Consider the following 135,933-nt stretch of genomic DNA (forward strand, 5'->3'; position numbering starts at 1 on the left):
TGTGTCGATTATATTAATCGTGTGGTCTATTTTAATGCAATTTTTCGCTTGATCGAGTTTTCGTTGGAAGCGTTGATTTGTCTTCAGACATGACCCCAAATTACAAATTATGTATTTTAATACAGCCCGTTACTATGTAAAAAATAGCACGTGCGCCGGGGGGTCATAAAAGCTGTATGCCCACTAAGCTTGCGAAGCAGAATAGATCCAAAACGGGATGAGGGATGAAAAGACAAAGCCCGGAGGGCAATAAAGTGCTGAGCAGCTCTTTTAAAGCCTTTCGGCTTACTTGTCTTCAAGCATGCGGATTCACCAATACTTTTTGGGAGACATTTTCATGGTGTGAAGGGTTGTTCGGTATCTCAAAAGTTTGCCCCCAGCCTCGGCTGAGTGAGCCCGCCACTCTCCGTCCTCCCTCATCCAACTGGCAATTTGTGCCCCCTCTCGTCCAGCCCTCCCAACCCTCCCAACGTGTAAACTTTAGATAATCTAAGTATGGAAGCTGTTTTGAGACCGGGCTTCATGGTTTTGAAGGGCGATTCTTGATCTTAATAGTTTGACCCCCTACGTCACACTCATCACCCCCCCCCCCTACAGTCCCGCGTCGCTTCTCCACCTGGCAATTTGGAACCCCTCTTAGCCAGGTTTCCCGGACCCACCTTATGTGGCGCTTTGAAAATCTTTTTAATGGCCGCAGAGCGATGGCTGGGGCTATTATTGGCCTTCTCTTGGTTTTTTACAATTCAAAGAATTTGAATTGTATTGGGGCGCTGTCTTTTTTTTAAGATGTGTTCACACATTTTCATGATTTTTGAAGTCAAATTGGAGTGGTGATTTTGGTCACGCCGAAACAGGAAATGGAGCGAAAAGCGAGTGGTTTTGCGGCGTGAATTTTTTTTCGCTCTAATTTTAAAGTAGAGTGAGAAAAAGGTGTTTGAAAATTTCGGTTTCTCGGTAGTTGTTTTTTGTTGACATTCTGCAATTTAACTCTGATTTTTACTGTTTTTTCGATTTTTTGGATCAGATTTCTTTTCTAAATAGTTTTCCCAATCCATTCACAGCTCATTCTAGACCTAGTTTTTTGTTAGAATCGAAATTACATATCTCACTAGTGGTTTTTTGTTCTCCTAGCAGCATTTTGACTTTGATTTTCTGTTTTTCTCTTCTGAATTTTTTAGAAATGGTTTTTCCAATTCACTCATTGTCCGTTCTAGGTCTAGTTGTTTGTTAAGTCAATGAAAATTCTTTGAATTGTACGTCAGGACTTGTCCTGCTATGTTTTTTAATTCGTCGTCGCGATTTTTGTTACGACCATATGACGCCACAATCACTTCAAATCTGCTTTTTGTTCATTCGTTCATGCAATTTCAACTGAAGTGCGTGCGTGACGTCATTTTTCTCGCTCTTAACGGAGCGAGTTTTTGTTCATTTGCGTGATTAAATTTTTGGTCACACTTGACTTACCTCACTCACAAAAATGACTTCCTCACTTTGAAATTGACTTTTATTTGCTTTAATTCAAAGAGATAAGGTCAAATGGGTGTGTGTCACTCTAAATGAAGGTTATTAGAGAGCAGCTAATAGAGGCAGCAAAAACTTACAGATTTTCAATCAAACTTTAACATATCAGCCTTCAATGAAAAGTTGGATTTTTTTGGTCTGTCTTATTGTTTTTGTTTTTGAGACTGCAGAACTACGATGCTATTGCAGCTATTTTCTGATAATCTGCCAGCTGTTTTAGAGAATTTATCTTCCATCACGTCCATGGGCACAGAAAGCTGATGCACGATTGCCTCGACTAGTTTCTTTGGTTCCGCTGTTTAGGGAATTCATAAAGGAGAAGTTCTGATACTGCCAATACCTTTGCTGTGCTCAATTCTTCATTTGGGAAATTTAGCAGCATGAGTTATTGGTATAGAAATAAATTTCTCAATTCCGCAGAAAGTTTAAGAATGGTAACAAGATTTAAACACTCCACGTTTTTGAAGAAAACAAAACTACTGTAATCAAGTTTGGTAGTGAATAATTCAGTTCTTGTGATGCGTACGATTGAAACTTTTTTTTCGCTAATTTTTTATCAGTAAAGTCTAATTTCTAATTTTTTATCGCTAATGTCTAATTTTTTATCAGTAAAGTCGAAACTCAAGAATGATCTTCTTTATGTTTGCATTTGAGGTCCCAACTTAATTCGGGAAAAGTACGTTAAAGTATTCTTTAAGGTAATTTGATTAAAACATCTTAACTTTGGATTTTTTAAACTCTTACAATGATTAGAGTAATGTTTGTTTTCAATTGTTAATAATCCCAGCAGTTTTAGGTTTTAACATGACTTTCTGTATTTTCTACGATCCCGATCCCTACCAATTTTGAACAGAGATTTAGCCATGAGTAGATAGCAGTTTTTCTTGCGATATTATACGGCGACAGTTATCATTTGGCGACAGAGATGGAATACGTTTTTCGCTATGTATTTACTGGATTACCTGACAAAAGAAAATATTTGATCAAATTTTTTCCGTGAAAACCATAATCATCCCCCACGTTTATCTGGAACCACTCCAGGGAAGATCAGACAAAAATTGACCAGAATTTGAAGGCTACTAAGAGCAATCATTAAGGTTTCCCGAATACCACAAGCAAACCACCAATATGAATGTCTTCATTTACATTTAACAGGCAACGCCCTTTAACTTTTACCATGCAGATATAAACTGCAATGATAAACGAGAGCGTCACATAAAAGAGCAATTTATTCTAGACATGCCTTGCAAATACTTGAAAGTCAATGTGACAAAATGTGTCAATACAAATAAAAAATGTCAATGTGACAGACGTCCGTGCAATAATCAGAAAAAGTTCGTGTAGATCAATTGTAACAATAACCTCAAGAGACGGCAACAGTAAACTCACTAAACTCCTCTAGTAATATTTCTGTTCTTCAATTACTTGATACCATTTCGGCGGGAATTTGTCCAACTCAAATATGCAACTGCTTTCAACTGAGCATACAGGAATAATAAGTACTTGGGGGTATATTTATACATTCATACTGCAAATGTCCACCAATCAGATTCTCATGAAGAGATTAACGATAGCGAGTAACGGATGATGGCAATTTGTTGAAAGTTGTACGACCATTTTTTTTCTTTCGAGCTTACGAAGACAATGAAAAGATGTTTTGAGCAGTTACTGTGTTGTAAACAAGGAGCTGCTTATTGGTTTTATTGGTTTACAAATTGCGAATATTTGTTTGATGTCTGCCAACTAAATTAGTAAACGCTTCTCGTATTCCTCTTGAATGCGTTTGCTCATTATCTATCAAGGACTGTATGGGCCAAAATTATCCATATAATGATGTGTGTTGGCTTTTCAGACCAGCAGCATGACTCAATCTGAATTGATTCCAACTAACCCTGCCCTGTCGGCGGTGGGATCTGCCCCAGGAGGAGGAATTGTAGGTGCCAACAATGCATCCTCCCCCGAACACCAGGCGGGACCACCTCAGCAACATCCGCTCAAGTTTTGTGTGGTAAATCCAAATCTCGTATAAAGAAAATCTGCAAATTTTTGTTGCTTCAATCCAAAAGAGCTGCAATGTCACTGATTTTCCGGTTGATTTTAGTTCCAGCTTAAGAAGTCTCTTACAGCAGCTGTAGTAGCGGCGTTTTGGCTGTTGCGAGGTTCTTGATTTGGGTTATATTTTGCTGCATTAGCATTATTAGCAGAAAACAGTATCGTCTATAAACCAGTCTTTTTGACTAGAAATTTTATTTGCCAAAAAAGGCGAAAGAGTTAGTTTTCGTCGAGTTATTATGGGTGCTGTTAAATACTTCAGGTGACTCAAGTTCTCTCGGGTGACTGTGTCGTGATCCAGCCATTGAGTCAAGCAGGAGCTCTCCCTGAGAGGACTCTCATGTTCTCCAACATTACTGCCCCTCGTTTGGAAAGGAGGCCCAATCCTGGGGCGATTGTTAGTGACTCAAAAGATGAGCCCTTCGCATGGGAGGCGAGGGAGTTTGTGAGGCGGAAGCTGATTGGTCAAATGGTGGCATACACTGTAGAGCACACAGTTGCCACAACGCCCAATAGGGACTATGGCGTCATCTATGTTGGTTAGTAATGAAGTTAATTAGTTTTCCTATTTTTCTTTGGAATCCTTTTTCTGGTACTTTATTTGGGAAACTTTGAGGTCAAGTTGGGTTCGCCATTATTTAAACTAATCTCTTGGGGGCCTTGATTGAAAAATTCAACAGTCCCTGAATTACTAATCTATTTAATTAGAAAATCTTGGTTCATAAACGATCATTGTTATCAGTTCAACCCATGCAATCAGACTCGTTTCCTTCTTGGAAAAATTGTTTGAGGTAAATCTTCCTGTTCTGGGCAATCAAATTTCACCCGCCACTGAGTTACAGCTAGTATGATAATGCATTAAATTTTGAGCTCCCCACTCATAGGGTGAGTCAAAAACTTATCAGTATAGATTGTCCCCGCTCATGGATGACACACTAATCAATCCCTGAATTGATTTCGAAAAAACCTTGTTTTTAAACTGGGATGCTAGTGTTGCCGTGTTTCTGACCAATGCTTATTTAGGCAAGACACGTGACAGTGAAAATCTGACGCACAGTCTGATCTCGGAAGGGTTAGTTGAAGTTAGACGAGCGGGTGCCAGACCCACCCCTAGTTTCCAAATGCTCAGTGCCTTGGAAGATCAAGCGAAGGCATCCAACAAAGGCAAATGGGACATCGACAATGCATTCCAACATGTGAGAGACGTCAAATGGTCCGTGGAACCCCTGCGGCAATTTGTTGAGCCTCGAAAAGGCAAAGGTTTCAATGCCATCGTCGAAAATGTTCGAGACGGTTGTACTTTGCGTCTGTTATTGCTGCCAGACTTTCACTATATCACCTTGTCAATTACCGGAATCAAGACTCCTGGTTTCCAGTACGATGCAATTTCGGGAACGCAAAACCCCGAGCCGTTAGCAGAAGACGCAAAAGTGTATGTTGAAAAACGAGTGTTGCATCGCGAAGTTCAGATTGTGATTGAAGGCATGAGTAACAACTTGGTCATGGGTAGTGTATTCCACCCAACTAAGGGTAACATTGCGCCTTACATGCTGGAAGATGGTGTTGCTAGAATTGTGGACTGGTCTCTTCAATCTGTTACCAGTCCGAAAGACCAGTATGAGAGTGCGGAAGCAAGAGCCAGAAGTCAACTGAAAGGAATATGGAAAGACGCTCTCCCTGGCGCATTTCCGATAGTCCGAAGCCAGAGCCGGGAATTTAACGCCACTGTTGTTGAAATTAACACCGCAGACACTATAACAATACTTCAAAATGACAAAGAGCAAAAAATTAAGTTTTCAAGTTTAAGAGGTCCAAGACTGGAAGATAACAAAGAACGTGGCAAAAACTTTAGACCTTTGTATCAGATTCCTTGTATGTACGAGGCTAGAGAGTTTCTCAGACAGAAAATGATCGGAGAGCGAGTTAATGTAGCCGTTGACTACGTACAAGCAGCTAACGAACAATTCCCAGAAGCTACGTGTTGTACTGTAACGTTTAATGGTGTAAATATTGCTGAAAAATTAGTAGCTAAAGGTTTGGCAACTGTTGTAAAGCACCGGAAAGATGACGAGCAAAGATCCCGTGCCTACGCCGACCTACTGAATGCCGAAAATGAAGCTATAAAAGAACGTGTGGGTTTGCACAGTACAACTAAACCGATTCTCAGGGTATCAGATATATGCGGAGAGATAAAACTTGCACGTAATTTCTACACTGGACTCACAAAGGGCTTGTCATCTGCTGTTGTTGAACATGTAGCAGCTGCTGGAAGATTTAGAATGTATGTAAAATCAGCAACATGTGTCTTATCATTTATCCTGGCAGCTGTTGACTCGCCAAAGCCTGAACGTCTGATCAATAATCAAATTTTGCCCGCTGACCCTCTGGGTGATGAGGCTAGGCGATTTGCACGGTGTGCCGTTTTACAGCGAGACGTATCAATAAAAGTTGAAGCTATGGATCGTGTTGGTAATTTTATCGGCTGGCTCTTCACTAAAGACAATGTCAACTTTAACGTACAATTGGTCAAAGAAGGATTTGCAACTGTCAGTGAAAACATCAGTGAAAGACACGAGTACTACAACGATATAATGAAAGCTGAAACCGAAGCTAAAACGGCGGCTAAAAATCTGTGGGCAATGCCAGGGTTCCAAAAAACGACAACCCAAGTGGTGGAAGAAGTTGAAGTTCTAGATATGGATGTTGCATCTGAAAGGAGAATCAACTTCATCAATGCAATTGTAACTGAAGTTGGTGATAACTTGAAGTTCTATGTACAGCACACAGCTGATGGCCAAAAAGTTGAACATTTCATGAGTCGATTGCAAGAAAATATCTCCAAAATGATTCCAGCTACATTGGCAAATGTCAAAGCAGGAGAGATAGTTGCGTGTAAGTTCTCACTCGACAACCAGTGGTACAGAGCTAAAGTTGAGAAAAAAGTAGCTCCAAATCAGTACCAGGTGTTTTATCTTGATTACGGCAACCGAGAAAGCGTTCCAGTCTCTGACATCTGTCAACTACCATCGGAATTCGGTCTGAGCTCATTCCCACCAAACTGTCACGAGTATGTTCTGGCATTCGTGAAAACTCCTCCTCGTGACGACTTGAAACAAGATGCAAAAGAGTACTTTGCGAATGAGGTGCTGAACAAGACGTTTGACATGAACTTCGAGTACAAAGTTGGTCCTCTATCAGCAGTGTCACTGTACGCCAAAGACGAAGTTGACGTCGGTCTGACAATGGTGAGGAATGGGCAACTGCTGACGTCACAGAGAAGAGAGCCCAAGTTCAAGTCAACCATGGACAAGTACCAAGCAGCTGAGTTGCAGGCTAAAACTGCGCATCTAAACATCTGGTGTTACGGTGATATTACCGAAGATCCTATTGGTCTATAAGCACTACGACTTGACTGACTAAACCATGTGAGGTGACTACGTGTGAAACGAATGTGACTAAAGGTTGAAGAACTTTGAATGCGACCTGATTTTTTTTTCAAAAAAAATACTTATGGTTAAGGTGAGACGCTACTTGTGTAATAATAGTCTTCTTGATTCTTTGTGCATAATTTGAACATTTGAGATCGTTTAATACTTAAAATGTAAAAATAATTAATCTATCAGTTGATATTATTTACTTGGTGAACAATCAAATGATTTTGGGGGAATTATGGTCGGTTTCAAATTCGAGTTCAAAACTTAAGAAAATAAGTTTGGTCTTCAATTACTAGTGAAAAGAAAATTATTTCAATTTTGGAATCGGAAGAGAAATTCCTTCAATTTATTGTGCTTTTTTATTGAATCAAGCCCTGAGGTGCTGGAATAAATTAAATTGTTTTGATTGATGATGTTTCCTTCCCTGGTGGCTACATAGTAATTGTAGCAGCCGCTTTTAATTTGAGTATCCGAGTTTGCTTCTAAAGTGGAAGTTGTAGGTGGTAGCGTTACTACGTGTTCCTTATGTTTGGAAGAGATATATAAATTACTACTAAGCTGTCGAAGTTGTATAATCATCCATCGCAGTATATTACGTAACTTGTATATGTATGTACACTTGACAAGACCAAATCGCCAGAATACGACATATTAGCTAAAACAATACAAATTAGCTATCACCTGATATTTTTTCTTTAGGAATTCTCAAAAAAACTAATATTAAGGAGATTTTAGATGAGATAATATCCAGGTTTTTGAAAAAAATTGGAATTTGATTGATTTATAATGCGTTCATTTAGCAATGAACTGCTAATTGCGATTTCTCAGGTGGTAGTTTACACCACCTTTTAAACCGCGCTTTCACTTTGGTTTGCATTTGGTTTTGGTATTTTCGTTTGTTTCTTGTGGTTTATATTGAGTACTTGTCTGGAGGATAGAGGTAGTGAGATTGGTTTGGATAGAATATGTTGTAGTGGGATTTCAGGGGTCTTTGTTGTGGTTTCGTGAAGTATAGAGGGAGCCTTGGAGTGACAGAAAAGGAGTTTCAGAGGGAGTTTGGGACAAAGGGAGTGGGGGAGAGAGTGAAGGAGTAGTCTTAGAGAAGAAAAGAGAAAAGAAAGGAAAGAAGAGAGGCACCCTCAGTGCACCACCGGCAGCCAGTCCCCCTTTCAGAGGACCAGCAACCGGCTTGTGCACTGAGAGTACAGTGACTTGTCATTGGTTTTGATGTTTATAGTGAACGGAAGACAGTAATGAAGTCTTTAGAGAGAGAAAGAAAGAGAGGCACCCTCAGTGCACCACCAGTGGCGAGTCCTCCTTTTCAGAGGAAAAGCAGTCGGCTTGTGCACTGAAAGTACAAAGGCTTTCGGTTTATGCGTCTTTTTTAGTCGGTTATTTTCGCCCTTGTGGGTATGAGTGGTTGATCCCGAGCGGGAAAAGAGTTTGGGGCCAGTATCAAGGCCTCAGCATGATTCCCACTATCATGCTGCCCTCCCTTACTGGTACCCTGGAGTTGGACTGTGGTGTCAGCATCAAGGCCTCGGCATGATTCCCACGATCTTGCTGCCCTTCCTTACTGGTACCCTGGAGTTGGACTGTGGGGTCAGCATCAAGGCATCAGCATGATTCCCGTGATCAGTCTAGTCTCCCGCACTGATCTTTCTGATGTGGTTTGCATCGGTTCTTTAGTTAGTGGGTTTCTGAAGACGAATGTCAGGTGCTGAAATTGCATTTACATTTACACAGATACGCGCATTAGGAATCCAGGCATACGTACACACATGCAAACACATAACAACCATGCATGCAAAAAAAGGTGTTTAGCCCGGGTAGTTTTTTGACGATTTCAGCTAATGTCTCGAGTCTTACCCCAAGACGTCTGCAGCCACCTTTGCTTTGCTTTAATTATAGATTTTTTGGGAGAATTTGCTACTTATTTGGATAGCTTCAGCTAACGTCTCGAATCATACCCGAAGACGTCCGCATCCACTTTTTCTCCGTCTTTTCTTTTCCTCTTGGATTTAGATTTTTAGGAAATTTGCTATTTTTGATGGCTTCAGCTAACGTCTCGCGTCATACCCCAAGACGTCCACATCCACCTTTGTTTTGCCATAGTTTTTGTTTTTACCCTTATGCTCTTTTCTTTTTATTCTTTTTCTTTTTGAATGGCTTCAGCTAACGTCTCGAGTCATACCCCAAGACGTCCAGATCCACCTTTGTTTTGCCATAGTTTTTGTTTTTACCCTTATGCTCTTTTCTTTTTTTCTTTTTGAATGGCTTCAGATAACGTCTCGAGTCATACCCCAGGACGTCCACATTCACCTTTGTTTTTGAGTTTTGCCTTAGTTTTCGTTTTTCACCTTTCTGCCCCTTTTTTATTCGTTTTTCGTATTGAATGGCTTCAGCTAACGTCCCGACTCACACCCCAAGACGTCCGCATTCACCGTTGTTTGATTTCTCTTTTCCTTTATAAATTGTATTGCAAAGGAGTTCGATACATTTTGATCTGGCTCCAAGTTAACAAATGTTTTTCTATTATGTTTTTGATTTCTTTATTTTGTTTTATAGCCCGTGCAAGGTATTCTGAGGTTAATTTTTGGATTGTATTGCTTACTGTTTCTAAGTTTCCTATGTGATGTAGTTCATCTACGCTCGTCCACATTGGCAGGTTATGTGCAAGTCTTATAGCTTTATTTTGTTCTTTTTGTCTCTTGTTGAGACCAGTTTTTGTTGCATTTGCCCAGGCTGCCTTTGCATACTTGTAGAGTGGTCTTACCATTGTTTTATATAAGTATATAATATTAGATTTAATGTTTTTTGATTTTGGATGTATTAGCATGTTGATTCTTTGTTGCATTTTTATGACTATTCTGTTGACATGATTTGTCTTTGACAGTTTGTAATTGAGATCAAGTTCGAGAAATTATAACTCTTGCTGACGTTGATTTCTTGACCCTAGTCTTAGCCTCAGATTAGTGTTCAGAATTTGTCTAGTTAAGATAGTGTATATGGTTTTCCCGCGTTGAGTATTTTCCATTTATCGCACCCTTTTTCTAGGTGGTTGATTCCGATTTGGAGATGTTTAGAAGCTTGTTCTTGCTTTTCATGTGTGTAGTATATAGCAATATCATCGGCATATTGTGAGATTAATGTGTCTTTACCTTTCGGTTTGCTTACATACACATTGAACAAGATTTGGCTCATCATGCTCCTTTGGGGGACCCCTGCTTCTGGTAAAAAGCTTTTAGAAACTGCTTGATTGTGTTTTACTTTGATTTTTCTGTTACTTAGGAAGCTGCTAGTCCATTTCGTGATCCACTTGCTGTGCTAATCTGGATTTGCTTATATAAGATACCTTCGTGTCATACTGAGTCAAAAGCTTGCTCTACATCTAAGAAGGCAGCAGCTGTGGCACTTTTCCATTGAAAGCTTGTTGTTGCTTTTTCTGTTAGCGTTAGAAGATTGTCTTTTGTGCATCTGCCAGATTTGTAGGCACTTTGTTGATCTCCGAACAGGTTTGGTTGAAAGAAATTGAAATATCAGAATGCCCACGAAGTGTCTATATGCAATTGTATAGCGCTGGCCTCAATAGTCGAGTAGAATTTTTGCGGCATGATATTCAAATTTTTATTTGGTTTTGAGGCCAGTGTACAAGTTCTCTTGATTAGTACAAAATTGAATTTTTAATTGCTTTTGAGCGAAGTTCATAGGAATTATTGTAAACATGTTGGTCTTTTTAATGCAAATTTTTAGCTTGACTGTTTGTGCGCTTTTTTCTAGAACATTATTTGACTTCTCCAGTGACTTTTTCGCTCTTTCTCCAGTGACCTCTACTCACTTCGAAGTTAAGCTTGTTGTTCCTACCCACTTTAGTGGGGGAGGAAATATATACTTAATTGGTTTTTTTTTGTTCGGACAATTTTGGCCGATCGATATAATCCTTGTATAGAGTTGTGAGTGGTATCATTAGAAAGCGCGTCTATTTTAGAATATAGAATTAAAAGATTTTTTTGATTTTTGTTTTTTAAAGGGAGTTGTCGAGGTTTAAAGATTTGTGAATAGCAAATTATATAACTTGTTTTAATCCAAATTTTCCGTATTTCACAAATTTTCGTTAATTTTTGGCAAAGTATGTTAACGGCAGTGCAATTATTTTATCTCTAAAGATAGAGTAGATTTGCTGAATTGTTGCTTTTGTGTTTTTGACCAGTATTAATGCTAAATTTCTTCATATTTCTGAATGGGAGCAAATACTTTTTTTTAGCCCAGTTTCTTCAAATTTGCTGGAAGTGGACATCTTTAAACTGCACTCAAATTCTCTGTAAGCTTTAAAAGAACTAATTGTAATCTTGCCGGCCTTAAGAGTCTTCTGAAATAATAATATTGGCAATCAAAAACTCGATAAGTATACAAATTTCATGATTTTTTTTTGACATACTGAAATATTGTGTTTAAAAATCAATCTATTTTGCAACCCTTGAAAAAATAAGTGTATTTTTGGCCGAGCAGCAGTATGAGGGCTGATCTTGACCTCACCATGGATCCTGACGGTTAAAATTTTTTTAGATTTTAATGGGGTGCTGCCTTTTTTTAAACATATATTTCGGCATTTAGTTTATTTGTGTAAAAAGAATATCAAACCAGGGCTCGATAATTGACAGATCCTGTTTAAAAAAAGGGGCCATGGATACAAGCCCTATCATTTCAGAGTTAAGCTCATGGTTTTTATGGCTGACCAATTGTTTCCGTAAAATTTTATGGACTTCTCATGCTTTGCTTTCCATTTGTTTTGCTTTTTGTAGTCCAATAACTTAGTCTCCTCAATCAAAGATCCAACTGTTTTTTAAGCAATAAAAGTTAGCCTACACTTAATTTTGAGTTGATATCTAATGTCCCTTATGGCTGTGAATTCACTTGTTTTAAGAAAATGTCATTGATTTTCTGAACTTTTCAGCTTATTTATCTTACTTTTCTCAACTTCAGGCGGAGTCTCAGTAAAAACAGGAGAAACTCTTTTCCTCTGATTTGTGAATTTTTGTTGTTTACAGTTTTATAGTAAATTGAAGGTTTCTTGGTTTTGATAGTTTTCAATTTTTTGTGAATTGAGCTTAATTGATTATATTATTTTCTTCCCTTGTCAAATTATCACATTGACAAGGAATTATTGACAGGTCCAATTGAAAGATAGGATGATTGCGAACAATGCACAAGCGTTGAGAAAAGGCGTATCTGAAATATCAATTGTTATTGTTGAATATTATGCTTTTTGGCTGAGGCACAGTTCTCTCGCAAAAGTTCGTAGATTTTTTTAAATCCTTGACTATGTCTTTCTTCTTGTTGTTGTACAAATACTTGATAATGATAGGTCTCAACTGAATTCCGGGACGTATATTTGAAACTTTTCAAAGATCGGTGTATAGCTATTTGTTTTACAGACTTCTAAATTAATTTTTTTTAAAAAAATACTTTCAACTGTGCCTTTTGCTTTTTTTTTCATCAATTAATCAATCTCGCTAATAAAAAAGGTCAAATTCTTTTGTTAATTCAGAGATCATTTTACTGGTTGGTTTTATGTTTTGACTGATGGCTTCGACCATTTAGTTTCATAAAAAGTTTTAGATATTTCTATGCGTTCAAATTTTGGGTCTTTTTATTGTGATGTCTACGTACTCTTTTCATAAGGAAGAGTCGTTGATGTTAAAATGAGAAGCAAGTGACGATTTACAGTTCTTGCAAATAACAACCTAAATTTATAGTGCCTTGAACTCTGTGATGTCGTAAAATTGTTGGTGAAGTTTGGGCTTCTGCCTGAATTTGTTTTTATGTTGTAGTCTTGTGACTTAGTCTTATTAATATCCAGTGGAATTGGCTTCCTGAGGTGAACGTAATTGGAACTTTCTGAAATCCTATGTCTGTTACGGCTTTTGAAACTGTATGTTTTAAAAAACATAATTGGATTTTTGAGCTTCGCCCTATTTTAAATCGCTTTTCGGTCTCAATTGCTTTCTAAGAAGACTCCAATGAACATTTTTGCGTTTTCAGTCATTTTTAATGATATTAATCACTTTGAATTAAATTGTTTTTAAAATTGGAAACGTTTTTTTGAACTTCGCACCTTTTTGCCTTTTTTGTTGACCTGTCTCATTCGCATTGACGACAAGTCCAAAATCTTTTCTAATGAAGTATAGCTTATGTTGTTTTGTTCAGGCTTTATCTGATGCAAGCTTGGTATTGTTGTTTTTTTAATATAGACATCGAGTTTTGGTTGTAATTAATGTTTGTTATTTGATTTTTTTTGTATTTTCTAGTAGTCCTTTCAACAACAGGTTCCAGCGGCCCTCTAGTGTGGCTTTATGATATCCCATCAGTTGTTTTTTTGCAACGATATGTATGTTTTGAAAGTTTTCGCTGTCATTTGGTAGCCAATTAAGCCAAGAGTGTGGAGGTCGGAACATTATGTGCGTACACACATTAACGAGCCGCCTTGTTGCTAATATAAAATGGGTTGCAGCAGAGCGTGATAGCCGAGTGGGCACTGCTTCTGGATAGGGTTTGGGAGGTCAAGGGTTAGAATCCCCGTGTGGTCAAATGTTTTTCCACCCGTCTGTCGTTCGAGAGCAAATCTTCCGACATTAGTCGATTTATGTATTTGTATTTGTTTTTTTTGTTACTTTTTTCGCGTTTGGGAGAATGAATTCAGTTTCCGCCAATTTTTGTTTGCTTTAACTTTTTTTCGTGAGCAAGCAGTGACTGAGGAGCAATGCTGAAGTGTGCGTTACTGATAATATTGTTTTGGGGTGCCTCTTTTCTTTTTAATACAAATTTTGAAAGAAAATGGAATATACTGCCGAGGCCAACGTCGCAATTGACTTCTGCCTATCTCTGGAGGATTAAATAAATCAAATACATATTTTCAATTAATAACAAATGGTTTTTGATTTTGATTAAATTTTGGAAAAAAATTGTTTTGGGAAATAGTGTATGAAAGATTTCGCTCGTTTTTTTTTTGTTTTTTGTTGTCTTTTCACTCTCATAAATGACAGGTGATATAGTCTGTCTGATAAAAACATAAGTTCGCCTTTTCTCGTGTTGAGCGTGCAGCTATTCCTTTTATTTTGACTAAATTCGTTTTCAAAAAACTCGCTATTTGAGTGTTTTCCTTGTGTTTTTTTTTGTGTTGCGTCGGAATCTCAATGGTAACAGGTTCCAGCGGCCATCCGGTAATCATAATTTAGTCCGTTTAGTTCAGCAGGCAGCTTATAGTTTTTTTTCTTTGGGAACATTTCTTTCGGTTATTTTGGAAGAATTTATAAATCAGAACTTCATGTGGTTTCCCCGAGAGGTTTCTAATTTCTCTGTGAGGGTTCAACGCTAGAAAGCAGCTTTTATCTGCTTTCCAGAGTTGAATGTTCTGCTGGATTTCAATATTTTATTAAATCGGTAAGTTTTTTGCCTACGGTTCCACTTCTTTTCAAGAATAAGTTTAGATTTTCGCCTTATTTCTCAAGGTTTTTCCGTTACTTTAAAAATTTTCAGGATGTTTTTGTTTGCGTATTCGAGTATCTATACCTCATTGACTATCAAAGGCTGCGTTAGGTCTTGAAATTTTGATGGATAAGTCACGTCATTAGCTCATCCATAGTTTGAATAGTTTTCATTTGTCTTGCTTTATTTTGCTCATAAATAGAAAACGAAACCCATGAAGCAACGATTTGAACTGTGTTGTAATTAAATCTTCTTAGTTATCAGGTATGATGTTTATTAAAATTGATGATAATCCCTATTTCTTCTCATTAAAACGGGGTATGCTAACTATAAAATCCAAAAACAATTGGCACGCACATTTTAACTATTAATCACAATCAGGGGTTTTGAGTATAAGTGGAGGCTTTTTCCGGCGATCTGCTGTGCATGCTTTCAATATATTTTCACACAATTGAATTTTCGAACTCAAATTATAAATCAATATGATAATCTTCAAGGCATTTAAAGGTGATAAATGCTCTAATTGACGGTCAAAAAGGTTTGGCTGAGCTCTTTCCCGAAAAATGTCTCCAAAATTTTGATTCAGCTCAGTTTTATGAATGGTAGGTTTGATTCTCATTAGTTTTCAGGTGTAAACAGTGTGTTACTTGGTGGTTTCTTCTGCTATCTGTCCGATATCTTCGTTTATTTTCAGAGTTTGACTATTAAGGTACTGATTAGTGCTTGCATTGCATACCACCCAACGCTTAGAAGATTAGATTAAGCTGAATGTGCGTTAAATGTGTTCACGCAGCTTGACACAATTTATGGCGAGTATGTTAGTTAGCTTTTTAATTCACTTCGGACGGATGGAAACGGGAAACGCGTATACTCAAGTTATACAAGATTCGTTAATGTTTTGCGACTGAAAACGCAATTCAACTGTCCAATTAGGTTGAGACTTGACAGAGAAAAAGACAGAAAACGTTTCCGTTCAAAAAAAGAAAGCATACTGCTCCTGGGAGTTTCATTTTAGAACAAAAATTCTCTGTAAAATAATTTCAAAGCAGCTTTCAGATTTACTGCGATATAAACTAGAATCGAAAACAAGTTATGCCAGGTATCTTAAGTGATCCTAAAAGTTTGAGTAAAAGCTCGCTTTGCATTGTAATATTAATTTTGCAGAGCTGTCGATGAGCACATATTTAATAGCCGCACAGCGATAGCTGGGGATATTATTGGCCTTCTCTTAGTTTTTTACAATTCAAAGAATTTGAATTGTATTGGGGCGCTGTCTTTTTTTTTCAGATCTGTTCACACATTTTCATGATTTTTGAAGTCAAATTGGAGTAGTGATTTTGTTCTCGCCGAAACAGGAAATGCAGCGAAAAAGCGAGTGGTTTTACGGCGTGAAATTTCGCTCTAATTTTAAAGTAGAGAGAAAACGGTGTTTGAACAAAAATCCGCTCTCTCGCTAGTGTTTTTTTTGTTTACATGCGGCAATTTCACTTTGATTTTTACTGTTTTTTTTTGTTTTTTTTTTGGATCAGAGTATTCTTTAAATGGTTTTTGCAATCCATTCTTAGTTCATTTTAGGCCTAGTTTTTTTTTGCGAGTTTTGGGATCGGATTTTTTTCTAAACGGTTTTCCCAATCCATTCATAGCTTATTATATGCCTAGTTTTTTGTTTGAACCCAATATCCATTTCTCTCTAGTGGTTTTTTGTTCGCATTCGGCATTTTGACATTGGTTTTCTGTTTTTTTTTAATTTTTCTGCTCTGATTATTTCAGAAATGGTTTTCCCAATGCACTCATAGTCCGTGCTAGGTCTAGTTTTTTTGTTTAGTCAATGAAAATTCTTTGAATTGTACGTCAGGACTTGTCCTGCTATGTTTTTTATTTCGTCGTCAACATTTTTGTTGCAATTTCAACTGAAGTGCGTGAGTGACGTCATTTTTTGCTCTTAGTGGAGCGTGTTTTTACAATTCAAAGAATGCGAATTGTTTTGGGGCGCTGTTTTCTTTCTTAAGATCTGTTCACACATTTTCATGATTTTTGAAGTCAAATTGGATTAGTGCTTTTGGTCACCCCGAGACAGGAAGTGGAGCGAAAAAGAGTGTTTTGGCGGCGTGACATTTTTTCGCTCTGATTTTAAATTAGAGTGAGAAAACGGTGTTTGAACAAAAGTTCGCTTTCTCAGTAGTGGTTTTTTGTTCACATGCGGCAATTTCACTTTGATTTTTACTGTTTTTTTTTCAATTTTTTGGATTTGATTTTTTTCTAATTGGTTTTCCCAATCCATTCATAGTCCGTTCTAGGTCTAGTTTTCTGTTTAGTCAATGAAAATTCTTTGAATTGTGCGTCAGGACTTGTCCTGTTATGTTTTTTGTTTATTCGCGTGATTAAATTTTGGTCACACGTGATTTACCTCACTCTCAAAAATGACATCCTGACTTTAAATTGAGTTTTATTTATTTTAATTCAAAGAGATAAGGTCAAGTGAATGTGTGTCACTCTAAATTACTAATATGTGTCACACGGTTATATGTACTAATATGTGCAGAGCACCTAATAGAGGCAGCAATAACTTATACAGATTCTTAATCAAAATATAACATCTCAGCCTCCAATGAAAAAGACTAATTTTTTGGTCCGTCTTTTTATTCTTTTCTGAGACTGCAGATCCTATTTTCTGGCCATTTCCCAGCTATGTTTATATTATTGGAACAGAACCAAATGGAGACAAAATCATTATGAGTTGACATTCAAAAATATCTTTCCTTGAAGTTCAAAAATTGTTTATTATATTATTTACTACCTCTAACCATAAACGAATTAGCTTGTTTGACAATTTTTTGAGCAAATGGGAGTAAGATAACTCTCGATTATATTTCTATGTATATGTTGATAATTTTCAATATCTCTAAATGAGATATTTGTTCGAATACGATACTTGTTCGGGGTTATTTGAAACCAGATTTTTTATTGTACTGTGGGTGCGGCAACAACCGTTCTTTTCTGCTCTGAGATTAAATTCAAATAAGCAACTGTTTTCAGCCGAACATCCAGAAGTAATAGTTTTTAGGAAGTACTTTCTATTTGGGTTAATTCCATGCCCACCGTGAATTAAGTTCCATTAATGTGATTGTGTCCTTTGGGATTAATCCATTACTGATAAGTTGTTATTCCAAGTCTGGGGCGTATCGTTCGTTTGTGACGCAGTTGTAGTTTTGCCAAGTGTTAGTCATTTAGCTCCAGAAGAAGATTTTTTGTTGGAAATTACCAAATTTGTCCAATGTATTTTTGTATATAAAGTAAGCCGTCTGTTCGAACAAAAATGTCTTCGATAGAACCCCAATGTGATTCGGCTCAAATAACAATGGTTCCATTTTGAAGGATTCGAAAATGGCTGAAGTAGCAGTCACTATACTGTTCCAACGTACGCAAAAATTTTCAATACATTTGTAGTTTCTGCGCGGTAGCTTCCAGTCCGATGTAATTCCTGACTTGGCCCCAAAGTTTTTTCATGATATCTTGTACTTACTGTCGCTTATTCCTCTCCATGTAGTAGAATTTTGATCAGCTGATGAAAACAGCTGTGTTTCAAAGAAAAGCTGCATGAATAATGTGAATTATGTGAAAAGAATTTGGAAAAGTAAACAAATTTTTACTGGAAGCAAGTTGGATTATGTCAGAAAAATGTGTCAGAATTGGTAAAACTGCTGATGACAGCTAACTGAGCGACCTTCATAGTATCAGACTCTGCTGCAGGCAGGGCAATTCCAAAAGATTGACGATTTTTACAATTGGATTTGTAAGTTGATATGAAAATTTTTTGCTTTCATCGTTTATTTTTTCCGGTTAATGGAATTTGCTATCCGCTGAAAAAAAATTAATCTCATTTCTCTTGAAGAATTTCAGTCTTCCTGCTTTTCAGTAAGCTAGGAAGACAAATGAGCAATAACTGTACCCGGATAGTCAGATAAGATGCAAATCTGTTAAGAAGCGTGTCTAAGGGCGAATTGCTCATTAAATAAGAAACTTCAAGCCAAGTTGGTTAATATTTGCGAGTGAGGCTTGTTATTTTTAAGTTTGGAGATGATAGCTTGATTATAATTGTGAGTGGCTGCGTATCATATAACCTTAGTTTGCTTTTTACGTTGGTGTTAAACAATTCAGCAGTAATGGAGGCTTTTGGGTGTGGTTTATTAAGTATTATAATAGTTAATTTTTGGTCAGTTATCTTTCTGCTCATGAAGTCCAGTTATTAAAGTATGTGATGCAAAGCATTGTTATCTTGATTCTGGTTTTCAAAATCTCGTTTTGGTTCTGAGTTGCTGTACTGGTCATCTTTTCTGCTCTGCCTGTTTGACATCCTCTTGAGAGTCCATGTTTTTGTAAAATGCCTCTTTCCTTTAGCTTCACTTTCCTTCAGTCATCACTGTCTTAACATCTTTGCCTACCCTCAATACATTGACGTTCACTAGAAAAAAGTGGGTTATCGAAAGAATATTTTAACGAAAGATAGATTGCCCGGATTTTATTTTGTATTCTTTTCAGAAAAATCTCACTCAGGTTTCCATAAACCAGTTTTTCGTTTAGATCGTTTTTGTCTCCACTTTTGTCCTATGTTTTCGTTAAAAATCCTCAGTTTCGTTTCTTTTTATTCTAGTCTTATAATATTGTCCAAGTTAGCACGAGTCTCTGGAAGATTTTAATCTTGTGCAAATTCAAACCGCTATGCAGGAACAGACCCGCTAGGCAGGTGAGCTTTATCCTCTTATTTGTCCTCTCTAATTTTCCTCGCACTAGGGATTTTGGTCTTGTACCGGATAGCTAGCATTGCCAGTTTTCATGAGATCGTCGGAATAAGAAAGTAACATCCGAAGCCTGAATTGTTAACAATTCGTGGTCAAAAGCAATTTAAGGATCCAGCTGACATAGCAATTCAATAGTCTGTTTCGTGATGTTTTGTTGCACCTCGAAAGACAAGTAGAGCTTTCGTTTTTTGCTAAGTAATTTAAGTTTCTTATGGCCCTATTTTAGCTCGCTTTTCTAAAATAATTGCTAATTTGGTGTCCCATTTTTTCACCCCTATTCATTTAACCCCCTATCATTTAACCCCGATTTATTCACCCCTGTATCATTTAACCCCTCTATCGTTTAACCCCACTATCATTTCACCCCGATTTTGATCCCTATAAAATAAGGATTATTAAATTAGCAATAAAATCATTTGGCCATGCCTCGCGGGCCATGGCCATGCCTCAGCGGCACGTGGGACTTGATATGAAACTATCACAACCGAACGTGGGATTAATCTATCCACTTAATTATGACAAAACATGCCTTTAATGTCGACTGCTAATTAGCGGGATGAAATGATAGTGGGGTTAAAAGATAGAGGGGTTAAATGATAGAGGGGTGAATAAATCGGGGTTAAATGACAGGGGGTTAAATGAATAGGGGTGAAATGAAGTAGAACCGCTAATTTTTTGCGTCATACGAGACAGAATATTAAACTGGCGAGTTTTGCCAAGGTTTATAACCCGTATTTCTCCGGTAAAGGAATCGGAATGCTCAGCTTTTTGTGTGGCCAGCTTATTCGTTTGGCGACCGTCAAGACATTTGGTGTCTGTCTTAGAACGGAAAATACAATTTGCTGATGATGATGATGATGTGGTTTTATTTCATTATTCATTGTTCAAGTTTAACTAACACATCTTTGCTATGAACCACAGAAAACCTACTTTTTTGATCTGCGTTGTGGATTACAGTAAGTTTCGACAATTACGTATCGATCGTTTTTGTTCAGGTTGGTATTGGCAGCCCTTTGTGACTGGCAGTTCAGTTCCTTTTCTCAAGAATAATATACCATTGCTGTGATGCATAGTAGGTCTTTTTTTCAGGTCGTCTAATTTACTTTTTGTTTCAGTAATTTTGTTGAGCAATCCATGTTGTCTTTTTTAAGTTTCGAGCATGCTGTCTGCAGGGCAATCTGGATCTCTTCATTGTTTTGTCCTCCTTGTTTTTGTACCATGCGAAATGGACACTAATAATTGTGTCGCGCAACTTGCAGCCTCTCTATCTGTAGCCAAGAAATTTGTGCTACTGCATTAATCTTGTGGCGTTTGAGTGTCGTAAGTTCTCGATCAATTATTATCAAGTGTTGCAAGAACAGCAGTTTTTACTGGAGTACTGAATTTACTGGTGCAGTATCTTGTGCTCTTGTTTCCACTGATCTATTCGGACTCTCCTTTTGATTATCACACAGAGGTCGGTTAGTGACGCTTTCTTTTTTTTTCACCTGAACATTCTTGTATTTGTACGGCAGGCCTTGTGTAAACCTGTTTTATGCGACGCTATTGTTCATCAGTTCAGTTTTTACCTGCTTCGGCATCTGCAATTTCGAGCTCTGCTAAGTCGTTCTAAGTCTCTCAGGAAGGCGAGAGGATGTTCCTTAGTGGGCTGAATATTTCATGACTGTAGAGCTATTTCCTTCGATTATCCTTTGGCAAGCTCCAGCGTGTCTGTTAACACTTCTATCAGGTCTATACTAGATATTAAGAGCGTTGCCTGTTAAATGTAAATGAAGATCCCGTGTGCGTTGGCGGTTGGCATCTGCTATTTGGGAAACCGATTGCTTGCCCTCAATAGTGCCTCGAATTGAAGCCAATTTTTGTCTGATCTTCGTCGAAATGGTTTGGATCCTGTCAGTTCACGATAATTGATGGTTTTTTGGAGACAAATCGCTAGTTGATTTAAGAAGCGCTAATGATTCTTCCTTTCATAATTGCATCTGATAAAAGATTAGTTTGATCTGGTGGAATAATTGCGCATTGGTATTAATGCTATGTAAAGGAAAGTTGATTGTAAATTGATCCTTTTTTAAAATGTTTTTTGATAGTCTTCGAAGGATTTTCGTTTTTCTGACAATGAGCGGGCAATATTTCTCTGTTGATTGTTAATTCGATATATACGTTAAAACGCATCTCATCTCTGTCGTCATTTGATGACTGTCAATTCTATTTCAATGTGTTAATATTTTTCAATATAGCTAAAAAGATGCCTGTTCGAGTTATTGGTTGTTTTTTTTCAGTTTTTCAGTTTACATCCAGTTTTTCTTGGGACATAGGAAAACGTGCCTCCCTATAAACCTTTAGTATGACGCAAAACAGACCCTTAAGTTATTATTTAAACGGTGATTAATGCTAGTTTTATGAATTTTGATTTGATTACAATGGTAAAAGTGTGACACATTTCTGCAATATGTTTTATACAATCTGCTCGCCAATCGAACATAACTTAGAAGCCATGAGGTGGAACTATGTATTATAACCGATAAATATCCCATTATTGCTTTTTTTTATCAGAAGTCTGAAGTAAAAAAGAAATAGTGAGTTTGTTGGCAAAGAAGAACGTGATTATGTCGAAATTGATCAGAAACAATTGTAGTAAGTCACGGCGCTAAAAAATGTTACGCAGTTTTTACTATTCAGGATTTTGACACATATTTTGGTTTTCTGAGGTTTTTTATTAGACTTTATTTTTTCATCACTAGCGAACAGGGTTATGTCGACGGTTAGATGAGATTTTGCAAACTTGGAACTTCAGCTATGCCACCTACTCTAAGTGCTTCCTAAGCTATGCTTGCAATCACTTCGCAATTATGCACTCTACAAAATTTTGCACAATTTTTACTCAGCGGCAAACAAAATGGACTGTATAAACTACCTTAAGTTTATACCCCGTTTTAAGAGAATTGGGAACAATAAGAACAATCACCAATTATATTCATTCGAAATGCAATAAAATTGAAAACCGGCTTCAAATAAGCATGACGTGCCCGACACCTTTTCCAATTTTAGTTTTTAGTTTAGAATCAATTAATAGTATATGGGCTGTAATTAGTTTTCAAATTTTGTCTCGATTCAGATTATCCATCCAGAAAGATAATTTCAGATATTAACCGTTTTCGTTTGTTATCGTTGTTGCTACCGATCGGTTAGTAGTCCTAATTTTTTTAGTTTGTCAATGGAAGGCGAGCAAGACGTCGATCCCGATCTGAATCGGCATTTGACTCTGCTTCCTACAGAGATATGGATCAGAGTTTGCTCGTTATTGGACATACAGTCTAAAATAAATTTCGCCCTAACTTGCAACTTTTCGTATGACGTCATAATGTATCCAGATATCTGGGATGAAATGAATTTAACCCAGTTTGGCCTGTGCTCTCATTTAACCCCAGAGTGTTCTGTCGTTTCAAGGTGCGACTCTTTTTGTGACCGGAATTGGATGGTCGAAAATTTGTACCAGTGGATGCGGGAACGAATCTGGAATTTCATCAACTGGTATATTGAAAGGCAATTCGTGCTGAAGAAATTAACATTTTCGTTCAATTTCGGCTCTACTACAGACGAATTTGCGGATATGATGCTTAGTTTAATATCAAGAGTTGAATTTAAGCGACCGTTAGCAGTTTACGCGGACTGGAAATTTACCAGAAATAAGACATTGGAGTTGTATCAAAACCACCGTGAATCTTCTATGGAGAGGAACAGGATTCGAATTGAGAATTTTTGGCATTTTTTACACGTTTTAAGGCAACGCGAAGCTCCATTGGTCCAATTCACGACTGTGTTTGATTGGTCGCATACAAGTATTCAGTATCTTTCATCTATATCATCAATAACACATCTTTCATTATTGAGGCTTTATGCCATGGAAACGGTCAGTGAATCGACCGTGTCGCTACTTTTCAATTCCTTACCAAATTTGGTCTTCCTAAACTTGGAAGTCTCAGTTGACGAAGAAACGCAAGCTGCTCCTTTGCAAAATGTTGACAGGAATGCTGCAGATGTTCAGGAAAACCCAAACGAAGTAGTTGAAAATGACAGCAGAACAAATAGTATAGACCATCGAACTGAGAGACATTATCATCAAAATCTAAGAATTCTGGATCTCAGTCGGTGTCGGAGCCATTTTAAATTTGCTCTGGACATGCCGCAGTTGCAGCATCTAAAGTTATCGCGGATGGTCGGAGGAAAATATCGAAATACGTGGGATCGACTATGGTCACGCTGTTTCGAGGAAAATTTCAATACGTTACCGAGATTACAATGCATTACTGTGGATAGTAAAAATGTTGACCTAATTAACGATGAAGTTGACGATTTTGTGGCGATTGCACGGAAGCGGCTGGAAAGCTTGAAGCATTTCTGCCAGTGTTCAAAACATGCCAGGCATGGAGTTGCGCTCTCGGATGGACTTTGGTTGCCTAGTAATTAGTTCTCTTGGGTTTCCTGTATTCGGATACACCCTTTTAATACTATGGTGCTTCTTAGTTTTGCGCTGACAGGCTTTGTAACTCAAATAGAAATACAAAAATGAAAACTGCCAGTTATGGTTTTCGAATTTTATAAATTTAAAATTTATGGTTTATATAATTCTCAGTTGAACTGAAATCCATACTGAAATATCGAGGAAGGTGGTGTCCTTCGTATAATTTAATTTTCAATTTCATCATTACTTGGGTTCTATACGCTTTGCGTATTTCTTGGCATCAATCAAAATTTATTCACCATTTGCTAAAGTGGACATACAGCCAATTCGTTGTGCATATGCGCTGGGATGACCAAATGACCATCAGAGCTAAGTGTTTTGTCAAGGTTGCTAGCATATACGTTGCCTCTCAGAACTCTTAGAAATCAAACAAAAATTTCTGCGTTGGCACACAATTTTTATGAGAACATTGTCCACAAAAAGTGAACAATTACATAATCAATCGTGTAATTTATCAAAACATGATGGCTGGCGTGAGAGAGTGCATAGCACAGAATGTTCCAACATTCGTCCCACATTTGTCAAAATTTTTTCTTTGTTCTGAGAGTAGAAGCTCCTTTTTTCCGATGAAAAGCAGCTTCTCAGAAGATTGAATTTCCACGAGAGCCATCAGTTGCAAAGAAAATTTGTCTTAAACAAACACAGATAGTAATTTGCGAAAAGAAATTGCAGTGATCAGTCTAAACGCTATTAGTTGCAGAATTCACAGGTGAATGATTTTTATCGCATGTAGTTTTTGTCTCATTGAAAACATGCAGAACTCGAAATCTTTGCGAATTAGTTTGTTCGAATCCTTGCCGATCGTTGAGTATGTCTAGTTGAGTAAGTCGAGTAGTTGAGTATGTCTAGTTTTTTTCGATAGGGACTCTGTTTGAAGTTTTCAGATTGCCGTCTATTCCGACAACTTCTAGTTTCAATTGAAATCGAACAAAACAAAAAGGTTTGTTTTTCAATATTTACTTGACAATTTGATGACAAATTATAAAATTAACTTTTACTGACGATTTTTGTTTTTTTATTGCGTCAAGCAGGTAGATTATGTATGTTGATGATCCATTTTTTGTCAACTTGAGAAAGTATATTTTCTAGTCAAACAAAAGTTGCGAAAACGGTTGGAGTGTTGGTAAAATAATTTTCTTTTTGTTCTCACTCTTTTTGAGTTCTTCTTACCAATTTCACATTTGTGATGGGTTCGGCTAATCATAGTCTCTTGAGTATTTTGTATTCTCTTGATTTTTCGGTATTCGGATAGGCCTTCTAATACTATGGTGCTTCTTAGTGTTGCGCTGACAGGCTTTGTAACTCAAATAGACAACGAAAACTGAAAACTGCCAGTTATGGTTTCATTTTTTATAAATTTAAAATTTATAGATTATATACAAAACAAAAAAGGTTGGTTTTTCAATTTTTACTTGACAAAATGATGAGAAATTACGAAATTAACTTTGTCATTAAATAAATGATGACTAAAAGGATTTTCTTTCATGTTAGGCTTTCACAGTTATGTAGATTGATTATCCAATTTTTCCAATGAAAAGCAGCTTCTCAGAAGGTTCGAATTTCCACGAGAGCTATCAGTTGCGAAGAAAATTTATCTTAAACAAACACAGATAGTAATTTGCGAAAAGAAATTGCAGTGATCAGTCTAAACGCTATTAGTTGCAGAATTCACAGGTGAATTATTTTTTATCGCATGTAGTTTTTGTCTCATTGAAAACATGCGGAACTGTTGAAATCTTTGCCAATTAGTTTGTTCGAATCCTTGCCGATCGTTGAGTATGTCTAGTTGAGTAAATCGAGTCGTTGAGTATGTCTAGTTTTGATTTTTTTTCGATAGGGACTATGTTTGAAGTTTTCAATTTGCCGTCTATTCGGACAACTTCTAGTTTCAATTTAAATCGAACAAAACAAAAAGGTTTGTTTTTCAATGTTTACTTGACAATTTGATGACAAATTATAAAATTATTTTATACTCACGGTTTTTGTTTTTTATTGCGTCAAGCAGGTAGATTATGTATGTTGATGATCCATTTTTTTGTCAACTTGAGAAAGTATATTTTCTAGTCAAACAAAAGTTGCGAAAACGGTTAGAGTGTTGGTAAAATAATTTTCTTTTTGTTCTCATTCTTTTTGAGTTCTTCTTAGCAATTTCACATTCGTGTTGGGTTCGGCTAATCATAGTCTCTTGAGTATTTTGTATTCTCTTGAGTTTTCTGTATTCTGATACTCCTTATAATACTATGGTGCGTCTTAGTTTTGCGCTGACAGGCTTTGTAACGCAAATAGAAATACAAAATGGAAAACTGCCAGTTATGGTTTTCATTTTTTATAGATTTAAAATTTATGGATTATATACAAAACAAAAAAGGTTGGATTTTCAATATTTACTTGACAAATTGATGAGAAATTACGAAATTAGCTTTGTCATTAAATAACTGATGACCAAAAGGATTTTTTTCATGTTAGGCTTTCACAATTATGTAGTTTGATTATCCAATTTTTTGTCAACTTGAGAAAGTATCTTTTCTATTCAAACAAACAAGAGTTGCGAAAATGGTTGCTTTGTTGGTAAAGTTTTCTTTTTGTTCTCAACTGACTTTTTTTCAGTGCTTCTTACCAATTTACCATATGTGATTGGTTCGGCTAATCATAGTCTTATAGAACCCTAAACTAACTAAAGGACCTGCTTTCGACTCATAGTTTACAGCAATTTAGAAAAACTTTCTGACCTGGAAATGCTTTACCTGTTGTTTTTATCTTAAGTAAAAACACAACAACTACAGTACTTCTAATATGTTGGATTGCTTAGCATTATCAAACCTTTTAAATATCGCTAGCATCAAACGCAATTAAGTCTGGAGTGAGAAGAATGAAGAAAAACATCTTTATTCCGTTCTTCACCTAAATTTTTACGCTTTTATGTTTTTGAATGTCATATAAGGAGCAAATTCTATTTTTTGCCATCTTGAAAACCAAAATTCGGGAGGCTTACAAGAATGAGGTTTAAGAATGTATAGCGTAATATTTCTCAATAGTTTGAAAGATTAATATGATATTCTGCTTTTCCTAACATTTTTGTTGATTTGAGCTTTTTGTTCACTGGGGATCGCTTCACAGTTTTCAAATTTTCCTGTCAACTGATTTATTGATCAAGCAAAATAGAACGGAAAGTTCCATTTCTATTTTTGACAGAATTATCAAGATCAGCAAATAGAATATAAAAGCCAAAAAAATCCTTTTTGCCGTTTTCTGTTTCTCTCGTCTCAAATATCCCATACGGGATCAATTCTGCGAATTGTTAATCAAATCAAATTTCAAAATGTAGTACATTTGGTCTGAGTGTAGCGTAGTTAGACACAGAATTTTAAAACTGAAAAAAAGGTAGATCATTGTATAATGCTACCATACCTTTGCCATTGAATTAAATCGTCAACACTATAGAGGTCCTAATTTGGACATAAATTAGTTCGTTTGAGTTTTTAAAAAGAAACGTTTGAGTTTTTAAAGAAAAACTTATTGTATTGTATTTTTCCTTTTTCTTTTTTAAAATTTTGGTGTCTGTTTTACTTTTCCATTCGCATGCTCTATAAGTTTTTTTCTGTTTTGGTTGAATAGAAAAACACTAAGAAGACAAAACGAATTCACGAACAACTGTTTGCTGCCTTTCGAATACTTGTAAGGATTTTTTTGTTTTGTTTTTAAAGAAATGTGTGTAATTGGTGATAATTAGTTGTGTAAGACATTTTTGTCATGTAAATTAATGACAGTTTTTTCTATCGGTTATTTTTTTTATAGATTTTTTTCCTACTACCCGCTACGCCTTTGAACCCCTACGAAGTTTGAGGCAAATATTTTAAACCTATTGGTCTTTCTATGCAAAATTTTTGCTTGACCCTTTTGCGCTTTTCTTCTAGAACATTCCTTGAGTTCTTGCGTGACTTTTTAACTTTTGATTTCTTCGTTTTCAAGTGATCAGAGTTATAAAATCAATTATGAGCGAACGCGAATCAAAGCCCTTGTAGCTGAGTGGTCTGTTAGGATGTCAGTACAATATCCTGGCAGTGCGGTGTCCGAACTCCTGTGAGGTTCTTGTTTTTGCACCCTTAAAGCATTTCTAACCTCCGCCCCTATAATTTAAATTGCACTGCTTGTCGTTCGAGGGCGGTTCTTAATCTTAAGAGTTTGACTCCCCTTCGTCAACCCCCCCCCCCAGCACCCTCCTTCACCTGTCAGCATTGAACCCCCCTCTCTACTTACGCAACCATACCCCCATCGCTTGAACTACCAGCTTTTATAGGTGTTATGAGTAAACACTTTCTGAAGACCGCTCTAATTCTTGGATTGGCCCGTGTTTAATCAGGAACAGAGCTTATTATTGTGGATGGAGGGCAATATTATACAGTTGTTGATTTTGAATATCAAGTCTTATAAGGCATCAACAATGACAAGGGTTGATTTCAGACGTTTTGTAATTGCTCTCGGACGAAGTTTCAGGCAAATGCTGAAAACTTGTTTGACTTTATTGCAAATGCAAATGCGACTGTGTTTGCGCTTTTGTTCTAGAACATTCTTTGCCCTAAATGACCTTACCATGCTTCTGTTCTTCATATGTGAGTAATCTCAATTGCTCTCATTCCGAAATAAAGCTTGATGCTAATTTGGAAGCGATTGTGAGCGCTTAATCCGTAAATTAAACTGCACCCGCCTGTCGTTCGAGAGCAACCGATATTAGTCGGTTTATGTTATTTCAAGGAAGACCAAAAGACAAGCTAAACGTGGGTACCTCCGATTTAGGCAAGAAAAAACTTTTTGCGCATTTTGTTGCACATATAGAACACGGCAGCCTAAAGGCTGGAATTTTTAAACGCAAGAAAGCGTAAACCATAGGAATTCAAGAACCTTGGAAGATTTTACTATTCATTTTTGTTGTGGAACATATTTGAAAAGCTCCCCATTTTTGTTCTAACGTTGCTTGTAATGTTTTTATTAGTTTTACTTTTTGTTTTACAAAAGTAACCAATTTCACGTTTGACTTCTGACTGATCTCACTCACGGTTTCAACTGAATGGAATTTAGAATTTAAGCTGCAAGTTTACGCAAATAGTGTCAAGGTCAAAAAGCTTAATTAAAATAAATGGGATAAACCAGTAAAGCCTGGGTACTAAGACTCCATGTATATATACTTAGTGTATTAATGTCGCCGAATTAAGAGGCTGAATTCACTGTGTTTATGGAATCTAATGTAACTGTGGACCAAATTAGAACACTTTTTGACTCTTAGAAATAAATGGGCGCTAGGCAACCGTCAATTTTTTCTAACTGTTTCATTCCCAAAATAGGCCAGTGCGGTCAACGGCGGCTATTTTCTGGTGATCTGTCGGCTATGTATTTTTTACTTCACCTTTCGTTCTGATTTCATTATTTCATCATCTGATTTCATTTGTATCAATGTCTTAATTTTTTATTTTTCATGAACTATGTTAGCACTTTGTGTGCCACGCACGTACTTGCTCAAGCCGTCTTTTTTTTGGTCCTGCGCTTGTACTCTAACTCTGCGCTTGTAAATCTAACTTGAAGTTACAAGTTTCAAATCATCTGAACCATCACAATTAGTTTTAAATGAAGCACCAACTTGTTATACATCACTGAAGAAGGGTAAAAATTAAGCTGTAAGTAACGATATCAACTGCTTTTTCGAAGGGTTGAAGCAGGCCTTCCTGTCGACCAAACGTTGAAACCCAAATCAGTCGCCTCAATTTATCACCATGTGAGTTGAGATTTGACAATTGTGAAAGGTCTGATTTGTTAACCAGACGGGCGCTAGTTGCATGCTTTTGCTTTGGGGAGTTTTTCTACATTGCCAAAACAAGGTTCTACCAAAGCATTTGATCTACTTTTGCTCGAGAGCCGTCTTATTCATTTCATCATTGGATTCCATTGATGCTTTTGCCTCACAAATGGTAGCTGCAGTTGTTTTTCAGTCTTCAGTTTTTTGGAAATGGGTTTTTGTACTAGCATCCATCAGTCATAGAGGTGGGTGGTATACCTTAATTCTTGACCTCTGGTGTTGATTTGTGGTGTTCGCACAATTTAACTGAGTGTTTGATAAATACTGCGATAAATTTTTTAAGCAATAGGCAGCACTGCGTGTTTTATTTCCTTTTGCTCTTCAGAAATTTTATCTTAGAATATGCTGATTCGTTGAAGTATCTGAATTCTGCTAAAGACAAGGTAGGGTTCTTAAAAGTGTTAGATCTCAAATGATTCCTTGTGATCGCAAACGAGCTTACATGCACGAATTTCAATATCCTTAAAATAAACGTGAAGAATTATCCTCCAGAATGGGTTTCAGCATAAATATTTAGCTGTCACAGTTTGTTATCCTCTCTAATAATCAAATTTCGACTTTGTATGATGTTTTGATTTTGAAAGAAGGTGTTTATTAAAAAAAATCTTGTAAGTTTTCTATGATGCACGAACTATTTTAAGATTGATGATGATCGGGTTACAAATCATGGTGAGCAACGTGCTGTTGTAATTTGTACAGTTCTATCCCTGTTCCGCCATGAAGTGATATGAATACGATGGATGATCTGATTCCGGCTCTGGGTCTCTCAGTGTCGCCTGATGTGAACGACGTGAAGAAAGGAGAGGAGATGCTCTCCGTGTTAGCCCTGAGACCACAATATTATCTCCATCTCGCACAGGTATTTGTCAGTTTTTGAGCTTCTCTGGCATCAGTAAATCAGTCGAGTCTCGTAAATAACTTGGGATTTTGAGAGAAATAATCAGGAAATTCTGGCAGTAGTTCTGATAGACTGCGACTCAGAAAAAAATTTCTAGAAACACTTCAGATAGAGATAACTTGAAGCTTGATTTCAATCATTTGTTGTTCTCAGGAATTTTTATAGCATCTTAACTGTCATTAATTAACTATATTGAGTGCCATTTAACTGTACTTCACTTCGTCAACTACTGTGCGGAGCGCAGCCGGCGATAATCTTTTGGTGTTAAACATAAACCAAACATTGCCCCAAATTACCCAAAATGCATTTTAAGAGACTGACGAATGCAACGGAACTCTGCAGTCGACTGCAAAGAGAGTTGGCTGGTTCGCAAGTTTATCGAGGGTTGCAATAAAGATTGTCTTAACCTAATGGATTCGATATAGGTGTTGTTTTATGATTGGATATAATAACCTGATGACAATCATTGGATAGCATAATTTTTCATGTAAAGCTGACTTAGCTAATAAAAATAACACATTTTTCTTTTCAAGGTTGTAGCAAAGATAGAGCTGTCAACTGTGCGTGGCTACCAAGATGCCTTCAGTGTGCGCTGGATGGCGTCAATTGCACTTAAAAACGGAGTTGACAAGTTCTGGAGACGAAACCTGTGCGACGAGGAGAGAGATGCTTTGACGGAGGAGCAACATGAGATTAAAAGGACACTTCTCTGTGATACGCTTTTGCAAGAGATCGATTCACGGATATCATTGGCTATTGCAGTAACCATTGCTAAAATTGCAAGGTTAGCTTTTTTCTGTTTTTTTCTTATTTTTTATCTGATTTTTTTAAAATTATTTTCTCAATTAATTCATAGTCCATTCTAGGTCTAGTTTTTTCTGTTTAGTCAATGAAAATTCTTTGAATTGTACGTCAGGACTTGTCCTGCTATGTTTTTTTACTTCGTCGAACAAAAAAATGTTTCGCTTTACCTCATTTTGCCGCTTTTTCAACATTTTTGCGTGAAATCTTTTTGACTTCTCAAGGCTAGTTTCTCTCTTCTCTCATTCTGCTAAAAGTGATTTTGAACATCAGTTGCTCAGCAAAGTAATTCAAAATGAACAGAGTCAGTATATAAATTGAAGTCAGAAATAGAAAAGGGATAAACCCATAAAGCCCAATTTTAGATGCCCGCTATTTGAATGTGGTTCCTATAAGTATTAGTTACCTCTCTCTAATGCTTCTTGGTATTGATAGTAGCCCCTGTAGCCTGTCTCTAAGAAACAGAAGATGTTCAACTACGAAATGCCATCAAAATAAATCGGACTTAAAAAATCTTTTTTCAATATCTATTCTTTCAATCCGAATCATGCTTATTGGGATCAACGGCGGCTATTTTCAGGCAATCTGCGGGGTATGTTTTATTATGGTCTGTTCACACATTTTCATGATTTTTGAAGTCAAATTGGTGTAGTGATTTTGGTCAGGCCGAAACAGGAAATGGAGCGAAAAAGCGAGTGGTTTTGCGACGTGAAATTGGGTGAAATGGGTTTTCCAATCCATTCATAGACCGTTCTAGGTCTAGTTTTCTGTTTATTCAATTAAAATTCTTTGAATTTTACGTCAGGACTTGTCCTGCTATGTTTTTTGTTTCGTCGTCTGACGCTCTTTTTTTGTTTTACATTTTTTCACACAGCAAAGCTGAAAAATTCAAATTTTCTGAATTATTTCTTCCTCTCACTAACAGTGACTTTTGCACTTTAAAACTTAAGTTTAGTTTGAAATTGTTTAAGGTCAAAGGAACTCATTTGTGCAGTCTAGGTCCCTAATAAGAGGCTTCTGTGGATTGAATATTAACAAGCTTTATTAATTTATCGCTGAATGTTTTTTACCTAGTTTTTTGAGCGGCGTCGATTTTTTTTTCAATTTAGATCTGTATCTGTTTCTATCTATTATATGGCACGCAGGTCTATTCTTTCGCAGCTACTCCGGCAATGTGCCGGCTATTTTATCACACATTTTCATGATTTTTGAAGTCAAATTGGTGTAGTGATTTTGGTCAAGCCGAAACAGGAAATGGAGCGAAAAAGCGAGTGGTTTTGCGACGTGAAATTGGTTGAAATGGGTTTTCCAATCCATTCATAGACCGTTCTAGGTCTAGTTTTCTGTTTATTCAATAAAAATTCTTTAAATTTTACGTCAGGACTTGTCCTGCTATGTTTTTTTGTTTCGTCGTCTGACGCTCTTTTTTTGTTTTACATTTGTTCACACAGCAAAGCTGAAAAATTCAAATTTTCTGAATTATTTCTTCCTCTCACTAACAGTGACTTTTGCACTTTAAAACTTAAGTTTAGTTTGAATTTGTTTAAGGTCAAAGGAACTCATTTGTGCAGTCTAGGTCCCTAATAAGAGGCTTCTGCGGATTGAATTTTAACAAGCTTTATTAATTTATCGCTGAATGTTTTTTTACCTAGTTTTTTGAGCGGCGTCGATTTTTTTTCAATTTAGATCTGTATCTGTTTCTATCTATTATATGGCACGCAGGTCTATCCTATTGCAGCTATTCCGGCAATCTGCCGGCTGTTTTATGTAATTATCCTAAGATATTTGGCTAATCGATTTTCCATCCTGTTCAATTATTGGTAAATGTTTAAATAATGGTTTTATAACGGCTTTGAAACTTCATTTTTTTGCAATTTATAGTCCAATCATATTCTTTTTGGAATTACTTTTATGGTGCTGATTGAGAAATTGATGTTTTAATCAATTTTATTTAACCTCCGCGAAACGAGATCGAAGCTATTATTGATCTCATCAAAATTTTGGACCGCCTTCTCCATCTATGATTCTTGCAACCATTCTGCTTTCCCTTTTTCATGGACTTTTACCGCTCTGCAATTAAATCTTGGTTTCTGACGTCATTGCTTCAATTGTTCATCAGTTTTTAGAGCTATAGCGTGGTTATTTTAGTAATACCTGTGAATTCTAATTGCGCTGCAATTTAGTTTAAATATCATAGAGTCTTATTGCTCAAAAGGTCTGTATTATTTGATCGACGGTTAGTTTTTTCTATCAAATACTTTGTCCCAGGAAAAAGTGAAATTTATCGTTTTACACTATTCTTTTCTTTGCTCTTTCCTTTGTTTATCAATTGTCAGTTGTTTACCGCAGGTCTCAAGAGCCTATTTTCTAAATGGCTATTGATTATTGATATCTGACTGACGTTGGTTTATTTATTAACTACATTGGGGTCCTAGCATTTAAACCATCTCATCAAAAAAGTTTTCCTGAAGCACATCGAACAAAACAGTGAGCTGCATTCCCTAAATGATTTGTCGTATTAACTTGTGTCTTTTTTTTGCTCTCGAACGAAGTTAATTGCGCTCGTACGAAGTTTGATGCAATCATTGCACTTCTCTCGAGTGACTTTTTACGCTTGACTTTTTAATTTTAAATAATTTGAATTGCGAGCATTCAGAAATTAAGTCTGAAATAAGTCTTTTGCTAAACAGAAGCCGAAACTGAGACATGAAATAAGGGATGAGTGGTTGATTCCCCGACTCTCACCCGAGAGGTGGCGGGTTCGAACATCCCCTTTGTCAGGAAATTTTTGCATCATAAATGTTTCTCTATCTTCTAAATTGTTAGCCGCGCCTGTCGATTGAGAGCAGTTGATCGGTTTGTATTTCTTCGATGAATCTAAAATAATCTTGCGCCGAACTTAAATTTTATTGTAAGTTTGTTGTAACGGCTGCTCTCCTATCAAAGTCAAGGAAAATTTTACACCGCCCAGTTTGTTTCAGCGGTTTCAAATCTGTCCGGATACTGTATTTTTGCAGTTAACTTTTGTGAACTGTATTATCCGCTATACTGTAGATTACCGTTGCATCACTTGTTGCTCTATTACTCCTGATAACTAATTGCTCAACTTTGCTGTTTAACTAACTTGTTTCTATCAGAATAACAAAATAATTCAAATTGAAACAATCAAATTTCTGTTGAGTTTTGTTAATAACTCAAGTTATAAGTCGAAATTTCAGATTATCTCGAAGTACAGTCCTTAGTAATAGATTTATTAACTGTTCGGAACAATAATTAACTTGGTTAATCAAGTAACAAAAAAGCGCGAACGCAAAGAAAATTGTTATCTGAATTTCCAATTATTCGCTTTAATAACTAATTTCTAGTCTTTAATTGGCCTCAATAACACCGATATTGAAACTAGGCTAGGCTTCGTTAAAGCCAGTAAGAGCAACTGACGAAGTGCTTCGCACAAAAATTCTCTTACTTAGGAACTTTGTTCCTCAGAAAGAAAGATTGAGAATATCAAAGTTAATTCTCCTTTCACAAGTCAAAGTCAAGTTAAAACTGTACAATCACTAATATGATCTACAGAAATAAGACACAGTAACACGTAAATTACCGCTCAAGAAAGCGTGCTTCAGTACGCACTGTATGTCAGTTTAATAAGACAAAATTAACGAGTTTTAACTGATTTTTTGTAGTTTTTCAAGCTATTTATACTGCCGTACATGTCAAAATTGCATCTCTGATTGATTGTAGATCACTATGTCGTAAGATTCTCAGAATACACTGCGTTTGGGGTTCGGGATACCTTATACGGTGCCCCGCACTCTCTGAATTGGTATGAAAATTGCAAAAATTCATCGAATCTGGCTTAGCAGTTTGGGTATCTTTTACTCCGCTTGAGCTAAATTTGTGATTGCGAACACTTGAATACGTGGCAGTAAAAGTGTAGTTCGAGTTTTAGTTTCAGTTTCACTTCATGTATGATGATTACGTACTAATAATAGTTATAAATATAATTGTTGAACAAAGTGAACAAATCCAAATGGTTTCGATAGAATGTAGCATTAAATGTCGCTTGTCATGCTATTCTGAATTGAACTGCTTGAAATGACCTTGAAGCGCTATCAATTTGGTTGTTGAGTTAATAAGCTCAGCCACCACATTTGTGATTTTGCTCGTGTTTTGTAAGTGCTAATTTCCTGATTTAGCCAACATTACACGACTTAAACCACATGGTACTGAGTATATATACTCGGCATGGTTTTCGCACACATGTTATAAGATCAGAGAGTAAGCAAGTGCGAAAAAATCTGACACGCTTAAACGCTGGTTTATACGTCGATAGTTTTCGCACTTTAAGTGTGCGTAAACTGGCGACAAGTCTACTGATTCTAATCCTTTGATCTCGTCACTCTATTCCACATGTTTGTTGTCGACGGCTTCGGGGGATTAGTAGTCGATTTACGCATTTCTACTGTTGCTGAAACTAGCATCAAGGACCTAACGAATTTAGCTTCGATTTATTTACATCTTGTCTGCAATTTTCGCTCTATCGCTGATTTCAACTTGCTTCATTACCTGGATTAAATTTTCTTGGTCCCAACTTTTTTGTTTTTAGGGTATTTTCAAAGAGGCGCTGCTCCTGTGACATGCAATAAATTGCAAAGGTGCAGACTTGAATAAGAATTTTATCGCAAATAGGTGAATGGTAAATTTAGTGGACGAAGTTTGGTGTCCCGTTCATGCCCACTCTTCTTTATTTAGGCAACGGCAAAAGGCCGCAAATTTTTTATTTGAACTTAAGAGCTCAGATAAAGTTGATGTTAGGCAGTAAAACAGTTGATACTCATGTTTCATCTAGTTGCACCGCTTTCAAAGTCATTTCAGGGCAACATTTGACTATTTTGAGATTGTCGGGAAGAGTTAGGAAGACATTCGAAGGCATCGATGCTGCTTGCCGACAACCGAACCTTCCAGCATTTAGTCTTATCAATAGCGTCGAATTGGTTCACTCAAGATGTCTCAATTTTTGTTATTTATTGGTTTGGTTGTTTGCTGGAGAGCAAATAGAAATTTAATGTCTGCCGCACACCAAATATTACAGCAAAGGATTCACAGAATCCTTTGCTGCCTTTTCTGCACTGATGCAAACCGTTCAAATTCAACTGTGCCTTTTTGAAGTTAACCTGAGTAAAGAAATTAGGAGTTTGGTATTCATTCATTTTCCTTGCTTTTGTGGAACAATCTTTTCAATGATAAGGCAGTGCTTGTGACCTGGTTCCCCAATGACATTGTTTTTAATAGCTGCACACCGATAGCTGGGGCTATTATTGGCGTTCGCTTGGTTTTTTTACGACTCGAAGAGGAGTATTGGTTTTCTCTCGGTCTTTTTTTACATGAACTAGTTTTGTTCACGCGGCATTTTTACCTAAAAGCGAAAGTGAGAAAAGCTGCCATGGTGAACAGGTTTTCGCTGAGCGAGAGAATTTTTTTGATCATGCGCTGCGTTCAATGAATGACTTTTTGACCTTGAAAAATGTTCTTGAGAGAACGGCGAATATAGATAACGGTTTTTAGTCGTTTTTTCGTCCATTTGGCTCATTTTTTTATATTATAATTTGATTTTTTGCAGAAATTAGATTTGATCGATGTTGCATTAATGTATAACTTAATGAAATTGATGTCACAAAGTTTTGCAGAGCCTAATAATACTTTTCAAGTGTAGAATTGGCTCATATTTCTCAATTTTAAAGTTAATTTTGGATTTTTTTCATTAATTTCTTCCTGCTTAGAACTTTGAGCGGACTGTTTTCTGAAAAGTCAATGTATATGGTACTGTTCGATTGTCAATTCGGACATTGAACGACTCTTCTGAACGTGAATTCTTTTTGTGTTATCATATTGCACACATAATCTTTTTTTTTGCGTTTTCTGTCCATTTTTCTAATTTGTTTTGTTTTTGGTTTTCTGTTCACAGCCAGTGGTTCAATTTAATGTTATTAATAACTGAATTGTTTTCTGACGTCTAATTTTTTTTGAACTTCAAGGTAAATTTGTTTCTAAATTACAATTTTAGTATATTTTTATATATTTTAATATTTAGACGATTTTTATTGCAAAAGATTTTAGTTTAGCGAATCTCTGTTAACTTTTCTCAGTTTTTTATTCGAACAGAAGCATGGCTGTGTAATGTTTTTAAACATGATTGCTATATATATATATATATACATATATATATATATATATATATATATATATATATATTACTTAATTTTTTGTCGATAATTTTTTGGAGTGTATTTAAAACAGAATGTAGGTAAATACCGCATGTGAAAATTGTGTTTAGATCAAACGGCTGTACTAATCGAATAGAGAAGAGTGATTTTTTGATCATATCGTCGAAAACCATTGTAAATAGTAAAGGCGAGAAAAGTATTTGTGAAAAAAAGTTTTGCTAAGAGAACGAAGTTTTTTTTTATCAAGTGCGGCTTTTTCAAAAGTTTTTATTATAATTCCAACTTTTCCATCAAAAATGTTTCTCAGTTATCTAATCTAGTAGTTGTGCGTTTGGAAGCACTTTTGACCATCTGAAACATATATTACACATTTCGATTCAATCTTAACCATTTTGCCATTTTTAAGCTTTTCTAACATTTTTTGTATTCTTCTTGAATTTGTGAGTTGTGTGGTTGAGACTATTTGTTTTAGCAGTTTTGGTGATAGTTTATTATAATTGATAGTTTTAAATTTTGAGGAAAATTGCCTAAATTTGAGCAATCTTCTGCCGATTTTCGCGTTTATTGCTTTTGACTTTCTTTTGACCTCACGCTTACTGCTCTAATTTTTCTCATTCACTTGTAATTGGAGAATTACTTTTTAGGTCGCTATGAACTGACGCTTCAAATCTAGTCATGACAAATTTCTCAAACATGAACTTCTAACTTATTGCTTTTTCAGGTTTTTATTCTTGGCGGTTTCCAACAGTCAATTGATTTTTCTCTCCCTCGGTTTGGTTGAGTGACTGATCTGGCAGAAAAAGTTTTAAACATTATTTGCCGAATAGTGGTTGTGATTAATTGTGAAAGCTAAACAGGGCACATATGACTTCATTAATATAATTAAATTTTACAATTAGTTTGTTTTTTTTGCTCTCCTTGTATTTAATTTGTTGTTTATTACTTTTCAGTCAAATTTTGGTCTGGTGACTGATGTACGGGAGAATGTAATTAATATTTTCTCAAATAAATGTTTCGTAAATTGCTTTTAGCGTTTGCAGAGTTTTTTGAGTTATTTACTTTAAGGTTTTCCGTCATTTGCTTCTCTTTCGAGCTTCTTTTTATGAAACCCTTTATCGGGTTGTGTCATTTGTTAATATTTTGCTAACTTAATATTTGCAATATCAGTTTGTTAATATTTTGCAATTGTTGCAAACTCTGCATAAAAGGTTCCTTAACCAATTGTTTTTTTCTGGATTTGCCACTAAAGTTAACTTTTGTCAGGTTGTATATCAATTTTTGTCGGATACTTTTCTCATATTTTTCCTGTTGTTTCAAAATGCTTATCAGGTCGGCGAGGATTGTCACTTTTTCTACTTTGAGTCGTTTTCGGAATTCTTCCGGCTATGTTTTATTTCGTCGTCAAGATTTTTGTTACGACCATATGACGTCACAACCACTTCAAATCTGTCTTTTGCCTTTTGTTCATTCGTTCATGCAATTTCAACTAGAGCGCGTGCGTGACTTTATTTTTCGCTCGTAATGGAGCGATTTTTGTTCATTCGCGTGATTAAATTTTTGGTCACACTTGACTTACCTCTCTCAAAAATGACTTCCTCACTTTGAAATTGACTTTTATTTACTTTAATTCAAAGAGATAAGGTGAACGTGTGTCACTCTAATTGAAGTTTATTTGAGAGCAGCTAATAGAGGCAGCAATAACTTATGCAGATTCTTAATCAAAATATAACATCTCAGCCTTCAATGAAAAGACTATTTTTTTGGTCTGTCTTTTTATACTGTTTTTTTTTTAGACTGCAGATCTACCAAGCTATTGCGGCTATTTTCTGGCAATCTGGCAGCTATGTTAAAAAAATCGTTTTTGTGCAGTCAGTCATGTTCCGTCCCATTCGATACTTATGCGTCTTTAAATTTTTTTCAGGAGAAAGAATTTGTCGACGTAATTTATAGGATATTTTTCTATATTAATCAACTCAGTCTTAAAGTACTTGGATATCTTTCCTTACCGGTTTAATAGTTGACTGAAAATGTTTGTTTACAATCTTTATTTATTTATTTGTAGAAATGATCATGTGCTATTTTTGCACCTTGTGTCTAGGTTTGACTGTCCTGACAAATGGGCTGATCTTCTGCCCTTCCTCATTCGCAATGTAGAGTCAGCACTTCAAGATGCACTAGGTACTCCCAACAACGCCCTCTTATTTCTCTACCATGTGACTAAAGTCCTGTCTATGAAGAAACTGCCGGCTGATAGAGCAGCATTCAGAAACTTAGCAGCCGAAGCTTTCCCAATTTTCAAACAACTGTGTTCTGTGAATTATGACAGATATGTGGCTATTTATACAAATCAATCACCTGGACAGGTTGGTGGGACCAACTTCTATGTTGTTGACTATGAATAGCTCATTTGTTGAAAACTTTTTGTTTAATATCTATTAGTTCTGGTGTCATTTTTCATTTTAGTAGGTAGCGGTATTGCACTTTATCTTTTCTAGAGATGAAATAATCTCGCTTTAGACATTTAGAATTTGCATGTTATTTTTTAGGTAGATTCCGATCGTCAGAAGCGTGTTTCTCGTGACTTGCAATTGACGTTTAAAATGCTTAAAAAAATTCTCGTGAACGGGTTCTCAAAAGTCCGAGAGTTGCCTCAAGTTGCAGAGTTTATCAACTTGTCTCTCTGCGAGTATCTACCTTCCACTCTCCGTGTTGCGATTGTTCACAACGTGTCCCAGAAAATCCCGGAATGTTTATGTAAATTATTTCACGAGTTTGTTTACAATGACCCGATGTCTTTTGCGTCGTTTGTGGGACCAACGTTGAAGCTTCTTATGCAGATATTGTTTGTGGATACGAGTAGTATTCGCAATTTGGCTGAGAAGTTCGTTTTGAAGGCGGTCAACTTGTTCAAAATAATTCTCCTCTCTGAGGTGAGTGTTGAATGTATTACTGCCATGAAAATTTGGGACTTTTGAATATAGAAACATTACGCCGCAAAAGCTACACTTCAGGGCTTTCGTGGACAACAGCGACAACTTGAATTATCATCAAACTGATTGCCCGAGTTGCATCACTGAGATGCCTCGTTTTTGCTGTTTTAAAGATTTTAGGCCTGAGCCATAGATTAATAAGAATTGCAAAATTCAATTTTTTGTTCAATTTTTATGCAAGATCACAAAATATGATCTGAATATCATTTTTAAAACCTTCAATATTCGTCATGAATAGTTGGCCGTTTGCGGAAGCTCTGAAAGTCGTGCGGAACAGATTCTTAGACTTCGAACATTAAGTCATCTTCTGCGACTTAAAAATTGTTCACGTGTTTAGGAATTTCAACCGAATGAAACCCTACTCCACCTAGAGCACCCTTTGACGCTAGAAGCCAGGCAGGAAATAGACCAAATTGTAAACCCAGACGCTCTTACATCATGCGTACGAATATGTGTAGAGTATTACCTTCCAATGACACAATCCCAGTTGGAATCCTGGAACGAAGACCCCGAATCTTTTTTTATCGAAAGTGAAACTGGTGGTGATAGCTGGCAAACAAGCAGTACGGCTTCGATAGCGAGCTTTTTTGTGACTTTGATCAAACAAAATACTGAGTTAACAAGTCGAGTTGTGCTCGAAATTTACACAAATGTAATTGGTACTAATTCGTCAGTTGTTCCCGCTGACCTAAAAGCCATTTTAGTGTATGATGCTGTTTTGAATGCGTTCAGTTTAGCTTTGTATGATATATCGGCGAAAATTACTCTGAACGAAGAATTTTTTGCTGTTATTGAACAACTGATATACGCTCAAAATGTATTGGAAGAAATGAAAATTGTTCGAAAACGTGTTTGCTCATTTTTGTGCCAATGGATTGACGCTGGTTTTCCAGATTACCTTATGGAAAGATTGGTGAAATTAATGTTGCACGAGTTTAACAGTGAAAAGGACCCAGTTGTTTTACTGTCTGTTACAAAAACACTTCACGTTTTGGTAGATACGATAGATGCTTTACAAGAGTCTATAACAAATCATACAGCCTTTTTCGTATCAGCACTTAACAGTTTAATTGTGTCACTTGAACAGAGCGATTCGAAAGCTAAAGTGTTGGCGACGCTAACGTTAGTTATAGATCGAACACGATTTGATATTGCGCCGTTTGGCGGCGATGTTGCTTTACTCCTGGAGAACCTTTGGAACAACTCGAATGATTCGACGATGCAGTTCTTACGAGCTTCAATTACGGAGTGCTTAAGTTACATCGTATCAGGTCTGAAAGAAAAGTGCGACGTTATGTTCAGTTTGGTGAAATATATTGAAAACGTGTGCTTAGATGACCAGAACGAACAAAGTATTAATTTGATGTTAGATGGGCTGAATTTGCTTCTGGTTTTTGTACAAAACACGCAAAATGAAAATAACGACGAGCTATTAGGGATAGTTCCTGCTGTTTTACCATGTTTAGAGCTTGGCTCTGAATACGTGCAGTTAGCATTGCCAATTATTTCTGCTTATGCGTTACTTTTCAAAACTAAGTTATTCCATTGTTATGGAGAAAGAATCAATGGAAGTCTGTTGTCGTTATACAGAGATACATCACGAGATCTGATGGTGGCTCTGATACAAACACTTAAAGTTAGTTACTTTCGAAGGTACATGCTAATTTTAACGGTTGGCGCACGTCTTGATAGGATGCACTGTTCTGGCTTTTTCACGCCAATGAGATAATTAATTTTAATCACGCTAGAGTAATAAAGGAAGAGAAAAACTAGCAAGTTTCAGGCGTGACTTTTTTCAAAGTACCTGTAAAGTGGAGTGAGAAACTGGTATTTGAACAATTTTTCGGTTTTTGAAAGCGAATTATTTCACTTGCGGCAATTTGACCCGCCGCAAAGTGAAATAATTCGCTTTCAAAAACCTAAAAATTGTTCAAATACCAGTTTCTCACTCCACTTTACAGGTACTTTGAAAAAATCACGCTTCAAACTTGCTCGTTTTTCACTGTTTCTTTTCATTGGTATAAATGTGATACATATGTGTTCTAATTGCTCCAATAGGCATTCGCTTGAGTTAACCAACGGGTAGCTATTGCTTTTTTATGACTGCTATTTTTGCCTTTCTTTTATTAATAGCCGTACAGCGATAGCTGGGGCTATTATTGGCCTTCGCTTGGTTTTTTTTTTACAATTCAGAGAATTGTCTTTTAAGATCTGTTCACAAATTTTCATGATTTTTCAAGTCAAATTGGAGTAGTGATTTTGGTCACGCGGAAACAAGAAGTGGAGCGAAAAAGCGAGTGGTTTTGCGGCGTGAAATTTTGTAGCTCTAATTTTATGGTTGAGTGAGAAAACGGTTATTGAGCAAAATTTTGCTTTCTCGCTAGAGATTTTTTGTGGCATTTTTGCTCTGATTTTTACCATTTTTTTGCTGGAATTTTTTTTCTAAACGGTTTTCCCAATTAAGTAATAGTACATTCTGTCTAGTTTTTTTGCTTAGTCAATGAAAATTCTCTGAAATGTAGGTCGGGACTTGTCCTGTTAGGTTTTTTTTTATTTCGTGGTCAAGATTTTTGTTACGACCATATGACGTCACCACCACAATCTGCTTTTTGTCCATTCATTCACGCAATTTCAACTGAATTGCGTGCCTGACGTCATTTTTCACTCTTAGTGGAACGATTTTTTTTGTTCGTTTGCGTCATTAAGTTTTTGGTCACACGTGACTGAACTCACTCCCAAAAATGACTTCCTCACTCTGATATTGACTTTTTAATTTTAACTCAAGTGAGATAAGGTCAAGTGAGCTTATGTCACTCTAATTGAAGGTTTTTGCAAGAGCAGCTAATAGAAGCACCAATAAAAGTTATACATATCCATAATTAAATTATAGATAGCATCTCATCATTTAATGAAAAGTTTCTGTTTTTATCTTTCTTTTACTATCTTTGAGATTGCAGATCCGCGAAGCTATGGCGGCTATGTTCTGGCAATCTGCCAGCTATGTTTTCATTTCTGTTGTCTTACCACGAAGTGTCATTAACGACAGGTCTCATGCTCAGGTTTTTTATGCAATTTTCCGCTTGACCGGTTTTTCGTCTGATCCATTTGACTTTTCTCCCTCAAAAACGGGATAAACGGGTAACGCCCAGAGGGCTTTAAGTGCTCTTAGGGTTTTTCAGCTCACTAGTCTCCAAACGTGCGATTCACAGAATCGCATTCATTCCGGTTTTGGAGAGGAATACTCATGGTGTGAATGGCGGTTCTTAAGAGTTTGTCCCCCGCCCTTCACTCCACCCCCCCCCCATCTCCACCCCCATTCACATCGTTCAGGCCGTAAGTGCCCTGTGCGGCCAATGACCCCGTTGCCCCCATCAATACCTCCGGTGCACCACCTCCCCACCCGCCCCCAGCTGCGCTCACCTCACGCCCCTTCAAATAAGCTAAAGCTAGCCTCACTAAACCGTAGCTAGCTACTGATGAAGCAATCCGCTCGCCGGTCGTTTGAGAGCAATTCGCCCAACGTTACTCAGTTATGTGTCTTTGGTTGTGTCCATTCCAATGAAGGTCAAGGAAGTCTATCGTGGAAATTCTCCTTCAATCTGCTGGCTATACTTTGTCATCGAATACAAATTTTTTTTATCAGACGACTGTAAAACTGAATTGCACTGAGAGTTGAATTCTTGGGCGGTTATCATTGATTAACTGACATTGTTTGAAAAAAAACAGTTATTCGGATTAATGTAAAATGTTTTGTTTCAGACGTACTTTCAAGCAGCCATTCCGTCTGATCAGTCATGTATAACGTCTTCCAATTTCCACGAGTTGACTCGAGTTTTGCTACAAGAGATGTTGGACCAAGACTGCTCCTCATTGGTAGAAGCTGACCTGATTGGGATTTTCTCTCGATTGATTTTAGAAAAGTCCCAAATATTTGTGGGGATCATATCCGCCTATGCACAAGAGTCGCAGACACCAATGCAATCAGTTCTCTCCAGGTATGTTGTGGAATCGTGAACTTTGGACCCTTGTTTGACCACATTAATTGCTCTCGAACGAAGTTTGAGGCTTTTGTTGTAAACTTGTACAATTCATACGACTCGGAGAGGAGCATTGTATTCTTTTGGTTTTTACGACACGTAGAGGATTATTCGTATTCTATACGTTTCTACGCACCAAAGGTGAGTATTGGTTTTCTATCCGTTTAAACGACTCGAAGGTAAGTTCTGGTTTTCTTTTAGCTGAAGCAACTGTTTTCATGTCTTGAACTCGGACTTTGGTATCGAACATTGATTTGTTTTGGAGGTAATAATATATAGTAATTAGGAAATGCTGGTAATTTTTGAGGTCGAAAGGTCATTTTGAGAAGTTTTTCCCATCCCTCCTCCCTAATCAAACTACAGACAATCCTCTTCCCACCTACCTTCTCCCTATCTAGATGCCCCTGCCTAATTAAACCCTCTACCCTCTCTCCAACCACCCCCCCCCCCCTCAAAAAAACCTACATACTTCCACCTCATGGGCCAACTAACACTAACACCCACCCGACTCCTCATTAGACCCATGCGCCACCAGCCCCCTCACCCCAACCCCATCTACTCAGACCCCTAAAATAACAGATTAGCCTGCATTTTGTAAACACTTTGTTAATAACCGCTTTATTATCTTCTCAGTCCACTATTATAATTGTACTATTTTTTTACTTTGTCCAAGAAAAACGTTTTTGCGTTTTTAGTTCACAGGTTAATCAATATTTTGCATGAAATCTTTTCGACTTCTCTAGGCTAGTCTCACTCTTACCGCAATTTGTTCAATGGACTTTTAAGCAGCAGTTGCTCAGGAAAATAATCTAGTCAACAGTCAGTATCGAAAAATGAATTAAAAAAATGAAACAAGATAAACTCATGAAAATTTATCAAATACTCTCCTTTAAGATCAAAATATGGTATCCCCGATGGCACGTTTTGAATTTGTCATGCAATTTCCCGTGCTGCTATAGCGCAATGTAAAATTTGGTGCGCATTTTGTCATACTGTTTCCCACTACCCCTAATAAATTTGAGATAAAATAAATAAAGCTAATAGAGCTAAAAAAGCTAATAAATAAAACACGCTTCATTTATTCGTTTAATTTGTCATATTGAATCCCAAGGACGGTCATATGGTATCCTTAGCAGCCAATTGTCTGCTCATTCAAGGAAACAGTGCGGCTGTCTCATATAGATTCCTCATAAACAGCATAAAACAACCTCTAACAGTGCTTGCTAACAGATGGTTGAATTTCTGCTTTTTAGGAACCCCACATCGTTGTAGGAACCGGTATTTTTGCTTGTTTTAAGACTGATATAGGAAACCACTTACACCGAGGGCAGATTTACCCTCGCTTGAGTTTAGCCATACTTTTGCATAGAATTTAAGCCCAACATAAAGATACCTGCTACTCGATTTTGCTCTAAGTTTTATGTACCACCTTTATTACTTATTTGTATTGATATGAAACACTGAATGCTCTCCTTTGAAAACAGGAGTATGCCCAACTACAAAATGACAACAAAATAGATGGCACTTTAAATATAATTTTGGTACAAAAATCAATTCTTTCATTTCTTATTAATTGCTTTCGAACGAAGCTTGAAGCAATTATTGTAAACTTGTTGGTCTTTTTTATGCAAAATTGTAGCTTGATCAATTTGACTTTTCGAGTGACCTTTGCGCCCTTGGTTTTTTTGTTTCGCGTTATCTAAATTTCTCTCTCATTCGGAATTAGGCTGCTCAACTCAAGTGGCGGAAGTTCAGTACCAAAATTCAGATGAAAAGTGCGCCGTGTGTCGTTTCTTTTCACTTCAAATTCTTTAATTCTTGAGCCCCCACTCGTCGTTCGAGATTATTCCGATGTTAGTCGGTTATGTTTTGTATTGCAATGGAGGTTATGGGAATCGATGGCGACTATTTTCCATTCTTCTGGGTACGTTATTTTTAGGCTGTTTGTTTCTTTAACTCTCCTTTGTTGATGTTTCTGATTTACTTAAGATTACTTAGTGATAAGCTATTTAAGCTATTGGCTGTTTTTTAGCCAAACAATTTTGTCCACGACTTGAAATTTGAATTTTGTGAACACTGTATAATAATTATAGCGTATAATTGTATATTATTGTATAGTAATTCTATATAATGTATATTTATTAGGAACTGCTGGTAATATTTAAGTCAGTTCGTCTAATCGAGATGTCTTAATCCCATAATAGAACCTCGTTCCTATACAAACTACAGTGACCTCCACCTACCTACTTTTCCCACGCCTTCGAAACCACCTAAATACCTGCCACCCCTGACTACCTAAACGCCTCTCTCAAAACACATCCGCTAAAACCTACCTATGCGCCAAGTACCTACCCCTTCGACACCAAACTCCAGTCCTACCCCCAGTCTACACCCATTACCTTACAGGCCCCAGCCCAACAGCTTCTCGTCTTAACTTCCGCTCCACCAACCCACAGCCCCAAACTGATAAATAATGTCTGCATTTCAAACACTTTCCTTGGTATTGATAGGAAATTAACTTTTGGTTTTTTGCATTTTCTGTGATATTTCGGATTGTTTGTTAATGTTATTTATTGCACTTCGAGGTGCTTCCGGTATTCTACTGATTGTTTTTTGACCAGTTTGACTTTGTTCGGGGGTTTGAGTTAAAAGCAAAAAAATTCCTTTTGACCTACTTCACTTAGAAAAAAACTCCCCCAAACACTACACCTCCACTCCTCGCAAGCTAACCTTCTCCCTGGCGTATAATGAAAGCGATTATTTTTAGGTCAAAAGTGTATTTCAAAATTGTTATTAATAGCCGCCCTCATCTTCTCAGCCGGCTATTATAGCGCTCCTATTTTTTTTACAATTCAAAGAATTTGAATTGTATTGGGGCGCTGTCTTTTTTTTTGAGATCTGTTCACACATTTTCATGATTTTTGAAGTGAAATTGGAGTAGTGATTTTGGTCACACCGAAACAGGAAATGGAGCGAAAAAGCGAGTGGTTTTGCGGCGTGAAATTTTTTTGCTCTAAATTTCAAGTGGAGTAATAAAACGGTGTTTGAACAAAAATTCGCTTTCTCGCTAGTGGTTTTTTGTTCACATGCGGCAATTTCACTTTGATTTTTACTATTTTTTCAATTTTTTGGATAGGTTTTGTTCTAAATGTTTTCCCAATCTATTTATAGTCCGTTCTAGGTCTAGTTTTTTGCTTAGTCAATGAAAATTCTTTGAATTGTACGTCAGGACTTGTCCTGCTATGTTTTTTTACTTCGTCGAATAAAAAAATGTTTCGCTTTACCTCATTTTGCCGCTTTTTCAACATTTTGCGTGATATCTTTTTGACTTCTCCAGGCTAGTTTCTCTCTTCTCTCATTCTGCTAAAAGTGATTTTGAACATCAGTTGCTCAGCAAAGCAATTCAAAATGAACAGAGTCAGTATAAAAAATTGAAGTCAGAAGTAGAAACGGGATAAACCCATGAAGCCCAGTTTTAGATGCCCGCTATTTGAACGTCGTTCCTTTAAGTCTTAGATACCATCTCTAATGCTTATTGGTATTGATAGTAGCCCCTGTAGCCTCTCTCTAAGAAACAGAGGTACGTTATGTTCAACTACGAAATGCCATCAATATAAATCGGACTTAAAAAATGTTTTTGTACAAAAATCTTTTTTTTCAATATCTTCTATTCTTTTAATCCCAATCATGCTTATTGGAATCAACGGCGGCTATTTTCCGGCAATCTGCCGGGTATATTATTCTTGTTCTAGTTGTTCGTAGATCACAGGATGGCAAAATTTTTATGGTATTGAGTTTCTGGAGGTCAATTTCTGATGTCCGAAAAACCTTTGGTTCGTTTTCGGAGTATTCCGGTTATGTTTCTTTAGCTGAAGCCATTTTGTTCATGTCTAGAACTTTGAATTCTGTTTTTTAACTTGGACTTCTGTTTAAAGGCGCTAAATTTGGTTTTCGAACAATGGACCTGAAGAGTAGGCAATAGTACATTAGACAGGAATAGTACCTACCCCCTTCGACATCCAACTCCAGGCCCACCCACAAATAGCAACCACCCCCGTGTCTGCATTTGTAAGACTTTCTTTTTTGTTGGAAAATTAGCTCCTGGCCGCCTTGTCATTTCCTTTTTGTCTTGATATTTCCTTTTTGTCTTATTTACCAGGTTAAATTTGTTCAGCCATTTGAGCTTAAAGTGAACTAAGTCAATTTGGCTCACTTACTCAGAGAAATAACTTTCACATTCACATTTTAAGATCAATCGCAGACACAAGGTTAGTAGTATTCGATGTGAAAAGGTCTGGTTGAGAAATGTTTTTCGTTTAATTTTTTTTCACATACCCAACTCCTCACCTCCGAAGAACCAATTTCCACCCCTACTACCACCTCTCCTCCACCCTGAACTCCTGCCTGGCCTATAATGAAATCGAACATTTTCAGTTTTCAAAGTTAATTTGAGGATTCTGTTTTATTGATGTATAGTTTTTCGGATTATAGATGTTGGCATAAGTTTATAAGACATTAAGTTTTTGAAATGCAACGAACTTCTAATTGGTTTCAGGAGTATTGACTTCTATTTTTGAATGAATATTAGACTGTATCTGTGGCTTTGGTTCTGATGCACATTAAATAGGAACTTCTGGCTATATTTAGGGTGTAATGTCATTTTGAGAAGTTTTGGTTCCATATAACCATTCCTCCTCCCTATTCAAACCACTGACACCCTTACCTACCTACCTATCCCCCATCACCACCTAACTAACTACCACGCCCCCTTCCTACCTAACCCACCTCCTCAAAAGCCTACCCCCTCCACAACCCAATATACATATACCCCCAAATTTTGGCCCCAAAAGTTCCTACCCCCTTCGACACCTAACTCCAATCCCACGCCCAAACTGAAACCATTCACTGACAAGCACCCCATTAATTGGTATTGCACTGTTATTGCTACCGGTTCTGTTTTCTATGCGAAATTTTTTGTTTTGACTTTTGTTTTTTTGTGATCTACAGTTCTTTCTTCCACAATTGTAAGCAGCTGAACTCAATTGCCGGCATGTTTACTACTAAACGTCAAATGAAAATTTCTCCAAAATTTGTGCCTTATCACTCTAAACCTTAGTAGTGGTATTAAATTATCTTTTATGACGTCATTTGAAGCACCTAATTGAACTTCTTAGTCCCCCTCACTGCAGGATTCCCCTACCGACTGAATCAGGCTGCAATAAATTAAGGCTCTCGTTAGGCGTTTGAGGGCACTTTTTACGACGTCAGTTGGTTGTCCTATAGTTGAATTTTTCCCTTATAATTTGGGTATTATAGTTTATATAAACTGTTTGGCTTCTTTTTATGTTAATACGTTCTCACGGCAAAAATAGTCACGGCAAAAATTTTTTTACGAATAGTCATAGTCTCAAGAATTTGTGCGTTGCTTTTCCCACCTAGTCGTGCATTTTTATCTTAAACATCATTGGTAAAGCCCATTAAACCTTCTGATATGTAAATTACTTATTCTCCATCCTTTCTTAATTATTTCAAATAAGGCTATCCTGTCACATATAAATAGTAGCGTGCATGAGCCCCGAATGGGCAGGTGAAGGGTTTATCAGAAGTAATCTAGGGTACCAGACATCTACTTACAGCATAATTGCTGCTCTTTAAGATTGGTTTTTGAGATCCGCATGATTTGAAGACGAGCGTGAAAATGTGTGATTTTTTTAACGAGATTTCTTTCTCGTTCCTTCCGCCTAATCAGAAAAGGTGGCTTTGCATGCAAAATATCATGATTTTTCATTGACAAATATACAAAAATAACTAAACTCAATAATAACACCAAATGCACAGCTTGCATACGCTCGTTAAAACTAAACGTTCCCAGAGCGAAGAAATTGAGAGGAAGACCCAAAAATTGTCAAAAATTTGCAGACAATGTAATGTTTTTGACGTTCTGTACAAAAATACTCAGGTGAACAAAGCTTTGGTATCGTAGTGCAATAACTATTGAATTGCCAAAAGTTTTAGCCGAAAACGAGGAACTTTTAATTAGACATCGATGAATGCAGAAAATTTCTGGGGCTCACTACAGGGAACGCTTAATTAAAAATTTACATGATTTGCATCTATGGTTGCATTTTGTTGCTAGTGTTACCCCTATTAACAGTTGAAAAGTTTTGTTGTTGTATTTTTCTCGAAAACTGTTAGAATCACTTTTTGAATCATAAAAACATCCGATACTAAATTTGAGTCGACGCAACTGGAAAACTGCCTTTTTATTGTTTATATGTAAAAGTGGATGCATTTCATTTTGAAAAAAAGGAACTAACGTTGGACAAATTGCTGTTGAACGACAGGCGGGATAATTTAATGCAGATGGGGCTGTAGCCAAGATAATTTATGGGTAAAAATCACGGTGAGGTTTGACTTTTTGAATAAGAGCACTTTAGGTCACTCAAAAACCAATAAGTCAAGCGTGAAAAAGGCACTCGAGAAGTGAAATTAAACGAATGTTCTAGAACAAAACGGTTAAGCAAAATTTTGCATAAAAAGACACACATTTACAATAGTTACTTCAAACTTCGTTCGAGAGCAATTAATTATTTTGCGGTAAATAGTAAATAGTTAAACAAAATTTAATTTTAGATTTAACTTACTTTGGTTTTTTGGAGGCGGTCTTAAACAGTTATTTGATATGGTAGTTACGGATTCTATCAAGCAGTGAGGGTTTAATTTTTAAATTTCCTTGCCTCCATACCAATAGAGTGACACACAGTTGCACCTATTTTTTTTTTAAATTGGATTGTGCGATATTTTTAAGAACCCGACTTGTAAGCGATGTGAATAGAAATTGTGAAAAGGCGGACAAAATTGGAGGCATCATGTTACAAACGCTTTGCTTCGCTTCGTTTTGCGGCCCTCGGAAATACAGCGTGGGCTTCATTCTATTTTATGGACTTTAGTTGGATATATTTGGTATCTTTTGTAAACCATGGACGTTTTGATGCAATTGTTTGTCATTGAAGTTGATTTTTTAATTAGATTGATCGTTATCGTGTGTGACTGCATTGACGACATAGTGGATGTGAGGACACGCAAATTGACTGCACTGGCTCTGATTTACACAATGAACCCTGCAAACACTTCAGTGGAACTGCTCAAAGAGAGGTTCGCTGAGGTGTTCTATGTATGTCTCAGTTGCATGCATGACTTGGTGGATCCTATCACTAATACTCCAGACATGCTGGTGGTCCGGTCACCAAAGATACTCATACAAGGTGGGGAAAATGGTTTATTATTGTCTATTTTTGCAATTTTTGATCCATTGTATTGTTTTATTGAATTCGTTGGTAAATTATTTAAAGCCCCATGCCTGTAGTCTCCGTTTACTACAACGGATAATTTTTTTTGATACAAATCTTTGATGAAAGTTCACAAGAATTGCGAAATTTTACAATTTTTTTTCGCTTTCTCCTTTTTCTCCTTATCGTTGAAAATAGAGATGTTTGTGAGCTCATAAGGCTTTGTTGTTATTTTGTGGCATGATACAATACATGAAACAACGTTTTTTGTATGTGTACTTATACTATATAAAAATAAATTGAGTTTTCCTCATTTTCATGTTGATTTGACGAAATTTACTTTTGTTGTTTGACTTAAAATAATTGTTTTCTTTGCATTGATGCGCACTGCCAGAAGACGGTTTTTGAGAAGCGAGTTCTTTCGGGGCATACAACTTCGAGTCGTTTCCGGATTTCTTCCGGCTATGTTTTTTTTTAAATCTGTTCACACATTTTCATGATTTTTGAAGTCAAATTGAAGTGATGCTTTTGGTTACGCCGAAACAGGAAGTGGCGCGAAATCTTAAATTAGAGCGCAAAAACTGTGTTTAATCGCTCTTGAACGAAGTTCATAGCAATTATTGTAAACGTGTGTGTCTTTTTTATGCAAAATTTTTGCTTGACAGTTTTGACTTTTCGAGTGACTTTTACGCCCTTGACTTTTCTGCTTTTCGCGTGATCTAAAATTCTCTCTCAATCACATTTTCAAGCAGCTGAACTCAATTGGCGGCAATTTAACACTAAACGTCAAATGAAAAGTGCGCGGAAACTGGTGCCATTTCTCATTTTAAATCTAAATAGTGGTATCTCTTAACCTTTAATGTGGTTATTTGAAGCCCACTATTGAACTTCTTAGTCCCATTTAGGCTCCCCCTCCCACCCCCCCCCCCATTGACTGAAGCGGGTTGCAATTGATTGGAGCTCCCACTGGTTGTTCGAGAGCAATTCTTCCGACGTTTAGTTGGCTATGTTTGATTATTAGTCACACAGCGATAGCTGGGGCTATTATTGGCCTTCTCTTGGTTTTTCGTCGCTGCGATTTTTGTTACGGTTATATGACGTCACAACCACTTTAAATCACCTTTTGTTCATTCGTTCATGCAATTTCATCTGAAGTCCGTGCGTGATAAATTTTTGGTCACACTTGACTTACCTCACTCTCAAAAATGACTTCCTCACTTTGAAATTGACTTTTATTTACTTCAATTTAAAGAAATAAGGTCAAATGGGAGCGTGTCACTCTAAATGAAGGTTATTTGAAAGCAGCTAATAGAGGCCTCAAAAACTTATTCATATTTTTAATCAAGATATAACATATCAGCCTTCAATGAAAAGACGAATTTTTTTGGTCTTTCATTTGTTTTTTTTTCGAGACTGCAGATCTACTAAGCTATTGCGGCTATTTTCTGGTAATCTGCCAGCTATGTTTAAGAATTTGCATTCTCGCTTGTGGTTATTTGTTCACATGCGGCAATTCGACTTTCATCTTTGCAATTTTTGAATTTTTTTACTGATTTTCTTCTAAACTTCTAAATGGCTTTTCCAATTCATTAATAGTCCATTCTTGGTCTAGTTCTTTTTGTGAATAAAAAGTTATTGAATTGTTTCAGGATTTGTCTCACTATGTTTGTCGAATAAAAGTTTTTTGCTTTACCTTATTTTGCGGCTTTTGAACATTTTGCATGAAATCTTTGTGGAATCTTTTGACTTCTCGGGCTAGTTTAATTGTTCGCTCAATCTGCTCAAAGTGCTTACAGGAGCAAAGCAATGTAAAGTGAACAGAATCAGTAAGTGGAAAACAAAATCAAAAATCGGAATGGGGTAAACTCGTAAGGCCCAATTTTATTTGCCCGCTACTTGAACTTTGTTTTTATGAGTCTGAATTACAATCTTTAATGCTTATTGGTATTGATATTAGAGCCTTTAAACTCTCATTAAGAAGCGGCAATATATCTAACTGTGAAAAGTAATAAAAATAGTTTACACTTTCAAGAATTGTTTTTTTGCATCAATCACTCTTTTCCATTTGTATTGGGGCGCTGTCTTTTTCTAAGATCTGTTCACACATTTTTATGATTTTTGAAGTCAAATTGGAGTGTTAATTTTGGTCACGCCCAAACATGAAATGGAGTGAAAAAAAGCGATTGGTTTTGCGGCGTGAAATGTTTTCGCTCTTTTTTTTAAAGTAGAGTCAGAAAACGGTTTTTGAACAAAAATTCGCTTTCTCGCTAGTGGGTTTTTATTCACATGCGGCAGTTTCACTTTGGTTTTCGTTTTTTTATTTTTTTTGGATTGGATTTTTTGTAAATGGTTTTCCCAATCCATTCATAGTTCAATAAAGGCCTAGTTTTTTGTTAATATCAAGTTTACATTTTTCGCTAGTGGTTTTTGTTCTCGCTAGCGGTATTTTGACATTGACTTTGATCTGATTTTTTCTAGTCCGTTATCAGTCTAGTTTTGTGTTCAGTCAATGAAAATTCTTTGAATTGTACGTAAAGACTTGTCTTGCTTTTTTTTTTTTAATTCGTGGTCTCCATCGATGATTCTTACGACCTGACTTCTTGGAATTGACTTTTGACTTCAGTGACTTCTACTGCTTTGCAGTTAAATTTTGTGTACGTGACGTCATTTCTGCTTTTATGTCATCTAAATGACTTACCTCACTCAAATAAATGACTTCTGAACTCACTTATGGAACTTTAAATTTTATGAACATTTACAAGGTAAAGATCAATAGCGTGCATCTAAGTAGTGCCAAACGTATATGCCCTAAGTCTTGTGTTTTTGATTTTGAATATTTTAATAAAGCTCTATTTGGGCTTTTTTTTATTATAGAGAGTATGTGTCTCATCAAAATAACAGTCCGAATCTAACCCAAAAAGTCTAGTGGTCTGTTAAAGGCTGGTGATCAATCTGGCTATCTTATTTTTTTTTAGTTGTTTCAATTTCATGGAAGGCCATAACCGTCTCTCGCGGCTTTTTTCCGGCAATCTGCCGTCTATGTTCACTTAAAGATGTTTTGTCTTCAATTATTTAAGCTAGTAATAGTGCATTTGGAAACATTATTGACAGTCCGATTTTGAGATGTTTTTTGTTGGCGCATAATGTTCCAATTTATGAAAATTTGAAGAAGTAATAGAGGTCAAACGGAAACAAATCAACATATATTTATTTGAATAAATTGTGCATCTACGTCACATGAATGTGTTCATCAGAGGGCATTAATTAACAGTGTGAATCTTTATGTGATTGTTGCTGTATTTAATTTTAAATAATCGATTCAAGTAGAAAAGGGAGGAGACGGCCGAGTGACGGCTTTATTCCCGATCTGTTTGATACCCTTATTCTCCCTGTGATTAAGCCAGCCTCGGTTGTCGGTTATGGCCAGAATATCTGCACATGTTCTTCGTTTTTAGGAGCGGAACAACTTGATGATACAATTGAAGCTGCGCACGACGTCCGAGAAAAGCAACTACTTCAAACCTGTATTACGTCATCCGTATCACTCAAAGACGAGTTACGCAATCTACTCACTCTATTACGCAATTGTCCTGACGTGAATTATGATGAACTTTTGAGCTCAATTGATGAAAACTGCAAGCTTGAACTGGAAAAATTCTATGAATAAATATTTGCTTGTGATTCTTTTGTCTAACAATTATTTACTAGTAAAATATATTTTGATAGTTTTTCTTTTTAGTAAACAGGGGTAAGTTGAGGGCGGTCTTTATGACAGGTATATTAATCATTGGAAGTTCTGATCAGACTTGGATCTGTTGACTTAAAAGAAACAATTGAATAGTCTACGATTTGAATTATGTCATGATAGTTGATTTTTAAATAGCAAAATCAAGCGTTTGTTTTCAAAGTTAACAAAGAGTATATGCAATCGATCGTCACAATGTTTGCTTAATATAACTCGTGATGCTGAATACTTCAAATAACTTATATCGTAAACAAGTAAAGTTTAAACTGTTGTAAACAACCGATCAAACATAGGAAATTTCATTGATTTGCGTTCAAATTTGATCAAATTTCAGCTATTCGAGCTGTTTTTGGGAAATTTTGAAAATGTACAGAGTTGTTAAAAATTTTGAAGCTTCAAATGATTCGGAAATAAGTTTAAGCATTGGACAGACTTTATCAGAGGTGACAGTTAATGAGAATGTTGGAACTGTTAGTGTGGACGGGAAAACTGGAACCTTTCCTATGGACCACGTGGCCATGGTTCATAATTTACCCCAGGGTACAGTAGCACCCGCGGGACCGGTGGCGAAACTGAAAGCGGAAGAGGGTGTGATTTCGTTCACCGATTACTCAACTGACTCTGATTCTGACGTCACGGGGCCTGCTGTGAGGACAGACAGAACCCTTAATAGAACTTACACACCTCAGCCACAACCAACTAGAAGTAACAGTGGGAGGTATAATAAGAAGTATCAGGTAGGATCAATTAATTTGTACACGCTCAAAATGGGAGATGTGAATTATCTCAAGCTCTACCTTGTACTTAAGAATTAGGATAAAATCAGCCTCAACATAAGTTCCCTTGATAATTAACCTGTTAAGATAGCTTGATATCACACTGCAAATTTCTCCAGTTAAAATCGAGGGCTTTGGCAACCTAATTGAGTCTCTGATCTTGAGGAATGGCTCGCAATTCGTGTGCTCGCGGTGATTGCTTGACGAGTGTGGCTATAATAGTCGCGCGAGCGTTAACATGCGTCACATGTTTATTGGTCGGTTTGATAATCAGAGAATTTTTAATAGCCGCACAGCGATAGCTGGGGCTATTATTGGCCTTCTCTTGGTTTTTTACAATTCAAAGAATTTGAATTGTATTGGGGCGCTGTCTTTTTTTTTTGAGATCTGTTCACACATTTTCATGATTTTTGAGGTCAAATTGGAGTTGTGATTTTGGTCACGCCGAAACAGGAAGTGGAGCGAAAAAGCAAGTGGTTTTGCGGCGTGAAATTTGCTTTCTCTCTAATGGTTTTTTGTTCACATGCGGCAATTTTTCTTTGATTTTTACTGTTTTTTCGATCTTTGGGTCGAATTTTTTTCCAAATGGTTTTCTCAATTCATTCATAGTCCGTTCTAGGTCTAGTTTTCTGTTTAGTCAATGAAAATTCTTTGAATTGTACGTCAGGACTTGTCCTGCTATGTTTTTTTTCGTCGTCGTGATTTTTGTTACGACCATATGACGTCACAACCACTTCAAATCTGCTTTTTGTTCATTCATTCATGCAATTTCAACTGAAGTGCGTGTGTGGCGTCATTTTTCGTTCCTAGTGGAGCGAGTTTTCTTGTTCATTCGCGTGACAAAATTTTTGGTTACACTTGACTTACTTCACTCGAAAATGACTTCCTCACCCTGAAATTGACTTTTTTAACTTTACTTCAAAAAGATGAGGTCAAATGGGTGTGGGCAACTCTAATTGAAGGCTATTTGAGCGCAGCTAGTAGACAGCAAAAAATTATACAGATTTTTAATCAAAATGTACCATACCAGCCTTCAATGGAAGACGAATTTTTTTGGTCTGTTTTTTTTTACTGTTTTTTTGTGACTTCAGATTTACGAAGCTATTGCGGATATTTTCTGGCAATCTGTCAGCTGTTTTTTTACAATTACCAAACTTTTAACAAATTTGAATTAAGATCCAAATGTCTCTGCTAAGTGGTTGTTGAAGTTTGAGTTTGATGCCAATGCAAATGAGTACAAGCGAGAGGAAATAACAGATTGTTCTATAGCCTATATCGCCGAGTGGTTAAGAACTCTGACCGGTGCCCCAGAGGTTGTGGGTTCGAATCCCGTCAAAGTCAGAACTTTTTGCCCCCAATAAATTTTATGGTTTTTAGTTTAAATTTAATAGGTTTTTAACCTCTTTTCCACCTTCAACTAGAGATCATAGATACGTTTGGCGGACGTCCTTCTGGTCGTGAGGTCTAATGCAGTAAAAAAATGCAGTTTTCTCTCGTTTAGAGACTCTTATGGACTTTGTGTGTTATCATATGTTATGTTATCGTCTTGTACGCCTCGAGATACGTTTGTTGAACATGTTTCAATACGTAAATAGATCATGAAAATTTCTTCGTCAGTTTGTTCATGTTCCGATACATAGTAAAAACCTTCGAAATTGAGTCTTAAAATTTATGTACTTTTTTTCAAGAAATTTTCAAGTTTATTACTTGATACGAGAACGAGGCACAAAATTTTAGTCCACCGACAGTGGTTACGAACCAGAATCATTTCACATTCGATTTCCGGACTCCACAGAGAGAGAAGTGTGCTTTTGGTCACCAATGCCAGGAGTGAAACTGATGAACGAAGCTCATTGAGCGAGGATTCCTGAAACCCAAAAGTGCATTTACAAAGGATTTTGAGTGCGAAACGTCAGAAAACTGTAAGATCAAAACTTTTTAATTGAAAAAACTGGAATGCGCCCGAAATTGATGCTGTAGCGTCAAAATAGACTCGAAAATTGACAAAAAACTGATTTTTGTCGAAAATTTTGAAACTCATATCTGAGCATTAATTTGATATTAGCCAAATGTGTCTGAGGGGTTGGGAACTTGAAAAGCCAGCTTTCAAAAAAATTCGATAAATTAATTGAATTTTTTTGCGATTTATGGGTAGAAAATTTGAAAACTAAAAAATTTGGTCAAATTTTTGAGAAACTGGTAAATTTTTGTTCAGTATAGTTGGCGTAACAGTATAATACAGGTATTCAACCAAAAGTTTGGATTTTGATCACATTTTTGAAAGTTGTCGATTTTACCGATTTTTGAGAAAAAATCTCAAACATCAAAATACAAGAAAAGTTCGTAATTTTTTGTTCCCTGAGGGTAAGTACACGTTGATGTGAGCCTATGGTATACATTTTGGGTGCTAGTTCGTTTTTCTACGCCATCAATAGTCTACCAAAAAGTCTACCAAAATCGGTATACAAGAACTGTATTTTCACTTCCCGGATTAAGTTGGAATCCTTTCGCTGTTAGCTATAGAAAAACGGTACAATATCAGTTGGATAGCGTGTTCCGGCACAAAAGTGATATAATCATCTGGCACGACGCCATAAACAATTCGTTAACATCGCATAGAACAAATAACTACCGCGAACTTGCGTTGCCGGAATTTGCTACCGTATTAGAACATTATCAAGACCGTTTGAAAGCATTTGTTTATTGTCCGCGTAACGACGAACCGAACATCTTTGATTTTCTTAAGTAAACAAGCAAATTGAATCTTCATGTGATCACTGATTTAGTATCGAAGCTCAAGCAAAAGGATCAGAATTTGATTAAAGATTACTCTCAATTGCATCAGAAACATCATCTTGAATTAAAGTCACTTTCATTGGTATTAACGCATCAGAAATCAGTTCGTTGCTTGCTAAAGAAAACGTGCCATAGTAAGCTCAATAAGCGACGCCGTAGAGCAAAAAAGAACAAGAAACTCACCGCTGAAGCCGCAGCCGCGTTGTTTTCTAACTAGGTTTACTTCTTTCGGGTTTTGTGACCTCAGTTTAGTTCACAGGGGTTATTAAACTAGTTGGTTGTGATACCTCGTCGTTCCGCCGTGTCTCGTTTTCGTTGCGCGTCTCCCGTGCGTTTAGTCGCTCGCTTCGCTCGTCAGCCCATCCAGAGTTTGCTTTCGTTTCTTTTCCCGCCTTTGAGTTTCCGCCAGTCGCACTTAAGTCGCTCGGCTTCTTCATCGTTTCGCACGTTGCATGTTTCGCTCGCCGTCCCGCGTTTTCAGGGTCTCAAAAGTTTTTGAGTTATTGTGTCCTCGGTTCTAACTACAGGGCTTCGAGACTCAAGAGTGTTGTGAGACTCAGCCGTCCGCAGCGCTCAGTTACGTCCCGCCAGCCGTGCGTTTCCAGCTCCATTTTTCTAGGTGCAAAGATCTCTTGGTGAGTGCTATCTCGAAAAATGATCAATTACTAGCACTCGCCGCGAAAACCGAGCAGGCTGAGAAAAATAAAGCAGAAGTTGATGAATGACTAGAAGCTGTTAATAAAAGACATGATGAATACATGAAAAACGCTCGAAAATACATACTGAGTCCTAGATACCGACAGTTCTAGCAAGTTGTCTCACGATTCCAAAAAATCTTCCGCATGCAAAACAACATCGAATGATTTCACACTGTGTAGAAAAAACTACTTTTGGCTAAACTCCGACGCGAGCAAATAGAAGAGGAGAACAAAGCAGCACGAATTGTTGTATGAGAATACGAAATTGAGATAACTCTAAGGGAGCGAGAATTAGCCGAAAGAAAACATCACATGGAACTCTTCGCTAAGAAACGCGAAAATGATCTTGAGAAAATACAGGAAGAAAACCGTGAACGACTCATTGAAGCAAAAATGCAAGAAATTGATCTCATGTATAGTGAATCGTTGTTTAGCGAGAGTAAGGCCGACAAAGAATCAAGACGTGATAGCTATCTTTCAATAAAGAATGACGACCTAGTAAATGAATGGCTTGAGTCTGCTGACAATGAAAACACGCTCACTTCTCCAGATAAGACAATTCAAACCATTTCCGTTCAGAATCTAAGAGCACCAAACGAAATCAGGAACCGTCATCAGATCCAGCCCAGGATGCTGACCGTGATAGTCAATTATTGCCTCTTATTCAGCAACCTTCCTTTGAAGTTAACAAAACTGGTATAGAAAATGGAAAAGCTTCGCCCTGTTCCCTCGATCGAACGAACCGAGAAAGAGTTCACATGCTGGCGAACTTGATCGAGCGCCTGACAGCGATCGATCGCTTAATGTTGAATTTCCAAAAAACTTGAACACAATATCAAATCATCTGTTATATCCCTTGAGTAACACATCAACGCATGCTTGGAACACACATGCAGAGCAAGAAGCCGCATACTATCGAAGTTTATTGGCCTATTCACAGACCTTTTTCGCGCCACAAGTGAACAATGTCGTCGATAGTAGCACAGTAACTGTACCCTCAACTGCCGGTTTGTTGAACACAGCACCCTTTCGGAGTATAACAACACCAGTTTACACTCCTCATCCGAGTCAAAAGGCTGCGCAATCCGCAAATAATTTAACGCAGAATTTTTCTTCCAATATACCTACTGGTGATATCACATCCCGAAACCGTCCTCAAGCATCATTACCCTTCAATCATTACGTCCCAAACTTAGCCTCATGGAAGCTGGCCAGTGGAAACCCGTCCACCGCTACCGTAAATTGTCACCCAAGTTTGTCTCAAAGCTCATCCGTAAATGTGAACAGAAGTGTACCGGTCTCGGCCGCCACAGTTGGCGGTACAACATACTACCAAAATCCGATCTCGAGCACGAGTGTATCTGCGCAGGTACTTTTTCCCGCTTACGCCCCGGCTACCCGATGCCGACACTCCCATTTTACCCGTTTCCGCCTCCAATGGTTAACCCCGCAATGCTTCAAGCACCGAGTACGATTACAACTAAAAACCTAGCTGAACTTTTTTACTCTCAACAAGAACGACCTCCTACTTGATTTGAACCTAGCTAAGTTTAATGGTAATTCCTTGCAGTGGCATGAATGGTACGGCCAAATTAAGAGCGCCATTGGTTCGCAGGCGCTAAGTGATGCCATCAAGTTGACGTATTTGAAAACTCTCGTAGTAGGTAAAGCCAAAGATGCCGTTACAGAATTCGCTTATTGTGAAAAAATGTACAGAGATGCATTGAAAACGCTTGAGCAAAAGTTCAAGCAACCCAAAGTCTTGTCGTATGATGCAGATTTTTAGAGTTCATCACTCTTGAATCAGGCAGTTCAGAAATTGCCACCAATTTTAAAGGAATCATGGTCATTGCACACTGTGAAAAGAGACTTGATTCGCCCAACAATGTTGGACTTCAACGACTGGTTGAAAGAAAGAGCCGCGAGTCATGATCGCATGAAAAACACTTCTTTTAGGAGCAACCCGGAAGACACTAACAGCAGTTGTGCAGTAAAGACTAAAGTCTCTTCGAAAGTATTCGCGTCCAACTCGAAGTCATCTAGTGTTAGTAGGCAGTCTCAAAGCTCAAAGAATAATCACCCACCTTGTGTGCTTTGTAAACAACAACATGGCGATGTCAGATTTTCAAGGAAAAAACTCCAACTCAGCGTGCTAAAATAGCAACAGAGAACCTACTCTGCTTTTCGTTCTTTAATGGTAAGCATTCGTTCCGTACGTGACCGAGTTAGCGCAAATGTAATCGCGAAGGCTTTCACAGTACCCATAACATCTTACTGCATGGTGCTGAGCGGATTTGCGCAGCAAGCGACCGGAACAAATCTTCTGATGCATCGTAACCAAAAGTCAACTCAACAAAAACGTCAACAACAGCTGAGGGCAATGCAAACAATCAAGGAACAAGCAGTACATCAGGACTCACATCGATCACTGATGTCAGGGGTTTTCTGCAGGTCCTCGAAGTTGATCGAGACGGACAGTCACAGAAGTGCGCAAGAGCACTTGTTCTCTGCGATAGAGCATGCAGTCACTCCTGGATTTCCAGTGAACTCGCAAAATGTCTTCATTTGAGAGGAACACCGTTCAGTTTGACAGTGAACGGTATCAATACGCAAGAGACAATCAGCACTGAAGGTGTTCAGGTGAAAGGGACCCCAATTGGTGAGAATAGAATACCTGTTCTCCGTTTGAGTTATTGCCGTACAAGAAAGAAAACTTCCGCGTTGGGTCTAACAAAATTGATACTGTAGCCCTGCAAGATAAATATCCGCATTTAAGTGTGTTACCTCCAAAGAGTTATGACTATGCCAACGTAGAGATGAAATCTGGTCAAGACGCGTTCCACGCCATCCGCCCGATCGAGTATTTCGAAGCCGACTCGAAATCCTCACCCGTTGCTGTTCGTTTACTTTTAGGATGGGTACTAAGTGGTCCAATGCCGTCAGCGTCCGGTCTAATCTCGACATGTTTCAAAGCAGTAGTTGAACATGACTCTGAGTTGGCGACTTAAATCAAGTCGTGGTATGAAATCATACGGGGCTAATAAGCAAGTGGATCCGCGCTCAACGTCCGACCGGCCAGCCGTCAAAATCCTCGATCAGTCTACCGTACACGAGAAAGGTCGTTACTTCGTGGGTATGTTGTGGTCTTCCAATGAAGTCAAACTTCCCAACAATTATTTCTCTGCATTGGTCCAGCTGAAGTCCTTAGAGAAGAGACTTAGTAAAGATTCCGACTTACGCGAACGCTACGCACAAACAATACGAGAAGATTTGAGTAAAAAGTATGATGTTAAAGTGCAAAACCGTGAGGAAACTGAGCATCAACCCGACAGGGAATGGTATTTGCCGCATCATCCGGTCATGAACCCAAACCAACCTGGTAAGGTACGGCGGGTTCTCAATGGTGCCTTCGAGTTTCAAGGAGTTTCCTTGAACAAAGTCCTGCTAACTGGTCCAGATCTTCTGCAGAGTTGATTCACACGCTGATCAGATTCCGTCAGCATCATTTAGTTGTATCCGCCGACATTGATGAAATGTTCCTGCAGGTAGGTGTGTTGCCATCTGTTCAACCAGCTCTCCGTTTTCTGTGGCGAGAGGACCCCTCAAAGACCGTTGAGGTGTATCAGTACACTCGACACATCTTCGGTGCAAAAGAATCACCGACTTGCGCAAATTACGCGTTGCAGCGAACAGCGCGAGATTATCAAAACGAGTATCCAGACGCAGCGAAGGCAGTTCATGAGAAATTCTAAATAGATGATTACCTGGACTCAATGGAATCTCCTGATGAGGCGCTCAAGCGGTCACGAGACTTGGTCAAATTACTTTGTAAGGGTGGTTTCAAACTAACTAAGTTCTTTAGCAACGTGCCAGGTTTACTAGAAGAGCTTGAAGATCAATCAGTTGAGTCTGTTCCAAAAGTCATTAGTGCATCAATGGAAGAGTCATCCTCTCATATCTTGGGATTAAAATTGGATCATACCAAAGACAATCTAGTAGTAGGTCGAGGTGATAGCAGTAAAGCAGTCACACAAAGGTTGTTTCTGAGTTTAGTAGACAAGGTATTCAATCCCATCGGCTTAGTTGCTCCTTTTACCGTCACAGCAAGACTTCTGAAATATATCTGGCGTTTACATGGTCAAAGCTGGGATAAAAACTCCCAAATGAGATGATTGATCGATTCTCCTATTGGAGTGCTGAGTTACCAACGCTGGCTTTGTTAACCATACCTTGCTGCTATTTTTCCTGTCCTTTTGAACACCTCGAAGTGCTCGTATTCGGAGATAGTTCTCAAGAAGTTTTTAGCGCAGTTGCGTTCTTTTGTGCACTTGTCAGTCTACCAACTGGAAGTAAACGAACCGATTTTGCATTCATGATTAGAAAAGCACGTGTCGCCCCAATGAAGACACTCACCGTGCCGAAGCTTGAACTACAGGAGGCAGCTTTGCTCGCAGCCCGATTGCGAGAAATATGCAAAGCACTTAACGTACCTGTTCAAAAAACGTTTATGTGGACACATAGCACTATTGTCCTCCAATGGCTGAAATCTCTAGATAAGCAACCAATATTTGTCACAAACGGCGTCTCGGAGATTCTTGAAGAGACAAGTGTCTGTCAATGGCGTCATGTTGCATCTCATACTAATCCAGCCAACGCAGGTACCAGAGGAATGTCTTCTGAAGCGCTGCAAAAAAGCAGTTGGTTGCATGGTCCCCAGTTTCTTCGAACGTCCAATTTCCCGTTCAAGCCGAGTTCCGATGTCAAAAACATCAAATTGAAGAGTCACTCAACTGAAGCATCCTCTTCAGAGGAGACTTCAACTTTGATAACCGACGTTTTCAAAAAGGACTTTAACCTCCCGTTCCGTAAGTTCAGTTCGTATTCTAAACTGCTTAGGATACTTGCGTATTGCATGCGATTACTTCCTCTTCATCTCGCCTATCGGTCTTCTGGTAAGGAAATAGTTGATCCGGAAGAACTTAACGCTGCAGAACAAAAACTGAAGTTACTTATTCAGTCTGAATCGTTCCCCATTGAGCGGCAACAGCTTGCTCAAGAAAAGCAAATCAACAGAAAAAGCCGTAATACCGTTTACTCGCCGTTCATTGGACCTGGTGGCCTATTACGGTCAACTGGTCGCATTAAGCGTTTCGCCGAAATTGACTTCGAGTTGAAGTATCCAATGAAACTTGATGGACGCTATCCATTAGTGGTGTTGCTCCTACGCCACAAGCATCTGAAGCATCACTATGAAGGTGTCGAGTATCTCCGTGCACTTATCTAACGAAGATTCGCTGTCCTGAAACTTTGTTCAACATTCCGTTCTATTCGCTTCAGTTGCGTTCTTTGCCAAAAAAGAAATGCAACACCCGTCCAGCCGATGATGGCTGATCTTCCAGCTGAATCTCTTGGGTTCCAGAGTCCGCCTTTCACCAACTTAGGTCTAGATTACTTTGAACCTTTTTCGTAAGGATACGTCGCTCATCCGAGAAAAGATGTGGCTTCTTTTTCACGTGTCTCACGACTCCCGCCGTACATGTCGAGATAGCGCACTCGATGGATTCAAACACCTGTATAATGGGTACCGAGAGATTCTTCGCACGTCGTGGAATGCCATCAGTCATCTGGTCAGACAATGGGACGAACTTTGTTGGTGCAGACAAAGAACTAATGGCATGTCTGTTCAATTGGGATGCAAAATTGATAGCTTCAAAACTCGCACAGAAGGGAATCAAATGGAAATTTAATCCACCTGCAGCGTCGCATCACGGAGGCGTCTGAGAAAGGCTTGTGCGTAGTTTCAAGCAAACGTTGTACGCCATACTCGACAACCGCCGACTTACTGATGAAGTACTTCAGACAACTTTCTGTTTAGTGGAACAGACACTGAAAAACCGCCCGCTGACGCCCATTAGTTCCGAAGCTAACGACTTCGACGCCTTGAAGCCAAACCACTTCCTCCTTGGAAATTGCAGTTCCTGCTTGCCTTCACTAGCCCCGGTCGGTGACTTTAACCATCGCAAGAGGTGTGCTAGAACGCATGCCTACGCGAATGAGATTTGGAAGCGTTGGCTAAAAGAGTACATCCCTGCGTTGAACCGCCGCTCCAAATAGAGAACTCAACTAACCGGAGTGCTGAAAACTGGCGACTTATTCTGGATAGTCGACGACGACAGCCCAAGGGGCCACTATCCACTCGCTAGAGTTTGGAGCCTGCGTTACGGTAACGGTAGCATCGCGCGATCTGCCGAAGTGCAAACACCAACCGGCACCCTATCCCTCCTCGTAATTAATCTTATGCCGGTCCTAGAATCATTACTTTTGGGGCCGGAGGATGTTGCCAATGCAAATACGTACAAGTGAGAGGAAATAACAAGTGCGTTTGCACAGATTGTTCTATAGTTTTTTGACCTCTTTTCACAGATTGTTTGTGACCTCTTTTCGACCTTCAATTAAAGATCAAAGATACTTTTGGCGGACGTCCTTCTGTTCGTGTAGTGCAGTAAAAAACATGCGGTTTTTTCTCGTGTAGAGGTTCTTAGGACTTTGTGTGTTATCATACGTTATGTTATCGTCTCGTACGTTGGGATGCGTTTGTTGAATTTTATGTACGTTTTTCAAGAATTATTCAAGTTTAGTACTCGATTACGAGAACGAGGCACGACAGAGTTCAACTATTGAATACTTAAGGCATGGATTTAGTGGTATTATCAACCAGTATGTATTAAATCCAAATTTACTAGCACATATTAATAGCTCAAAATATCACTAGTTAGGCACCATTCTATAGTTGTTTCTATGCAAAAGCATGTTCGTATTTTTTGCTGAGAACGAGAAGGATAATTATTGTTCATGATGAAAATTTTCTTTCAATGATTATACTATACCAAATTCTATCACTTATTTGAAAATGTTTTCGTTAAAAAATTAATGCATGTGTCTATTTGGATATATGAGTATTAATCAAAGTCTCGCCAAACTTCAACCGTTCTTTTGGATTGTTGCGAATCAAATTTTGGAAATTTTTGGAAAATTCTTTGATCAAAGTTGCAAGATTTCGTGGCACTCTTTTTATTCACTATTTCGACAGGAAAATATTCTAATCTTTTGAAGAGAATCAAATGCATTCAGAACGCGTATCAAAACATCGGTTGCACTCAACATACTATCAAAAATAAACTTCGCTCTTAGAAGTTTGAAGTGGAGGCATCAGAGTTCAAGGCACCTCAACTGTGAAATGAATTGAGCTAGATACATTGTTTCAAATCGCAATTCATAAAGTTAACTAGTTCTACTGTTCACATCATGAAAACTCTGGAATTTGCTCTTCATTCCGGTCACGAGTAACGAGAAAGAAAAAAAGCTGCTGTGTGAAAAATTTTTGGAATTTGAGATGGTAGGACTTTGAGTTTATATTTTGGGCAACTATCAATAGAACCGCCACTTTCTTTTGAAAACAAACTGCACATATTAAATGAATTGTTTACAATATTTGACTAACTCAAAGAAAACTGGTCTGAGACAAAAGTGCGACTTTTAATTATTGGATAATGCAACGGGAAATGACCGGAATCCAAAACGTCAAATTTCACGAAATTTCTATTGTTGAATTTTATATACTTGTTTTTCAAGAAGTATTCAAGTTTAGTACTCGATACGAGAACGAGGCACGACAGAGTTCAACTATTGAATTTTTAAGGCATGGATTTATTGGTATTATCAACCAGTATGTATTAAATCCAAAGTTACTAGCACATATTAATAGCTCAAAATATCACCAGTTAGGCACCATTCTTTAGTTGTTTCTATGCAAAAGCATGTTCGTATTTTTTGCAGGGAACGAGAAGGGTAATTATTGTTCATGATGAAAATTTTCTTTCAATGATTATACTTTACCAAATTCTATCACTTATTTGAAAATGTTTTCGTTAAAAAATTAATGCATGTGTCTATTTCGATATATGAGTATTAATCAAAGTCTCGCCAAACTTGAACCCTTCTTTTGGATTGTTGCGAATCAAATTTTGGAAATTTTTGGAAAAGTCTTTGATCAAAGTTGCAAGATTTCGTGGCACTCTTTTTATTCACTATTTCGACAGAAAAATATTCTAATCTTTTGAAGAGAATCAAATGCATTCAGAACGCGTGTCAAAACATCGGTTGCGCTCAACATACTATCAAAAATAAACTTCGCTCTTAGAAGTTTGAAGTGGAGGCATCAGAGTTCAAGGCACCTCAACTGTGAAATGAATTAAGCTAGATACATTGTTTCAAATCGCAATTCATAAAGTTAACTGGTTCTACTGTTCACATCATGAAAACCCTGGAATTTGCTCTTCATTCCGATCACGAGTAACGAGAAAGAAAAAAAGCTGCTGTGTGAAAAAGTTTTGGAATTTGAGATGGGAGGACTTTGAGTTTATATTTTGGGCAACTATCAATAGAACCGCCATTTTCTTTTGAAAATAAACTCCACATATTAAATGAATTGTTTACAATATTTGACTAACTCAAAGAAAACGGGTCTGAGACAAAAGTGCGACTTTTATTTATTGGATAATGCAACGGGAAATGACCGGAATCCAAAACGTCAATTTTCACGAAATATCTATTGTTGAATTTTATGTACTTGTTTTTCAAGAATTATTCAAGTTTAGTACTCGATTACGAGAACGAGGCACGACAGAGTTCAACTATTGAATACTTAAGGCATGGATTTAGTGGTATTATCAACCAGTATGTATTAAATCCAAATTTACTAGCACATATTAATAGCTCAAAATATCACTAGTTAGGCACCATTCTATAGTTGTTTCTATGCAAAAGCATGTTCGTATTTTTTGCTGAGAACGAGAAGGATAATTATTGTTCATGATGAAAATTTTCTTTCAATGATTATACTATACCAAATTCTATCACTTATTTGAAAATGTTTTCGTTAAAAAATTAATGCATGTGTCTATTTGGATATATGAGTATTAATCAAAGTCTCGCCAAACTTCAACCGTTCTTTTGGATTGTTGCGAATCAAATTTTGGAAATTTTTGGAAAAGTCTTTGATCAAAGTTGCAAGATTTCGTGGCACTCTTTTTATTCACTATTTCGACAGAAAAATATTCTAATCTTTTGAAGAGAATCAAATGCATTCAGAACGCGTGTCAAAACATCGGTTGCGCTCAACATACTATCAAAAATAAACTTCGCTCTTAGATATTTGAAGTGGAGGCATCAGAGTTCAAGGCACCTCAACTGTGAAATGAATTGAGCTAGATACATTGTTTCAAATCGCAATTCATAAAGTTAACTAGTTCTACTGTTCACATCATGAAAACTCTGGAATTTGCTCTTCATTCCGATCACGAGTAACGAGAAAGAAAAAAGCTGCTGTGTGAAAAATTTTTGGAATTTGAGATGGGAGGACTTTGAGTTTATATTTTGGGCAACTATCAATAGAACCGCCATTTTCTTTTGAAAATAAACTCCACATATTAAATGAATTGTTTACAATATTTGACTAACTCAAAGAAAACTGGTCTGAGACAAAAGTGCGACTTTTAATTATTGGATAATGCAACGAGAAATGACCGAAATCCAAAACGTCAAATTTCACGAAATATCTATTGTAACTAAATATCGTTTGAAGTCGAAAATCAGGAAAAAATAATTATTTTGTTGACTTTGCCAGATTAACACTTTTCTTTTTATCATAACATTATTTTTTAATTGCTCTCAAACGAAATTTGTAACGATTATATTAGTCCTGTGGACTTTTTCTGCGGCACGTCGCTTGACGGATTTTTCGTCTGATTCTTTTGACTTTCCTTCCTCAAAAACAGTCTGGTAAGGGGAAATTTTTATGCTGTACTTGATGGATTTGAGATGCGAATCTAACATTCATTCGAAGAAGAGGATTAACTTATCGAGTGACGCTCAGATATTGAAGTATTGATACGAGAGCTGTTTTAAAAGTTAAATAGCGCATCTAATCAAGAATATTGAAATTCGAAAGAATGATCGCCAGACAGGAGTCTGGCGTGAATAGCTGAACAAACGTTCAATGGTAATTGGCTGTAAAATAATGTACAGATAAATCACACGCTCTAGTTCAACCTGCGTCCCCACCCTCTGCAAATCATTAGACCCGTAACCCAGTGCGCTCGCCATTCTATTGAGCGCAATTCACCCGATGATACTCGGTTATGTTTAAAAGCATCGTCATGAAGTCAAAACGTTTTGTAGCTGATTGCGTGATATGCCTTAAAAGTAAGCTAATTTTGATCGTGAAAAACAGGTTTTTTCGGAGCATTCATCAGTTCAGATTGTGTTTTATTGAGTTTTATATATGTACTTATTGAGATCAATGAACCTTATTGAATTTAACAACAAACAGTTTTGTATATGTTAAGCCTGCAGTTCTAAAAATGTTTTGTAAGAAGAACTTATTTTGCAAAACCAAGGAAGGCTCAGATCAAAAAACGCCAGAATCTTCGTTCATTTGCCTTATTTTGGTTGAGCTGTAAACTGTTTGTGAAAATCATGAGGGGAAAATTTTCGTTCAGAAAAATATATGCTGAGAACAGGTTTCAATTAAAACTATAATTTAGAATGGCTAAATTGGAAATGCCGCCTTTGAAACTCTCGATGGCGTTTCATGGAATTAAAAAAGTATACGCTTTAACAACTTTCTGAATTTCAACATTTTGAATTTTCATTTTTTTCAATCTCTGAATTTTCAATTTTTTCAAATGAGTTCAAACTATCAAATATTTAGAGAAATCTAATAATTGTAACGCTAAGATGACTTTTTTTATTTTATCGGCTGAGTTATAGACACGTAGGATAGAATTAAATGGGTGGCAACTATCTGACAATTTTCTGTCAAATTTTTTTTCAGGTTATTGTTGTTCTATTATCTTCGAATCCATCAGCTGGTGTTAGTTACTCCTCAATATTGGTATAAGACATAGGAAAAAATACAACTTTTTTGAACAATTTATTCATTGGCGGCTGTAATGCAAAGGTATAGCTTCGAATCTACACATAAGACAACTGTGCTTAGCTGATTACTTTAATTAAAAAAATATATGGTTTTTGAAATTTTTCTCAACTTTTTCCACAACTTTTTGCCCATAAAATAGTTTTTCTCGTAAAACCACATTCTTGGATCTTAAATATAAATTCTGTCGTTCTGTACATATGGGATCTGAAGTACTCTCTGTTCAAAAACTGATTAACTCCGTTTTGTGGTAAAAACAGGTGAAAATTTATACAGCTTCTGAAATTTTAGCTTCTTCATTGACTTTTTTATTATTAAATAGGCATCATTTAACAGTATTGTTAAGCATTCGTTATAATTGGTATCAGAGGTGTTATCAGCTTGGCAGTTAACAAAATGTTTTGTATGTGGTTCATCTTTAGAGCTCAAATGTTTGGGCAATTTCATTAGATCAAACTTTTTAACGCCCTTCCGACTTCTCCTGTTTCATTTTCGCATTTTTCTATATCTAGACTTCGCGAGTATGCTTTGACACACAATGGTATCAAAAAGCTACGTACACCTTCAAATCAGTTCTCTAGTAACAATTCATCACGTTTTTAGTTTTTTCAACATCTAGTACACATCTGGTTTCTGTTCTTTTCACAAAATTATATAACGGAATCTTAATTAAATGTGCTACACTTTTTTATTCAAAATACCCCCCCCCAGGAGCATGTGTCCTTTGCATATCAATTGGATTCAGATTGTTACCCTTTTTGACAATACAGTAATATTTATTCATAAAACAAATTGACAATCAAATAGAGGCCTTAACTGCATTTTATTCAGATTGATTTCAAATGGACCATGTTTCACAGACCGCCATTAAAGAAAAAAGTTTGAGGGCTAAATGATTATCTTCATTTTTTTCTGTCATAATTTGGAAGAATTGGAACATCAGTTTATTTTCTTAGCGGTTTCTTTTAATCGAACTTCCTCTTAGTATGTCAAAAACGTTATTGATTTTTTCTTGATTAACACGTCAATCCTTTTAGTTTTCCATTTTATGCTGCTTTTCCAGCGCAGTTTGTCTCTACCCAAGAACTCAACAAGTGAGGTGTCCTCGAGTGCAGTTGACTCACCTGATGACGCAAGCAGTATCATTACAGAGCAGTCCAATCAATTGAACACCAGTCCACCTACTGCTCCTTCCCTCTACACAAATGACGATGGATTCTCCAGAGACCTTTTTATCACTGACACGAAGGGTTCTGTAAGTGTGGCTGATAAGCCTTAGATTTTCTGATCTGTCAAAATCGAAATTCCGAAGCGAATATCAAGAAGATATTGAACTTCCGGAAGTTATTACAGCTGCTCCACGGCGCAGACATGTAGTTCCCCAAAATCATTATAGAATGTCTGCTAATATTCACTCCCCGAACTGGGAGCAAGCTGGGATTCAGCTGGGAGCCAGTCGGAGGCACACTACAAAAGAATGAAAACATGATGAAAAGTTTAATTGACACTGAAAAGTTGGAGCGGCAAAATAACAAAGAAGGACAGGATATAAACTGAGATGACAACAGTTTTTTTTTTGTTTTCCAGATTTCTTTCTATTTAAGATTTTACCGTGTATATTGTTCAAATGATAATTTGAGTATGCTCTCCTCATTGGCTTAGAGTTAGAAATCTGTCTAAATCTAAAGTTATGTGAACAATAACTATTCCCATGACCAATTGGAATAATGTGTTGACAGAAGAACAATCACCCTCCTCTCGCGCCTCAGAACTCGAAGACTGGATCAATTTCATCACTGTCTCGCACACTGTCCAAAACACTCAGCAAAGAGAACATATCGGTAAGGATTTTCATACTAATATTCTAATAAATATATATGTAATACTGATAAATATATGTAATAAATATATGTAATTAGATGTATCTTCTGCCGTTGACAGAAAATTCTACTTCTGAAAAGTTTTGCTTTGTTCAGTTGTATTATTGTGTGTATATTATGAGACAATTGATTCGTTTGCTGATTCTGATCAGAAGTATTTTTCTTATCGTCAATTTTGCTAAACTATCTGTTGCCTTCGATTTCGTTATTATTCAGTTTGATTTTGATCTATAAATTTTGGATTGAAGTTTAATATTTTAAATAAAAATATGGAAAAATTTGGGACATATTATTAAGAAATTCATATCTGTTATAAGTGATAAAACTTAACCCTAGTGTTATAGATTTGAGTGTACCTGTTTTAAGAAATATATAAAACTGTTTGCAAAATGATGACGTCATGTTTCAGCTCCACGCTCAGCACCTCAGCAGTTCAGGAGGTCGAGATCATTTATGTCTCAAAATGACATTCGCCTTCCTCATGTCATCCCTCACTGGTGGAGTCATATTGGGATCTCTCTACGTAGGGGGCAAACTGTCAGCGTATGAAGCTGCCTATGTTGCTGGAAGTTTCTCCTTACTGTCGTTTTGTTTGTTGCTGATTTCGAGAAAGACTAGGGCGGTGTATGCTATCATGTTGCCCAGTTTGTGTGCGACGAGAGGTCAGACTGTCATTATGTCATTGGCGTTTTCCTTCATCTTCAGTCACCACGTGCAGGCTATTCTCACAAATATGGAACAGGTTAGAGAATGGAATCAAATAAATATTGTATACAGCCCCAGATTTTAAAACTTGCACGCGCCTGTTTCAAGCAAAGTTACTTGGCTATGTGAAAATGGTGTCGGATTTCTGACTAACATCTCGAACTATCACAAGGTTTTCAATTAATACCAGATGTTCTCCATTGACTTCATCAGAGTCAAGTAATCTATACGCCATAAATGACACTGAGGGCCAATACAGAATAGATCGAACAATTTTCGAATAAATTCCAGGTGGGTCGCTCAATGGCCTGTCATTCAGAATTGGCCTACAACCAGTCACTCCAAGTGATAGAGCTCTATATGTCCCCTCTGGCAGGTCTCCAGGAACAGTTCAAGATGTCTGTGGCTAAACTGGAGAAACTCAAGGATATATACGCTGACCCAGTGAAGACCGTCACTGGTATTCTGGACGACACTGCTGACAATTTGGAGAAGATTAGAAAGGAACTGGAAAAATTCCAATCGGTACCATTCAGCATATTAGTTTTGAATGCTTTAAATTGAAAAAAAAATGTTATGATGTGTTCGTTAAACGAGGTCTGTATAAATAGGCTAAGGCTACAAAAATATTTGCCTGGTCTTCATTTTTTTCTTGATTAGAAAAAATATGTAACTAATGAGCAAAAGATGCTGACGGCTTTGCGTATAAGAAATTATTGTTTCGACCCCTGTTGAGGGGGGGACTATATACTCAACTGGGTTTTTTTTGTTCAGTCAATTTTGGCCGATCGATATATTCATCGTAGAGAGTTAAGACTGGTATCATTAGAAAGCTTGTCCACCGTAGAATATGGAATTAAAAAGATTTTTTTGATTTTCGTTTTTGACAGGGAGATATTGAGGTTTAAAGTTGTTAATGAATGGTGTTGGGATTGGGGAGATGCTTAGGACTATTTTGATTGTGTATTATTAAAGTAAAATTAAATTTGATTCGTTTTGTTTCGCTTTTTTGTTGCTATAAAAGGTTTTTGAGAAGTCGACTACTTCCGTCAGGTTTTGACAATAATTGTTGTGAAATGCCGGGCTTTGTTAACGAGAAGTCACAGTGTCCTTGACATCGCCGGCCCCATTTGCAGGATTGCAAAGAAAGAATAAAACTGTCGGATTGCAGCGTGTTGAATCATCCGTAAAGTTGAAACAAGAAGTAAAATAAAAATTGACTTTAATGAAATATAAGGGTACAAATTAAAGCTGGTGGTTCGTAAAAACGAGCCAACGAAATCAATAATCGGAAATACTAACCAAAAATACCTCCAGTGTCAAAAGAAAGTAAGAGGGGTGGGCCTTAGACCTTGCGAGAAAATAAAACCAATAACAAGTTGAAATGGGCTGGTGATAAGGGATGATCAATGGAACATAAATATGTGATGAATCGATCTGCTGGTTTAAAAATGACAATCCAGAACGTAAGAGGGTGTAACGTGTTGATCAGAAGCCATGAAAGTTTGAGCAGCCACCTTTTCTTTAGGAGGGCAAACTGTTGTCCCTAAATTTCCTATCTTTAAAGAGACTGTTTGTTTATGCCGAAATTTGGGTTTCATTCTGCGAAAACTTTGCTCAGTTTCACAACGGGTCTAATGCGTTCTCCGAAAGACGTCTTCAACTTAACTGATCGGACAATCCCATCTGTGCCAGGGAAAACTTGAATAACTCTAGCCAAAGGCCAGAGGCCACGAGGGGTGAAATCTTCTAGAATCCATACCAAGTCGTCAACTTGTAAATTTTTCGACGTCTTATGCCATTTACAACGTACTTGTTGAGTTGGTAAATACTCCCGTAGGAAACGATTCCAAAAGTGAGTTGCATTTTGTTGTGATGAACGCCAACTTTTTGAAAGATTCTTCTCTTTACCAATGAAGACGCAAGGAGACAAGTTAACGGATGAACGACCTAGGAGAAAATGATTTGGCGTCAGTGGTAAGGGGTCGTTTATATCATATGGAACATTTGTGAGAGGCCTGGAGTTCATGCTTGCCTCTATTTCGCAAGCAACTGTATTGAGAATTTTGTCAGTTAAAGTTCTCGAACCAATGACCTTGTAAAGTGATAGTTTAAAAATTTGTACCAATCTCTCCCAAATTCCACCGAAATGGGGGGCAGCTGGGGGATTAAATTTCCAATCTATCTCCACATTCATTAGATGTAGCTTAGCTGCTAATAATTTTGATTCTTTCAGTTCTGCGATGCTAGATTGCAGAGCGTTGTTTGAACCAACAAAAGACTTGCCACAATCTGAGACGAATTTGTTGGGTTTTCCTCTGCGGCTAACAAAACGCCTGATGCAGTTGATTGTAGACTCTGTTGTGAGATCATTCGAAACTTCAAGATGTACTGCTCTAACAACAAGACAGGTGAAGAGCAAAATATATCGGCTAGATAACCTGCCATTGTTTTTAACAGGAAAGGGTCCTATGAAATCGAGACCAGTTGTTTCAAAGACAAACTGATTTTTCTTGGGTAATCTGTCCTCGGGTAAATCAGCCATCTGGGGGGTGCTAACATCTTGCAGCACTCTACGACATGGCAAACAGTGGCGTATAGTCTATTTAACAACTGCTCTACAGCGAAGTATCCAATAGTATTCCATGAGAGTGTTTCTAGTCTGCTCGGGACCACAATGACAGTTAACTTCGTGTGTGCGTTGTATCAGCAGTTTAACTGCAGCATTGTTACCGTCAAGTATTATGGGATGACGAGCGGTCATCAAAAGACTTGCTTTTGTCAAGCGACCACGTGCTCTTATTAGGTTATTCTCGTCTAGGAAAGGTGATAGTGCTTTCAATCTGCTAGTACCAGAGACCTCAGGTCTTTTTTTCAACAACATGTATTCTGATTGAAAATCTTGTTCTTGAATATTGTGCATAACGTGCAGATAAGCTCTAATGTAATGTGCTAACTTCATTTCTGCGTTGCGTTTCCTACATTTGTCCGCAAAAAGAATACAGACTGCTATCACACGTATTATTTTGTTCCAACTGCTAAATTTTGTCGCGTCGACAATGTTTGATACAGTTGAGTTTACTGAAGAAAACGAAACAACCTTTACTTGTTGAGCATGCAAAATTTCCTGTTTTGGCCACTCAGATCTTTTTTGACTCAAAAATGGCGGTCCTGAAATCCATCGAGATTTTGATGTCATTTGCTCAACGCTATATCCTCGAGTTCCGTCATCTGCAGGGTTAGCTTTGGATGAAACGTACTTCCAATCGAAAGCGGAGGAGACATCTAGAATTTTGGCTATTCGATTTGCAACAAATATTCTATGGCGCATTTCAGGTGTTCTCAGCCAGTACAGGACTGTAGTGCTGTCAGACCAAAAAACACAATCTGAATACTCTATATCTTGTTCTTCTTTTATAAACTGGGCTAGTTGGGCTCCATATACAGCGGCTTGCAATTCCAGATTGGGGATAGTCATCCTTTTTATTGGGGCTACACGAGCCTTGCCCATAACAAATTTAACGGAGATCGATCGATCCGAGTACTCAATTCGCATGTACGAGACGGCAGATAGAGCGTATTCCGAAGCGTCAGTAAAGGTATGAAGCTCAATTGAGCTAATAGTTTTATCTAGGAAATAATTCCTAGGAATTTCGATGTCCTTAAATGCCGGAATTTCTTCCCTTAAACTACTGAAATCCTGAATGTTATCGAGTAAAAGGGGTTTGTCCCATTTTGGACCATGGTTCCAGGCGGCTTGTAAAACTTTTCGTAGACGAATTGTTAGAGGCGCTATGAACCCAAGGGGATCAAACAAAGACGCCACCAACTTGAGTAATACTCTTTGAGTTACGTTTGGTACTGAGGGAGAGCGTTGTCTGGATGTAACCTTATTTTGGGTCTATTGAATTTAGAAACTCAGGACTGCTTGAATTCCATTTGGTTAGGTTGAAACCTCCCTTAGAAAGAACTTTTCTCATTCCTTGCAGTATTTTTTCAGCATCTTCGAGTGAATTTGTGGAAACGTAGAGATCATCCATGTAAATGTTGCGTTCTACCTATTTGAGAGCATCTGGAAACTGTTCTTCGTTGTCACGAGCCGTTTTTCGCAAAGCATATGAGGCGATGCATGGTGAGTCTGTGGCTCCAAAATTGTTACTGGTGTACTCGTAAGTTTCAATACGACCATCATTGTTCCAAAGGAAGCGTAGGAATTTTCTGTCTTCGGGAGCTACCTTAACCTGCATGAACATTTGTTCAATATCAGCGGAAAGCGCTAATTTGTTCTCTCGGAATCTCAAAATTACACCGGTAAGATTGCTCAGCAAGTCTACACCTTTCAGAAGATTAGAATTTAAGGACTGACCTTGAAACACACTTGATGCATTAGCGACACGGCGTACCTTTCCAGGTTTGTTCTCATTAGTCACGGCGTGATGAGGAAGGAACGAAGTCTTTTCATCTGGTTGTTCTTTAATTTGATTAATTTTTGTGACATAGCCGTTCTGCAAGTCTTTCTCTAGCGTTTCCTCGTATTTTTGCTTTAATTCTGGATTATTTGAAAGTTTATTGTTGAGCTGATGAAGTTGTTTCTCCGCAAGCTATCTGTTATTTGGGAGATTGGCGTTCTCTTTCCAGAGAAGTCCAACTTCATAATGACCATTGACGAGTTTAGTGGTATTTTCTAAGGGCTCTTTTGTCATTTTTAGACATTGCTTTCTTGGATGAAGCTATGCCTAAGTTTTCAATTTTCATCCAATCGGAGACCAACTTGAACATACTGTTGTCCATATTAGGATGGCTGTTTAGCTGAGTGAATTGAACTGGATTGCAATCATCTGGGATTAAGTCAGTTTTTCCAGCGCATGTCCAACCAAGTTGGGTTTCAACTCTCCACGGTGCATTCGTGGGTCCTTTAACTATTTGTTTGTAGTGTATCAGATCTAGATTGTCAATTCCGAGAATGATGGAAACATTATTGTCCCCTATGTCTGGGAAACAGATATGGTTGAGGTGTTCAAAGGAATCACAGAGGCGATTCAGTTTCTTTGTATCAACGGGTGACATATTGAGATCCGGAACGGCGACGACGTCTATTTGTTCGAATGACTGTTCCCCTTGTAAGGGTCTAATTTGAAGTTTTACAGGTGCACAATCAATTTCTTTAGTCGTATGTTAGCCACTAATTGGAATTTTTCCAATGGTATTCATGTTTAAATTCAGATTTGTTGCAGTTGACCTCAGCAACAAGCTTTGGCAGCTACCATTGTCCAAATAAGCATAAGTATCCAAAACTTCATCACCATTTTTGAGTTGTACAGGAACAACGGCTACCTGTCCTGTTCCTTGTAAATTTAAAGTTTTCACATTAGACTTTTTTGAACCTGACTTAATAGCGAAGCTATCGTGCAATAGAGTGTGGTGTTTCATACCGCAATTGTGGCTACGGCAAACGTTTTTGAAGTGCACTTTTCTACGTGATGGTTTCCAAAACAGTTGAAACATAATCTAAGTTTTCTTATGTGCTCTCTGCGAATGCTTGCTGGGAGAGCTTGGAAGTGGGTACATTTGTATAGAAACTGGCAACTTTCATTGCTTTGGCAAAGTATCACAGGGGGTTGCCTGCCTTCAACTGTCAAGTTCCTGCTAGAACTGCTCTTTGACTGTTTATATTGATTAATTTTCCATCCACTTGTAGCTGATGTGTAGTTTTTTACACTCGGAGAAATTTTCCAGGACAATTTTGCGTGGCTCGAGTGAAAAGTTTGGAGGCTAGAGTTTAAATCTCGACACGCTTTGGAGTAGTTCAGAAGCCAGTCAGAAAGTATCTTTAGAGATGGTTGCTGGAAGTCCTTTTCTAACACAAATTTGTTCCACTCAAGACGTACGGGATTGGGCAATTTTGCTAGCGCCACATTTAGGTTGGTAGTTGAATGAAGGTCGTGAACGAATCCTAATTGCTGAAAGGTATCCACCATTGTCAAAAGAAAAGAAGAGAAGTGTAGCTCTCTGGATGGGATAAATTGGGTGATTTGAATCTATTCAGTTTCGCAAGGAAAGCGTTTACAATTCGCTTTGGATTCCCAAAGTGTTCTTGAAGGCGATGAAGTGCTGAAGCGTATAAGTCACCGTTGCAACCATAGCCGTCGACGAGGGCTTTCGCCTCACCTGTTAATAGTGATTGTAGGTGAATCATTTTTTCAGAAGATGTCATTGGTGCTCTGTCAATAGTAGCTTGACAAATGCTGTACCATTTCATCCAGCTTACTGGATCACCATCAAAATGGTCCGCATGTAACTTGGGTACGGATTTTTGAAAGCAAGTAGACATTGAGGCACTGTGTATAGGAGCAAATGGCATCTGCGTAACTGATGTGTTAGCAATATTACTGAAGCTTGGCTGTGTTAATGGAAAAGAGTTATTTTGTCCAAGTGAGTTGCTATCAGTTGAGAGAAGTCCGCAAGGAAAAGTTGAGAACGATTGCTGAGATGCACTGCAGGGTGCAGCTGACATCTTACAATTTGAGGTGTATGAGGTGTTGTTGACAGGTAGAGTTGTACCACCGGGTGCAGTATAAACATAACTGACAAAACGCGAACTCGCAGCGGGCGCTGACGTATTGCTTTGAGTGGTGTGATCAGTCGAAAGAGTGTCGTCAAAGACAAAAGGAGTCCGGCGTTGTTGTAAATGTGACAAGGTGTTGTCATGCGTTTCTATGTTCTCATTGGAGTTCAAGGATAATCCACCAGATGAGGTTTGCTGGAGAGGCCTCTTTGTCTCTTTAACGTGTTTTCGGAATATTGTCAGAGTCTGTTTTATTTCTATCTTCAAACGACTGTGTTCTCTGGACATAATATCTTGTTCATCAGGCTCCAAGCCACTGATTAGGTCAATTACAACTGGTTCAAGCTTCTGCTGCATTTCCCTAATTTCATTAACTGTTTCCTCTAAAGTTTCGATATCTTCTGAGGACTCTATAGCAGCGATCAGGTAGTCAGTATGTAGTTTGATGTCATTTTCGATCATAAGTTTAGAGGTTTCCAAACGCTTCTGTTCATTTGACTTGGTTGCTATTGAGGTACCAATGGATTGTTGAGTTAACATTGTTCATCTGGGGAATCGGATGAACTGGTACTCATTTTGGGCACTGTATTGTTTGAGGTTGACCGCGTCTCAACCATTAATGAGAAGTCAGAGTAGTTCAGACAAACCGAGTAAAATCAGGAATGTTTGGTGGTAACAGTAGTAGTTTTTGCCGCCAGAACCTACTGAAACCTATCGATATCAATGCCCTACGAGTGTTAGAACCAACCAATACCTACCAAATACCAATACCTACCGAAAACCGGAACCTACCAATACCTACCAAAAACCGTAACCTACCAGTACCTACTAAAACAAATACCTACCAACTACCGGAGCCTACCAGTGCCTACCAAAGGCCGGAATTACCAATACCTACCAAAACCAATACCTACCAAATACCGAAGCCTACCAATACCTACTAAAAACCGGAATCTACCAATACTTACCGAAAGTCGGAATTTATCAATACGGCCGACCAGAAGGGGTCCTTGGGGCGGGTAAAAACCCCAAAAAAGACCGGAAAGAAGGCGAGGGGTTGGGGAGACGACCAACCAGAAGGGTGTGTTCGGGGCGGGTAAAACCCCAAAAGAACCGAAAAGCAATTGGGGGGTTGGGGAAACGACCAACCAAAAGGGGGTCCTCGGGGTGGGTAAAACCCCAGAAGAACCAAAAACCAAGTGGGGGGTTGGGGAAGCGACCAACCAAAAGGGGGTCCTCGGGATGGGTAAAACCCCAGAAGAACCGAAAGGCAAGTGGGGGGTTGGGGAAACGACCAACCAGAAGGGGGTCCTCGGGGTGGGTAAAACCCCAGAAGAACCGAAAAGCAAGTGGGGGGGTTGGGGAAGCGACCAACCAGAAGGGGGTCCTCGGGGTGGGTAAAACCCCAGAAGAACCGAAAAGCAAGTGGGGGGTTGGGGAAGCGACCAACCAGAAGGGGGTCCTCGGGGTGGGTAAAACCCCAGAAGAACCGAAAAGCAATAAGCGAAATTAAATATCGATAAAATTCTGAATGTTGCAATCTTTATCTTTGTCTTTTGTGTCTTTTGTGTCTTTTTGTGTAGTTACCCCACCATAGTATGATTGTTTTTGAACAAGTCTAATTTCTGATATTTGGATATTCTGAAACATTGAAAAAATCATGGTGCACATCGGCTTAGCTCATTGGAGAATGTATGTTTTTTTGAAAACAATACTTAGCTTTAGGTGTGGTTTCGAAGCTGTTTTGTTGGGTGCCAAAAATGTTAATGAATGGTGCTGGGATTGGGGGGATGCTTAGGACTATTTTGATTGTGTATTATTAAAGTAAAATTAAATTTGATTCGTTTTGTTTCGCTTGTTTGTTGCTATAAAAGGTTTTTGAGAAGTCGACTACTTCCGTCAGGTTTTGACAATAATTGTTGTGAAATGTCGGGCTTTGTTAACGAGAAGTCACAGTGTCCTTGACAAAAGTTACGAGAAAATAGAGTGAATTCACCTTTTTTCGGATTTTTTGACAAAATTTCGCCAATTTTGATAAAATTTAATAAAATTTTTCATGAAAATGTTGTTCATTTTACGGTTATAGACAAAATACATTGTCGGTTTTTTTCATTAAATTGTTTTGTCACAAATTTCGGCTAAAAATTTCACAAAATTCAGACTTTTTCATCAAAAGTAGCATGAAATAGGTTTCTTTAGTCCACTCTGATTAAATTTGCAGGAAGTGCACACCCAAACACCACTAACACAAATTTTTGTAGACTGAAAAAGGGGCTAATTCCACTTCAACTGCCGTCCGTTGAGAGTGCTCTGTAAATAAAACTTTGCCGTTTTTTGCTAACTTTTTTGGTTGATTATCAAAAACGCAGCATTTGCTTTTGATTTTCTAACAAACAAAATATCTATATCAATGACATTCCAAAAATTAAATATTCCTAATGGAAAATCAACATTAGCAGGACTAGTTCTGTATCAATCTTGGACCGTTACGATCCAAAAATAATTCGGATTGTCATCAGTCGGTTTTTTATTAAAAAAAAATTCGATCTTTTTTTTATTAATTAAATAACAGAACATTTCAAATCAAAGCTCACTAGTGATAGGTCCTCTTAGCTTCCTAATTACCGCGAAATTAATTTATCTAGTTGATTGCTTGAAAGCTCATGGTTGTTTTGACTTTTAAAATATTTGATTTTTAAATAGAAATCGGCTTATTGAACTTTGCCTCCATTTTTCTCTTACTTTGGTCATTTTGTAGCTTAGTGTCAGCAATCATAGAGTGCCCCTTCTTTCTGCTGAATTCTTTCTGCTGTCTTTATTGCGGTTTTACGCCTTAAGTTATGGTGTTCTGGCTTTGATACTGCTAGATTTCATACTTTTCTTTTAATTTTTAGGTATTTGACCATTTTTAATGTTTTCTAATTTTGTCAAATTATCACGTTATTGTCACTTCATATATCACATTTTTTGCGTTCAAAATAACGCAAAATTGATAATATTTAAATCCTTACAGATATTGATTGTGGTTCTTTACCGCTTCCACAATACTTTCTCGAAGAATTTAATTGAATTTTTTAATTTTGTCTTTAATTATCTTTTTTACTTTGTCTTTATAGTCGTATTTTATTTACTGTACAAATACCCGGTTGGATTGGCTTTTCCTGGAAAAGTAGATGAGCCGTCGTTCTGATATTAGAAGACAAATAATGGCTTTCATGACTTTGAAAACAATTGTTTTCCAAAATGAAAAAAAAAAACATTTCATTGCGCAATTTTTCCTTTTATTGTCTGTTTGTTACCTGGTCTCGTTAATTAAAGATTAAAGATGACATTATTTTTGTCAAGGGAAGGTGTCCAAAGGGATTGGTGTCACAAAATCTGTTGTTTTTAAAGAATTCGTTATGAATTTACTGGCTTCGACACGGGTTTTTCACAAAAAAAAGTAATTTAATTTTTGTTTTTTTTTCATATTTGACGTTCTTTTTGTAGACGTAAGACATGTTCTGGATAATTGCAGGTCTCGATGGCTTCTTTTGGAAAAATAAACGAACCTATTCAATTTTTTTATTTTGTAATTAATGGTTTCCATGTCTTTGGAAATAAATTTTTTTCGAAAACAAAACAATTATTACATAATTTTGAATTTTTTTTGTCTAATTGTTGCTTATTTTCATTAATGAGCGGGCACATAATACATTTTTGGTGTTCAACGAAGGCGCAATCAAACATATTTTTGGGGGCCAAAGTATGGCTTTACGGCTTCCAAAGCATTTTCTGGCAAGTTTTAATTGATTTTTAGTTTGTTTAGTTTGTTGTCAATTTGTTGTTCTTTTTGTAACTGCATAACAAATTGAACACCAAGAGCTCTTAATTTCCTTCTATAGAAGCATTGGTAATTGTAAACCTATGGGATTTTTTAGTTGATTCCTAATGGTTTTCATTACTTTGAAATTAATTGTTTTTTTTTTAAAAACTCAGCGACCTAAGTAGCTAACTTTAAATTTTCTGTTCTTTTCTGTCTAATTGTTACCAAGATTTATTATGAACTGGTGAATAATCATTTTTTACTGGTGAATTACAAGTTATTTTGTTTGATTTCAGTTCTATCTGACGCTATTTTGACTTTGTCATTAAGTTTTGTTTTTAAAAAACGGACATACATTTTTTGATGTAATTAATGTTTGTTGTTGTTGTTTGATTTTGCCGTTCGTCTTCGCTCGCTTTCTTAATTTCGGCATATCTCATCAACCTAATGCATCATTTTTTACTCCACTGTGTTATTTGCTTTGGAGGCTATCTTTTCGTTCATACACCAGTTTTTTTTATAAATACTTGAATTTTTTTGTGTTTTTCTATCTGTTCCTCATTTGGTAGTCGATTATGCCAATATTGTGGATGAGCGGGGTAGGAACTTTATGTGCGATTGCACATTACGGAGCCGCCTTATTTATTTTTAGAGTCGTATTGGCATCATTGCGAAACTCATGAAAAACTGAATCGATCGTCGGCGAGACATTTGTTCGGTTTCCCGAGGAAATTGTATATTGTTTAAGGTTTCGGAAGTATCTCCTGAAAAAGTATTTTGTGAAATAAAATGAAGTTCAGAAGAACTCGAACGGATAAAAGATGAAACATTAAATTGAAAACCAGGGGTTTAATGAGACAAAAATGATAATGAAATATATTATTTTTCGTTCTATCTGATCTTTTCAACTGCAATATACTCCTCTGAAAAAACAGCTGTAAATTTTTGATATTTTGGTCTGTTTTCTTACATAATTTGTTTCGGCAATCGAGCTGTAAAGAGATCAAATGGAATGGTAAATAGTCAGAAGACTTTCGAGACTTTACCCAGAGCCATTATGTGTTTGATCAAAACAGAAACGCTCGAGACAAATTTTGCGACTAGAATGCTATAAAAACGTTGACAAAAATTTTCGTGTTTTTGGAGATTTTTGTATACGGTTTGTTGACAGGATTAGCGACCACCAGTTCTAAAAAATTTATAATTTTGAGGGAGACACTTTTTGTTGAAAGCCGATGTCTTATGATATACATATTTTACATGTTTTGTTCCCAGCTCTGATCGTCTAAAACTGCACTGACTGCGCTGCATATTTTCCACGCCAGTTTAGTGTCACAAGAAACAGCATTTACATGAATTCAATTTTAGTGATTTGATTTTGAAGGTTTAAAAAATTAGTTTTTGGTTAAAAGTTTCCCATGTTAAATATCAAAATTTTCTGAAAATTTGGTGATGCATAATAGAATTTGTAAAAATGAGTTTTAAAATTATTTCTGCTTTTGTTTATGAAGACAAGATTTGTGTTCAAATGTAACTTGGTTTGTTTCCGATTAATATGGATATTCAACCTTGACTTCTTTTCCCGTATTCCAATTACCAACCAATGTTTTAAGGTAGGAAAACAATTTAGGGTAGAAAATATGCGCACATGATTGTTGTTTATTGAAAATTGTATTGCAACTCTAGTTTTTAAGTTTTATAAATTACAACGCAACAATTTTTCTGTCCAGTCATAGTAATGTAGCAGATGAAATACTAAATGTACACCTCTAACCTGTCAGCGACTGAGAAGACTCTATTCTCTTGAATATAGCGCTTGTACGGCTGACATCAGTCAGTCTTGTAGTAGAAGTTTGATACAACATGTGTATACTCTATACCTTGACTCTGGTGATATCTATATTATACACAGTTATAATTGAAGCATTCCTTCAAGGTTTTATTGAGTCGGTTAATCTGAGAGAACTAGGTAAATCTATTTCTCACGCAGAAATAAGTAGCCCTAACTCTTTATACTTTAAGGCTGTAAAAAGAGCCCAACTAGGGTCTGCCTTAGTAAGTCTTTTCATTATGCATCAGTATTTTAAAAGTTTGAATAAGGATACGCTTCGTTGTTAAACAAATTTTCTTTTTTTAGTTTGATATCAATTTTTCATTATGTAAAACGCACATTACGGATCCTGCTTGTCTTGATTGATGGGCCGAAATTTGCGAGTTTTCTGCTCCACATATTTTCAGCAACAAACCACTTTTTACAACAAATGATTTGTTTCAGGAGTGTGAAAAAGCAGTGAATGGCATGGACGAAACTTGTTCCGAAGTATTTAAAGATTTACAGATGTTCTGCGGCGCATTTAAAGGCAAATATGATGACTTGATCAAATTCTGGGAAAATGAAAATGTAGATAATGAAGGTAGGCTGCTATCTAAAATTAACGGCTAGTTTTGAGCTGCTCCATAACTAAAAAGCTGCGTTATCAAATCTTTGGAAAATATGCTTTGTCACTAGGAGATTATGCCTGCTTAACTACAATGCATATCTCCAGTCTTTTGATGTATTAATGTAATAATTGTTCCGACCCCTCTTGAGGGGGGGACCATCTACTCAACTGTTTTTTTTGTTGGCAATTTTGGCCGATCGATATATTCATTGTAGAGAGTTGTGAGTAGTATCAATAAAAAGCTCATCCCTCATAGAATATGTAATTAAAAAGATTTTTTGAATTTCGTTTTCGAGAGCGATTTATCGAGGTTTAATTGATTGTGAAAATTGAGATTATTTATATTCAACTTTTCCGGAAGTTTTATCGGAAATTTAGTCAATTTTGTTTAAATAAGTTAAAACTGTTAACAATAATGTTGTTGAATTGATTTTCAAAGACAAGCAAAAATCTTTGACTATTTTGATTATTTTTTTAGCTAAATTTTTGGTTAAATATTCGAAATTCAGCCTTTTTCATCCAAAATTGCACGAAACAAGCATCTTTGGTCCACTTTGATTAAATTTACCTGAAGTGCACAACCAAAAATCACTAACACAATATTTGCAATCTCCAAGGGGGCTAGTCCTACTTTCACTTCCATTGACATTGCTCTGGAATTAACCTTCCGCCGTTTTTTGCAAGATTGTCTCGATGATTATCAAAAACGCAGCTTTTAGTTTTAATTTTTGTACTAACAAAGTGTTCTTGGTGGACGAACAGCAATATCAAGGCTAGTTTTGTCCCAAAAGCTTGTGGTCGTTTTGTCGAATAAACAAGGGCTTTTTGAACTTTGCCACTAATTTCTCTTAATTTGGCCAGTTTGTAGCTTAGTGTCAGCAAAGAAAGAATGGTCCTGCTTTCTGTTGATTTAAATTGTAATCTTTATTGCGGTTTTACGCAGTAAGTTATGATTTTCAAGCCTTGATACTACCAGATTTCACATATTTTTTTAACTTTTAGGCGTTTGACCGTTTTTCATGCCATTTTTTCGTTTTTTTAACGTTGTGACATTAATAACAGCTCGCATAACACATTACTGGCGTTCAAGACAAGGCACATATGAACAAATCAAAATTTTTAAAGGTAAAGAATATGGTTTTAACGGCTTCGACACAACTATTTCCTGGAGAATGACAGGTATCACTGGCTTTTTATGGAGGATTAGATGAGCCTCTATTCTTTTTTCGGATTTGAGTCGGTAGCTGATGGCTTTCATGACTTTGAAAACAATAGTTTAAAAAAAACACTTCCTAACTTCCCTTTTTTGTTATTCTTTTTTTGTGTTTTTGCTACCTCGTCTCGTTAATTAAAGACCGCATATGTCATTTCTGGCACCAAGAGAAGGCGCACGTGCAAAATTTTTTTTCAAGAGTTCGTTATGACATTACTGACTTCGACAAGGGGTTTTTCGCAAAAAAGTAAATTATTATTTGAGTTTTGTCTATATTTTACGTTGTTTTTCTAAACGTAAGACATATTCTGATTTATATTAGTCCTCATGGGCTTCCTTCGGACCAAAAAACGAACCTACCTAATTATCTCGCTTTGTAGATAATGGCTTTCATGACTTTGAAAATAATTGTTTTCGTTAAACACAAAAGTATTTCTTAATTTTACCCTTTTTTCTTTTTTGTCAACTTTTTACCTAATTTCAATAATGAGAGATCCCATACCACATTATGGTCATTCGAAAAAAGCGCAACGGAACTTATTTTGAGAGGAAGAAAATTGCTTAGTGTTTTCGACAGCGTTTTCTCACAAGTTTCATTTGAAATTTTGTTTTTTGTCTCTATTTGTTGTTCTTTTTGTAACCGCAAGAAAAATTGAATAAAGACAGGTTCTAATGCCCTCTGATGTAGGCATCGGCAATAAAAAAAACGTTTGAATAATTTCAGTTGATATTGCTTAGTGTTTTCGACAGCGTTTTCTCACAAGTTTCATTTGAAATTTTGTTTTTTGTCTCTATTTGTTGTTCTTTTTGTAACTGTAACGGCTGCTCTCCTATCAAAGTCAAGGAAAACCTTACACCGCCCAGTTCGTTTCAGCGGTTTCAAATCTGTCCGGATATTGTGTTTTTGCAGTTAACTTTTGTGAACTGTATTATCCGCTTTACTGTAGAATGCCGTTGCATTACTTGTTGCTCTATTACGCTTGATAACTAGTCGCTCAGCTTTGCTGTATAACAAATAACTTTGCTTCAATTAAGCAAAAGTCCAAAATTCCAAATAAGCAAATTAGTTCAAATTAGAGGTTTTTCAGTGATATCTCCTTAACCACAAAAGCTAGTGAGATAAAATTTCACAGGGTTAAGAACGTTAGGTAGGCCTACTATCTGATGTAAAAATAAACAACGCTGGGTAAACTGCGTTGGTGGGGCTACCTTTTATATTTTATACCCAATCTTAATACATGGGCCAAAATTTCAATGTTGAATAACTCTGTAAGTAATGATTCAAATTTGAGCAAACTTGGCAGTGCACAACACTGTCATACAAGTAATCAAACGAAAAAGAAATGAACCGAATCGGTAGAATTGCCTTCGAGAAATAACACAACAAGTTTCACCTCAGATTTGATTATTCTGAGTTAATTTAATGATCACTTCTTGTTTCTCAATTGGCCTCAATAACACCAATATCACTCTAGGCTTCTTTAAAGTCAGTAAGAGCAACTGACTATGTGCTTTGCACAAAGTTTCTCTTACTTAGGAACTTCGTTCCTCAGAAAGAAAGTTTTGAGAATATCAAAGTTAATTCTCTTTTCACAAGTCAAAGTAAAGGTAAAACTGTACAATCACTAATATGATCTACAGAAACAAGACACGATAACAAGTAATTTACCGCTCAAGAAAGTGTGCTTCAATACGCACTGTATGTCAGTTTAATAAGACAAAGTTAACGAGTTTCAACTGATTTTTGGTAGTTTTTCAAGCTCCTTTTATGCTGCTAGTCACGTGGATTTACATGTCAAATTCAACTGTTGATTGGTTGTAGATAATAATGTCGACAGAATGTGAACACTTTTCCATAACGTCACTTTTTCAGTGTAAATTTGATGTCACGAGAAATTTGTTAACCATATAGAAGTTTTGTCGAATATTCTGTATCAATAACAGGTTGATTCGCGATCCAATCGCAAAGAATCTGATGCAATACTGTTAAGTTGTAGTATTGTTTTGCTGGTGGTTGAGGTAGTTCGAGTTTGAGTTATAGTTTGACTTCATGAATGACGATTGCGTACTAATAATAGTTGCTAAATATAAATGTTGAACAAAATGAACAAATCCGTATGGCTTCGATAGAATGTAGCATTAAATTTCGCTTGTCACGCTATTCTAAATTGAACTGCTTGAAATGACCTTGAAGCGCTATTCAATTTGATTTCTGAGTTGTTAAGCTCAGCCGCAATAGTAACCGCAAGAAAAATTGAATAAAGACAGGTTCTAATGCCCTCTGATGTAGGCATCGGCGATAAAAAAAAACGTTTGAATAATTTCAGTTGATATCTATTGGTTTTCCTTACTTTGAAACTAATTGTTTTTTAAAACATAATCGAATTTCTTAACTTTGCTTTTTTTTGTCTAATTGTAACCAAGACTTATTATAGACTGGTCCCATATCTTTTCTTGTAATTTACAAATTATTTCGATCAGTTTCAGGTTTATCTGACGCTATCTTGACTTTGTTATTAAGTTTTTTTTAAAAAAAATCGATAAAAATGTTTTTGATGTAATTGTTTGTTGTTGTTGTTTGATTTTGTTGTTCGTCCCTGCTCGCTTTCTTAATAATGGCAGATCTCATCAATCTAATACCGCTTTTCTTACTCCACTGAAGTATTTGCGTTGGAGGCAATATTTTTGTTGATACACAAATTTTTTAAAAATTATTTGAAATTTTGGGGTTTTCTATCTTTCTTATGCGGATGAGCGGGGTCATTACCGAGCCATACGCACATTACCGAGCCTCCTTGTTTAGCATCTGGCTTAATCCAGCCGAACAGCATTAGGCTTTTTATCTGCAGTGTATAAACAGAAGCCTGTATTTTTCTACTACTCCCCAGTCAGACGGTTCATTTTACGAACATCTTTGCTCCTTTTTGATAACCATGACCAGTTGTTTTTGCGTCTGAAGTATCATCTCAAACCAAACTAGTTCAGCTCTGCCTACCATTCAGCTCAAAAAGGCGGAGAGTGAATTATACATAGAAAATTTAGTTCGTTTGTTAAATTTTGAATAAGTTGAAAAAGAATGGTATACTGAATGATTAGTGAATAATGTTCATTATATCAATTATATTTGTGGAAAGAAATAAGGGATTTACTCATCCGCTGAAATATTTTACCCATCTTAAATATTCTCTTTTGCCGTTTTTAGAAGATAAAGAATGCACTACAACTTGTGATCAGTAAGTCTGCTATTATTTTAGCGATATGAATGAGCGAAGCTCTGATTTGAATCATCCATTCATTAAACACCCAATATGAGGTACCAAACCAAAAAACCTTCCCCTTAAACAGCCCCAAAATGCAATGAACTTTGATACCAAATTTTGTGCTCTCAAAATTAGTTAAGACTCATCCTTAAGCTTTATATGACAATCCAAATAGTTATTTGATGATGAAAGTATGGTTTTCCAAGACAGTTAGAGCGAAACAGTTCACGATTTGAGAAACCTAAAGACCAAATAGTTTAGAAAACAAATATTATAATTTTTTCAACATCAAATTTTTCCTTCTTGTTAAACTTAGTTTGCTTTCGCCATTAATTCAGGTTAATGAGAGAAAGGACCCAAGAGAGGGCAACAGCTGATCCAAAATAGGCATAAGGTTGAACTAAGAGGGTCGCAAAGCGGGACCAAGAGGGGAAAAAGTTCCAACCAATTATGGTCGTCGAAGGAAACATAAGCGAAGCCCAGGAGAGTCTAAGAGTGAACCCAAATAAGCCCCAAGAGCGAGCCATTGGGAGAAAGACAGAAGTGGTCATTGAAAAGATAGTCAAAAAGTTAGAGTGAAGAGACAGATAAGATAGAGAAAAAAGGGAGAGACAAAATCTTGAAAAGAAATAACGTTTCGTTGAATCAATTTAATGTTGCATGATTGCGAAATTGAAATTTTATACCTGCGTCAAAGTGTGATTGCCCTTGCGTGAAATAGGCCCGCCAATCAAAAAAATATATAGACAGAATTGAGTCGTGATTTACGAAAACGACTGACCGGGAGTTAGTGAAAAAATGAGTTGAAATTCAGATTTAAACTATAATCCATATCGGCCAGAGTCCGTAAAAGTATTCAGGCCGTAAATTAAATATATTTTTAAAACAACAAATAAAAAGGAAGAGTATGGAAGCACTGAAAATATATGATGCATTGAACGCTTGCATGAGGAATTCCGCGGCACTTTTTGAAGCGTATTTTTGAGAACTTTTATGCATGATCCATCTTCATTGTGCTTAGTCTCCGCCTGGGATTCCAAGGCTACTGTAACAGCGCTACCCCGCTCTTCCTTAGGAATTATTAAGTTTCAAATTGTTAATCTGTTAATCTTTAGACGCCTTTCCGCCTAAACTTTATCTTACTCTCGCGCTACTTGTGTATAGTATATTTATTTTCTATAGCAAAACTTGGCAAGCAATTTGTTTAGCTTTTGTGCGTTTCAAGAGCTAATTGAGATTTTAATCTGTTGGCCCTATTCCTTCGCCCACTAACACAATAGTTTTATGCTTTCAAATCCAGTTAGTTGAGCTGTTTCTCAACAATTTATTTGTATTAAACCTATCAGACAAAATTTAATCTTATTCAAAATTACTTTGAATTCAAGCAAGGAAGTTTGAGTTCAGTAATAAGGTAAGATCAATTAAATGTAAAGCAATCCAAACCACGAATCTCGCATTCGAATCTTTTAAGTCAATTTGTTCAGTAACAAACATGTTTGTTATATTGGTGACAAGATCGGGATTTTTTTCAAAAATGTAAGTTCCTGCACTTTTCGGGAACATTAAAAAAAATTTTTCGGAGAAATAACTAATATATTTGGTCGCTTTTTTAATTCGCTTGACAGATAAAGGTTGTCCCTGTTCTTAGTTAGACAATAATCGTTTTCAAATGTTGGAACGCTTTGACAAATGGGCACTGTTTTCAGAGGCTTCTCAAGCCTTGTCCGATTTATCGGAAAAAAGACGCTCCTCGCTTCCGCAGCTTCTACATTCCCAGTGTCTGTAGGTCCCACGTAGTTAGATTAAGGGGCTTAGCGAGGGAGGTTTTGACGGCTGATACGGCAACTTCATTGATATATAAATTAAAAAGAGAGACCTGAAATTCTAGGTTTAAAAAGTCTCAGCGTTCGTTTTTTGTTCGGTTAGCAGCCAGCTTTTTCTGGTGCCATACTTGTGAACAACCGGTATCTGACTTGCCAATCAAAACCAAGGTGGGAACTTTGTGCAGCATTTCTTTCAAATGTGTTAATGTCAATAGTAGTATATGGCTGACGCTGTTCTGGGAGCCAAACTTCTTCTACCAGAGCCTTTCAACGGAACAAGTGATATTCAGGCTTATTTAACACAATTCGAACTTTGACATTCGAACGTTGCCAGTCAGAAATCGTTATGTAAAAAAAGATAACGGTTTCTAAATTTAAGGAAGTTCACCTCGTTCGCCACAAAATTGGCTGAAAAAACATAATAGTGATGGTACTCCGCTGCAAGACAGCGCTGGCATCAGCTTTATATTTGTAAGCGCACTATTTTTCCTTTGCGACTACGAGGAAGTGCTATTGATTTTTATCAGTCACTAGATAACGCCACAAAAAATGATTACTCAGAGCTTTAAAAAAAGTTCTTGCGCCAATACCAGGAATCACCTGAGTTTTTCGTCCATTTTTTGCGAAACGTATTCAAGGCGAATCTGAAAAAGTCAGTGAGTTTTTAGCTGAGCGCAAATTTCTAGCTAAAAAGGCTTATCCACAAGACACGCAGGCAATCAGAGACCATTTTGTGCGCTAATCTTTCATTGACGGTCTTCAAAATGTTCATATACGTGTAGAATATAGAGAAAACAAGCCCAATGATATTAACACGGCCTTAGAGTCAGCACTTCGCTTCGACGCATATTATCTTCTCGATGCAAATGCAACTGAGATTTCGACATCGGCTACATCCGTGAGTTCCATTGAAGCGCTTTCTCGTAAAATTGACAAATTCATGGCCGGAAAAGTTAGTTATCAGGCACGTTCTTGTCCGATGAAACAGAAATTGGGTCGCAGAGGCACCTCCCCTCACAAACTATCTCCGTTTAACAAACGCAATTGACCTATTTTCTCGTAGATGATCACAGCACGGAGAGCGCCGACCATTTTTCTCGCCGCTAAAAAGGTTTCCTGATAAATCACCTAGTTGCTCAATTAGTATTGAAAAAAAGTCAGATTAAGCGCACCAATTATCTGCTATGCTTGCAATAGACAAAGTCATACCAAAAATAATTACAAAAATTATACTTGAGTAATTTTTAAAACAAAAAGAAAACTCTCCCCCATTCCAACATATTAGATAAAGAAGCTTGTCTTCTCAAAATAGATAAAGAAAAACTGTTTAAATTTTGATTGCATTGGAACACGCATTGTTCGTGACCCACAATTTAAAAAAAGATAGCGGTTTGTAAATTTAGAGAAGTTGAGGTTGAGGTCGCTTTCAAAAAAACCTAATGATGTTTAAATAGATCAGGTGTCGAGTCAATTGGAAATTGAAAATGTTGGTATGTGAAATAACGAAGTATTTTGTTCTAATTTTAGATGTCCTGCTATTTTCAGGAGTTGTCTCCGTAAATTGTTTTGTCGGTTGTCAAATGAAATTGAGCCACAATCACCACGTTAATATAACTTGATTACTCTTGGATATCATGCCTATCAGTGTTCGCAGGCCCCAAAAAAGTATTCAGGCCCTAAAAAACTCATGAAGCCCAATTGATGGCTTTGCTATGCTTAATGGTTTTAATTTAACAAACATCACGTTAATTTAGTCTGATTACATTCAGATATCATGCTTGCCAATGTCCGCAGGCCCTAAAAAGTATGCAGGCCCTAAAAAACTCATGAAGCCCAATTGATGGCTTTGCTATGCTAATGGTATTAATTTAACAAACATCAGATTTATTTAATCTGATTACATTCAGATATCATGCTTGCCAATGTTCGCAGGCCCTAAAAAGTATGCAGGCCCTAAAAAACTCATGAAGACCAATTGATGGGCTTTGCTATGCGAATGGTTTTAATTTAACAAACATCACCTTAATTTAACTTGATTACTCTTGGATATCATGCCTATCAATGTTCGCAGGCCCAAAAAATTTGCAGGCCCTAAAAAACTCATGAAGGCCAATTGATGGACTTTGCTATGCGAATGGTTTTAGCTGTTTTCAGAATTTTTATTATTTTGAAACAAGAAAAGAAATCCGTAAAAAATTTAAGCATCATGCCGTCTGTGTTGGAAAACCAAGAATTTTGGTTTCTGACTGGCTTTATTATCTGTAATAAAATAAATTTTACAGTGGAAACTGCTCCATTTGATTTTGAAAATTCTGCTCCAGATCCTTGTTTGAAGAATTGAAAATACAGACATTGAAAATATATTAGACATGAGTTTTGGATATTAATCTTTGTTATAAGAAGATTGCAATAAAATTGTTCTATGGAAACACCTTATGAATTAATGAATAAAGCAAAGCGATACTTGTCAATAGTCGGATGCGTTTCTTGCAAGTAGATGAAACAAATTTAAATTATATTCAAAAATCCGCACTTTTTGTAGAAATTGTGATAACAAAAATTTTCATCAACGATATGTTGAAGGTGAAAACGATGAAACAAACGTGAATGAATATAAGCTTCAATGACCAACAAGTTTCTTTCACACAATCAAACTCTCCTAATGTTGTCCAAAATTTTGATTAGGATTGGACTTAAGAATCAGTTTTGAAAAAAAACTACGCAGTATTTGAATCTATTTTTTTTTCATTGAGGATGATATGCTATGTTTCTGTGCCGACCAAAAACCAAATGTATTTGATAAGCGAACAAAAATTTTAGTTCCAAATTGAGAGCCTTTTATCAGGTAAAATGTAAAATTGTATACCAAATGTGGAGAACCAAGAATTGAAAAAAGCATCGGTTTTTAAATCACTTGCGGTGGACGACATATGTTGCGCTCAACGATAACCTGACGTGTACAAACCCGTCTCATCAGTATCTGTGATTACTATATCCTAATCTATACCATCCATGCCTTGACCCGAAGCTGAAACATCCATACATACCCCAAAACTTTTATCTACCAGATTTTCCAGCGAACCACTTACCATCGCAAAACCGCTGAAGAAAAAAATAAAAGGGCTTCGGTTAAGGAAAGGACTCTTTTTTCCTCAACCGTTACTTTGAAGAGTCGATCAACACTAATTTTCTGCGCGGATATTGTGATAACAAATGAATTAAAATCAATCAGCGTTTGGAAAAATTAACTATATTCTGTTAACTACTGATTTGATTGCTACAGTTTATAATCAAGGAAAAAGCCCAATATCACGCTGGTCATGATACATTTGAGAAAATTCTTCGAATTTCACTGAACCTGGAAAATTTTTGAACAATCGCGTCCAAATTGGCGCTTTAGTCAAGCGGTCGATTGTTTGGGAAAACAGAAAAAAGTTGTTTTAAAGGGCGTTTGTTTTATCCATAAATTACACGAAAGACCAAAATACCTTACTAATAGCACAACAATTAATTACTGATCGTCATTGACCAAAGTTTGGCACATTATTGAGCAGATTTTTAGCCAATTTATCCTTGATTTGTATAAACTCGTTAGGCCGACATTACATGAAAGACCTCCTTCAACCCAAAGATCAACGATTATAAATTCCTCTATCATGACAATGTACGTTTGAATTAAAATCATGGCATTCCTTTCCTTAAAAATCATCTAATGTTTTTACTTCAAACATCTACTGGCATTTGTGATACTAATAAATTCACCAACTGGGGTTGTAAAATGAATTATCGGTTTCAAAAATTCTAAGAGCAGTACTGGCCTAATACAAGTGCAAACCCTAATTTAACTTGAATAAACATTACCGTTACCAACCATATTAAAAATGAAAAATTTATAAATTGCCGAATCGATTGCAATTTTCCGTTCTGTTGAATGAATTGGGTCATATAAATCAATATAAAACCGGGCCATATAAATCAATATAAAACATATTCTTTGATTGCCAAACTTATTCAGACAATTAAAGATTTCTTCATTTAAATGTACAGAGCATAACAAGAGAACAACTTTCGTTGAAAAGCCTAATGAATGATGTTGGCGCTAATTTCATCTATGGTCTATCTGAAACATGGCTAGATACAAAGATTGACACTGATTTGATAAACCCGAACAAAACAAACTCTTGTTTTTCGCAATGATCGGGGGAGTTCAAAGGGGGAGGTGTATTGTTAACTTTGCCTAGGAAACTTAACCCAAAACTACGTGCTGATCTAGCTTTCAAAAACACTCTTTTTTAAACTCTGTGGGCTGAAATAACTTGCCCAATGATTAAAAAAATACCTAATAAACAATTCTTATATTCCAAAAAAAACTTTTTGCAAAGAATTTCTAGAGCAGTCTGCTAGATCAATTGATAGAGCAATTACTGATAACGAAACAATAATTATGATGGGAGAGTATAATATCAATTATTTGGAAAACAAAGAAAAGCAGAATTTAGAAACGATCATTCAACCGTATGATCTAAATGGGACTAATAGGCATCAAGCAACTAGAATTACGGATGAATCGAACTCACTTATAGATTACATTGTTTTTAACGCAAACGAACCCTATCTTTATAGTCGAATATTTGACTCACTAATACAAGCAGATCATTATGCTCAATAAATTCTTCTTGCCAGAAAACTTTACCAGAACAAAGTAATTAAAAAACAAAATTATGATAAAACGAATTACAGCCCAAATGATTTTAATCATTCCATCAAACAATTAAACTGGAAAGCATTTTACAGTTATGCAGTTCCAAGTGAGATGCTATGCTCATTTGACCAAAAACTTGAACAGCAAATACTCCTTCATGCGCCAATCTAAACAATTTTTTTTATAAGAAGCAACAACTCAGTTTTCCCATGCTAATCTTTTTTTCCAAAAAACACACGTAACAAAAATCTGCTTAGAGGGCAATACCTCACTTCAGAATCTTTCCACGAGTTTTTCAAATTGAAAGCCGAAGTTTGCGCTGGCTATGAAAAAGATTTTGAGAGTTTTCAAAATCAGTTAATTGAGAGCTCAAACTCAGTGCGCAAGAAATGGAATTTGATCAATCAAGTACAAAACTCCGTGAAAACGACAACTGCGGTAAACTCTTTACAAAACTCTTTCAATGAAATCAATACAAAAAACTAATAAAGCCAACTTACTTATTTTAATTTCATTAAATAAGGAGTATTTTGTGAAAGTGGGAACCAGACTCTAGACCTGTCCATGGTGAGGCAAAAACACTTTTTCCCTTTGGGTTTGTTACTAAGTTTGAATGTTTTAAAGCGCTTCTTGTACTTGCAAAAATCAAACCATTGGGTCCTTCCACCATTCCCTTATGGGCATTGCGAGACGCAGATAGTGAACTAGCTGAGCCTATGTGTTTTCTTTTGAAAGACTTTATAAAAACAGAAACATTCCCTGCTGAACTCAAAAGAACCAATATCAGTCCAAATTTTGAACAAGGAGACCATGATTATCCTCTAAACTATCAACCAATTTCGTTTTACAACAGCATTAGCAAAAATTTTTGAATCTCTTATTAAACAACAAATTGATGAACATGAAGATAAGAATGCCTTGCTTTCTTAACTAAAGTTTGGTTTCAGAAAAAAGTTTTCTACAACGGATGCGCTTGTTTATTTAAGTGAAAGAAAAACGATGCAACAAAACAATAAAAAAATTAAAGCAGCAGCATTTTTAAATTTATCAAAAGCTTTTGACTCCATTATTCACATTAAGCTCATGATTCAAAAGTTTTTCATTCTGGCCTTTTTCGTCAAAATCTAATTACTAGCTATCTTTCAAACTGAACAGAAAGAGACATAATCAATAGTGTTAAATCAGGGTGGATTAAAATGGCTCAAGGAGTTCCACAAGGAGCAATTTTAAGTGCTCTCTTGTTCAATTTATGTGTTAATGAGCTCAGTTTTTTGTCATAAGAAACAAAACAATACGCAGATGACACAGTCTTTTTAAGCTCTCATGATTAAGTTCTCAAATGCAAAGACGAAATTGAGAAGGCTATAGATAAACATATACAATTTTTAAAATTACTTCACCTCAAGATCAACCCGGATAAAACAGAGTTTATTATTTTTGTTAGTTCTAATCCTCAAGACGAAACAACATTAAAGGTTGGAGACAAATTAATAAAATCGAAAGCAGCAATCAAATGTCTCGGTGTTTGTTTTGACGAAGATCACTCAAAAACACGTAAACAAAAGTTTGCCCAGGCATTAAATTCATATATAAACTCAGGAACATGATTCCCACTGTATACAAAAAAACTATTTTGAACTCTTGTTCTCAGTCATGTTCACTATTCTTCTGTATTACTTACAACTATCAATCAAAATCTCATAACAACACTAGAAAAGCAGTTGAATTGGGCCATCGAAGCTTGTTTTCATAGACAAAAATTTGACTCATCATCGGATCTTAAAATGGATCTTGGTATACTACCTCTTTCTGTGTTTTTTGAATGCAGGGCTGCCACTTAAAGTCATAGCATCTTGAATAAAAAGAAGCCTGCCTTCTCAAGCTCAGCTTTGAAATTACCAACAGCAAGCTTTTATACGCACGATCAAGCTCAAAAAATTTGTACCCAGACAGTTTCAAAATGCAATTTGCATGAAAAAAATGGAAAAAGTTTTATTAGGCAAAGTATTCTGCAGCACAATTTTTTGTCAAGAATTTATTTGTTCATGTCATAGAGTCTTGCAAAGAAGAAATATAAGCAATTTTTTCTTAATGAATAGAAGAAGGTCCCGAAGAAAAAACAACATGGTTCATTTATTTGGAAACAAATTAAGCTCAATTAAATTTCTCTCTGTTTTGTATTGAATTTATGTTACTGTCGTCCATCCCTTTCAATACAAGTAATTTCTCTACTCGGTCGATATCTTAGTTATTATAAATTATATGTTTCTCGGTTTATAATTTTCAAATTTCTATTCTACACTGCTTATCTCAGTAAATTTTACTATGACTGAAACATTTACAGATCTTAGGAGAAATACAGTGTTCTTTTTTTTAACTTTTCGGCCTGTCATTAACTAGCAAGATTTTCCATGGAATCAAGAAAGCATTTTACTCCACCTGCGCGCTTTTAATTGTCTGATCATGAACGTAGACCTCGACTTGGGAAGCAAAGTTGAGAGTTGCTCCACTCAAAAGTCCTCCTCAAGGCGTTAGCATATCCATTTTCTGTTGAGTACCCTAAATATTAAGTCATATACTCTCAACTGACATTAAATGTTGAAACAATTGTCTTGAGTGAGAATAACTTCAGTACAGGTTACGTGACTCTGATTACTTATAGGCCAGAATTTAAAAGTGAATTCAGAAGAGTCACATAGCCTTGCTTGAAACAAACGCTTTTTAAAATATTCTCGTTTTAAAATGCTAGCAGTTTGCGGTAGTCTGCAGGAAAATCTGGCATTCCAGAAAATGTCATTGCATAGATCTGGCATTTTGAAACTAGCACGTGCGTGTTTCATGTTCTACATCACATATACAAGTCAGAAGCGCTCAAATTAGAGGGGTTAAAATAACGAAAAAAAAACTGAATCCGGAGTGAACGATTTTTCCATAAAGCAGGGGAAGTGGCATTGCGAGACGCAGATAGTGAACTAGCTGAGCCTATGTGTTTTCTTTTGAAAGACTTTTTGAAAACAGAAACATTCCCTGCTGAACTCAAAAGAACCAATATCAGTCCAAACTTTGAACAAGGAGACCATGATGATCCTCTAAACTATCAACCAATTTCGTTTTACAACAGCATTAGCAAAAAATTTTGAATCTCTTATTAAACAACAAATTGATGAACATGAAGATAAGAATGCCTTGCTTTCTTAACTAAAGTTTGGTTTCAGAAAAAAGTTTTCTACAATGGATGCGCTTGTTTATTTAAGTGAAAAAAAAAACGATGCAACAAAACAATAAAAAAATTAAAGCAGCAGCATTTTTAAATTTATCAAAAGCTTTTGACTCCATTATTCACATTAAGCTCATGATTCAAAAGTTTTTCATTCTGGCCTTTTTCGTCAAAATCTAATTACTAGCTATCTTTCAAACTGAACAGAAAGAGACATAATCAATAGTGTTAAATCAGGGTGGATTAAAATGGCTCAAGGTGTTCCACAAGGAGCAATTTTAAGTGCTCTCTTGTTCAATTTATGTGTTAATGAGCTCAGTTTTTTGTCATAAGAAACAATACAATACGCAGATGACACAGTCTTTTTAAGCTCTCATGATTAAGTTCTCAAATGCAAAGACGAAATTGAGAAGGCTATAGAAAAACATATACAATTTTTAAAATTACTTCACCTCAAGATCAACCCGGATAAAACAGAGTTTATTATTTTTGTTAGTTCTAATCCTCAAGACGAAACAACATTAAAGGTTGGAGACAAATTAATGAATTCGAAAGCAGCAATCAAATGTCTCGGTGTTTGTTTTGACGAAGATCACTCAAAAACAAGTAAACAAAAGTTTGCCCAGGGTATTAAATTCATATATAAACTCAGGAACATGATTCCCACTGTATACAAAAAAATTCTGGACTCTTGTTCTCAGTCATGTTCACTATTCTTCTGTATTACTTACAACTATCAATCAAAATCTCATAACAACACTAGAAAAGCAGTTGAATTGGGCCATCGAAGCTTGTTTTCACAGACAAAAGTTTGACTCATCATCGGATCTTAAAATGGATCTTGGTATACTACCTCGTTCTGTGTTTTTTGAATGCAGGGCTGCCACTTACTGTCATAGCATCTTGAATAAAAAGAAGCCTGCCTTCTCAAGCTCAGCTTTGAAATTACCAACAGCAAGCTTTTATACGCACGATCAAGCTCAAAAAATTTGTACCCAGACAGTTTCAAAATGCAATTTGCATGAAAAAAATGGAAAAAGTTTTATTAGGCAAAGTATTCTGCAGCACAATTTTTTTTCAAGAGTTTATTTGTTCATGTCATAGAGTCTTGCAAAGAAGAAATATAAGCAATTTTTTCTTAATGAATACAAGAAGGTCCCGAAGAAAAAACAACATGGTTCATTTATTTGGAAACAAATTAAGCTCAATTAAATTTCTCTCTGTTTTGTATTGAAAATTTATGTTACTGTCGTCCATCCCTTTCAATACAAGTAATTTCTCTACTCGGTCGATATCTTAGTTATTATAAATTATATGTTTCTCGGTTTATAATTTTCAAATTTCTATTCTACACTGCTTATCTCAGTAAATTTTACTATGACTGAAACATTTACAGATCTTAGGAGAAATACAGTGTTCTTTTTTTTAACTTTTCGGCCTGTCATTAACTAGCCAGATTTTCCATGGAATCAAGAAAGCATTTTACTCCACCTGCGCGCTTTCAATTGTCTGATCATGAACGTAGACCTCGACTTGGGAAGCAAAGTTGAGAGTTGCTCCACTCAAAAGTCCTCCTCAAGGCGTTAGCATATCCATTTTCTGTTGAGTACCCTAAATATTAAGTCATATACTCTCAACTGACATTAAATGTTGAAACAATTGTCTTGAGTGAGAATAACTTCAGTACAGGTTACGTGACTCTGATTACTTATAGGCCAGAATTTAAAAGTGAATTCAGAAGAGTCACATAGCGTTGCTTGAAACAAACGCTTTTTAAAATATTCTCGTTTTAAAATGCTAGCAGTTTGCGGTAGTCTGCAGGAAAATCTGGCATTCCAGAAAATGCCATTGCATAGATCTGGCATTTTGAAACTAGCACGTGCGTGTTTCATGTTCTACATCACATATACAAGTCAGAAGCGCTCAAATTAGAGGGGTTAAAATAACGAAAAAAAACTGAAGCCGGAGTGAACGATTTTTCCATAAAGCAGGGGAAGTGGGAATGGTATAAAATATTAAAATTTGCATCACTTGTTTTCACATTCATACCTTTTACTCCCTATTCCCTGGCAATAAGAGAAAGATGAAGGGCGAAAGCTCGGCTCGGGAGAGTTTGCAAATATTTAACGTTTCACAGTCGCTTTGATGATTCATCAATCTGGAGAGAATGTTCTGACTAGACAAATCTACTCTTTGTGCTTTCAGGGAGGGAGAAGACAACATTGTTATCGATCGGCGTCGGTTAGTCTCATTTTTACATAATGATTTACTATATTATGGCACCTGCTCTGTAACTGGGGGGCGCATAATGTACTGGGGGGCACAAACGGAAAAGATCCCAAAGACGTTATCTTCTTCTGGTCTTTTTAGGCCTCAATGAGAAGTTATGGTATTCTAATTGTTTTTATTTTACGAACGAAGAGTACTGGTTCCCAATCGATTTTTAGGACTCAAGTAGGAGCATTGGTGGGGAGTTCTTAATCGATATGTTGGTGTGTATTTTTAAAACGATTAGCCGTGCGTGAAGAAAAATGTTTAAGTGGCAGTTTTCAGTCTTCTAGTGAAATTAATAATTTCACTTCATTTATTTGCCCATTTTTGCTTTTGTTTTAGTAATGATTAATCGCGCATAATGTCTTGATTTGCGCTCATGCAGATGCTACCAAAGAGATTTTCATAAACTTATGGCTTTCTATATTATTTATTTAAAAAAATGTAATTGAATGGTACGTCTTGGTCTTGCACTGTGGTGTAGAACTCCGGTAGAACTGCCCGGCAGTTTCCTTGACTCTATTGTATCTATCTCAAATTTTTTCTTGCGTGTTTCAAAGATTTTTTCCAAATAATGTTAAAGTTAAACTAGGAGAAAGATCGAGATTCAAGCTCTGATGATGGCGTATTCAATTGCTTTTTGTTCCGACCCCTCTTTTGAGGGGGGAGGAACTATGTACTCAAATGGGTTTTTTTTTGTTCAGACAATTTTCGCCGATCGATATATTCATTGTAGAGAGTTGAGACTGGTATCATTAGAAAGCTCGTCCAGCGTAGAATAAGGAAATAAAAAGATTTTTTTTATTTTCGTTTTTTACAGGGAGTTATCGAGGTTTAAACTTCTGAGAAAAGTAGACTGAATTCCGTTGTTTTTATTCACATTTTCCTGAATTTTAGCCTGAATTTTCGTCGATTTGCTAAAATTTGTTAAAATGTTTTAAAAATAGTGTTGTTGATTTCAATTTTAAAGACAAAGCAATATTGTTGATTATTTTTATCTAAATTTTTTGTCAAAAATTTGGGCTAAATATTTCAAAATTCAGCCTTTTTCATCAAACAAGCACGAAATAAGCTTTTTTAGTCAACTTTTGACTGAATTTGCCGGAAGTACAGCCACAAAAAACAATAATACAATCTTTGTAGACTCAAAGGGGGCGCTTCCTACTGCAACTTCTGTTGAGAAAATTCTGTAATAAAAACTTTACAATTTTTTGCTAACTTTACTCGTTGATAATCGAAAACGCAGAATTTTATTTTGAGTTTTCAACTAACAAATTATCTATATCTATAACATTCGAAAAATTAAGTGTTCGTAATGGTCGAAAGGTAACAGCAGGAGCAGTTTTGAATCAATCTTAGACTGCTACAATCCAAAAAGAATTCGGATTGTAGTCACTCGGTCTTTTTTTAAAAAAAAAATTGATCTTTTTTATGTTAATTAAAGAAAAAAAGCATGTCAAATCGAAGCTCAGGAATGATAAGTCCAATTGGTTTCCTAAACAACTCCAAGCTTAAGCATTTAGTTTATTTACTTGAAGGCTTATGGTCGTTGTGACTTTTAGAAATATTTGATTTTTAAATAAATAATGGCTTAAAGAAATTTTCCTCTATTTTTTTGTTAATTGTAGCTTAGTGTCAGCAAGAAAAGGATGATTATTCTTTCTACTGAATTAAAAATTAATATTTATATCTCTTTGAAGCCTTAAGTTTTTTTTCTGGTTTTGATACTACTAGATTTCAGATTTTTTTAATTTTTTTTATATTTGCCAGTTTTTCACAATTTCTAGTTTTGTCAAATTATCACACTACTGAAAGTTCTCATATCTCATTATTGGCGTTCAGAATTAGGGGCAATTGAACATATTAAATTCCTGAAAGGTCTGAATTATCGTTTTAAAGGCTTTAACACTTCTTTCTTGAAGAATTTTTTTGACTTTTTAAATTTTTTTCCTTTAAGGTTGTTTTTACTTTGTCTTTTCACTCGTATGAAATTTCCCGTATACTTGCAGGTTCAGTGGCTTTCTATGGACGAATAAATTAGCCAAAATTATGATATTGGTAGGTAGCTGATGGCTTTCATGACTTTGAAACCAATTGTCTTCCAAAATACAAAAAACCTTTTGACTTCGCAATTTTTTCTTTTTATTGTCTTTTTGTTACCTAGTCTCGTTAGTTACAGGTCAAATATGAGCTTATTGGTGTCAAGGGAAGGTGTCAAATATGATAGGTGTCACAAAATCTTGTGTTTTTAAAGAATTCGTTATGACATTACTGACCTGGACACCGACTTAAACAAAAAAAGCTAATTAATTTTTTTTGTCATGTTTGACGTTCTTTTTGTAGACGCAAGAGAAAATCTGGATAATTGCAGGTCTCAAGGGCTTCTTTTGGACCAGTAAACGAACGTATTTAATTAGTTGTTTTTCAAAATAACGGCTTTCATTACTTTGGAATTAATTTTGTTTTGGAAAAAATCAAAATTATTACTTACTTTTGCGCGTTTTTTTTCTTTTTTGTCTACTTGTTACCTAGTTTTATCAATGAAATGCCACATACGACATTAATGGTATTTGGAGAAGGCGCAATTGAACAAATTTTGTGGTCCAAAATATGGCTTTACGGCTTCGACAGCTTTTTCTGACAAATATCTCATCAATCTAGTGCATCCTGTTTTACTCTTCTGAGTTATTTGCTTTGGTGGCTATTTTTTTGTTCATGCACTATTTTTTGAAAATTACTTGAATTTTTCTATCTTATCCTCATTTGGTAGACAATTATGCTAAAATTGTGGATGAGCGGGGTCGGAACTTTATATGCGATCTCACATTACCGAGCCTCCTTGTTCCTGTTTTAGAGATAATGAATGATGGCAGTTTCCATGTTTGTTTAAATTCGTAAAACTTTGAGGCCATGTTTTTTCTTTACACATTATAAATTGCTTAAACCTTTTAAAACATTTTTTTGCGAATTGACAAGTAATTACTTTCGTAACCACACGGTTAAGTTTACATGTCTGGTATGATATATACATACTATTTCTTCGTTACAAAACTTAGAATCAAGGTTAATGTGTCCGTGTTCTGAATGCTTAAAAATGACTTTTAAATTAGCTAATGTTTCTATCGAATAATAAAAGTTTAAATTGCTGTAACAGGTTATGTTTTAAAACTTTTTAAGAAGAAGCAAAAGTTCCAGTGCCCATTTTAACCCTATTAGCTTATTACTAACTAATATTCTTTGTAGCTTAAACGCTTCATGTGTTAGCTCAGACTTTTTGTTCAAACGTTGAAAAGTCTATTTATCTCTGAAATCAAAACGTTCAATTCTCTTGTTAAAAAATGTTTTTTTTGTTGCGTTGTCTGGAGAGCAACATGTTCTCAGCCATTCAAGTTTCTTCACATTGAAACTGAAAAATTGGACAGAAATATTTTACTTACATTTTCCTTCTTTGCATTGGTCAAAAACTCTCCAATCTTGAATTGATGAGTCTAGTAAAAACTAAGAAGGATAGCAATTATTTAGATACATTTTTATAAAACTGGGTCCCGAATCACTTTGTTTTTATTGCATAACCTGATATAAAGTAAATTCAGATGGTCCGTGTCTACTGACGAGGACAATAGATGGACTTCTTGTATTTGATTTTTCTTTGACAGACAATGAACGTTTCCAGTTAATATTTGACTCCCAAGACCAATTTTTTTTCTCTTCACCAGACAAAGTGGGACCCGAAATACTTTAAAAAGTTATCTAAGAGCAAATTAAATTGGGTTATAATCAACGAATAACGAGACCTGGTCTTTAATTGAAATAGCAATGGATTGCTACAACGTTTTTTGACAATAAAAAGATCACAAGTTATTATTTAGACAAAACGATGCTTCAATCATAACCGATTTGTCACTTGCATCTTATCGTTTCGACGCCATTGTTTTGGAAATCTTTATAGCAACGCCTCCTCACGATTAACTGCGGTCTTTGATGAGCGCATCTTCGAAAAAGTCTATCTGGAGCTCCAAAGGTTCTCGGGAACATTGCCCTTTTCTTCTAATCATCCTTCAGTTGACATTAATATTGTGCTTCTTTACAGTTTCCAAGAAAAATTTGAAAAAAAAAATTAAATTTGTTATTTAGATATCGTGCATTCAAGAGGTATGTTTACAGTGCCAATAATTTTGTCCATTGTTTCTTTTAACAAACTCTTATACTTGTTTGAATTTTAGCCTAAATTTTGGTCAATTTTGCTATAATTTGTTAAAATTTTTAAGAATTGTTGATTTCATTTTTGAAGACAGAGCAATATTGTTGATTATTTTTATCTACATTTTTTGTCAAAAATTTGCGCTAAATGTTTCAAAATTCAGCCTTTTTCATCAAAAAAGCACGAAATAAGCTTTTTTAGTCAACTTTGACTGAATTTGCCGGAAGTACAGCCACAAAAAACAATAATACAATCTTTGTAGACTCAAAGGGGGCGCTTCCTACTGCAACTTCTGTTGAGAAAACTCTGTAATAAAAACTTTACAATTTTTTGCTAACTTTACTCGTTGATTATCGAAAACGCAGATTTTTATTTTGAGTTTTCAACTAACAATTTATCTATATCTATAACATTCGAAAAATTAAGTGTTCGTAATGGTCGAAAGGTAACAGCAGGAGCAGTTTTGGATCAATCTTAGACTGCTACAATCCAAAAAGAATTCGGATTGTAGTCACTCGGTCTTTTTTAAAATTATTTGTGTTTTTAGATAATTGCCAGTTTTTCAGGTTTTCTAGATTTGTCAAATTATCACACTACTGAAAGTTCTCATATCAGATTATTGGCGTTCAGAATAAGGCGCAATTGAACATATTAAATTCCTGAAAGATCTGAATTATCGTTTTAAGGGCTTTAACACTTCTTTCTTGAAAAATTTAATTGACTTTTTAAATTTTTTCCTTTAACGTCGTTTTTACTTTGTCTTTTTAGTCGTATGAAATTTCCTGTATAAGGCAGGTTGGGTGGTTTTCTATGGACGAATAAATTAGCCAAAATTATGATATTGGTAGGTAGCTGATGGCTTTCATGACTTTGAAACCAATTGTCTTCCAAAATACAAAAAACCTTTTGACTTCGCAATTTTTTCTTTTTATTGTCTTTTTGTTACCTAGTCTCGTTAGTTACAGGTCAAATATGAGCTTATTGGTGTCAAGGGAAGGTGTCAAATATGATAGGTGTCACAAAATCTTGTGTTTTTAAAGAATTCGTTATGACATTACTGACCTGGACACCGACTTCAACAAAAAAAGCTAATTATTTTTTTTGTCACGTTTGACGTTCTTTTTGTAGACGCAAGAGAAATTCTGGATAATTGCAGGTCTCAAGGTCTTCTTTGGGACGAGAAAACAAAGGTATTTTTTTATTTGTTTTTCAAATTAACGGCTTTCATTACTTTGGAATTAATTTTGTTTCGGAGAAACTCAAAAGTATTACTTACTTTTGCGCGTTTTTTTTCTTTTTTGTCTACCTGTTACCTAGTCTTATTAATGAAATGCCACATACGACATTAATGTTATTTGAAGAAGTCGCAATTGAACAAATTTTGAGGTCCAAAATATGGCTTTACGGCTTCAACATCTTTTTCCGGCAAATTTTATTTGAATTTCTGTTTGTTGTCTATTTGTTGTTCTTTTAGCCGCAAAAAAAATGAGTAAGGACACGTCTTAATGCCCTTCTATAGAAGCACTGGTACTCGTGAACCTTTGGGATATTTTACTTGATTTCTAAAGGTTTCCATTACTTTAATGTTAATTGTTTTAATTTAAAAAAGCGAATTTTTTAACCTTACTGTTTTTGTTCCTTTTTGTCTAGTTTTTATTAATCGTTTTTATGGTCTCTTACCATATCTTTTCTGGTGATTTATAAGTTATTTTGTTTAATTTCAGTTTCATCTGACGGTCTGTTGACTTTGTTATTAAGTTCTGTTTTTTAAAACGGACATAACTTTTTTTATGTCATCAAAGTTTGTTGTTGTTGTTTGATTTTACTGATTGTCCTAACTCGCTTTCTTAATATTGGCATATCTCATCAATCTAGTTTATCCTTTTTTACTCTTCTGAGTTATTTGCTTTGGTGGCTATCTTTTCGTTCATGCACTATTTTTTTGAAAGTTACTCTAATTTTTCTATCTGTTCCTCATTTGGTAGACCATTATGCTAAAATTGTGGATGAGCGGGGTCGGAACTTTATGTGCAATCGCACATCACCGAGCCTCCTTGTTCCTGTTTTAGAGGTAATGAATGATGGCAGTTTACATGTTTGTTTAAACTCGTGAAAGTTTGAGTTTTTTTTCCTTACACATTATAAATTTTTCAAACCTTTCAAAATATTATTTTTTTGCGAATTGACAAGTAATTACTTTCGTAACCACACGGTTAAGTTTACATGTCTGGTATGATATATACATACTATTTCTTCGTTACAAAACTTAGAATCAAAGTTAATGTGTCCGTGTTCTGAAAGCATAAAAATGACTTTTAAAGTAGCTAATGTTTCTATCGAATAATAAAAATTCAAATTGCTGTAACAGGTGGTGTTTTAAACCTTTTTAAGAAGAAGCAAAAATTTCAGTGCCTCTATTAGCTTACTATTAACTAATATTCCTTGTAGCTTAAACGCTTCATGCGTTAGCTCAGACTTTTTTTCCAAACGTTGAAAAGTCTGTTTATCTCTGAAATCAAAACGTTCAATTCTCTTGTTAAACAATGTTTTTCTTTTGTTGCGTTGTCTAGAGGGCAGCATGTTCTCAGCCATTCAAATTTCTTCAAAATGAAACTGAAAAATTTGACAAAATATTTTACTTACTTTTTCTTTCTTTGCATTGGTCAAAAGCTCTCCAATCTTGAATTGATGAGTCTAGTAAAAACTAAGATGGATAGCAATTCTTTAGATACATTTTTATAAAACTGGGTCACGAATAACTTGTTTTTATTGCATAATCTGATATAACGTAAATTCAGATGGTCCGTGTCTAACGACGAGGACAATAGATGGACTTCTTGTATTTGATTTTTCTTTGACAGACAATGAACGTTTCTAGTTAATATTTGACTCCCAATGCCAGTTTTTTTCTCTCCACCAGACAGAGTGGGACCCGAAATACTTTTAAAAACTATCTAAGAGAATTGCTTCTTCTTGTCAAAATTTTTTGGGTTATAATCAACGAATAACAAGACCTCGTCTTTATTTGAAATAGCAATCGATTGCTACAACATTTTTTGACAATAAAAAGATCACAAGTTCTTATTTAGACAAAACGATGCATTAATCATAACCGATTTGTCTCTGGCATCTTTTCGTTTCGACGCCATTGTTTTGGAAATCTTTATAGCAACGCCTCCCCCACGACTAACTGCTGTCTTTGATGAGCGCATCTTCGAAAAAAGTATATCTGGAGCTCCAAAAGTTCTCGGGAACATTGCCCTTTTCTTCTAACCATCCTTCAGTTGATATTAATATTGTGCTTCTTTACAGTTTAAAAAAAATTTTGAAAAAAAGTAATTTTGTTATTCAGATATAGTGCATTCAAGAGATATGTTTACAGTGCCAATAATTTTGTCGATTGTTTCTTTTAACAAAATCTGATACTTGTGTTTGAATGAAAGGGGGCAGGGTTTGAGTGACAGTCACCACATAGGAGCAAACACATAGATTATAACTGAAAACCGTTTTTGCCTTTAATCTATGCCTATGATCTAAAGAAAAATGTCAACAATTTAAGTTAACTTTAATTTGTCACAATGATTTTTTTGTGTTGTGTGACAATACCATAGTATAATTAATGTCTCCACAGGACAAAAGCACACCAGGGAATTTTTCAGCACGCGTTTAACATAAATAAAAGCAACAGAAATCAGTTTGATCTTGTTTTTACCGAATGGTTCAAAAACGGAAAACATGGCTCTTTACATCAAGTTTACTTGAGAACATTGGGTCACATTAATAGGAGATTAGCCGAATAAATTTTGACTGAGAATCTGTTTTAGGGCGATTGACTTATTTTGGAGTCAGTTATAGAAGTTTTGGATCAGTTATTTTCAGCTTTTCAGTTTCAGTTAATTTTTTGCTGCTATTTCTTGTATTTCCGCTATCTTTTATGTTTTATTACAAAGTTGTATTTATTCACTAGAGAATTTGAACTAAAAGCAAAAAGAGTTACTTCGTAAATGCGTTATTTACCTCTTATAAAAACGGCCTCTACGGCTAAATCACTCATAATTAATGGAAACTATTGTAACAAATTAACTTAGTATTAGTGGAGTACTCTCACAATTCTTTTTCTTCATTTTCAGTTGTAATTATTTTGTTTAAAAAATTATCAATGCTACATTCTCATAAAAATAGTAAGCCATTTTCAGTTATAAAATTATGTAGTAGGTTTTAGTCAGCGCTACATAATTGTTTTATGAGTATTTTATTATTTTAATTGGTTCTACGGGTTTTTACGACCCGAAGAGGAGCGTTGATGTTCTACAGGTTTGTTTTATCTGAAGCAAAATTGTTCTTGAATTAAATTTTGAGCTATGGTATCTTTTCCCTTTGTGCCCCCATCAACTTAGTGGGTGCATATTATTTGCACTCCCCGACGCACCTGCCATCATTTTACATCATGATTTGCTATGCAATGGCAGTTGCTCTGTAACTGGGGGTGCAAAAAGTACTGCGGGTGGGAGCAGAAACAGAAAAGATCCCGAATTTTTTCTCTTCGCCCGTTTACCTCCATTTTCGAACTTTGAGTTCTGATGTCGGATATTGCACTTCAACAATAGCTGAGTAACTACTGTATAGTAACTAGTAACTGCTGGTATATTCAAGATGAGGTCCCACGTCCTTGTAAACTCCTTCGTATATAAATCCGTCCTTCTTATCTAAACTACAGACCCCACGTACGAACCAAAGTAGACTGCCTACACCCCCGTACCGACTTGTTACCCCGTGGGCACAAGTCAGCCCCTGCACACACCTCCACTTTCCTTACACTCCACTTTCCTTACCACCATGCACTCCGTACCCACCTACATCTTCCCGCCAACTACCTACCCCACCCTCGCTTACGTATCTTCCCTACCTACATCCCCCATACCCACCTACATTAAAAAATTAAAAGTTTTGTCTAACTAAATTTTTAAGTTTTTATTGTTTTTTTTATATATATGTGAAATAGGTAAGGCTAATTAGAGTTTATACGGCACGACTCTCCGAGTTGTTTCCCGTATTCCACGGGCTATGTATTTTTTGTTTGAACTTTGATATCCATTAGAAAAATGTGCAAGTGAAATTCTTTCTTATGTATTTATTTCGCTGTACTGTAGTCTGTCAATTGGTTGTATAAAAGTTATATGATCTTTTTTTGCTAATCTGCCTATTTTGCTCCCCACACAATACTCAATCTACTCCGCTGACAACCTACACATAGCTACTCGCAATCCAGTCTACTTTTGGCTCCCAAAATAATTGTAAACCTTAAAATGCGCGTAATAATAGAACGCTCCTCAACTACACATCTTCTTTATACCAGACCCCAACCATCATTACTAGCAACATTCCCCGGGTCGAATTCTTCCACCCAAATTGATGTAAGAGTGGATCTGCAATGGGACGATTTTTTAAGGAAAAGACTGCTCAAAGATCTTACGTCTTTTTGGGCTAAATTAGGCTTCCAACGGGGGTTAAAAAACGGGGGTTAAATTAACCCCCCACTCTTATATCTTTTTGTTCTGTCAAGGGAGGTAAAATGATGTAAGAGTTCGGGGGTAATTTCTCCATTTACTCCGAACTCTTACATCATTTTACCCCCCTTGACAGACCAAAAATATGTAAGAACGGGGGTTAACTGGTAATTTACCCCCTCAGTCTTACACAATTTTACCCACGTTGGAAGCCTAAGGCAGCCCAAAAAGACGTAAGAGTTTTGAGCTGCATTTTTCTTTAAAATCATCCCATTGCAGCGCCACTCCTACATCAGTTTATCCACCTCTGAACAAGTTAACCCTCACTCTCACAACATTTTACCCACCTCGGCATCTCAACTCCAACATCATTTTATCCCTTCAATCTTATATTGTTATAGCCCCCATACTTGAAGACTGCCAGTCTTGAACCCACAACCTCTGTACCCTCAGCTGGTTGTCCTTATCCTCCAGACCATCAAAGCTTGTCCAACGGTTTACGGTCTATATATATGAACGATACTTGTTAGAATTGCCCCCTCTCAACAAATTACCACCTTACTCTCACATCGTTTTACTCCCTCAGAGCAAATTAACCCCTCACAGCAAATTACCCCCCAACTCTTACATCATTTTAATCCCCTTGCAGCCCAGCTCTTAGCTCATTTTACCCTCTATGAACAAATAACCTCCAACTCTCACACCACTTTGCCCCCTTGTCAGCTCAAATATCACCTCATTTTACCTCATCCGAACAAATTACCCCCTCACTCTTACACCATTTTACCCTCCTTGGCAGCTCATCTCTTAATTCATTTTACCCCTCACAACAAATTAACCACTCACTCTTACACCACTTTACCCCTCTTGACAACCCAGCTCTTACCTCATTTTACCCTCTGAACAGATACCCCCTCACTCTTACATCATTTTACTCCCTTGGCAGCCTAACTCTGACATCAATTTACTTCCTCTGAAAAAGTTACCCCCTCATTCTTACACGATTTTTTTCCCTTTGTCAGATCAATTCTTACATATTTTACCTCCTCTGAACACCCCAACCCCACTCATATACTACTTTATCCCCTTGGCAGCTCAACTCTTACCTCATTTCATTCCCGCTGAAAAAACTACCCCGTCAACCTTACACCAATTTACCCCCTTGGCAGCCGAGCTCTTACCCCATTTTACCCCGTCTGATTAAATAACCCCTTACTCTTACACCATTTTATCCCCCTTGGCAGCCCAACTCTACATCATTATACCCCTCTGAACAAGTTACCCCCTCACTCTTACATCATTTTATCCCCTTTGGCAGATGAACTCCTAGATCATTTTACACCCTCTGAACAAATTACCCCCTCACTCTTACACCTATTTAACCCCCGGCGGCTCAACTCTTACCTCATTTTACCCCCTCTGAACAAACTACCCCTTCACTCTTACATCATTTTACCCCCCTTGACAGCCCAGCTTTTACCTCGTTTTACCACCTATGAACAAATAACCCCCTCACTCTCACACCATTTTACTCCCTTGGCAGCCCAGCTCTTACCTCTTTTTAAACCCTCTTCCTCCAATTGAAGCCCATTGCTGCCCACTTTTACAAGGAAGTTTTAGTTAGGGGATGGAATTCCTCAAAAGTCCTCCAATTGCAGCTCTCTCATGCATGGTAACTTTAGTCAGACGGGGGGTGGGGGGTATTTCCTCAACAGTCCTTCCATTGCTGTCATTTCAACCCACTTTTACATGGCAATTTAGGTACGGGGATGTAATTCCTCAAAAGTTCTCCCATTGCAGCCCAATGAAGCCCACTCTTACATGGCAATTTTAGTCAGGGGAGGTAATTTCTCAAAAGTCCTCCCATTGCAGCCCATTGGAGCCCACTCTTACATGGCATTATTAGTCAGTGGGTTATCCCTCAAATTCCTCGCATTGCAGCCTACATTTACATGGCAATTTCCCTAAAAGTCCTCCCATTGCAGCCCATTGCAGCCCACTCTTACATTGCAATTTTTGCAGGGGAGGTAATTCATCAAACGTCTTCCCATTGCAGCCCATTGGAGCCCACTCTTTCATGGCATTTTTACTCAGTGGGTTATTCCTCAAAAGTCCTCCCATTGCAGCCCATTTCAGCTCATTTTTACATGGCAATTTTAGTCAAGGGGTAAATCCTTAAAAGTCCGCCCATTGCGGCCCATTGCAGCTCACTCTTACATGGCAAAGTTAGTCAGGGGGTAATTCCTCAAAAGTCCTCCCATTGCAGCCCTTTGCAGCCCTCTTTTGCATGGCAATTTTACTCAAGGGGGTGGGGGTAATTCCTGAAAAGTCCTCCCACTGCAGCCATTTGCAGCCCAGTCGTTCATTGCAATTTTAGTCACGGGGGTTCTTCAAAAGTCCTCCTGTTGCAGCCCAACTCTTACATCGTTATAACCAATGTGAACAAATTACCCCCACACTCTTACATCAATTTACCCCCATAGACAAATTACCCCACCACTCTTACAACAAAATGGAGGATATTAGGAAGGATATTCGGCCCGTGTCCCGTAATTTCTCAAACCACCCAGTTAAGTATACGCTTCCTCCTCCAACACCAAAACCAACTCTATCCCTTATAACAAAAATAATTATTATTACTCATTAACAAAAATAATTATTATTACCCATATTGTTTATCGATTAGTACTATTTTTCGTAATGAGTTTTTGACTAGTTTTTTAATAATATCAATATTATCATTATTATTGTTTCTTTTGATTTTTTAATGCATCATTTTTGCAATCACTTAATTGTTCTTTGGGAAATTAATTAAAAGTACTAAATTGCTTCGACAAACATAATTTAGGGGTTGAAAGATTGATTTTGTATAACTCTTCAATCTGCTTATTTTGTATAACTCTTCATTCTGCTTATTCACAATTCAATACTGAATTCCGCCAACGAAATAATTAAATATTCTAAGGAGACCTGTGGAACTGTGAATAGGTTGAACCTATTCACAGTTCCACAGGTCTCCTTAGAATATTTAATTATTTCGTTGGCGGAATTCAGTATTGAATTGTGAATAAGCAGAATGAAGAGTTATACAAAATAAGCAGATTGAAGAGTTATACAAAATCAATCTTTCAACCCCTAAATTATGTTTGTCGAAGCAATTTAGTACTTTTAATTAATTTCCCAAAGAGTTAAGTTCGATTTAGTTTATTGCCACTGTACACTTTAAGTGATGTTCTGTGGTTCATAAGAATCTCAATATCAATTAAACCAAATGATTACTATAAGAGTGGGTACCATACTAGGTTCTCTGTCCAAGTAAATAGCTACTTGATGAACCAATATACCTGAAACAAAACTGCATATGGCGTGATGAGTTGGTCTGTCTTTACTCCATAGACCAAACAGAAGATTTACTTACCCACTTGAAAAATAAAGCGAGGCAATTGACTATCAAGTTCTCAGGGCTATTGCAGACCTCGTAGAAGCCTTTTAGTTCACCCGTCAAAATTTCGTTGGTTAACCTATCCTTCCATATCTTCTGCGTTTAGGCAATTCTACAGCCACCAGAGGTGTTTCACTTAATTGCATTCTTGAAAAAACGCGGCCGGTTAATACTCTGAGGAATCAGCCGCCTTTGTGATGTCCACATTCGTCTCTACTGTCCTGCAGTTTCTTTCCCTAACTTAGCCGACTTATTTATTAATTTTTTGTTATAATTTATAGTCAACCCACTAAGTTTTGTCTAAATAAATGAAGTTTTACTGAAACACATATGACAACCTAGTTTTTATCAGTTTAGTCAGAAATCACATAGTCTTTATCAATCCTAAGTTTCTATTTGATTCAGAAAACTGTATACAGATTGTTATGAAAGCTAGATAACTGAAGGCTCTCTCCATTCTTGCGAAAAACAAATCTTAATTTCTGAGAAGTTGAGAAAAATTCTATTGAAAAGAAATCAGTAGCTAATTTTCCAAGTTAATTGAACTACGAACTTTTATTACCTTGATAAACTGATTTCAAGGTGAGTACTGCTAATCAACAAATATGACCGAGATCAGTTCACTCACTCGGTTCTATTCAAAAATCGATCAATACAAATTCTACTGAAACATATTGTCAATCTGCGCTCAAATCGGGCCGTATACATACTGCGAATTGATGTTTGGTGAAGATAGTTATAACGTGTTTTATCAATAATTATTTCATCATATGGTAAAAATGTCCTTTAAGGGTTAGGTTTTTCGGAGGTGATGTAATACTTCAATGCATTTTTTTCTAAGTTTATTGTGGGACTTTTTTTTTGAAAAAAGAATTGCCTTTTTTATATGGCTCAATTAGATAAGTTTGATTACGATAGAGTTGAAATGTAGATACATACTGCTGAGAAAAGGAAAAATTAAACAAAAAATATTATCGCTTATCATGATCTTATCTACTTCTGTTTTTTAGATAATTGAGGTTTTGATGAAATTTTGATGTTATATAATTTTTCTTCGAACTAATTCAAAGATTTTACATTTTTGTCTAATCTAGACCTTGCATCAATATTTCAGCTCAATTATAATTAGGTCATACAAAAATTGATTAAACTTGAAACTTTTCAAATGCTTATGGATGTACTGGAATAATTTGTTCTATTATTGGACATTTCCTGCCACTTGATGACCCTTTGATTAATAGCTTATCGGACGTATTATTTTCTGCAAAATATTCTGCAAAAAATTGTTGCAAAATTTTTTCCAATCTTTTTTGCAATCTTTTGACTGTTTTAGACTACTTTTACACAATTTTTGGAAGTTACTTGAATTTCACTGTAGGTGAAATCCACAGTTTGCCTTATGTGGACTTTATATGTAAAGTTTGGCAGTAAATTTCACGTCTTTGTGACTGAAATTCATAGAAAAAATAGCTCCAAATCCCTCAAATTTTAGGGTACTGATTTTTAGGGCACCCCGCCCACTAACTGGTAATGATTTCGTTTTACGGGGCACTATAAATAGCCCTATTGTAATCAGTTCCGATCCTCTCAGTTTTTCAGGAGACGAAGAGATGCCAGCCAAAAGAGTGGATCTGTAAATTCTACTTCTCCCAAATCCGAAGTCAGTGTGTACCATTCGGAGAAATTAATTTCTATGATACCAATTGTTGCGGTTCTTTTATTTGTTGTGGCCTAGGACCCAAAATTGATAGGTACACTTAGAACACTTATCTGCAAAATAAACTGCAAAATTTACTGGATCTCTTTAAACCTGCCCCAGCCCACTTGATTGAAATGTTTGCTGGGGACATATCAGATTCCGTCTGCTTTAAATTATCTTCAAAGTATCCAAAAAATAACACTAAGTCAAGTTGTTTAATTAATTAGTTGTCAAAGAGAGAGCTATCAAGAACCAAGTAGAGTTAACATTTAACTTACGAATTGAGACTTTTTTTTCTGACCAGGAAATATATCAAAAATTGTCCATAAAGTGTCAGTTGCCCATATTTCCCCCCTCCTCTAAAGCGGATCGCACAAATTATCCAATTTGATACCGAATCGGGTCTGTAACAAAAATTTTTGACAAAATTGAGTTATAGGTAGACGCATACAAATTATACATGAAAATCCTAGAATAATTGTTTTCGCAGAATTCTTTATTGTCTTTGCCGCAATTTTTGCCGCTAAATCTAAATCAAATTGGTTGCACATGGTATTTAGCTTCATATCCAAATTTTTAACGGCAGGGAGCACATTTGATTCACTATGTGCCAGATAGGTTTTAGGGTTTTGTCGCGCAAAGAACATAGTGCACTAACACAATGGCTGCTGCGTTAAACTAACAGGTATAAGGCCGGCTGATATTTATTTTCTAATTAATTTTGGTGAAAAAAAATTGGTAAAGTCAAGTGTGGTCAAGTTTTAAACCTTCATTCGAAAAGTTGTTTCATTGACGCATAAAAGTTTATCAATGTTTTTTTGGCAATTTTTAGAAAGAATTGACTGAAGCGGCATATTTTGGCAGCAAAAAACAAACGGACCGCAACCTATTACAAATTATTTGGGCTGATGCTTCACTTTTGGTAAATATGGGTGGTTATGTTAGATCTTTATGAGGGCAGCTACGTAAGAGTGAAGAAGCAGACAAGTTTTTTTTGTTCAACGGGCTTTTTCATTCAGCATTTGTCTTTTCCACGCGTTTTTCTTGATTTAACTGCATATATATATATATATATATATATATATATATATATATATATATATATATGTATATATATGTATATATATATATATATATATATATATATATATATATATGCAGTTAAATCAAGAAAAACACGTGGAAAAGACAAATGCTGAATGAAAAAGCCCGTTGAACAAAAAAACTTGTCTGCTTCTTCACTCTTACGTAGCTGCCCTCATAAAGATCTAACATAACCACCCATATTTACCAAAAGTGATAGCATCAGTCCACATAATTTGTAATAGAGTAATATATATTTGGGTAGCTAAGCAATTCCTTAAAAAATTTTAAATATATTTTTGCAATTTTTGAAATGAATAAAATTGGTATTCACTACAAGGAGCACAAGCCAGATTATTACTGTCTAGAAGAAGAAGCAGAGAACGTATGTGAGGGTGCAAGAGACATCGCCAAAATTGCCGGATGTTACCCTGCCGGGGAAACTATGAGCCTAGTGAACGACTGCGGTGAATTTGTACAAAAAGCGTCTCGCATCGTAACTGAACAGTTTTATTACGAAATTGTTTACGATTTTGACACTAACGGAACATCGAGACAGAGTTCAAACGCCACCGCTATAGAGGAGCGAATTGTACATGCATTCGAGAACATGCAACCGATTCTGGAAATTGGATCCAAAATCGTTTCCATTATAATGGCCTGCTTTTTCTTGACCATCTTGCATAAATCTTACTCTTACATCTCAAAGTTCGTTCAAGACACGTCATTTGATAACCATTATCTTAATGAAACATTGGAAAAGTATTTGACAGACGGAAAACGAAAGTTACGAAGATCTGAAGTGAGGAAATTGGTCAGAATTTGGCAATGGAAACGAACACCAACTGAAAATAAAAGACTCTTTTACAGTATAGTAACTTCTGCCGTTTATACTTCAATCGCACTGTCAATTTTATTTTTCAACGCTTTCTTCTACTACACATTGAAACTTATTCGAGAGTACGGCGAGTCCGAAACCACCTTCGAAGGAAGCGTTGACTTTGAATTTCAAGTTAAAGGTGACGGATTAATGCGTGACGTCGTTGACATGTTTATAGAATCCTATGATTTTACCAGTAATTTGACAACGACCGCTAACAATGAACAATGTTTGCCCGACCCTGTGCGACCCAATAACGAAGTTCTCGTAAATACCTGTGTGTTTGGGTGTTTCATGTTATTCTACTTCACAATTATAGCCCAGACTTGGGTTCTAAGATTTCGACATATCATTTGCGGCATGTTTTTCGAAGGCTCAGAGGAAGCGCGATTGCATTACCTGGTTAATAAACTAAGTTATCAAATTCATAACCGCGATGTTATTATAGCGCAGAATGTGTTGCGGAGTTTCCGCGAAGACAAAACGCGTCAGCAGTTTTTAGAGTTCGGCGTTTTGCGACAAATTACAAAACTATCTCGGGGTGTTCACGGATATTGTTTTGCGTGTCGAAGAACTGCTTGGGGTCGCCATAAGCGAATTAACTGCAGCGAACACTTTCTTAACTGTCATGAAATAACGGTGAAAGCTACATTTTGCATACCATGCAGTTTCGAGATATTCAACTCGTGTATTCTATGCAAACTGGATATTGTCGACTTGGAGTCTATTGCGAATGTTGATGGATCGAATTTGTTTGGAAATTACGCGTTCAACCAGAGGTTGGAGATACCGACTTTAATGCCAAAGCAAAACAAAGTCGGCCCAGCGCCAATAAACGACGATTACGCTAGTTCTAAAGCGTAACAGATGTTTATACTGTGAATTGACACTAAATTGTGATCACACGATTTTTAACTTTAACGAACGATTTAATCTATAATGATTCATTAGTTTTAATGAATTAAGCTAGCTTAATGCGAAGTTAATTTTAAAATTATAGAACGAAACATCGAAAAGTTTGGCAAATTTATCATTGCTTTACTAACATTGTTTTAGACCCCTAAATTGTTTTTTTACTACTAAATTGACTACTAAATTGTTTTTTTTTTAAATAAGACCTGTAAAATCAGATGTACAAATTCAGATCCCAGCTGACGTGCTAATCTTCATTTTTGAGTAATACTTACCGTATGAAAAAAACAGATTACGTACATATATTCCGATGTAAAACTATGTCGACGTTAAAGAGTGCCGAAACTGAAATTAATTTTAAGTGCCGATGATACGGCCCATACCAATTAATTATCAATTGAATGCAAGCTGATTTTGGATTCAAATATTTCCTTTCTTTTACATTGTTCTATATTTAAAAGGGCATTGTGAATACAGAAATTGGTCGAATCTGTTGAACAAGCCTATGTTTCAAGGGTATGATGGAAAACGTATGAAGGGACACAAGAAAAGAACGATAGGTAATAACTTGACATGCAATTTTCGAAAAGAAGGTTAACATTCTCTCAATTCCCAACTACCGTCGGAACAATTGACTTGGAAAAAAATTATTGCCGAAACGTTAGAACAGGTAACATTAAATTCTAAGTGTTATAAAAAATATTGAATCTGAAATCAAAATTTAAAACTTTTTTTGAGCCTTTTAATATGTTTAGCTGAACGTTCTTCCAATAGGGCACGCACGGAGTCGTAAAATTTCTATCCCGACAACTTTCTCCTGAATCTGATTACCATAAAAGAAAGTCATAACTTTGCAAAATGTAGAATTTGGTCGAGTAAATGTACGCAATTTTGTAAGTATTATCCGCGCCCACGTTTTAAGGCTAGGCTAATATGCGTGCGCGGACAATACTGACCATGAGAAAAACTAGTTCAAAGTCGCTCAAAAGTCAATTTATTCGTCACATTTATCAACAAAGCTTAATTTTGGATATCGTCACTATTGTCCGCAGATTACCGTCACAATGAATCCCAGTAAGCGTAAGCATATTCCTTTTTTGTAGTGTCCGCATATACTGTGTGACGAATTTTTGCAGTTCGCTCAATTTATGTCCACAGATAAGTCATCTAATTTCCGTTTGTGAACATTGCAAACGTTAAATTCCTATAATTGCTTCAAATTTTTGCAACTGTTGTCTCAAATGCTCCGTCACATTTTTTCACCATTCAGGTTCTGGACAATACGTGGATAATTGTTACGAAAGAACGTCGCATATATCTGCAAAAAGCGAAAATAGTATAGTTGCAAAAAGTGTTTGGCGACGTAATGGGTTAGAATATACATATCTTTGTTAAGAATTTCCGGTCAGCTGTTTCAATACTGAAAAAATGGTTTCCAAAACATTTGAGATCAAATAACCCGTTATTTGCATCAAATGCAAAATAATGAGGCAATTAGGCGAATTCAACATAATAGATAGTGAGAAACTATGAGGCTGGACTTTGTCAACTGAACTTTGTGAAAAAAAGATTGTGTCTCCATCCCGCTCTCGAAAACATAATTATTTGTCCCCTTTTTTCGTTTCAAGAAAATATGAATGCCCGAAGCCTCAAAAGTTTCGACAGCCGTTGTTGCTCAACTACAATTTTTAGTGAAGTTTATTAAGCAGTTTAGGTGAAGTGTAGTAATGAATTATTTTCTTCTTCTGTTAAATTAAATAATTTAATTTAGCCCTAAAACAACTGCAGCCTTACCCAATCTGTAATGAAAATCACAATCAGAAGCAGGCAGGTGTTAGCGTTAAACTTTTTCATTGGATTCTAAGCCCCGCGGGTAGTCATAAGTTACAATTTTGAATGAATTATAAAGTTTTTCTATTAATTTTGCACTTTTCTCTCAAAAAATTGTTTTTAGCTTTTCGGTTCATTTTGTTCAAGTTGAGTCTTTTTTTTATTCGTAAAATGTTTTCTTAAACATTTTCATGCGTTTCTTAAGTTTAATGTATTCAATGATTTTCAAGCCCTGCTTTCCCGGAAAAGCTGAAAATATCAACGATTTTTTTCTGTGGATGGATTGTTGTTCTCCGGCTACTTGTAAGCATTTTATAGAAAGAAGGACAGAATGGCTCACAGATGAACGAATATGATCAACCACAGCTGACGTTATAAGTGTTGCCTTCATCGGTTTTTGGCTCTTAAGATTTGGTAACCACATTTTAATTTTATAAAGCTTCTTGATTGTCTCTAAATCAGTTGATTTCTTTTTCGCTTCCTCTTTAGGTCAATTATTATCACAATTTTTTAAAGGGGAAGGCGTAACCAAATGATTATATTTGGGATTTCCTCTCCTGCAGTCTTTAAAGATTCTTAGATTCTTACAAAATAAGCGTTGAACTTAGACCAGGGCAGTAATTACTTGCTTTCTTCAAAGGAAAAATGTAACTTACATTTACAGAGGACTTGCTTTATGATGGAAATTCAACCATCGGTATAATTTTTTTTTTAAAAAATGTCGTTAGTTTCAGAGACAGGAACTCTTCGCAAAACTGTGAACTTTGCAATGGAGTGAAATGCTTCTTTTCATTAACGCAAAGTGAGCAAAATCAAAAAAGAAGCCGACATAAAAACAAATCGATTTTGTAACTTAATAGTACTTGCATTTCATAATGTTTTCCAGTGCAACAAAAAAAAACAAAAACACGTTGTTTTTAAACCTATAGTTATTGCGAGCCCCAGCGGATCGCTGTCCATGGGCCATGCCTCTCATCGTCTATGGGATGCAATCTGGAAACGTGGACCGGTGATTGCGGAGAAGCTGCGCGCCCACCGGCTAAGCGCGCCCACCGGCTCGACAGGTTCAAAATATAATACGGCTATCTCGAAAATTGTCGGCTCATTTGACCGCTTTCTCAAAATTCTAACAAACTTTGTGTTTTCATTTCGTTGTCTGAACAGACTAAGGCTTTATAATAATAATTTTTACAGGCTGGTAAGAAATGATAACATAAGGTACAGCAAAAAATATAATCCTACTCAGAGAATAAATATGTAACTTCGCAAGCGCGTTTCAAGTGTTATAAGACATGCCATATCATCTTTTAGAATAAGCACTATAATTAATTTGTCATGTGCTTTTTTGCAGTGATGTAATCACTTCTTGTAAACGCTGACAAGTTACCGTGTGACATGCTTGTTCTCTGTGCTTGGGTTTTTCAATGAATGCTTTCATTCCCAGGTTTTGGTCCAGACCCAAATGGAACTACGATCAAACCCAATCGAGCGCACACCCCTGTGTTCCCAGACTGAAATTACAGGGTCTGGAAAGCGGTTCGAGCGCACAATAGTCTGGACCATGGTCTGATTTCGGTCTGATCAGAGCTCAATTCGGTCTGGACGGTCTGATCATAGTCATTTTTAGTCTGGATAATGGTCTGGGTTCGGTCTGATCAGGGGTCAATTCGGTCTGGAAGGTCTGATCATAGTCTTTTTAGTCTGGACCATGGTCTGGGTTCGGTCTGATCAGGGGACGTTTCGAGCGCACTTGAGTCTGATCAGAGGCCGTTTCGAGCGCACTTGAATTTGATCAGAGACCGTTTCGAGCGCACTTGAGTCTGATCAGAGGCCGTTTCGAGCGCACTTGAGTCTGATCAGAGACCGTTTCGAGCACACTTGAGTCTGATCAGAGACCGTTTCGAGCGCACTTGAGTCTGATCAGAGACCGTTTCGAGCACACTTGAGTCTGATCAGAGACCGTTTCGAGCGCACTTGAGTCTGATCAGAGACCGTTTCGAGCGCACTTGAGTCTGATCAGAGGCCGTTTCGAGCGCACTTGAGTCTGATCAGAGACAGTTTCGAGCGCACTTGGAGTATGATCAGAGACCGTTTTGAGCGCACTTGAGTCTGATCAGAGGCCATTTCGAGCGCACTTGAGTCTGATCAGAGACCGTTTCGAGCGCACTTGAGTCTGATCAGAGACCGTTTCGAGCGCACTTGAGTCTGATCAGAGACCGTTTCGAGCGCACTTGAGTCTGATCAGAGGCCGTTTCCAGCGCACTTGAGTCTGATCAGAGGCCGTTTCGAGCGCACCTGAGTCTGATCAGAGGCCGTTTCGAGCGCACCTGAGTCTGATCAGAAGCCGTTTCGAGCGCACTTGAGTCTGATCAGAGAAGCTATTCAGATTTTTGCAGCAGTAAACATGTCTTAGCTTTTTCATGGACCTTTTTTGCTTCTTTGAAGACTAGAGCCGGTGCATTACTCGGCTCCATAAGGAGCGCACCTGACTTTATAGCCGCCAAAGAAAAAAACAAAGACCCTAAATAGCTATGACTAATGCGAGAAGAGGTCACAAACAAGGGCGGGGGTTATCGCGCTGCGCGAAGGGGTCACAAACAAGGGCGGTGGCTGACCGAGCTGAAGAAAAAAACAGACAAACAAATAAATGTACATCTAAAAGCACAAGAATGGGGGCACAAAAAAGAGGTGGGGGTTCGCGCGAAAAGTTGATTTCGTTTTCAGTTAGATTTCGTTTTCATTAGCAATATTTTCAGAATTGACTTTTCCTTAGATTATTTTTATACTGCAAACACCAGTTTTTATGAAATGAAGCAAAAATAAAAGATTTGTTCATAATTAAAATCTTTCTCTGATAAGACTATTTTGAGCGCACTTGAGTCTGATCATAGTCTGATTAAGGTCTGGGCAATGGTCTGAAATTGAGTCTGGACCATGGTCTGAAGATGGTCTGATCATAATCTGTTTATAGTCTGGACAATGGTCTGAATTTGGGTCTGATCATAAGACTATAGTCTGGACAGTGGTCTGGGTTCGGTCTGATCAGAGGACATTTTGGTTTGGAAAGTCTGATCAGAGATCATTTTGGTCTGGAAGGTCTGATCAGAGGTAACTTCGGTCTGGAAAGTCTGATCAGAGGTCATTTCAGTCTGCATAGTCTGATCATAGCTCAATTTGGGTCTGGACCTAAACCTGGGTGCAGTTTTCAATCTGACAGTGGTCTACATGCAAACCCAAATTTGTCCATACATTGTTATTGCCAATTTTTAAGATTACTACCTAACTCCAAAAAAACTGTGATAAATATCCAGCACGCTTCTTGAAAAACGCAAAACTCCCATCAATCAGGCATTTTGATCACAGAACCACACTAATAAATAAATCTCAATCATGGGCTCCTGAATTTTATTTCAGCATACACTTGTAAATACACTGTACATTTTTTAAAGTTATTAGAGCCTTTGAGATTATTGACCTCTCAAGTCCGGGAGACTCAAGTCCGACTTTTCGCTGACGGCTGGTGGCATCATGGTGCATAAGAACAGGTCAGACAAATTTTGATTGACAATCACTTTTTTCTTTTACTTCTTTATTTTCATCGCTACACCATAACTGAGCAGAAGAGTTGGAAAAATTAGACAAAGTCACTCTTCAATTAAAAAGTTTTTTTAATAACTAAACTTTCTACCCCCTGGCAAAGCAACTACTCAAACTTTCCATCTTGCGGTGCAAAATCCACTCAATATAACACCTAAAGGATTGCGAAAAAAGAGAGGTATGTTAAAAATTTGTTAACGAAAAATCTCACCAAATGAAGTGAAATAAGAAGAGTTGATTAATTCTAAAATGTTTATCAAAAAAGTTTTTCAAATGCTTTAAGAGAACAGCAAGTTTGTTTTACTTGATACGGCCTGTAAATTTGACACAGTAAAATCAATGTTAATATGTGCAAATGTCAAGTGTACGAGCTCAGTGAAACTGAAACATAAATCAACCTTTAAAAAATGTATGTAGAGAAAGGCTCTTCATGCTTTATTGTTCCGACCCAACTAATGATTTTTCAATGACATAATTCAATAGTTATCCAAAATTACTAATTTATTTTTGATATATTGAATATTCTTGTCAAATTAGATATTTCGCTTAGGTTTGAAACAATTATGTGTAAATGGATGAGCAGGGCGAGTTTTGGTTTAATCGTGGATTTTACATTCCAAAAATTATTCGTATTATAATACGGAGCTGTCCTTTATCAAAAATATTTTTTGGCTTTTTTTCGTTTTTTTTTCAATTACAAATAGGATTTTTTTCAAATCAAATCTCAATACTTGAATGATCAAATTCAATTAAAAACGAGTGCGCCAAGGAGTATAATTTAATTTTTCAACGGAAATGGCGAGGAGTTTTTTTTTTGGTTTCAGCAGTGGTTGCGTAAAATTGTTTACGAAAATTTGATTTTTGCCTGTTTTCTATGTTATTTTGTAGTCTCTGACACCGTATCACTAATGACTGGTGAAACTGGCTTTCCAGGCAAAGAAACTTTATTCAATAATTTTAGGTGAAAGTTCATGGTTGTTATGATCATTCTTACATCTTATTAAGATATTAAGATGTAAGAATAGATGTAAGAATATTAACAATATTAATTCTTATTAGGGTAATTCGAAATAGCTAGACATTGAGTTTTGATCAAAATTAACCAATTTTTATTTTTTTACGTGTCTTTTCTCATAGTAATCATAATGGCAGGTATCGTCAGCTCACTAATGAAGCGTTATTTAATCTCTTCGTCATTTTGTAGACAATTAAGTCAAAGTGTTGATGAGCGTCGTCAAAACATTATGCGCAAACGCACATTACCGAGCCTTCTTAATCTCTTGAGAAGAGAATTTTTCCTTTTTGAGTCGAAAACAAAAATTGGCCACTTTTTCTGTGTTAGTTAAATAAAAAACCTAAACCCGCAAATAAAAATAAATTCAAAAGCAAGAGTTGAAATCAAATTTTAGACTGAGATATTCTCCCATATTTCAAATTAGAAAAAATGACACAAAACCTACTTCATCTGAAATAAAATCATGCTCATAGATAGAAAGAGAGTGTGTTTGTGAGAAAAAGAAAGAGAGAGAGAGAGAGAGAGAGAGAGAGAGAGAGAGAGATAGAAAAGGGAAAGAAAGCGGTCATTGAAAGTGTGGTTATTCCAAAAGAGCAGTTGAATATTTATTCAACGAACGACTGTTTTTCATAAAATTTAGGCAAAAAGAGATGAGTCATACACCGCTATGCGTAAAGAGAAGGCGCTACCAGACAGTACCTGTTCGCGCTAAACATGAAGTTCATAAGTGAGAATTCAACTAAGTTGCAACGGAAAGTAAGTTTACTGCATGAATAGTACCCATATTGATAGAGAGTCCGTTTGAGATATATGATAGTACTGATATAGTTTAGAAGTGGTTATATTAGTATGTAGGAATGTCTTGTTTTCACATATCTTGGTTGCACGTGTACCACACTTCCCCTTCTTTGTGAAATTTTTTGGCTGATTAACAGTCAGAAATTTGGTTTATACACTCAATGTCATCTGTGTCCAGAGATGAGATGGGGCTTGCGTTTTGGTGCGAAGGGGCGGTGATGTATGTTGATGTCGGACTCGCATGCGAGGCTTCATCCTTGTGGGCCAAGTGTTCGTCGTCAGAGTTGATATGTTCCATCGATGCTGGGGGATTGTTCTTGGGTGGAAATCCTTGTGGATTCAGCTGCTATTTGTGGCCACGTGGGTGCTAGCATTGGCTCCATTAGTTTTGTGGGGTGGTGTTCTTCTGAATCAATGACTATCATGGTCTTTGGTCTATCTGGGATTGTAATTAAAGTCAAATCTGCGTTTTGAGCCTTCAATAGTTTTGATGTTTCTTTTGTAGGAGCTGTGCTGCCTATCTTCTTTCCGTCCCCTTTGGGTGGGACGTCTTGATTGTCCTCTTTGGCCCGAGCGGGTTCGGTGCTTTGTTCTGTCCCCTTCGGGTTTTGGTGGTGGTGGCGTTGGCGCATTGTTCGTCTTCCTTATTCTTTTGACGATCTTGTCCATTGATTTCCTTTTGGGCCCTGGTTGGATCATTAAATCTTTTGGTGAATTTGAAGTGACTATTGTTATCGGGCTTTGTTGTGGGGAATCAGACACTAGGTTTATCACCTCTGCTGTATCCCAGTTGCTCCACGAGTCAAGGTCGGTTTTAATTAAAGACGATTTCTTTTTCGTTTGATGTCGGCGTTTGGCCTGCTCTACTTTTGTCTGTGCCAGGGCAGAATGTTTCGATTTTATATCGAAATGTGACGGTTTTTGGGTAGTTCTTTTGATCGGTTTGTTCTTTTTGTTTTAGGGCTCTTTGTGTTGGCTTTGCGTTGTTTTTTCTTTCGCTTTTTGTTAGTCTCGGAAGGGCGCGGTTGGTCTCTTTCGTTTGGGATATTGTTGAACTTGTCTCTTGTGTCCTGTTGGGACTTTGATTGTTGTTGTTCTTCGGCTTCTTCAGCTTTTTGTTCATGTTTAAACGAGGTACTTGATTGCTTGATGGCTAGTGGTTGGTTATCTGAGTCCGTGTCCGAGTTTGTGTCGCTTCTGTACTGTATGTCCTTCATCAAGAAAAGTATACTCCTTGAATGAATATACTTTTCACTAAGCTGTCTTCTAGTTCCTCCCAGTTGCATAGTACTGCCTTTAGTTTTATCCTACTGTGGATTTTTTCCAGGGGTTTGTTTTTTTTTTGTTTACAGTTAATGAACTGGTATCTGTCGAATGTTTCGTTTCTCACTTCTTTTGAATGTTTCTTTGAGTTGTTCTATGAATGCATCTGTTGTGCATTTTGACATCTCTGTTTGTGGATTCCTTTGGTGGAAGATGTTTGTTGCTTGTTGTCCAAGTGAGAGATATATGACGTTTTTATTTTTGTGTCTGCCTCGTCCCATTGTATGTTGTCTACGTAGGGACCTTTATCTTCTATGCTTTGGCACTGGTTTTACCAGTCCATTTTTCGTTTAATATTCCTTTGTTCCCTTTGTCTTCTTTCTGCTGTGGTCTTGTCCGATGTTGTTGGCTCGTATATAGGTTCTTGAGGGTAATCTAGTTGCGCGCTTGTGAGGCGTGTTCGTAGAAGTTTATCTACTTGAATGCTTTCTTTTGCTATGCTCGCTAGTTTAGCTGTGCTAAACCCCTCTTCCCATATCATGTTTGGTTTGGGTCTTTTGTGCCAGAATGGTGTTACTCCGATCGGGGATTTTGCTACTGCTGACTGCGCCATGTGGTTATTCCAAAAGAGCAGTTAAATATTTTTTCAACGAACGATTGTTTTTCAAAAAGTTTAGGCCAAATGCGGTGAGTCATACACCGCTATGCGTAAAGAGAAGGCGCTACCAGACAGTACCTGTTCGGGCTAAGCATAATGTTCATAAGTGAGAATTCAACTAAGTTGCAAAAGAAATTAAGTTTACTGCATGAATAGTACCCATATTGTTAGAGAGTCCGTTTGGGATATATGATAGTACTGATATAGTTTAAAAGTGTTTATATTATTATGTAGGATTGTCGTGATTGCACATATCCTGGTTACACGCGTAACACAGAAAGCTTTCCTTGACCTTCAGCAAAAATGTTCTAATTTCTTTGCACTAGAACTGGGCCCTACTATTGACAAATTTGAAGCATAAAAACGTTGTGTTCATTTCTTTTTCTTTAGTTATTTTTAGCAGAATTTTTGATCGCTATTTTTTGTTATTTGATGAATTCAATAGATTATAAAAATGGAAACACAGGCTCTTCAGGTCTTGTGAGTAGAGAGTACGCAGAAGATGAGTTTTCGAGTTGGAAAAAGTTAATAATTCTCTAAAGAACCGTCCGGCGAAATTGATAGTCAAAAGAAGGTAACAATAAAACTTGAACGAATAATTGCGCGCTCATGAGCGTTATTCAAGAAAGGGTTCCATTGTTATAGTAAAACCACAGAGAAAAGGTTTTGATGTGACAATAGAAGCAATGATGTTCTTTCAGTTTTTTTAAAGTTTTCTTTCCGCTTGAGGTTTTAAAGGCTTGCTATATACTGCCCAATACTAGAAACACGATACAATTGTCATCGTTAATATCTAAATTTTTATATTTTAATGACAAAAACGACGTTTATTGGAAAAATTGGCATCTCAAATGAAAAACAATCCTAATGATGGAAAAAACATCTATTTCAACGAACCGTTTCCAGCAATTGAAGCCAGTGTGGCAAACTGAGCTATGCGGTTGTGTCAACTCACAACTTTGTAGTTTCAGCTATGGTTCGGAACGGCATAAACAAACCAAAGTTGATCGAGATTTAACGAGCTGGCGGATCTTGACAAAGTAAAAGCAATTAAAGAAAACAAGGCTACAATAACAAAAGCCGGACATGTCAACAGAGGAAACAATTGCGTCCCCGCCCAAGAAAGGAAACCCTTGACTCAATTCTTTCTGTTTGCATAGATTTCTTATGCTTCAATTTGTATTTCGTTTCGCCATAAACGAAGGAGAAGTTAAATGAACTCATTAGGGATGTTTTCTAATCAAAACCTTATAAAAACCAAAAACTGTTTCTTTCCTTTTTCCTATTTATTTTTTTCGAGGCTGAGTTTTTCTCTGATTGCGGTTTCCGCGGGCTGTTTTTTACCCAGCCGCGAAATAAGTGACTAACAGAGGCAAAGATTGTGAAAAAAACCTTAGCTGTTGGTTTGCGCGAGTACACTCTCTCATTTTTACCGGCAGAAAACCCGGTTAAAAAAGATAGAGAGGAAATAGGGAAAGCAAAAAAAGAACGGTCAGGTGGACCTATTCGCAACCTGAAGAGTTCTTCTTACGAAAAACTACAGCAAACAAAAATTGAGTCCAGTTGCAGTAAATAAGTTACTTGATTCATTTCACTATTCTTAACAAACTTAGACAGACAGATGATTTTGAACTAGCGAACCGTATATATCAACAAAAACACGTTCTCTTCGAAAAAAAAAACTTTGATGTGCTGAGCATTAAATTGGAAACTGTAAAACCTAAACCCAGAGGCCTTTGCCTGACGGAAACTGGGAATAAAAATCACACACTAAGAAACGTCTCAATTCTCACTGAGGGGTTAACAAAAACTATGCAGTTGTGAGAGAATGAAAAAAGGGGTGGCGTAGGAATCCTTGTCATGAAAGACATGTATTTTGTGGAAGTAAAAAAATGTGTTCAAAAAGATCTGCAGGCCCTGACAATAAAGTTTATAAATAGATAAAGAGCATTATCGGATTATTACTTGTATAGATATTCCTCCTAGAAAACAAAATTTTGTGAATTTGCGATACCTTAACATTTGATCCCAAAACTAAACATATATACTATGTCGAGACTTCAAAATTATGCAGGAATCACCCTCTCTATGGTTGAAAAACATTGTTTAACACGCCAAAACTTGAACAAACTCAGCAATGGATGCGTTTTTTTCAAACAATTTATCTTCTGTACAAACGACTGTTTCCAATTTTCCAGACAATGGTACAGTAACACTAACGTTTGAACAATCTCAGGATATTTTTTCCAACGGGCACGGAAAGTTTACAAGAAAATGGGCTGAATTAAAAAATTGTTAATCCTTCGAAAAACTCAAACGTATCAATTGTGACAGAAGAAAATAAAATCACCGATATTGGTACCTAAGGGTGCCACGATAAGGCTCTCAAAAAACTGCAAGCAAAACTGCATAAAAAAGTTGCTAAGAAAAATATGTTTTTAAATAGAAATTGTGAACAGTATGTGCAAGCTGGCGGACAATGGTTCGGTAGTAATTCACTGAAACAAAAAGTTCTTGTAATGCTAAAATTTTCACTGAATTATAACAAATCTTTCAATGAAGATATTAGAACAATAAAAGAAGCGCAGTTAAAAAATACTTTGCCATACATTTTTGGATCTTTATATAATTGGTAAGAGGAGTTGCTAGACGGACTACTTCACATCTATTAGAGCAAAAAACTATGGATTGCTACAAATACCGTTTTTTAAAGTTAACCTCAACTAGAAAGGAAAAGTTTTCATATTTAAAAACTTTTTGTCTTTAATTAATTCAGTTAAAGTTGCACAACTCTTCCGCGAGGCGCCTGAAAACAAACCAGATAGTTTTAACGACAACCTTGTTGTGTTGCACACTGTAATCAATTGTATCTGTACAACGTAGGTAATTTTTGCTACTTTTTTGATAATGGCACTACGAACAATCGTTTATAATCCAATCGGTTTGTTGTTTATGCAAACGTTTGCTCACTTTTGCCAGTCGTAATATAGATTTCGCCAGTTATCGCCAGGAATTTTTGTTATTGTGGTTTTTTAAATATATTTTGGATGTTTACCAATCTTCAGCCAACAATGGAATTACTTCCAATTGTTTCTTATAATCTTCCAATGTCAAAAATTTTGAAAAGTTTTTCACAAATTTTCCCATATCGAATTTTTCGACAGGAAAAATCAAAAAAGTCTCTTCAAGTAGCGATTTTGTGTGGCAAATCTTTTTCAATGTCTCTCAACAAAAAATATTGGTCGGTCGAAATTGGCTGAAGAATAAATACCGCACTGGAAGAATGTAACAAAAATTGATACCCGTGTCGAAATTGCCCCTCTGGTTACCCCCAAACTGATGTAAGAATAGGGGGTAATTGTTTATGGGGGGTAAAATAATGTAAGATTAGGAATTTTTACATTTTACCCCCCCCCCCCCCCACCCCCCGCCCAACAATTTGGCGGGTAAAAAGATTTAAGATTAGGGGGTAATGTGGAGTAAAGGGTGATTTGTTAGATTTTACCCCCCATAAATTACTACCCATAAAAATGTAAGAATAGGGAGTAATTTTAGAGGGGTAAAACGATATAAAATAATGGGATAAGGGGGTTATGGGGAGTGGGGGAATTGCTTGCATCGTTTTACCCCATATTACCCCCTACTATATAATTTTACCCCCAAAAATTATCAGTCATTACCCCCACTCTTGTATGAAATTAACCCCCATTACCCCCTCCCCAAATTGATGTAGGGGGTTTGAGGGGAATTGGCTAAAAATTCCCCCGATTACCACCGTAATCTTACATCTTTTTTGGGGTAAAAATTTGACACGGGGAGTTAATTGCTGTGTTTAGCAATGATAATGATATTACACAGTTGGTACGAAAAACGGCAAGTTTTCCTTTTATTTTAATTGAAAAATATAAGATGAAACACATCAATCGTTCATTTTTACATGATAAACTGTTCAGGACGAGCAAGTGGGATTGTTCTCTTCCATAGTTTCTTCAATCCATTTTAAATGTGAGACAACATTCGTGAAAGTGCTGCCTCCATTGCACGGCACAAATTTAGCTTGTCGTTTGAAAAGACCGGGAGGATCATAAAAGCTTGCCACTCCGTACAGACAAGACGCTGCAATGGAGCCACACTTGACGTAAAAGGCTTGTCTCTTTTTCAACTTTTTTTTTGCCTGTAAAATTTGGCAACATAGGCATTCATATCCAAGATCTGACAAAATAAATGTTTTTATGGAAGAACTGCCTGGTACACGCATGCAAATTTCATACAAAATTTGAATTTATGCTGGTTTATAGTATTTTCATATTGCCGTTCGTACAATGTCAACATGTTAAAAATGACTAATTCAGTAGTTAAATATTCGATTTTCATAAACCAAAAAATTGACCTGTGATCACAACAACAGCCTATGCATTTATGGAGGTCAAAACTACTTTGTTTTGCGGGCTTACATTTTGTAGTTAATTTTTTTTTCGGTCTGCAAAACAAAAATAGGAACAGACTGTCAATTGCTTTTCCATTATTAAAAAACTTGTTAGCAAAAAGCAACGGCAACCATTTCTAACCTTCAGAAAATTTAGGGAACATCTAACAAATCAATGTAAATGAAAATTTATTGGTGCTGATTTTATATAGGAAGAAAAGTGGTAACTAGGAAATTGCACAATTTCTTCAAGTAGCCCAAAAGTTTTCATCTCAGTAAAAAAATTGTGGTACAACACGGTTATAAATTGGGCGCATTTGTTTCTAATAAAAACGAAGTGTTCTGTAAAGTTTATGTGATTGCCAAATTAGAATTGGCCGCGAAGATATTTGCAGTTTGTTTAGTATCAAATTTAACCGTTCTAAGCTATACCCCGGTTGACAAAAAGTTTTAATCATAGAACTTTCATATTTTCCATAAATGGAAGTTATATGACAAAAAGTTTTCCATAAAAAGTTAGCTCAATGGTAACTACTTGTCCATAACAACACTCAGGCGGCATTTAAAGAGGCTTGGTTATTTCTGTGAAAACTCACGAGCTCCTTCAACTACAAGGGAATCACGTTTCACAGTTTTTTCTTGCAGCGTAAGCAAAAATGGAGGCTCTTTATTCCAGGACCTGAGATAGTTAGAATTTAAAATCCCGGATAGGCGAGGAATATTATAGCATATCACAAAAGAAAAGAAGGAATGCACAATTAATACACAGCACATGGGAGAAGATGCAAACTAGGGGCTTGCACTTCTTACGGTCCCATTTGATGCTGTCTTTTGCTTCATCACTTTTACTTTCTCCTAATTTGCTTTAACTTTCCGATAGCTTCAACTTCGTAAAGTAGCTCTTCCAAATCTCCGAATAATTTTTTCTACATCTTTGAATTCCATTTTTTCCTTCCTATTTTTTAAGCATTAGTTCGGTTTCGTTTTTCATAGTTTTTCCAGTTACCGGGAAGAAATTGTTTTCTTCACAACCTTCGTTTCAGTTATCTCTGGTTGTTGTTTCCACGATAATAACAAAAAAAACAATCCGATATTGGAGGGTTTTGAATTTTGTTTGAAGCGTTTATATTTGCGAACAAAAATAATTTTGATGAAAGAATAGAAATTTCAACTGTCGTTAACCGTTGAATTTAACTAGAACCCGTAATGACAGAGTTAAAGTTTAAATTTTTTATTTCTCTACTAGACTGCCTTATCAACAACTATTTAATGTTTTGTTAATCAATCTGTCTTCGAAAAGGTGACCAAATAAAATTGTACTGCATTTTTATTTCAAGCTCCTTAAAGAGCATTTTTTTTATTTAGAGTGAGCAGCTTTCCCAATGGTACATGAGCATTGATCTAACTGATTTTCTAATAGCACTATGTTTAATGCATTCGTTTTAAGAATTTACAGAATGCCATTTTTTATACTTTTTTTTCTCTCACAAACAAGCTTCCATGACAATCGAGTTTTTTTGTTTAATTTAAACTTTCTGAAATTAGACATTTCATTCATAATGGGTAGCTCCCAGTGTTGAGTGTATTTGTCCAGTTATCAATTCAAATCGTTTATGCCTAGAAAAGGCTCTGTCTGCAAATATTACACTAAAAATGGTAAAGTTTTGATGGCGCTTCTGGTTTTCTCATCCCCAATTGCAATTATCGTTTCCACGATTTTTCCATCAGCTCAACGCTCCTACTCTTTCAAATTTTGCCGCAAAAACTAATAAATGAGACTGTTGTTAGTTAATCAAGGAGAAATGACTGTTGTTTTTCTCAAAAAAGAC

The 135,933-nt window shown here is 36.5% G+C and overlaps 3 protein-coding genes across 5 annotated transcripts; all 3 read left to right on the forward strand.

The window, feature by feature from the left end:
- The first annotated feature begins 3,377 nt into the window (after window positions 1-3,377).
- LOC142337643 (staphylococcal nuclease domain-containing protein 1-like) lies at window positions 3,378-7,687 on the forward strand. The gene is made up of 3 exons (XM_075387028.1): window positions 3,378-3,529; window positions 3,836-4,112; window positions 4,597-7,687. Exons 1-3 carry the CDS (start codon window positions 3,383-3,385, stop codon window positions 6,969-6,971), a joined length of 2,799 nt encoding a protein of 932 aa, XP_075243143.1. The 5' UTR covers window positions 3,378-3,382; the 3' UTR covers window positions 6,972-7,687.
- A 22,619-nt stretch (window positions 7,688-30,306) lies between these two features.
- LOC142337644 (importin-11-like) lies at window positions 30,307-55,630 on the forward strand. Its single transcript, XM_075387029.1, has 8 exons — window positions 30,307-30,520; window positions 31,093-31,343; window positions 39,683-39,947; window positions 40,131-40,514; window positions 40,912-42,210; window positions 44,334-44,569; window positions 51,641-51,876; window positions 55,356-55,630. Exons 1-8 carry the CDS (start codon window positions 30,389-30,391, stop codon window positions 55,565-55,567), a joined length of 3,015 nt encoding a protein of 1,004 aa, XP_075243144.1. The 5' UTR covers window positions 30,307-30,388; the 3' UTR covers window positions 55,568-55,630.
- A 237-nt stretch (window positions 55,631-55,867) lies between these two features.
- LOC142337645 (DC-STAMP domain-containing protein 2-like) lies at window positions 55,868-120,706 on the forward strand. 3 transcript variants are annotated; one of them, XM_075387031.1, is made up of 10 exons: window positions 55,868-56,382; window positions 71,975-72,166; window positions 72,651-72,752; window positions 73,201-73,533; window positions 73,788-74,021; window positions 86,142-86,280; window positions 90,723-90,753; window positions 102,728-102,763; window positions 117,543-117,603; window positions 119,075-120,706. In XM_075387031.1, exons 1-10 carry the CDS (start codon window positions 56,011-56,013, stop codon window positions 120,467-120,469), a joined length of 2,895 nt encoding a protein of 964 aa, XP_075243146.1. In that variant the 5' UTR covers window positions 55,868-56,010; the 3' UTR covers window positions 120,470-120,706. The 3 variants fall into 3 exon arrangements, with proteins under 3 accessions (XP_075243146.1, XP_075243147.1, XP_075243145.1); XM_075387032.1 differs by having other exon boundaries at window positions 86,142-86,226; window positions 119,066-120,706; XM_075387030.1 differs by having other exon boundaries at window positions 55,869-56,382; window positions 119,066-120,706.
- The last annotated feature ends 15,227 nt before the right edge of the window (window positions 120,707-135,933 follow it).

Source organism: Convolutriloba macropyga, chromosome 4, assembly GCF_964194025.1.
Source record: "Convolutriloba macropyga chromosome 4, txConMacr16.3, whole genome shotgun sequence".
NCBI lineage: Eukaryota > Metazoa > Xenacoelomorpha > Acoela > Convolutidae > Convolutriloba > Convolutriloba macropyga.

Bases quoted from the DNA above. Each gene is read 5' to 3' on its own strand.
- LOC142337643 (XM_075387028.1), top strand. From the start codon at position 3,383: ATGACTCAATCTGAATTGATTCCAACTAACCCTGCCCTGTCGGCGGTG. The intron at 3,530-3,835 runs GTAAATCCAAAT...TAAATACTTCAG, and splicing joins ATCCGCTCAAGTTTTGTGTG to GTGACTCAAGTTCTCTCGGG. The intron at 4,113-4,596 runs GTTAGTAATGAA...ATGCTTATTTAG, and splicing joins CTATGGCGTCATCTATGTTG to GCAAGACACGTGACAGTGAA.
- LOC142337644 (XM_075387029.1), top strand. From the start codon at position 30,389: ATGAATACGATGGATGATCTGATTCCGGCTCTGGGTCTCTCAGTGTCG. The intron at 31,344-39,682 runs GTTAGCTTTTTT...CCTTGTGTCTAG, and splicing joins ACCATTGCTAAAATTGCAAG to GTTTGACTGTCCTGACAAAT. The intron at 40,515-40,911 runs GTGAGTGTTGAA...TCACGTGTTTAG, and splicing joins AAATAATTCTCCTCTCTGAG to GAATTTCAACCGAATGAAAC.
- LOC142337645 (XM_075387030.1), top strand. From the start codon at position 56,011: ATGTACAGAGTTGTTAAAAATTTTGAAGCTTCAAATGATTCGGAAATA. The intron at 72,167-72,650 runs GTAAGTGTGGCT...ATGTGTTGACAG, and splicing joins TCACTGACACGAAGGGTTCT to AAGAACAATCACCCTCCTCT. The intron at 102,764-117,542 runs GTTAGTCTCATT...TCAGTTTTTCAG, and splicing joins ATTGTTATCGATCGGCGTCG to GAGACGAAGAGATGCCAGCC.